Source organism: Chenopodium album, chromosome 19 (genome assembly GCF_948465745.1).
Source record: "Chenopodium album chromosome 19, dcCheAlbu1.1, whole genome shotgun sequence".
Classification (NCBI taxonomy): domain Eukaryota; kingdom Viridiplantae; phylum Streptophyta; class Magnoliopsida; order Caryophyllales; family Amaranthaceae; genus Chenopodium; species Chenopodium album.
The window spans coordinates 33720237-33864415 of NC_137852.1; the positions used below are offsets into that span (position 1 = coordinate 33720237).

The 144179-nt window shown below is 37.9% G+C and overlaps 1 protein-coding gene across 1 annotated transcript; it reads right to left on the reverse strand.

Annotated features, from left to right (window-relative positions):
- Nucleotides 1–96641: 96641 nt before the first annotated feature.
- Nucleotides 96642–99793, reverse strand: LOC145595200 (auxin response factor 18-like). The gene is made up of 3 exons (XM_081651580.1): nt 99508–99793; nt 98079–99217; nt 96642–97717 (listed from the first exon to the last, which is right to left on the reverse strand). The coding sequence occupies exons 2-3, from the start codon at nt 99156–99158 to the stop codon at nt 96956–96958; spliced, it is 1842 nt and encodes a 613-aa protein (XP_081507706.1). The 5' UTR covers nt 99159–99217; nt 99508–99793; the 3' UTR covers nt 96642–96955.
- Between the last annotated feature and the right edge of the window lie 44386 nt (nt 99794–144179).

Genomic DNA, 144179 nt, shown 5'->3' on the forward strand with positions numbered 1-144179 from the left:
TGGAGGAGGCATCCTTATTTTCCACCCGTCTCCCATCGGGTGTGCCTTCAGAAAATTTTTAAGACCTCTTTCCATGAGGTCTTTGTCTTTCATGGAGACGTGGATTTTGAAGGGATCGTCCTTCTCGTTCCACTTCTTTCTCTCTTCTTCCTCGCTATCCTCAAGCGGAGGAAGATCATCACTGCTCTATGAGGAAGAGACGTCGAGTCCGCTTCCCGTCTCCTCCCCAGATTGGGAGACTGAAGCTGAGGCGGCTTCCTCACCGCCTTGGTCGCACTCGTCCAAAAACGAGTCAGGAGGAGTTGGGGGGCCACGCGGAGGGGATCTCTCCGGAGCCGTCTGGTGTTCAGAGCCAGACGCCTCTCCCTCAGGCGTTTGGCCGCCTGAGCCTTCACTCCTATAATTGGGATCCTGTGCCGTCTGCATTGTCCGAGCAATTGTGTCCTGCACAGACGCGCAAATGGTCGGAATCCAAGCATGAGGGTGGTCCTAACACCCTGAGACGGCACTACCAGTCCTAGACTCAGCCGTCCCTGGTGAACGGCTGGATTCTACCCTAGGTTGTGCCGTGTGTGTTGGTGATGAATCCATTTATTGCAAGAAATATGTACAAGCGGTAAAATGAAAAAGAGCTGAGAGAGACAGAGACGGTACCTTTAGATTTGAGATTTAAAGGTAGACGGGTCCACCTGTGTTGATGAGACTGAGTTTCCTTAAACTTGCGCTTGACTCAGACGGATGACTTTTGCTCTCTCTTTCAAGATTCTCTCTAAGTTTACTCTGAAATTTTTGTGAAACGTACCAAAAATATGAGGGTAAACGGCTATATAAAGAGGGTAAATGAAGGGGTATTCCTGTAATTTACCCAGAAGGTGAACAGTTAAATTTTGGCGGTAAAATTACCACCATTCAAAGAGTGACACGTGTCACAGATGCCACGTGGCGTGCCACGTCACATCTGAGAGGGGCAAATGTTTAGGGTAATTTTACCCTGCCATGTGGCCTAATTAGAGAGCGACACGTGTCAGCCCAAGGATGGTCCAAAGTGGACCTATCCCTGCTTGACACGTGTCATCCCAGATATTTGGGGAAATGACGGCCTTCAGGCCCAAATGCCAAGAAAGCCGCAATGCTGCGCAGCCCACCACTGATTAGGGTTTTGTGACATAATCAGGGGCACAATTCCGAAGGACCCTATAAATAGGGAGATTCCCCTTTTTTGGAGAACACATTTTTCCATTTATTTCAAACTGTCCCTTTGATAGAGACAACTGAGCTAGAAATCCTAGCAGATCCCCACTTAAATTTCCGCACCTTTTTCTCTCCTTCCAAGTTACTAACTTGATCGTCGGAGGCGAAGCACCTACCAACCGGTGTCTCCGTTTGTCTTGCAGATACAGGCCGCTCCGGACCAGTCTTCGAGCTGTAACTCTCCCGAGGGACAAAAACACCCAAAACAGGCCCCACTCCTCTAACTATAGCAAAGCCTACCCTAGTGAAGATATGAGCTGCAGCATGAGCCTCAATATCTTGCGTTGTCCAAAACCTCTGAATCCGCTTTAGCAACGCAACAGCTACCTTCTCTAATTCCCCAAGTGAAAAAAAGGAGAAGGGAATGAAACCATAGCCAATCGCCCGACAATGAGCTTCATACTTAACTTGCTTCTGATGAGCCGCATCAGCCACAGCCCGTCCAGGAAAAAAGTCAGATAGCCCTGTATGTGTCAAAGGAGAAGACCCTGTGAAGTCGACACATACATCACGACCATGATCCCATGAATAAAGTAACTGTAGTGAATAATTCAAGCATCATAACCCCAAGCTTGAACCCCACTGTGATCATACACTAAAGTATGGTGGCGTCCAAATGGAAAGAAAAGAGAGCAAAAGAGTTGCCAACAAGTTTTAGGAACTTGTAAACCGTTCACAAGGTGAAGGTTACAACCCTTAACGATCCATGATATCGTCAACTCCAAAAGGTCTTGAACCAAATAGGGTTCGAGGATAAGGGTACGAATCCAATCTACAAAAGAGAGGACCCGCTCTATAAAATTGGCCTCTACTTTATTCTACTCGTATTCATGTGCGATTTTTGACTAACATGCAATCATTAGGTTAACCCTAAACCTGTTTAATCTATTTGGTTGAATATTAATGCACAAATAAAACTATTATTGGCGATCACTTGAATTAAAATCATATTAGCCTAAACCAAATTATTAATTATCTTATTAAGCGTGTTTTCAAGTACAAATTCCCTTTAACAAGCATAATAGGCGTGATCAAGCAATAATAATAATATGTATATCAAGTAACACAATATTAACTATCATAATAACAATAATCATAGCATAATCATAATCATGTTAAAGCTTAAATATAATAGCAAGATCCTATGCATGATACTAACAAGATTAATAACAAATCCTAGCATGTCACTGAATAATAAAGATCAAAGCTTTAAACCTAACATGGTACTAACATGATATTAGAAAAGTGTAAAAGGCACCCTAAACATGATACTAGAAAGCAATAAATAGCATCCTAACATGATATAGGAATTAATCAAATTTAAGCATGCTTTCTACATTGAAATAAAATAGGGAGTAAGCTAATTACTTACTTCGAAGCCTCGTACCTCTTTCTATTAACAAAATACACGCGTTAGTAAACATCAATGAAAATATGATCAATGGGTGAAAGTAAATCGTTGGGACTACTAACCGTAATCAAATTAATCATTTATATTCTTAAACTACCCTAATTCAAGTATAGGGGTAAGTAAAGGATTTAACCACGAAGACTAAGTGTATCAATCTATGCTAATTAGACTACTAGGTACGGTTGTGAGGTAGAGAGAGATTCAACTAAACACAACTTAGAGCAAACAACCAAAACTAGGGAAAGTGGAATCCAATTACATCAATGCATTCAACAACATCATACAATTAGATGAAAATGACCTCGATTAGGAACAACCAACACATTTAACTCACTCTTGCACAATTAATCATGTTAATTATCCTACTAAACTAATTCACTCTCGTGCAACTAGCCTAGCAAAGGTATGGAAGAATTTAGACTCTCAACCAACTCAATCTCGCACAATTGATCGAAAGCACAATTATAAACATAGAATCGATTAGCTAGAAAGATTATATTCCATTTAAGCATCATCCATACACAATAATCAAGAAACAATTGCATACTAATCACAATCAAGCATTCAATTCATCAACGTAATCTTCATCCAATTCCCTAGAATAAAATCTAAGCTAACATGATGAACAAAAGCATGGAAAACAAGGTAAAACAAGAATAAAAGCAAGAATCAAACAACTAAACTAATTAACCTATTCAAATTAACAAACAAATAAGCAAAAACAAGAATAAATAAAAGCAATAAAGGTGAGAGAAAGTTAGGAAGACTCATTGAATAGATGAGAAGAAGAATCCACAAATTGTTTCTTCAAAATCCCAAATTAAAACTCCATGAAAAATCAAAGCTTTCTCTCTTAAAAACTACTCCTAAACTAGAGAGAGCTTTTAGAGAGAGAGGATCCTAATCTACCCCTAAGAGAGAGAAAATAAAATAGCTAAACTACTCTAATCTAGGGTAAAATAAAATGTTAAGAATTTTGAGAGAAATAACCCCAAAAGGGGTATTTATAATACAAGGCTTAAAAAAAATAAAAAAAAATAAAAAGAAATAAAACTAATAAAACAATTAAATAACTAAATTAAAAAAAAAAAGATAAAAAGGAGAAAGAAAACCCAAAAACCCCCCAAAATCCCCAACAGACCCACGAATTGAGTCAGCTCCCCATTCTCCTTCTTCGTCCGCTCCGAGCTTCTGCTTTGAATTGGGGAAATTAGAATGAAAATGGAGCGTCCGCTTCGTAAGAAAGAGCACCCGCTCTAGTGGGTGTTGCGAATTGAGTTGAATTGGAGCTTACGGCTGCAGGCTGCTCGGATTGGAGGCAGTGGCGGATCCAGGATTGTGGGAATGGGGGTACGAAATTTGGCTCGTGAACAAAAATACAAAACTTGACAAACTAAAATATCATATCTATTGTTTATTTTCATCATCTAATTACATCGAATACATCCTTTACTCGGTATGTGTTCTCCATAATTAGTCCAAACAAATAAAACTAATAAAAAGTACGAAGTAGTATAATTAAAGGCCATATCTATAACTTTATACTAAAGGTGAAATTAGGAATGACACATGTCATCTCCTGGTTGAAAATTTTACCTCCAAAACCCCTTTTTTTTTTTTTTTTTTTTTTTTTTTTTGCCAAAGCTTCTTAAAGAAGTTTTAATACAAACTATACAATTATACTTCACTTCCTATTTGATAAGTATATTCCATTAATACAAATTCAACAAACTACTTTTTATACAATATTATGCAATAAAAGTTTTCTATCTATAACTTTGTGATGTAGTCCATAATTATTTTATTAGTCACGCATACATTATTCCCTCTGTTTTCTTTCGTGTGATAAATTTTTTTAATTTTTTTTTTTGCAATTACAGAATTTTCTTCCTATTTTGTAATTAGGTATAATTTTTTATAATTAAATAATAGTGTTAAAATAATGATAAGTATTAAGTATTAAAAATTACTTAACCTAGTTTTTACACTATTAAAAGACTTCTAGACGAATTTTTATTTTAACAAGTTAACGATTGTATGTAAAAATAAACTAAAAATATACTTGTAGTAATTTAAAGTGTAACTAATTATACTTACTTTAATTCCTTGTCACAATCTAATATATGAAAATTCGAATTGAGGCATACTATATTACTATCTATTAATTATCAAAAGTAATTCAAATATGTAAGTTTTATTCAAAGGAAAAAAAAATAAATAAAAAACATATATATTGATGAACATACTACATTTAGAAGTTATAATGCGCAAACTCTTTCAATAAGAAATCATTAGACAATCCTAGAATATTAACAATATATTTAAAGTAAGATATATTTTAAGTAAGATATTATATAAAATAATTGATATTTGATAGTATAGTAGTGTTATAGACTTATAGCAGTATAAACTATATAAGTAGTGAAGCAGGCATAATGAAAAAAGTACTACAGGTATGATATATACTACCTCCGGTCCAATTTACTCGCAACAAAGGAATATTTTATGTCTCACAAATAATACCCTTTTGTTGCGAGTAAATTGGACCGGAGGTAGTAGTTAGTACAAAAAGTTTTTCATAAAAAAATAATTTAAGTGTTTTGGATAAAAACAAATAAAAAAAGGAAAGGAAAAAAGAAATAAGAAAAAGGAAAAAAAAAGTCTAGCAAAACAAATTCTTCGTGTATTTGGTAAAGTAAAAAAAAAAAAGAGAACAGTTGTTTTAGTAGGCGGTCGCTTTTCATTTCTAATAATCTACAAAACCAACACGTCAGTCTGTCAGACGCTCAGACCTGTTGTCAGCGTGGTAGTTTGTATGACAATACTTAAGAAACCGCCTGTTACAAAAGCAGGTCTCTTTTCTCAACAGTTTTTTTTTTTTTTTTTTTTTTTTTGAGAATGGGGGTACAACTGTAACTCTATGTACCCCCTGGATCCGCCACTGATTGGAGGTTGTTACTGGCGGTTTTGGCGGCTGTTGGGTGGTTGTTGATGGTGGTTTAGGGCGGTTAATTCCGCTGCTGTTATTGTTGCTAGCTGTTTGTGCCAATTGTGGCGGAGGAGTGTGTAGCAGGGAGCAGGGGAAATGGTGCTTGTGTTGTTGGTATGTGTGTGGTGGAGATTGATGGTGGTTTCGGAGGTTGTGACTCGAATTGGGAGTTGGCTGGGCTGGTCATGTTGTTGTGGAGTGCGTGAAGGGCAGGGGAGGGGCGCTGGGGGATTGCAATGTTGGGGTATGGCAGGTTGTGTGAGGGCATGGGAAGGATAAGGGGCAGCAACTATGATGCTTGGAAGCTTCTTGGATCGAAACCTTTGACTCGAACCTTAACACCTACAACAAAAAATACGAGGATATTATCAAGAGATAAAATAAAATAAAATAAAGATAAAATAAAATAAAATAACTTTAAAATAAAATGAAAAGAAATTAAATAAAATAAAGAAAACAGATATGAAAATAAAATAAAATAAGAAAATGAGAGAAAAGAAAAATTAATAAATAAAATTACGAAATTAAACTAAAAACTAATAAAATCCAAAAATACTAAAAAATAAAGACCCAAAAGGAAATAAGAAAATAAGCGAAATAAATTATAAAACTAGGGAAAATATTAGAAACTAAACCGGAAAATAAGCATAAAAATAACCTAAAAGTAACATAAAAGTCACTTATCGAAATAATAAAATTAAAGAATTAAATTAAATAATTAAAAGAAGAACACCGACACACAGATAGGTCGAACCTATCCCACACTACCAGTAAGTGGCGTTAAAAAGTTTAGACTGGATTTGGGACCAAACCCTCAGAAATTATCAAACTTTCACGTCTAGGGCGAAGGCAACTTCGAACTTGGCTAGGTGTTTCTAGGTCTCGTGAGTGCGGTATTGTGTTTGTAAAAGGCTAGTTTAGAAAGAGAGAGAAAGAAAGCATGTATTGCTCGAGAGAGAATAGAGAGAATTGATGATTGTTGAATTATAGATGAATAAAAACGGAGGTCCAGGACCCTATTTATAGGAAAATAGTCCAAAAATTGATAAAAAAAAAGTGATCAGAATTTGAAAAGGAATAAAACTCTACGCTGTCGCCGAGAATCCAACCTGTCGCCAGATGACAAGGCTGTCGCCAGGCGACAGGCTTGTCGTTTTGCGACAAAGACAGTTTTTTGCGGATTTTGTTTTTATCATATTTTTTGATCCAGAAATCCAAATAAGGCATGAAATATGTCGTTGGAAAGCTCTTAAAGTCTACTTTCCAATGCAATTAGAATCAGATTATAATGTTTTGTATATAAAAAGATATGGTCGAAATAGTGAAAGGGTATCAATTTTGGATAAAGTTTCGTATTCCTTTCATATCTTTTTCGTTATAGCTCAGAATAATTATTATAATATATCATTGGAAATATAATTTCAAGATCTATCCAACCATACAAAATTTGGATAAATATTATGAGGCACAAAAATAAAATCTGACTGTCTTTGAACATCTTTAAATTCGAATAGAATTAGGATGGATTGATGTGATTCAAGTTGGGTTGGAATCTAGACTTGAAGAGCTTTCCAATGATAGGTCGCACGCCTTGATACGATTCTTAGATTGGAAGTTATAGCCTTCTGAAGTTGGCCCAGAAAAACTGCCGCGGGCGCGGGCTACAGTACCTGCGGGCGCGGGGTTGCTGCTGCTCCAAAACTGCCGTATTTGGGCAGTAAGCACCTGCGGTTGTCCCGAGGGCTCCCCGAGGGCGCGGGCCTTGGCCTCGCGGGCGCGGCTATCGGGGTTTCCGTCTTCCTCCGCGGGCGCGGGTTTCCGGGTCTTTTACGATTTTTAAGCTTCTTTTCTCCTTTTGTTTATATAGTTTTTGGTTTCCTTTTTTCTTCATTCATGTAATTCTTTAGTTTTAGAATAGTTTTCTCTCTCTTAGGTTGAGAGCTTCTCTCTCTAGATTAGGAGTAGTTTTAGAGAGATAAAGTGAGGAATTTCAATGGTGATTGAGAGATTGAAGATGCAAGTGTGACAATTGTGTTGGAGATCTTCCTAATTATCAATGAGCATTTCTAAACTCTATCTCATTCAATTGCTTTGTTTAATTTGATGTTTGTTTGGTTTGATTTTGATATTTGATGTTTGATTAGAGTATTTGTTCTTGATATTTTGTTGATTCTTGTTCTCTATAGTTGATAGTAGGTTTAATCATGTTTCTTGAGTAGATTACTTGCTAGGGTTTGGGTAAACATGTGTGATTGATGGATTGAGATTGATTTGGGAATTTGAGTAGTTATTATATTGTGATTAAATTGATTCTTAGAGGTTTGCATGTAGCATAAGTTTGATTGGAGTAGCTAACCATGATTGCTAGCATTTATTGCATGATTGAATTGATTGACATGACCACTTGATATCGATTTGATCATAATTAGTTGAGTATTTGATTATGTTTCTTCATATTGTTTAGCACTAGAGAAATCTATGTTAGAGAGTGTGAGGATGATTAGTTGAACGCCCCTAATTACTCCTACTATTTGTCTTTGCATTGCTTGGATTGCTTGACTCCCTAATTAGTTTGGTTATCATGAATGCATGTTGATCCCCATTCCCTAGTATTTCATTTGTTTGGTTTTTGATTTAGGAAGTAGAATAGCGTTACCTTTCACATTAGACTTCGACCTAGCTTAGGCGCAAATTAGAAATACTTGAACATAACCGTTCCTAGTGGTTCGACCCTTGACTTACCTCTATACTTGTATTTAGGTAGTTGAGTGATTATAAATTTGTTTGACCGTAGAGAGGATTAGTTCAACGACATAGTTTTCCCCACGTCAAAATGGCGCCGTTGCCGGGGAACGGTGTCTATGTTTGAGTGTTTTTAATTGCTTGAGTCTAGGTTTTTGTGTATACTTTTCTTTTATTTCTTTTTGTTTTGCTTTATAAAAATGGCATGTCTCTCATTTCCTCAATTTGACAATGAGCCCTTTTGTCAATATTTTAATAGACTGGAGGGATTTCTTGACTGTAATTGTTGTAGCCTTTGGGAAGCTTGTGAGATTTGTTATTTTGGTTTGAATGAGCAAACTAGGGAAGAAGTTGAATGCATGTATAATGGTGAATTTAGAGCATTGTCAATTGATGATGCTTGGGATTTCTATGTTTGGTTTGCTAGGGATGTTTATATTAGGGGTAATCATGATCCTAATATTGATATGCAATGTGTTGATTCTTCTAATATTAGCATGATTTCCCATGATTTGTCACATGATCCCATTAGTGAACCTAGAACACATGATTTCAACTCTATTTCCCCTTTTGTTCATAATGATGAAGTACATGCTCAAGTTGATGCTAATGGTGTGTTTCAATATTCTTCATTATTTACCATGCCTTCTCATGATGTGCTTCGTTCCCTTGATGATGAATCTCATGTGTTTGATTGTGCCCCCACTCCCCAATGTGATGTATATGCTCATGATCTTAATGTTGATTCTTCCAATCTTGGTTGTATTTCTTCTCCTCTTGTTGAACCTCAAACTTCTACATCTTTTGAATCTCTTGTTGATGTATTTGAATCTCAAATTAGGCACATTGAGCTTGATAATGAGTTTGGGCCTAGTAAGGAGATGATTCTTAATTCTATGAGAGGTCAATTAGAGATAATGAAAAAGAATGAGGAGTGTCTTGAGGAGGAAAAGAGAAGAAAAGAAGAGTTAGAAGGCCAATTGTCATCCTTGATGATTATTTGTGAAAAATCCCAATTTAATGTGTGTATTGAAGATGATGTTGATTTTGATCAACCAAGAGAGTGTGAGGATCCCATTGAGCATTTGAGTGATGGTGAAGGAGTTAAGAATGAAGAGAGTGTTGATTTTGAAAATCCTATCCTTCTTTCCCATATTGACGAGTCTCTAGTGCATGATTGTGATTCTTCTATCCATGAGTATTTGGATTCAATTGAGGTTATGTCTAATATGTTTTTTGAGTGTCAAATGAAAACCCATAGCCTCTTAAGTGAGTTTATTAAGAATGCTTCATGTGAGAGAGATGAGTTTGAAATGAATTTACATCCATTCATGCATGGGTTTAAGACTTTAGGCTTTAAGGAAGTTGAGGGAGCTATTGTTCATGAAGGTAGTGGAGGAGATTATGTGGTTCCTCTTGGGAGTTGGATGTTTGAGGGAGATGGTGATCATGAGTGTTCTTCTTTTGAGGATTCTAGGATTGATTTTCATGCCCTCATTGGCGATGTGAGACCTTGTGTTGAGGGAGTCGCGAACCCTTTGCCTATTTCTCATACCCCTTTTTCTCAAAGGTTTGACCACATCCCCTATTTCCCTATTTTTCTCCCTTCCTTTGTTGATAAGCCTATTGGGGACTCCCTTGTCTATGATGATCTTAATGTCCCTCATTCGTCTATTGTTGAGGAAAAAGGTGATGGTGCTACCCAAAAATATTTTAGTGAGGAACATTTGCCTTTTTCTTTTTCTTTCCATTCTTTTATTCCCCCTTCTTCTTCTTCTTCTTCTTCTTCTTCTTCTTCTTCTTCTTCTTCTTCTTCTTCTTTTCTTGTTTTTACTTTTGATCCTTCTTCTTCTTTCTTTTGGCACCTCCCTTCTCACTTGCGTGCAATGATCTTGTTGCACGTTTTTCTTCCATCATTTGCCTACATTCTCTCTTATGAAATGTGTAGTAGTGCATTTGACAAGCTCTTGCGTGCGTTGAATTATTATTTTACTAGAGCGGTCAAGCTTGGACCTTAAGCAAGCCTTTCTCGGGAAGTAACCCGTGTTTTAGATTAGATTTTCCTTTTCTTTTTAGAATAGATTTTCTCTCATGGAAATTTTTGTGTGCCTTTTTGCTAGGTACATGACTTGATATACTTCGGTGCTTCGATTTGAATCAAGAATCAAGGAAGGTTGACTCCTATTTTTGCTAGCATATGGAAACAAGATTCAATTCTTGAGAAATTAGCTTTGAAAGGTTAAATTGGGTCATTTGCGGGTATTTACACCCACCTTATATCCGGTAATATCCTTCCTTGCTCTTTCTCTAGTGGATGATGACTTGTTGGACATCTGTTGGTTTGTTGGATTGAGCTCCTTGTTTTCTACTCCCATGGATTATATGATTTATGTTTGAGTGTAATGTCTCATTCAAGCTTGGGGGAGGGTATTCTATCATGTTTGGTGGGATGTTGATTCATGTATTCTATGCACCTTTGTATATGCTTTTCCATGTTTCTTATATTTTGAAAAACTCCAAAAAGATTTTTGTTTCTATCAAGGCAAATTTGCAATGTGTTTTGTTCTGTTCTTGCTTTGGACATAATAACATTTGGACTTGTATAATTGAATGCTTTTTTTCCTAAATGGTAGTGGTGTGCACGGTTTGAGATTACGTTTGGTTGATTCTAGGATAAAGCATGCTAAGGTAGTTGTCTAGAACTAGGGGGATCATGAAGCCGGATTCTACTTGTTTGTGGCATGTTTGGTAGTTGCTCCCTATCTTCGATTTGACAACCTTAGTGAGTTTTTGCTACAACCATGTGAGATTTATATTTGTTCAAGATTTCATCATATTCTTGCATGAGCGGCATGGTTCCTTGACTTTGCAAGCCTAATCTATAAAGCTTAATGTATGATTCTCAAACCCGAGACCGAGCTATCTAGGGAGGACAAAGACACCTTTTTCGGGGTGGTATTTTTCATTTTTATGTTAGTTTAATTTTTTTTATATTTGTTTTTGAGTTTCCATATGCCTTCTTGCAACCATTTGCGCCTTGTTCTGTCTTTTCAAGCCACATCTTTAGTTATTTGGTCTTTTGTTTCATTTTCTTTCTATTCTAGGTTTTTTGTGAAGCAAATTGATCATGTATGATGGAGTTTGTGGTGGATAAGTTGGAAATTTGGTTTTTATGAGTGCTAGTTTGTGATTAAGTCTTCTTTGTGAATAATGGCAAGTGTTTGAGTAAAAGCCGTCCTTAATCATAAAAGGCATGGACTAATAAATTGCATTATAGAAAAAGCCGTCCGAATTTATCAAAAGGCGAGGACATTGCAAGTTTAAGTAAAAAAAAAAAAGAAAAAAAAAACTGAAAAAAGTAAAAATTCAAAAATATTTTGATGTAATCTTTTCTCCTTCTAAGCATTGAGGACAATGCTTCATTTAAGCTTGGGGGAGAAGCGTTTACGCTTTTTGTATATATTTCTTGTGAGTATAGCTTCAAATAAGCTTGGGGGTGTTGCTTTTGTTTGGTGATTTCTTGATCGTGTTGTTAAGGATTGATCACCCTTTTGCTTCACTTTTTAGGAAAACCGCCAAATTTTAAAAATTTTAGCCTACCTTCACCCTTTATGCCTTACGTTACAACCTTGGGGAAAGACCTTTCGACCTAGAAAGTTGAGTCACTATTTGGGGGAGGGAATCATGGGTCATTGCCTAAGGAAAGGGGATGTGAAGTCAAGATGTCGAGTAGCCAAAAATTTGATTTTTTTCTGGTTCCTTCGCGGAATCTATGAGATGCTCACTAAGGGGAGATATGAGATTAGTAGGGGGAACGCGGTAAGACCGTTTGGGATGAAAGTGGAGTGTGATATCTAGTTCCTATGCTTAGCATATTTATGTTTCAATCAACCTTAGGTATCTTGAAGCGTGCACTCCCTTACTTGTTTAGAAAGATTTGCATTCACTTGTGCTTTTACATTTGCAAAAATCCTTTCATGAACATTTGTTTGCTTTTCTTGTATTTTATTTTCTTTTTCATGCTTTGCCTTGTTTGTATTATTATGAGAGTTATGGGTAAACTCTTAGGATACCCTTACGAGAGCATCACTCGTCCTCTAGGGCGATCTAGGGGTTTAAATGGCTTGTCTTTAGTTGCTAAAATTGACCGTGATTCCTACGAAAGTGAGTTAGTGTATATTCCCATATTCTCTAGTTTTCTCGTTTCTTTCTTTGCTTGAATAATGTCATCATTTTTCCCTTGGGTTGGATTTTGTTTTGCTCGAGGACGAGCAAAAGTTTAGCTTGGGGGAATTTGATCCGTGCCATTTATGGCACCTTTAGGCAATGTTTTCTTTATATTTCTATGCTCGTTTTTAGTTGTTTGTGTCTTGTTTATAAAAAATAATGCTCGATTTGTGTTATTTTGTGTTAGTTTAGAGAAATGCATGCTTTTAATGGTTTTCTTATCATTTTATTCATTTCTCGGCTATTTCTCTCACTTCTCCGTATCTTTGTGTTGTTTTGTAGATACGTCGCGGGCTATATGCATGGAAATTGAAAATAGCACCCACTAGCATCAATATGCACTTTTCGAAATTGAATTTGAGTTTGAAACAAAGGAAAACGAAGGATTGCAAAGTATCAAATAGGACCTTTGTGCATTGTTTCAGCCATATCTCAAGTTCTAGAGATTGGATTGATGTGATTCAAGTTGGGTTGGAAACTAGACTTAAAGATCTTTCCAATTATAGGTCGCACGCCTTTATGGGATTCTTAGATCGGAAGTTATAGCCTTCTGAAGTTGGCCCAGGAAAACTGCCGCGGGCGCGGGCTACAAGACCTGCGGGCGCGGGGTTGCTGCTGCTCCAAAACTGCCGTATTTGGGCAGTAAGCACCCGCGGTTGTCTCGAGGGCTCCCCGAGGGCGCGGGCCTTGGCCCCGCGGGCGCGGCTATCGGGGTTTCCGTCTTCCTCCGCGGGCGCGGGTTTCCGGGTCTTTTACGATTTTTAAGCTTCTTTTCTCCTTTTGTTTATATAGTTTTTGGTTTCCTTTTTTCTTCATTCATGTAATTCTTTAGTTTTAGAACAGTTTTCTCTCTCCAATTCCTTTTTCAAATCCTGCTGCAGCTTAGGTTGAGAGCTTATCTCTCTAGATTAGGAGTAGTTTTAGAGAGATAAAGTGAGGAATTTCAATGGTGATTGAGAGATTGAAGATGCAAGTGTGACAATTGTGTTGGAGATCTTCCTAATTATCAATGAGCATTTCTAAACTCTATCTCATTCAATTACTTTGTTTAATTTGATGTTTGTTTGGTTTGATTTTGATATTTGATGTTTGATTAGAGTATTTGTTCTTGACATTTTGTTGATTCTTGTTCTCTATAGTTGATAGTAGATTTAATCATGTTTCTTGAGTAGTTTACTTGCTAGGGTTTGGGTTAACATGTGTGATTGATGGTTTGAGATTGATTTGGGAATTTGAGTAGTTCTTGTATTGTGATTAAATTGATTCTTAGAGGTTTGCATGTTGCATAAGTTTGATTGGAGTAGCTAACCATGATTGCTAGCATTTATTGCATGATTGAATTGATTGACATGACCACTTGATATTGATTTGATCATAATTAGTTGAGTATTTGATTATGTTTCTTCATATTGTTTAGCACTAGAGAAATCTATGTTAGAGAGTGTGAGGATGATTAGTTGAATGCCCCTAATTGCTCCTACTATTTGTCTTTTCATTGCTTCGATTGCTTGACTCCCTAATTAGTTTGGTTATCATGAATGCATGTTGATCCCCATTCCCTAGTATTTCATTTGTTTGGTTTTTGATTTAGGAAGTAAAATAGCGTTACCTTTCACATTAGACTTCGACCTAGCTTAGGCGCAAATTAGAAATACTTGAACATAACCGTTCCTAGTGGTTCGACCCTTGACTTACCTCTATACTTGTATTTAGGTAGTTGAGTGATTATAAATTTGTTTGACCGTAGGGAGGATTAGTTCAACGACATAGTTTTCCCCACGTCACATATAATTGTGCTTCTACCCACTTTGTGAAGTAATCTATTGCAACTAAGATGTATTCATGACCTCCTGTTCCGGGAGGTGTAATCTTTCCAATTATGTCTATTCCCCATGTAGAGAAAGGCCATGGTGAAGTGTAGGTGTAGAGAAGAGATGGTGGGATATGTTGCAAATTTGCGTAAATTTGACATTTTGGGCATCTTTTTACATATTGATGACAATATTTATTCATGGTAGTCCAGTAATATCCTTCTCGCATTATCTTTTGGACTAGCATTTTGCCGTTAACATGCGTTCCGCATATACCTTCATGGATTACTCTCATAGCTCTTTGAGCATCCTTTTTGCCTACACATAATAGAGCTCGACCCTTAGGTACCCTTTTGTGTAGTTCATTTCCTATGAGTACAAACTGGGAAGCTAAAAGTCTTAATGCTCTTTTCACTCTTTTGTCAGCATGAGGAGGATATTCTCCTTTGGTGACATAATTTAATATATCTATGAACCATGGTTCCTCCTCTGGTTCCTCTTCTTGAATTACTTCGTCATCTTCTATGGTTTGGATGTATGCTGGTTTATGCCTTTTTCTATGGTTAAAGGCATTTGCTCAATTTCCTTAGGTATTCTAACCATTGAGGCTAGCCTTGCCAAGGCATCGGCGAATTGGTTTTCCTCTCTAGGTAGGTAAGTGTATTCCACTTTTTCCAATTGATCGGTGAGAGTTTCCAAATATGTTAGGTAAGGAGCTAATCTTTCACTCCTAACTTTCCATCTTTTGGAAATTTGATTAATAATTAGGGAGGAATCTCCAAATATCCGGAGTTTCTTTACGCCTAAGGCTAAAGCGGTTTCGAGGCCTACCACGCATGCTTCATATTCGGCTGCGTTGTTGGTGACGTCGAAATCTAATTTGATGGATATAGGGACATGTTCTTCTTTAGGTGATACTAATAGGACTCCTACGCCGCATCCCTTTTGGTTTGAGGCTCCATCAAAATATAGAGTCCATGTATCATCCTCTGTCATTATTAAATTTTCATCTGGGAATTCATTCTCTTCTAAGGGTGTTGAATCTTCTATTGGGAAATCTGCTAGAAAATCCGAGACCACTGATCCTTTAATTGCCTTTTGAGGCATAAACCTTATATCGAACTGGGCCAAATTTACTATCCATCTTGAGATACGCCCGTTAAGCGTAGATCTTTCGAATAGGTATTTAAGGGGATCCATTCGTGAGACTACGTAAACGGTATGCACGAGCATGTAATGTCTCAATTTAGTTGTGGCCCACACTAACGCGAGGCACAGCTTTTCCAACGGTGTGTAGCGTGTTTCATACTCGAGCATTTTCTTACTTAAGTAGTAAATAGCATTTTACTTGCTTTCTACCTCTTGTGCAAGCATAGCTCCCATTGTTTCCTTTATGACGGTTAAGTATAGTCTTAAGGGTATTCCAGGGAGTGCTGGAGCTAATACGGGAGGATTCGAGAGATAGGCTTTGATCTTCTCAAAGGCTTTTTGACACTCATCGTCCCATATGATTGGTACATTTTTCTTAAGCTTTTTGAATATTAGTTCGCATATCGTGGTTAACTTGGATATGAACCTACTTATGTATTGCAACCGGCCAATAAATCCTCGAATTTGCTTTTCGGTTTTGGGCGGTGGCATGGACATGATTGCTTTAATTTTGGTGGGATCTATCTCTATTCCTCTAGAGCTTATGACATATCCCAAGAGTTTCCCTGAGGTAACTCCAAAAGCACATTTAGAGGGGTTTAACCTCATGTTGTATTTTCTTAATCTTTCAAAGAACTTCTTTAAGGCTATTGGGTGTCCTTGGCGGTCTTTTGATTTTACAATCATGTCATCCACATAGACCTCCACTTCTTTATGCATCATATCATGGAGTAGGGCAGTTGCTGCTCATTGGTAAGTAGCACCCGCGTTTTTTAACCCGAATGGCATTACCGTGTAGCAATAAGTACCCCAAGGTGTTATGAATGTTGTCTTCTCCATAACTTCTTCGGCCATGAGGATTTGATTGTATCCTGCGTACCCATCCATAAACGAGAGAAGTGCATGGTTTGCTGTGTTATCTACCAAAATATCGATGTGTGGTAAAGGGAAGTCGTCCTTTGGACTTGCCTTATTTAAATCTCGATAGTCGACACACATTCGAACTCTACCATCTTTTTTCGGAATCGGGACAACATTGGCGACCCATTCGGGGTATTTGGATACCCTGATAAAACCTGCAGTTATTTGTTTTTGTACTTCTTCTTTTATCTTAAGGGCCACGTCGGGTTTCATTCAACGTAACTTTTGTTTTACAGGTTTCATTCCTGGAATTAATGGTATGGTGTGTTGAGCTATTTCTCTATTAATGCCTGGCATATCTTCGTATGACCAAGCAAATACATCAATAAATTCTTTAAGTAGATTAATTAAATCGGTTCTTTCTTCTTTGTTTAGCGTTAGTCCGATTTTAACTTCTCTTTTAATGGTTGGATCTTTTGAGATATCAACCGTTTCTGTATCCTCAATTATTGGTGTCTTATTTTCAAGTGTTTCCATTGCTTTAATTATTTCTTTATCATTTTCATCATTAGTTAAGCAATGCTCGTCATCTTTAAATAAAGAAAAACAAGAGGAATACGGGGAAGAAGACATATTATTAAATTCAGAAATCATTACATCAAACAAAGAAATGTCCGTCGGGACTTGATTGCTAACTATCCTAGGAGTAGAAATAGAAGATGAGGGTGCTACAACTAAAGACTTAGAAGACTCGATAGGGGAAGACTCTAACTCAGACTCTGACTCAGACGATTCTTCGAACATTGGTCCTTGCCCTGTAGTTACTGAAATCTTCTTTCCATTCGCAGTGATTATCTTCACTGTCTTGCGCCATCCACGCTCTTGATCTTCTATTGGAGTGATAAGTTCGGAGGGGTCAAAATTTTCACTTTGGAGAACCGCTTGGATAAGTGAAGAATCATCCTCCGTGTATCTTGATTCATTCTTTTCCCTTCCAAAGAGGAGTCCCATGACATTAAAGTCAAAACAAGGAGGTGCCTTTTCCTTATATATTGGAGCTGGGATCTCGTCTAGGAAACAACAATCCAAAAAGATTTCGGACCCAGGCTGCCTTATACCATTCACAACAAAGGGTTCATGAAATTCATGACAAGGGTAGTCCTCTCCTTCTCTTATAAATTGTCCATTTAAGCTGAGAGGATATTGATCCATGGGTATTTCCTTTTTTTGTGTGCGGGCATTTCTTCGTGCTTTCGATTTTTCCTGGGCCCGTTTAAGGTCTTCGCGAGTTGGTTCAAAACCAAGTCCGAAAGTATCCAATTTAGGGAGGCCAGGTAAGCCCATGTGTTTAGCTACTCCTTTCTTCTTTCCTAGAGTCATTCCAGGAAAGTGTCCTTGTTTTCTTAGGATAGGATTCGTTATCATGTTTGAGTGGAGATCATAATGAAGAGGGGTCCTTTCATCTTCCTCTATTAAGGAGACCTCTTCGCTAAAGCCCCATAAATTTTCATCATTTTCATCGTGCTCCACATTAATTAGTGGATTTTCTATTGTTTTGATCCTCATAGATGAAGCATCCATGGTAATTGGAATGCCTCCAACTATAGCCTTTACTTGTTGATGAAGAGACGAAGGGACGGCCTTTAAATCATGAAGCCAAGGGCATCCCAATAGCAAGTGAAAAGATGCCTTGATATCTACTACTTGAAATGTAGTAGCATGTTCAATTGCGCCCGCCGTTATATTCATGGTAATTGTCCCTAGTGCTTGACGACGTGAATTATCATAAGCTCTTATGCCCTGGGTTGACGGGGATAAATCCTCATCTCTTATTCCCAACATTCTTGCGGTTCTAAGTGGGCACACATTAATTGCTGAACCGTTATCCACAAGAGTCATAGGGACATTCATTCTTTTGCATATGACTGTGAGGTTTAGAGCTTTATTATGTTTGTCACCTTCCGGTGGTAGATCTTTATCCGAAAAAGTGACTAAATTAATTGGACTTGGGAGGTCACTCGTGAGGAAGTTAGCAAGTCCCTCAGGAGTGGTGTCTGAATCTATGCCTACTTTAGCCAGTGCATCCATGACTGCAACTCTATGTTCTCGAGATGTGGCTAAGAGTTTCCATACATTCATTTCCACTTTAGTCTTTTTTAATTGTTTGACAACGTCGTTGTCTTCTATAATAGGCACGGGAATTTGCTGAATAGAAGGTATGGGTTGTGTTAAAATGGGAGGCTGTATTCTCCCGGACCTAGTGAGGACATCTATGGGCGAATCCTCCTCATCCCAAATGTCACTTACTGGGTATATTGTTGATAGAGGAGTTTCTTCAATGTTTTGAAGGTAAACATCCTCATCATCACCGTCCCATACTCCATTAATCATGGCATCTTGTGGAAGTTGAACTAATTCTTTCTCATCAATCAAACGTTGAACCAAGTCCTTAAACTTGAAGCATTGTTCTATTGTATGTCCCCCTGATTGATGATATGCACAATAATATTTGTCTGTTCTTTTCAGCAATTCAAATGGTCTTGGTTCGAGAGGTTGAATTTTTCCATTCTCGAAGAGCATCTTGAATATATTTGTGTATGATGTCCCAATTGGAGTATATTTCCTATTATTCTTTTTGGGAGTGTCAATTACTCGGAGAGAAAAAGGTTTCTTTTGTTTAAGTGGGGGTTTACTTTTAAGTAACTCATTTTTCTCTTTTATGGCCTCGAAGGTTTGTGAGATTAGCTTTTTCAATTCCGACAATACTAATGTCAATGCCAATACTTCTTGCTTAGTTGCAGGTTCCTGACCAGAGAATTCGAGAGCATCTTCGAAGACTTCTTCTTCGATGGTCTCGATAGGCTCTATGAGGCTAGAAGGATCCTCTTGGTTTTCTTCGTCAGAAATAGCCAAAGAATCTGATAGCGGTGCAGTATTGATACTTGGCTTCTTACTTGCATGAGGTAATGGGAGCTTGTTACTATCGATCAAGTCTTGAATGGCTTCCTTTAATCTCCAACAATTTTCCGTAGGACGTCCCCTACCTTCGTGATATTTGCAATGTGCATTTGGGTTCCAGCTAGCCGTTCTCCTTTCGACAGGTGGGTCCCCAAATGGTCCAATAGGAGTTATAAGACCTTTTGCATGTAAGCGATCAAATGTGGTGTCATAACTCATACCAATAGGAGTATAATTCTTCCTAAATGGTTTCTTTTATCCTTGATTATTATTCATTGCCAATACTTCATTAAGAGGAAAAGTGCTAACATTATTTGAGTGGGTAGATTTGGATGAAGAAGGATTGTCGTTCTTCTTATTTTTCCAGCCACTACTTGAGTTGTTATTAGCAACTTTCTGTTTAGCAAGGTCATCTTCAATATTAATTACAATATCATATACAGCTTTGAAAGTGTTTAAGTTGCTTTGGTATTTAAGGTGCTTAGAGTATTTTTCTTGGAGGTTCTTAATGAACATCCTGACGGATTCCTTTTCACTAAGCACTTCAACCATTTTTGCAGTAGTTTCCCTCCATTTATTGAAGAAGGAGGTGAAACCCTCATTTTCTTTTTGTTTTAGCATTTCTAATTCTCTATGATCGGTTTCAACTTGTATATTGCATTTATACCTTTCAATGAAAGCGCTCACAATAGATTCCCAACTAGAGGTCATTTCTTTATCAAGTGAAAAGTACCACTGTTGACATACAGCTTCTAAGGATAATGAAAATACAGAATGAAATGCTTTTCTATCTATCCCCTTAATACTCATTACAGTTTCAAAAGCTCTTAAATGAAAATAGGGATTATCCATAGCCTTGAACTTAGGGATGTCATTGGGATTGAACTTTTGTGGAAGAAGGTCCTTATCCACCGAGACCCCTTGGGAGCTAATCTCTTGAAATCTGAAGTCGTTGGACAGTTTGCCCAAGCTTTCCTGGATTAGGTCCATTTGTTTTTGTTTTTCAAGATTACTTATTTGCAGCGATAGGTTTTGCAACATCTCAGCCAAGTTGGCTACTGTTGTTTCAATGAATACTACAAGAAGGGGGGGTTGAATTGTAGTATGAGAAATTAGCTAAACTTTTTGCGGAATTAAAACTAAGTAAGCTAAAGGAACAGAAAGATAAAATGAAGGAACAAAAGTGCACGAGAGATTTTTACGTGGAAAACTCCTTGGCCCTAATCAAGGAGAAAAACCACGACCACTTGGGATTTTAGGAAAAGAATCTTCACTAGAATAGGGCAGTAAATCCTATTACAAACTAAAGACTCTTACTTCAAGTTCCTCAACAAACTTGAAGCCCCGAGGAACAAGTCACCTAACTTGTTACTCCTTCTCTTCTCTTTCTCTCTTCTCACTTCTCTCTGCTCTTTCTCTTCTCTTTCTCTTCTCTTTCTCACTTCTCTTTCTCACAATACAGAAGTTCACTCAAACTTCCCCATTCCCCAAATTACAACTCAAAAGAAAGAATTCAAACTCTAGTATAAGAACATTAAGAACACTCAAATAGACTTGTATGGAATTGGACTCTTAACTCGAATAAAAGATTAAAACGTATGTGAGCAAAGGTGAGTTTTTCCAACAGAAATCAAGAACTATTTATAGATTACAAAACTCTTTGGAAAAACTCAATTGTGCAGCAAGACCATCACGCCACTACTCATACCCACTAACAAGTTCATGTCCCTAAAATTAAGGAACCATGAACTCCTCAATGTGCAAGACCATGTCTAGAAGAAGAACATGGGAGAGTAGAGCGCAAGCTTTGGAAAAAGTGAAGATTTTATTTTGTTAAAACATTTTCCGAAAATCAGAAAAAGAAAAGAAAATAAAATCTTTTTAATTTAAGAAAAAGATAGAATTTAAATAACAACAGTTTTCCTAAAAATAAGCATGCACAATTTTATCTTCTTAGACCAATTCCATACTGAATTTTCGAGTGTAACTAACTTCCTTATACTTACATAAATTCTAAAATATGTAAAATATTTAGTCTTCATGTTTCTCTGACGAAGCTTCTACTCCGAGGCTTCTGTTCCATGGAAGGAACTTCTCTTCTCTGGTGATGCTTCTTCTCTGAAGCTTCTGTTCCCTGAGGGAACCTTCTCTTCTCAAGTCTTCATTTCTGAAGCGCCAGTTCCTGTGAGGGAACTCTTCTTTTTGGATAACTTTGTTTCTGGCCTTCGTGTTCCTCATGGTATCTTTGCTTTGACACTTAATTCTCCTAGTCTTTGCACTGATCACACACTTAAACAATCAAGCCTTTATTAGTATGTAAGTAAGTGAGGTTGTGTCATCATCAAAATCATTAAGTCCAACAGCTACCTGTCCCTTGACTTCATTAAGTTCTTCTTGACTAGCCATTGCCTTCTTAGCTTTCCTTTTCCTACCGATTGGTTCGTCAAAAAGTAAAACTTGAACAAAAGTGTTGTCCTTGATTAAACGCCCTTCCTTTCTTGACCACGCGCTGTAATTTAAACCATATTTGTTTTAATATTTGACTCTAATTGACTTGACTTTATGTTCAAAAGATTAAAAGAAAAAAAAATGGGGCATATATTTTAAGGGAAATTGAAAATTGGAGGATTAATATCCGACTTACCCCCCCAAAAAAAAATGACGGAAAACACGCATTCAAGACTCTCTAGACATGATCATAATGTGACAAACATGTTATGTGTGTGCTTTATGTGTATATGAGTGACATGCTTTGACTACTAATGTATGACCATGGGACTTTAAAGTGCCTAAACTCAATTAAAGACTTAAACATGGTTTGAAATATTAACAAACTGATTAATCCGACTAGTAGAGTGTTAATTAGACTCGTCGTGGTGACTCAAGCAAGAAAATTGGACTGTCGCTAAGACAACAGGACTGTCGCCACCGTTTAGATGCTGTCGCCAGACGACAAAACTGTCGCCAGGCGACAGACACTAGACTGCAGCGCCACAGTCCAAATTCCTGCACCATTGCTGGAACATTAATCTGGATTGTTTCCAGTAATTTTACTTTAAATGGACATGCCTAAAATCGTACTAAGTCGAGTTGATTAGTATATTAGCCTTTAATTAATTCAAAATTAATTAATTAATTAGACAAATTCCTTTTAGTCATTAGTCAATTTATTTTAGTCTTTAAAACACAAGTCAAACAAACAGTTAACACACATATAATATATACAAACAAGGTAAACAAGTAGTTCACATAGTCACAATATGATGAGTTTGCAACCTAACCATGGATTTAGTTCTCTAAAGTTCGAGGATATGGGTTAAGTCAAAAAGGTCCATGGTTAAGAATCCATATGATTTGCACATAGCCTACCGGGAGGGTTGGAGCGAATGGATAGGATTCCGCGAGTTCGTGATGAAATCGAACTCGACGCCATGGTTTGGTGGATTCACAAACATTACACGTACCCAAATCTGAACTTTGCACATGATAGTGGAATATTCCATTGGGCAGGTGAAGCAGGAACCCCCATAGGGTTATTTCCATATGTAGAACACATATGGGTTCAGAAAAGTGAGAAAATGACTCAATCAATAAGCAAAATCGAGCCAACAACACTAGAAATGGTCAAAGCAAGAAGACAGACCCCTGGCTCGGTATTGGAAGAACTTGGCGCCAGACTACAGGGACTGTCGCCGCAAAAAGGCCTCTGTCGCCAGGCGACAGAAACTTTTTACGGGCGACAAGCCCTGTTTTCTAGACGCTAGTTCCTACATGCCTTGGCAAGTTTCTGTGTTCTTCGAATTTTCCAGATTTCGTATCATCTTTTCGATTCTAGTCATGAAAGATATTTCCCAAATTTCCTACGTGTAAAATTCCTATGGATTGACTCATGGGGTACTCCCATGAGGACCTTTTAATGCATATGACAATAATGTTAATCAAATCACGCACATGAAATACTTAGAATTTTTCGAGTCTCATCCGCTCATTCTAAATAATTGCCAAAATTAAATAAATTTCAGGAATATAAATAGAAATCCTCCCCAGTGGAGTCGCCAAAAACTGTAGGGAATATTTCAAGCATTATGATAACCCCAAACTTGAACCCCACTTGGATCATACACTAAAGTACGGTGGCGTTCCAAAGGGAAAGACAAAGAGCAAAAAGAGTCGCCAACAAGTTTTAGGAACTTGTAAACCCAAAAGACAATCCAAAAGGACCATCAACTACTCCATAAGGTCCTGAACCAAATAGGGTCCGGGGATGAGGGTACGAATCCAATCTACAAAAGAAATGACCCGCCCTATAAAATAGGCCTCTACTTTGTTCTGCTCGTATTCATGTGCGCTTTTCGAATAACATACAAACATTATATTGAACCTACCCTGTTTATCTATGTTGGTTGAATATTAATGCACAAATAATTTTATTATTGGCGATCACTTGAGTTAAAATCACATTAGCCTAAACCAAATTAATAATTATCTTATTAAACGTGATTTCAAGTACAAATTCCCTTTAACCTGCATAAAAGGCGTGATCAAGCAATAACAATAATAATATCAAGCAACATATTAATAAACGATATTAAATAATAATAATAATAATAATAATAATCATGATAATAGCATGATAAGGCATAATAAAGCTTGATAACAATAGCAAGATCCTAGGCATGATACTAACAAGATTAATAACAAATCCTAGCATGTCACTTAACAATAAAGATCAAAGCTTTAAACCTAACATGGTGCTAACATGATATTAGAAAAGAGTAAAGCAATAAAAGGTACCCTAAACATGATACTAGAAAGCATGAAAAGCATCCTAACATGATACTTGGAATGATAAACAATAATAAACATGCAATCTACATTGTGAAAGAAATAGGGAGTAAGCTAATCTACTTACTTTGAAGCCTCGTACCTCTTTCTAATAACAAAATACACGAGTTAGTAAACTTCAATGAAAATAATAAAGAACAATTAAATACTTAAATTGAAATCAAATTAAATAATGTTTTGACTAGTTTTGGACCAAACCCTCAGAAATATCAAACCTTGCACGGCTAGGGCGAAGGCAACTTCGAACTTGGCTAGATGACTCTAAGTCTAATGAATGCGGAATGTTGTATGTAAAAAGCTAGTTTAGAAAAAGAGAGAGAAAGAAAGCATATATTGCTCAAGAGAGAAAAGAGAGAATTAAGGAAGAGTTAATGAGAATTGATGATTCTGAAAACAGGAATTCGGACGCTATTTATAATGAAAATAGTCCGGAAAATCATAGAATTTGATAAGGAATAAAACTCCACGCTGTCGCCAGGAATCCACTCTGTCGCGACGCGACAATGTCTGTCGCGGGGCGACAGGGTCTGTCGCGGGGCGACAGACTTGTCGTTTGGCGACAGCCTATATTAGCGCGTTTTTCTTCACGCGGAATCCGATCTTTAATCAACTTGATCTACGGAATCCGTACAGAAGATAAAATATATATTTTTAAGATAACAAAACAATATTTTATTCCAAATAAAAATCTTTTAAAGATAATTAATTATTAAATCTAACAATATTAGAATTAAAAGGAACTTTCTAGAAACTTCTAGAAAACTATAATTAATCCTAATACTTTTAGGAATAATAATTAATATTGGGCCCTCTTCTAGATCATTGGGCCGTATTAAAATAAATAATCGGGCCCAGTTTAGTATTTTGGCCATAACTTCCTCAATATTCATCGGAATTGGGCTTATAATATATCGTTGGAAAGGTCTCTTCGAGCCCCATCCATCTACACCATTATTGAACCCTTATCATGGACCAAAATAAACTGAACTGGACGTTTTCAAATAAATAAAGTCATTTTCAAAAACAGAGAGAAAAGAATCTAATTAAAAATAAACCGCAACACTTGGCTTTCAAATCACTTTCACCTAATTCGATAATAACACAACGTGCAAGGCATTCATCACTGGGTTTGGTTTTGGGGAGACACAAATGGGTTTCTACAGTTGGGTTTTGGGTAATTGGGTTGTGTGGGTTTGGTTGGGGTGGTTGGGTTTTGGGTAATTGGGTGGTGTGGGTTCGGTTAGGGGTGGTTGGGTTTTGGGTAATTGGGTGGTGTGGGTTTGGTGGGGTGGCTGGGTTTTGGGTAATTGGGTGGTGTGGGTTTGGTTGGGTGGCTGGGTTTTGGGTAATTGGGTGGTGTGGGTTTGGTGGGGTTCGGTCAAGGATGGGTGTGGGTGTGGGTATGGTGGGGTTCGGTCAGGGGTGGCTGTAGGTTTTGGGTAATTGCGTCTTGGGTGGTTGGAGGTGGTGATACGTCGTGCGGTGGTGGCACGACGTATTTTTTTTTTTTAATTTCCTGAAATTATTTTCCGACAGAATTTCCGTCGGAAATTTCCGACGAATTTTAAATTCCATCGGGAATTTCCGACGGATTATGCCGGTACCGGAAATTCACTGACGACGGAAAATTCCATCGAAAAGTTCGTCGGAAAAGTGTTTCCGACGGAATTTCCAACAGAAAAGGTCATTTTTCCTACAAACACTTTTCCGACAACGACTTCCGACAGAATTAAGGGTGTTTGCGACAGATTTTTTCCGTCGGAAATGGACGAAATTCTAGTAGTGTGACATTACGATTAGGGACAACGATTAGGGACAAATAAAGTAGGGAGCCGCCAACAAGTTTTTATGGAACTTGTAAACCGTTCACGGATCATAAAAGGCAACCACGAATAAGGGACAACGAAGGCAACAACGATTGACCCGTGAAGGTTACACCCCATTCATAATCCATGAGATTATTAACTCCATATGGTTCGGAACCACGAAAGGAGGATCGGGGATAATGGTACGAAGTGAGTCATGGAGTCACATTCGCTCGTATTGGTCTCCACTCGATTCTTATTGTGAAAAGTATTCCTGTGATCTCAAAGGCATACAAACAAAGATTCAATGCGCTCCAAACTATTATTATGCTAAATTGGTTGAATATTAATGTAACATATAATTCTAAAACAATTGTGACCACTTGATTAAACAACAAGATTAAAGGAACCTAAACCGGTTGTCCAAATTATCTTAATAGGCGTGATTTTCAATTACATATTCCCTTTAACATGTAATATGGTGATCATAATAAATAATAAAATCAATATTAATATAAAAACCAATTTAATCATAATTCCAACAACATAAAATCGTTAGAAAAATAATAATAATAAGAGCATGATCCTTACTTTGAATCTGTTTGTTTGCAACTACAAAATAATAAACGGGTTAGTAACTTCAAGGAAATAATAAAGCAATAACTAAATTAAATTAAATACGATAAGGTTGATTTTGGGGCCAAACCCTAAAACGATTCTACCTTTCACGCCTTGGCTTAAGGACAGAACCTCGAGTAAAATATGGACTCCTTTGAGTGCTTGAATAAGGAATTTTGAAGTGAAAAGGGTAGGCTAGTGTTTAGGTTAATAGCATAGAAGAGAGAAAATAATAATAATCAAATTCTGGTTGTCCCGTACATCAGAAATGAGGGGGTATTTATAGGGAAAATGTGCTGAGGGGGCACACGGAACCCTAAAATGATAAAAAACCCTAAAAAAGTATCCCGTGACACGACCAGACTGTACCGTGACACGGTCAGACTGTACCGTCAGACGGTACACTTTCCCGTGACGCGGTACAGTTTTGGAGTGACGCGGGAAATTTTCAGAAAATGGAATGAAAAACGCGTTAAGGTTTTACGCGGAAAGGACACGGAACATCCCATGTCACGACAGACCTTCCGTGTCACGGGAAGTCCCACCGTCAGACGGGAAGGGTTCCCGTGATACGGTCAGACTGTACCGTGACACGGTCACTTCCAGTCCATTTTTCCGTCTAAATTCATTTTTAACCCTAATTTCTTTCGGCTTTTTAAGTGCCGATTGATAATTTCGGGCTTTTTTCTGACTTTTATTATTCGGGCTAAAATAAGAAAATAATAAAATAAAAATAAATAAAATGTTTGGGCCAAAAATAAATAATAAAATAATAAAATAAAAAGGTTTGGGCTTAAATTAATTAACAAGCTTGGGCTAAAATTAAAACTATGCTTTTACCAAACATCAAGACTAATCCATAGACCTTTCAAAAATATGAATTTAATAAAATACGATTTTTTAAGCACTCTCGGGATTAAATACTAAACCCGACCAATAGTAGCTAGCGGTGAAAGGTTATATATCATCGAGTTTGGTTTTGGGGAGACATTTTTAGGTGTCTACAGAAGCCCCCACTTTGACTAAGTTTGTAGAAACGTTTGTTTCGAAAATGATAGTCAAAGTAGCCGATAGGGACGGAGAATGATTTAAGACGTTCTGCGATCCTAAATCACTCTGTATACGCCGAAACCTGCAGAAAAATGTTACTTCCTCAGATAAAAGAGTAAAGGGATAGAATGCTTATCTGACACCAGTGTATCGTTGACAAATGAGTTTGGTAGCTTCCTATATATGCTTGAAGGAATCCACCGAATGATACTTTTCATGCTTGAGGAAAGTTGACAGACGATGTTGGCAGTTTTCTATGCTTGAAGAAACTCACCGGTTGAGATACTTTCCATGCTTGAGGAAAGTCGAGAGATGACAATTTTCCATGCTTGAGGAAAAACTTGTCTGATGATGAAATTGCAAGTCTCTGTGTATCGAGAATCTTGCGCCGTGAATCGCCTTCGCTTGGGAGATGATCACTAAAATGATGATGGTTCGATTGTCCCCGAACGTGGGCTGTAGATGGTCTGCTTGTCCCCGGACGTGGGCTGTAGATGGTCCGCTTGTCCCCGGACGCGGGCTGTAGATGGTCCGCTTGTCCCCGGACGCGGGCTGTAGATGGTCCGCTTGTCCCCGGACGAGGGCTGTAGATGGTCCGCTTGTCCCCGGACGCGGGCTGTAGATGGTCCGCTTGTCCCCGGACTCGGGCTGTAGATGGTCCGCTTGTCCCCGGACGCGGGCTGTAGATGGTCCGCTTGTCCCCGGACGCGGGCTGTAGATGGTCCGCTTGTCCCCGGACGCGGGCTGTAGATGGTCCGCTTGTCCCCGGACGTGGGCTGTACATGGTCCGCTTGTCCCCGGACGTGGGCTGTATTTGAGACCTGTAAAATAAAATTTGCCAAGGGACTTGTATAGACCTTGATTGACTCGACCAACTGACTTGACCAAGTTTGACTTGACATGTGTACGACTTGTGATTGTGTGTGTTTGTATATGTATGACTTGAGTGTGTGTGCAGACACAAACAAACAAAGATGCAAAAGCAAAAAAAATTCCGTCATTTTTGTCATGAGTGGAGGGTACCGACTTTCTCCCAAAAGACATGAAAAAGATTCACGGGGTGAATGCATAAATAAGCAAACTTGCTGAACAGCATAAGAGATATTAGGTCGGGTGAACGTCAAGTACTGCAAAGCACCACAAAGGCGCCGATAAGAAGTAGGATCGTCATAAAGAGCACCCTCTTGAGTACTCAATTTGCCTTTGGTGTCAACAAGGGTAGGCGAAGGTTTATAATTTGCCATTCCTGCTTTTTCCAAAATTTCCTGCGCATACTTCTTTTGAGATAAAATAAACCAGTTTTACCTCTAGTAACAGCAATACCCAAGAAATAACTCAGAGGACCCAAATCCTTCATTGGAAATTCAGAGCTCAGTCTAGAAATAATATGACGTTGAAGTGATTCCGATGAGGCAGTAAGCACAATATCATCAACATATAGAAGAAGGTAAGCAATGCCATTACCATGGCGATAGATGAACAAAGAGGTGTCAGATTTGCTATTACCAAAACCAATAGTAGCCACAAAATCTGCAAATCGTTTGTACCAAGCACAGGGTGCCTGTTTCAGACCATAAAGTGACTTCTCTAATAAAAAGACATGATCAGGTTTATCCGGATCTCTGAACCCCATAGGTTGATACATGTAAACTGTTTCATTCAAATAACCATGTAAGAAAGCATTTTTCATATCCAATTGATGAATCTGCCAAGACTTAGCCAAAGCAATGCTAAGAACCACCCGAATAGTAGCCGGCTTGACAACCGGGCCAAAAGTCTCATCACAATCAATGCCTTCCCTTTGAGTTTTACCATCACGAACAAGACGAGCCTTATATCTCTCAAAAGACCCATCAGACTTAGTCTTATGCCGAAAAATCCACAACGACCGAATTATGTTCACATTCGTTGGTCGCGGAACCAATTTCCAAGTACCATTATCAATAAGAGCATCATATTCTTCCTGCATAGAAATTTTCCAATTATGGTCACGAAGAGCATTAACCGGGTTTTTGGGAATAGGAGATATGGAGGTAGAAGTGTGATGTGCATGATCGAAGTACTTTGGATTTGGCTTGACAATCCCGTGTTTGCTACGGGTGGTCATGGAGTGAGAAGGAGGGAAGGAAAGATGTGGTGGAGGACGAGAAGTAGGCGGAGAAGCCTCGAGAGAGGGTTGCTGCTGCTTCGTATCGCCCGCGGGCGCAGGCTGGAACCCGCGGCCTGGCAGAAGGGAAGTGCCAGGGGCTGCGGGCGCAAGTGCCTGGCTGCGGACTGCCTGCTGGAGCTGCTCAGCATAGCTGGGCAGTGGACTACGCGGCTGGCCTGTGGCTGGGCACTGTGTACCGTGGCCAGGCTGCGGAGGGGGCTGTGAAGGAGAGCCTCCACCCTCTGCTTGATCCTCATCCACGGCAGCGCCCGCTGGTAACCCGGCGGGGCAAGCAGGGGGCTGTGAAGCACCACGCTGCTGGGCGCTAGTGGGGTCAGACCGTGCAGGTGAGTGTGAGCTCGAGGAGGTGGTGTCGAGTGGATTTGAGAAAGTTTGCGGAAGCAAGGATTGATTGAGAGGACTCAAATCGTCACTTAAGAAGTCACAAGTATGAGCTTGAGGGGAATGAACCTTAGAGAAAGGAAAGACAGACTCATCGAACCATACATGTCTCGCAATATATATACGCCCACTCGAAATATCATAACATTTGTAACCCCGATGATTACTTGGATAGCCAAGAAAAACACATGGTGTGGAACGTGGTCGAAGTTTGTTTACCTTAATAGAGGGAAGAAGAGGGTAACACAAGCAACCGAACACCCTAAGATGTGAATAATCGGGATGCTTTTGATATAGGACTTGAGTAGGGGACTTGTAGACGAGAAGTTTTGTGGGTAGGATATTGTGAAGATAAGTCGCCATCTCTAAAGCATGATGCCAAAAAGTGGAAGGCATAGAAGCATGACAAAGAAGGGTACGAACGACATTATTAATGGTCTTAATTTTTCGTTCGGATTTGCCATTTTGAGGGGATGAATATGGACAAGACAAGCGGAAAATCATTCCATGTTGGTGACCAAATTTAATAAAAGGATCATTTTTAAATTCAGTACCATTGTCACATTGGAAAGCTTTCACCTCCCGTTCAAATTGGGTGTGAATATAGGTTCGTACACGAAGATATAGATCATAGACTTGAGATTTAGAGGTAATCGGGAAAGTCCATAAAAAAATCGTGTAATCATCGAGAAAAAGAACATAATATTTGTGCCTAAGAGAACTAGAGACGGGAGACGTCAATAAATCACTATGAATGATGTCAAATGGCATAGTAGTATGAGAATGCGAATTGTAAAAAGGCAATTTTATTAATTTCCCCAAAGGACAAGAGTGACAAACATCAAGACGAGCCTTATTACATTTGATTAATTCACTACTACCCAAAGAACCTAGAATTGCATTTCCCGGATGACCTAAGCGGGAATGCCACACACTAGGAGAAATAACTGCAAAAGCTGACGGAGTGGAATATGAAAGGACTTGACGATCCGAGAAGAAGGGATATAGATCGCCACTGCTATTACATCTCACTATTTTGCTCCCCGTCTGCAAATCCTTCACAGAAAACCCAAAAGGATCAAACTCAATTGAAACACTATTATCAGTAGTGAATTTTCTAACAGAATTGAGATTTTTGATGAGTTTTGGAACATGAAGGACATTTTTGAGTTGAAGTGTGTTTTGGTTTAGAGATTCATGACCATAACCTTTAATCGGAACTTTGCTACCATTACCAACAATAATAGAATTATTAATGTTATTGCTCAAATTGACATATGAAGACAAATTACCTTGGGAATTAGTCATATGTGATGTAGCACCGGTGTCCATGTATTAGTTCGGATCGACAATGGAGAAGGTGTGCATAGCTTATTCAATATTCGTCGGAGCATAACCCGATGAGGAGGAAGAATTTCCCATGAAATAAGCTTGCGGAGGTCTGGAACCAAGAACATCCTGCTGCTGACCTTGAGGAGCGGGCTGCCGTGGCTGCCACTGATATGGAGCAGGCCCTTGTGTAGGGTAAGGCCAGGGAGGAGACGCCCAAGGCCCTGCACTCCAGTACTGCCAGGGAGGGGGCATCATCCACCCCTGCCCAGGCTGCTGCTGTTGCTGTTGGGAAGCAGGACCCCAGCGCTGCTGCTGCTGCGGGGTCTGCTGCTGCTGCGGGGTCTACTGCTGCTGGTGGTTGCTCCGGCCAGCACCCCTGGCAGCAGTGGTTTTACCCTTGCCACCACCGCTTTTTCCCTTATTTTTCCGACCAATGTTGCGAGAATTTCCACCACGAGATTTTTGAGAGTAATCTCCAACAGATTGTGAAGCCTGAGAAGAGGTGTGAGAAAAATGCGCCTCCTCATTGAGTTCACTGGATATGTCGGCTGCATTGGTTTGCTCCTCAAGTTCGAGCATAGACCGTAATGCAGCAAAGGAAGGAAGGGGATCGAGATGATGAACGGACGTTCGAAAGGGTTTATACTCCTCCGAGAGACCCTTCAAAAGTTGCAAAGCCATTCGATTGTCGGAGACCGTATCACCAATGTTTTTCAAACTATCCGCAAGGGCTTTGAGATGTGAGCAATAGGATTTAACACCATCAAATTGATCAAGTTTGGTGTTTGTGAATTGCGCATCAAGGGTTAAAGCACGAGCAGATTTATTATTATGGAAGAAATTCTCCAACCTTTTCCAAGAGTCGACAACCTTGTCATCGGGGTCAGCGATGGTGTTGAGCAAGTCAAAGGAGATCGTCCCATAAATCCACTGTCTAACAATATCATCAAGGCGTTGCAAGAAGGCTAAATCGGCAGTAGTGTGTTCAGGTTTCTTGGCAGAAGGGTCAACCGGAGGAGGAACGATAAAATCAATCACCATGTTTGCACGGCAGTGGAGTTGAAAAAGAGTCTTCCATAGGTTGTATTAAGTTCCCTTGTAGTCCAGAGTCACCAAAATACATGTGTTGATGTTGTTAACAGTAGTGGCCGGATGGAGTTTGCTAGAATCGGCCATTGAAGAAGAGTAGAAGAAATGAGCGGAAGAGAGTTAGGGTTCCGGATTGAAAAACCTAGACTCGTGATACCATGAGAGAATGTGAGAGATGAGAGAATATTTGTCGTAGCTTTCTCATTGATCAAAACTCAATATATAATACAAGCGTATACTAGGTTAGGGTTAAGGCTACATTAGTAATTTACAAACTAATTATATACTAGATTATTTACATATAATCTAACACAATTAACTAAAGATATGGTTAGAGACGTGTGATCAAATCTCGTTTATATTATTATTTGACGCCTATTTTGTACATATATCACAAACCTTTTACGTCGGAAATTGAGAATAACTTGGGGATAGAAACTGATAGACCAAGAGAAGGAAGCAATCCATCCTAAAATGTGGTATATGATCTCTAACAAAAATGAATTCCACTCTATTGCCATAATAAAAAAACAATTTACTTGAGAATAAGATAATCTTGCGTGCTTTCGATAATGTTGCTCTTTTATGTGAATTTAATCTTTGTTAGAAGAAATGTGGCTACTTTAGAACCAGTAGTAGTTAAAGTTTCATTTAATTTTCTTAATCTTACATTCGCACAACCATCAAGTAGCTACCTAAAAACAATACCAAAAGTCTAACTTCGCTTTCTCTGATCTCACTATTAAACCAACACCCAACTACATATTTCAACGGACAAGCCCTTCCTACTATAAACATCAAGCATTCGAGCTCGACCGCGAGCCATATAACGGTGTCAAGAAGCTTCAATCTACTCCACAAGTCAATTATCACGTTGTTATCTTAGTAGTTTGAGTGTGTGGATGTGTGTAAGTTGTAAATTGTGTAGTACAGTATTATACTATTATCTGTAATCGCTAGTATTGTCTATCTTGTTCATTCCGTTGACGTTGGATGTGTCTAAGAAGCTTAATGAGGGTAAATTCTTACCCATGCACTATTCTACGATATGAATATGGAGCAAATACAAGTTGATATCAGATATCAACAAAACTTGTTAATATCAAGGATTATTTTGTAAATTTAGCTATCACACCAAGGCTAATATTGTAATTTTAGCAACCACACTTTCTTTCTCTCCTCTCTATCACCACGTGCAACCTCTACTACCACCCACATCACCACCTTTACCTTCACGAATTCGACCCCTGCCGACCACCAATCGACTCCAGCCGACCACCGCACGGCCGCCGCACCAAGATTCGACCGCCGCAACACCACAGTACGAGCAAATCCCTTTCCCTAAAGGGTTTGTATGGCCCCAATTTTCATAAATTGCTACTAGGGTGTTGTTTTTTTGGCCGGCCGACTGCTATAGATCCGACCTTGGGCATGGGATTGGAGGAGAGAGAAGGAAGTAGTTGCCATGGTAATGGAGGAGAGAGAAAGAAAAATGGGTCATATGAGGGGAGGAGAGAGAAAATTGGTGATATTAACAAAAGTTTATTGATATCCGTTATCAACTGGGTCTGGCTCATGAATATGTGCGTACAACATATATCACTAATGTTAATTGGTTTGATATCGTTGTAGACCTGCAATTTTTTGTTTTTTTTTTTCTAAATTTTATGATACATGTTATAAAACAAATAACAAGAGAGTGAGGGATGCTGAAGCGATTAGTGCTTTCTTTCCGATTTCAAGAGATCTTGGAATCGATTCTCACCCCTACCAATTCTTTCTTCTTCCTTTCTCTTTCCCTTGTCATTCTTGCTCCTTCCGTTCTTTTTCCTCTTTCCCCATGCACTTCCAGCCACCGTATCCTCTGTCCTAACAGACCTCCTCCCCCACCTATCCAACCACCAGCCACCTCCTCCCTTTGTGGCGTTCAGCCTCCCGCACCTCTAGACGACCTACCCAGCAAAATCGAACCCCAACGAATGCAACATCGAAGCCCCGACCAATTCGACCCAAAACCAACAAATTCGGCCCCACAATCAACATAATTCTACCATCAACCGAAAACCCCGGCAAATCTAAGCCAAAACCCTATCATGTTCGAGCAAATTCGAACCAAAACCCCCCATTTTCGAGCAAAAATTGACCCAAAATCCCCTATACTACCCTGAATTGCGCAAATGACGATGGGAAATAATTGATAATTTCGCCCCCGAAACCTAGAAATTTCGACCAAAATCGGGGAAGGAGAGGAAATTGGGGAATTGAAGGAGAGGGAATCGGGGAGGAGATTAGAGGGAATCGGGCAAGCTAAGGACTGATTCCGGCGTCCTCGAGAAGTGGTTTTGGTGGTGATGAGAGGAGAGAGGGTGGGTCGGGAATAGGGGGAAGGGGGCTGGCGGTTGACTGGTGGCAGGTAGAGCTGTCAATTCGGGTAAATGGGTCGGGTCTGAGTCGGGTTAGTGTGGGTCGAGTCATATCGGGTCGGGTCAGTACGGGTTAATGTCGGGACCTATGCGGGTCGGGTTCGGGTTGAGTCATGCTTGAGTCGGGTCATGTCGGGTCATACATCTTATCGGGTTAGGGTCGGGTTTGGGTCGGGTCAATAACAAGTCGGGTTACATTCGGGTCGGGTGAAGAACAGGTCGGGTTACATTCGGGTTTTTACGGGTTTCAACGAGTTAGGGTCTTGTTCGGGTTCGAGTCGGGTTCGGTTCAAGTCAATTATTTTCGGGTTATAATCAGATCGGGTCATTATCAGGTTTGAGTCGGGTTCGGTTCAAGTCAATAATTTGCGGGTCATAATCAAGTCGAGTCATTCTCGGGTTCGGGTCGGGTTTGGTTCAAGTAAAAAACTTGCGGGTTATAATCGGGTCATTTCCAAGTCGGGTCATTCTTGGGTTCAACTCGGGTTTAGTTAATAATTTGCGGGTTACAATCAAGTTGGGTCATTTAAACTTGTCTGGTCATTCTCGAGTTCAAATTGGCAATTCAATAATTTGCGGGTTATAATCATGTCGAGTCATTTTCAAGTCGGTCTCGGGTGTGGTTCAAGTCAAAGATTTGAATTCCCTTATAAAAATTAATAATAATAATAATAATAATAAAAAAAAAGATAAGTCAAGTAAGATTAGAAAGACTTGCTATTGTCTGGGTCCCGTGTATTTTTTATTTTTTTGTTTAATTTTTTTATTTTTTTTGCTGCTGTCCAGTTCAGTTTTTCTTTGACGAGGATTATGTAAGAGATAAGTCAAGTAAGATGAAAAAGGCCACTTTTGTTTTATAATTAGAATCTATGTTAATAAATTGAAAAAAAAAAAAGCCTGAAACTCAATAATCAATACGGAGTACTCTTTTTATCCTAAAAATTCCTAAATCCTAAAATTCGGGTTAGTAATAGGTCGAGTTTAAATTCGGGTCGGGTCAATAACAAGTCGGGTTGAATTTGGGTCGGGTCAATTACAAGTCGGGTTTATTTCGGGTCGGGTTTAAAATCGAGTCGGGTTAGGCACGGGTCGGGTTGAACTCGGGTCGGGTTAGTAACAGGTTGGGTTGAATTCGGGTTTTGACGGGTTAAATCGGGTTTGGGTCATTCTCGGGTCTGAGTCGGGTTCGGTTCAGGTCAATAATTTACGGGTCACATTCGGGTCGGGTCCTCTCTAGGTCGGGTCCTCTCTAGGTCGGGTTCGGGTCTCAAATGCTCGGGTCAACTCAGGTCTAGGATTGGTTTCAGGTCGGGTTAGGTCGGGTTCGGGTCGCCATTTTTTTTGGGTTCAGACGGGTTAGGGTTAGGGTCGGGTTAGGGTCGGTATTTCGGGTCGGGTCAGCTTTTGACAGCTCTAGTGGCAGGGGAAGGGTTGAATTTTTTTTTTTGTTTTTTAAAAGAAATTTTAAGGGCATTAATGTAAATTTATTATTATTTACCCAATATTTAACCTTGGTTAATCATTAAATGATGATTTAATATCATTAAGGTTACCATTTGTTTAATAATATTAATTAGTGATTACCATTGATAATTAAAAATTTCAGACTTTACCACCGAGAATAAATAAAAGTTTGTGATTACCAGTGAGAATTTCCCAAAATATAATGAATAAAAATAGTCAAACTTATTAAAATCATGATAATTTTAGAAAGTGACAACTGAAAGTTGGAAACCGCTTTATCTTATTTCCTATTTTTTGTATTTTGTTTTTTAGAATAATATTGAAAACAAAAAACGATTTCACACAAGCCCTTAGTTAAAGAACTTGTTTTCTTCACTTAAATTAAGGAGAGTTGGTCTTATTTAAAAATAAGATCTGATCTAATTTTTTGTTATGTGGTCTAGTATATTATTCAAATAATAAGTATAAGAGAACAAGTCCAAAGTATGGTTTTTTTTTTTTTTTTGAAAAATGATAAAATGTATGCTAACTTATTAAAGTGTTATTCAATTTAAAATGAAGTAAAATCAAAATTTGATGTGTAGTATATCCCTACCTTATAAAAAGTAGAAAACATCTCTTAGGAATAGTGTACTACCAATTATACCCTCAAAACTATGTATAAAGTTGTGTACAAAATGTGTATTTACTTTAATACCCTCATTAATATGTTTACTATCACTAATATATTTAATGTTTTTTTATCATTAGACATATCATAAATTAATTTTTTTTTTTTGTTATCAAATAATTTGTAATGATTTTTTTTAAAATAAAAAAATTCTAATGCTTTACACTTATATGATATTATTATTATTATTATTATTATTATTATTATTATTATTATTATTATTATTATTATTATTTAATAGGAAAAAATTTGTATGTACAATGAAACGGTTTATTACCAAGTGACTGTTTATTTTTATTTTTTCATAGTTGCTCTTCTTATTTTCGCAAAGTCTCTTGACTCGTGCGAACTTCGATTTGGAATAAAATCCTACTAACTTATCATTCCCCCCCCCCAAATTAAAAAAAAAAATCTTGTCCTTTTTTAATTGCAACTATTGTTAAGGTTTATTAGCTTTTTTTTTGTCTTTAGAGAACCACAAGGGCGGATGATGAGAATCAATCCAAAGATGTCTTGGACCGAGAGAGGAGCTCTAACCACTTGAGTTATCCCTCACTATGTGGTTTATTAGCTTTTTAAGTGTACATATAAACAATATCATAGAATTTGAATGGGATTCATATATTAAATAGTTTGGTGATATTTGAGTAGGCGTATGTTATCAAGAGGTATAAAGAACTAAAAATCCTAAAATCAAGGGAAATCGGTGGTAGAAAAAAATGGTATTAATTATGAAGAGAATTTAATTTAAGATGAAAAATATAACTAATTGGTTATTGCTTTAGTATTGATATAGATATTAGATGGTCGTCGTAGAACATTAAAGAACTTGTTTACATATTATTACTCCATATGACCAAAGCTCACAAAAAAATTCAATTGAAGAAAAACACGATAGAAATATTATACTAAGTACTATTGAAACATGCATAACAATTAAGAGTTCTAAACTAACAATGGCCGCTTAAAATATGAAGGGATGGAAAACAATTGAATATTATATAATAATAATAATTTTGAAATAATACTGTCAAACTTTTGAGGATTTAAAAAATAATTGTCTTAAAAGATTTTACTGGCTTTCTTATAATTCTACAAATTCACCACATATGCAAATAAATCAAATAGTACGTATTAAAATTACTAGGTCTACCACCCTAACCAAAGGTGTAAATACAAGCCAAAACAACTTCTCCGCAAGAGCTAGCCCCTCCGCGCGCATCGCGCGCGTAGGATACCCTAGTATTATTTAAGAGTAAAAAAAACTCAAATTAGTATAGTCCATGTTAGAGAGAGTATTGTTTTATTATAAAAAATAATAAATGTAGTTTGTGTCAATTTTAAAGTACATGTGCTAACTACAACTTGGTCAGTTCTTAGTTTTTTGCTAGGATTTTTCCTCTAAATTTCTCTTTAAAAGGGTGTTTCTACTTTCTACTAGCTTTTTGTTAGGGTTTTTTTCAGTTTTTTTTAGGGTTTTCCTTCTATCTTCTCCCTTCTCCCTTCTCATCCATCATCCTTCTATTCTTGATCTCCATTGTGATAATTGGTAGGGGCTACCACTTGTTCCTTGATTAGTGATAAACCCCAAAATCCCTTTTTAATCGCTTATAATAATAGATCTTATCCTTACGATGGTCTTGATCGTTATAGATGATTTCTCTTTTGTCATCGTAAGTTCTAATTTTTTGGTGATGGTTTGTGTGGCGTTGAATAAGTTGTCATATCAACGACTACAATTAATTGAATCATGTTTTGTTCAATTCAAAAACTATCAAAAATCGCAAGTCCCCCCTGTAGAAGAGACGAGGGTATTCATCAATGTCAAATCTCACTCGTAATTGTAAAACTATAGAATTAAAATTGTTATTTTAATCAATTTTCATTGTATTTATCGTTTCTGATCTCTTTTGTAGATGTCGTATGTCTTTTTATTAATGAATTTATATTCCCTTCGAAAAAAAGGTACATGGAATTATTGTAAAGAAAAGTTTATTTTAAATTCGTGTTAGGACTCACTACAAAAATATAACTCAAAGCAGGCAATTTTTTTTGTAAGATAAGAGAGGTAACATAATTTTTGACATTTTATAAATCACCTAATATAGCATATTAAATTCTTCATATTTTATTCCTACTAAAAGATGAGGAAAATAAGAGTGATATAATTCAAATAAATTCACCCTCTTTGATTAATAAATATGGTGACTACAAAATCACATTGTTTAATAAAATGAGGGGGAAACTATGAAAAAAAAGTCTTCTTTAAGAATCTATAGGTAATACTAAAGTAGCAACTGATGATATAATTTTTTTTCAAAGTTGTACATGTGGCACTATCTCATGAAAAGATTCCCATTCAAATCTTCTTTTTTTTTTTTTTTTTTTTTTTTTTTTTTTGCTATTTAATTTTAAATGGGAAATAGCTATAATTTAGGTAATTAGTTTTAAATGAGTACTTATTATTTTGATAAATTATGTTGATATTAGGTTATTGGAGTCTTTATAGGAGTTGTTAGCATATTTGAGGTCAATTAAAGAGAACTTATGAACATTTTTAACTAAAAAAAATACGTGCATGAAAACAAAATTTACAAAAATCCAAGGATTTACTATGAAACCCGTGCATGTCACTAGTGCTAACCTAGTATTAAATATGTAGCAAATTTGTTTTTTTTATGCATGATCAATGTGGGCGATTTAAAGAAATTCGCCCTCTTTGCATTTATTTATTGAAAAGGACGATTAATAAGTTGTCCTCTATGATCAAACAACAATGACAAAATTTTCTAGGTTTAGTTTATGCATGGTTCTCTATCAAATTTCATCTTGAACATTGAATCTTCGATTGAAAGTGGGTTTTATTGGTTATTTCATTTCAGATTAACGGTTATTTATATCCAATACTATGTAATTTCCTAGGATTCTCATGTTAGAAATTGAAATAACTAAAGTATTACCGCCACCATGATAACGGTTAAGGCAATTTTAAAGTCACATAACGAAAGTCTAAAATAAAATTCAATATTTCAAAATTAGTTTATTATTTATCAACTTATTGATTATAGTGGAGACTAAAGAGGGTCTTATAATATAAAAGTGTGGTAAATTGGGAGTTATATTTAATTATTAATATTAAAATAGAAAATTTTAAAAACATTTATGTAAGTGGGGTTGGTAAGAGTAAAAAATGATAAAATATTTATGTATAGATAGGGTCGTCGGGCTAGTGGAAGAGAGAAATAATAAGGTAGTAGTGGGTCCTTACAAGTTACTATATAAGGTCATGTTGCAATTATCTCAAATGGAATTATAAGGAAAATGTGATGTTTATTACGAAAAGAAAGGGAATAACTTTACCTAGCTACAATCTCAAAATTCAAACATTACTAAAGTTCAAAATTTATTCTCCATCCCAAACTTGAAATAATTCTACCTATGATTAATTTGAGAAAATTTTCATTTTTTTTTTTTTTTTTTTTTTGAGGAAAGGAAATTTTCACTTTTATAACCTCTCAAACACCCCTATTTCACATTTGCATCTTATATACAATTTTATTTTATTTTTCGAATAATAAGTTTATTATTCAAAAATTATAAAAAATTAAGAATATAAAAATAAAAAAACCCAGCTACCCTCAACTACCCACCCCCCTCCCATCTGCCACCCTACCCCCTTCCCCCTACTAGCAACCGGCACCCAAAGTTACGGTCGACGCCGGCGACCCCATGCCACTCCCTTTCCCCCAAAAACCGGCACCTCTAACCTTAAACCACCAGCCTAAAAATCACCCTAAACAGATTTTAGAGTTTCACTTATGGTGGTTTAGGATTAAGAGTGACTGAAAAGGGTAGGGGAAAGGAAAGGGAGGTTGCCGGCACCGGCTAAAGCTTTAGGCTCCGACCATCGTGAGGGGGGGGGGGAGTGGTTGATGGGGAGGGGTTGGGCTTTTTAATTTATTTTCTTTTTTAAAAAATTATTTAAATTTTTTTTCTAGTGGCAGACGGGGAGGCAGTTATGGCGGTAAGGGTAGGGTTGTCTATTCGGTTTTCAGTTTGGATTTTGGTCAAATCCAATCTAATTTGAATTTTTCATCATTCCAATCCGATCCAATTCAAATAGAAATTCGGTTATTTAGATTCGATCCGAAATCCGAATAAAAATACATTGCAAAATTTTAAGGTGTAAAGTGATTATTAAAATAAAATAGCAATTATAAATTTGTACATTAGAAATACAAGTATTGAAAACAATTATTATATTAATGTAATTATCAACATAATTTTACATGATTAATATAAACATTCAATATTTGTAAAAGTGTGGTTTCATATTTCGGTTAATTGAGATTTTTGGATCCAAACAAGGTCAATCCGATCCAATTTGAAAATTCAAATTTTCCGTTCAATTCGATCCGAGTTAAAGTTCGGATCCAATCCGAATTAATAATTTGGTTTGGATTGGATTGGATTTCGATTTTTATCCGAATAATGGACACCCCTAAGGAGGGGTGACCTGAAGCTGACAGTGAGGGTTGCTGGATCTCACTAACATAAATAATAACCAAAAGTGTTAAGTGGTAGCTTAGTTAAATTTAAATTATGTGATTTTAGTAAAATAAAATTTTAGATGGCTAGCAATTGTAAAATAGGGGTGTTTGAGTGGCCACACGCAAAACGCACTATTAGTTTAGTTGTAGACTTTGTAGTCTTGTAGACATATATATATGACATAATATAAAGGATCCAATACAAATAACATAATAGAGTAGTAGTCTAGTAGACTAGTAGATACGAGCATAGTTGCATAAGACTGCCCACGTTGTAAGCTAAACTAAACCAATACAAGCCTCGGCTTGGTTTAATATAATCTTATCAAGCCAAGTCGCCCAAACTAGACATGATCTGAAAACAACCGAAAATATTTTTGCCTGAAGTGACCCGATCCAAATTTGAGCAACCCGAAATTAACCTGACTTGAACTTGCTACCCAACTTGTTTTCCATTGACCCAGTTTAACCTGAACCGACCCGATCTAATGTTTACCTGATGCAAAATGACCCGATCGAAACTATACAATTACCTAGTCTTAGTATGGGTGACCCAAGATAACCGGATAGCAAAAAAATTAAAAATTAAAAAATTAAAATAAAAAAAAAAACCAACCCACAGATTAGTAAGATTACCCGAGCTTGGTGTATGTGCCTTAACCGGTCAAGAAGACAAGAATGTAGACATCTGTGAACCTAACTAGAGATGATCAAATCAAAACTGATCTAAAAAATGTAAGCGTTACTGACTTCACATGTTCAAGTTATGACCTTATCCGTACCATCTTGACTTGACCCAATATTATGCCAAATGAGGCAGCCCCAGTTAATCAGGCTGATCAACAAAATTTTGTCAATCAGCCAATTTTTGTGGGCCATGGTGTGACCCCAGAGATAATTTTATATTGTTATGTCAGCGTATGACATGGCATTTAACATGGACATTCTTTAGGCCATTAGTAACGTCGTTGACAAACTGTTATTACCACTAAAATGAAAAATGAAAAATAAAAAATAAAAGAAGAAAAAAAAATAAATGAAATTGTTCATTCTCCATCGTCACTTATCAAACCTCAATCTCCATCGTCACCTCTGAAACTGGTACTCCATGGATACTCTTCCTATTCCATTGTGATCCTTCAGCTAAGGACTAGCAGAAAAGGCCATCACAGTCGCGATCTCCGCCGTTAAAGAGTTGTAATTTGTTAAGGTAATGTCATTCGTTAATACCCAAGTTATCTGTCGTGAATATGACGTCTTTTAATTTGAAAGTTGTTTAAATACGTTAAAACCCAACTTATCTATCCAAAATTTGTTGGCATCTGAGTTGATACAGTTTCGGGAACAATAAAATTACAAGGAAACAACTATTTTAAAGAAATTAAAGGTATTGACGACAATATTGTACAAATTAGAATCAATGATTAAATTCGGGCTTACCAGTTATTGATCGTTAAAATAATATGACATCCTCGAATTGGTTTGTTGGAGGTCCGACATCAATGGCTATTTTTTACTGTCACACTGTCGTATTAGTTAGGGTTTCGAGTAATTATTTGAGTTCGATTTTTTTGAAAAAAGACCTAATTCAATTTCTAAAAGAAGGACGTTAAATTAGACTCATTGACTTTTGAATGTTTGTTTGACTATCAAGGACGTTTGCCTAGTCAGACTTTCGTGCTGTGTACATATTGGTTAATTTACACTATAGCCCCTGACTTACACAATGATAAGACCAAAATGACCCTTGATTTACATTGCATTTCAATCAGGCTGATGAACGAGAATTTCCTCTATGCCAAATTGATTCATTAAACCCAATCCAATATGCCAAATTGGCTTGTTTAAAACCTACCCAAATCAATACCAACCGGTTATCTTATGTGTCAGCCCAAAACCGATAAGATGGCAGAATCTACTACACCTCTCGTTTACAACATTGGTTTAGCAAAGAAGGAAGGAAAAGAAGGGGAGGGAAAATGGAGGAAGGGAAGGGAAAAGAAAGGGAGGAGGACGTGAACTCTATTTTCCCTCCAAATCTCTCCAATTTCGGAGAGATTATGGTTATTATAGAGAGAGGGAAAATGGATCTCTCCCTCTCTTTCTCCTTCCTTCCCCCAATATTTTATGCAAATAAGAGATTTTGTCCCCCTTCATTTCTCTTTTCTTCTTTTCCTTCAATTTTTCCTATCCAAACAAAGTGTAAATCTACTTACAAAATATGGAGCGAAACACGAGCTAGAAAAGGCAGAGACAATAAAGGTGAAGTTGGGATTCTGAGACTAAGTTAAGATTCCCCTGACATTTAGACTTTGGTGTTTGAATTAAAGAGTAATTAAGAAATGCACGTTACTCGGTGCTACTTAATTAAAGAGTAAAATACAACAAAATGGAAGCACATGAGTAGAAGCCACATCTTTGGCTCTGGCTTTGCCTGTGGCTTTGGCCTTGCCGTGTTCTACGGATATTGAAACAAGCAAAAACAATTTAATGCTCTTTAATTTATTCAATCTTGTTTTTATATTAACTACATTAATTAGTACTACTGCTAATTTCTTATTTACATGTAACACAGGCACAGCAGAATAGAACTTTCTTTGTCATTGTTTTTTCACAACTAAAAACAGCTGTCGTACCCAAAAAAAAATATGTTTTTAATTACTGTCAGATTTCAAACTGTGTTTGATTTTAAGATAATACTCTGTATTCCGTATTGAATATCTAATGTATATATTAGGGGCGTCAATCGGGTTTTCGGTTCGGTTTTGAGTTCGATTTATCAGTTTTTGGTTTGTAACAGGTCGATTTTTAACGGGTTGGAATTATTATCGGGTCGGTTTTAAATAATTTCGGTCGGTTCGGTTTGGTTTATTTTTATCATAGTTTCTTTTCGGGTCGGATTCTAATCGGGTCGGGTTATAATTGGTCCGGGTCATAATCGGTTTGGGTTAAATCAGTCGGTTTAATTTATCAGTTTAAATCGGGTTTGAGTTAAAACATATCGGGTCCTAGTCGGGTCGGGTTGTAATATGTTCAGGCCATAATCAGTTCGAGTTGAACTAAGTCGATTTGACAACTTATTTTGCCAGTTTTAAACGAGTTTCGTTAATGTAAATCTTCTGGTATACCCTCAACCTTCTTTAATTAGTTATTCTAGTAGATCATACGGAGGATTATTTAGTTGTTTAGCTTTATGTCCCTTTTTTGTATAATGAATTTCAGGATCAAATGATAGTAACAAATCTAGATGTACCTTTTGATTCAGATTTTTTTAATACAATTTAGTGTTCTATAAGCCATTACTCGTAAAAGGACGATAATATTTTAGCATAAGGGTTTCATTGACATCAAAATTCCAAACCTATTCAATATAAATACTTTACATTTCAAATTAAAAATAAAAAAAAAAAACTCTACGGTCATATCGGATTACGGACTTACGGGTTATAAACGGTTTGGTTATAACCGGTTACGGGTTGTAAACTGTTCTGTCATAACTTATAATGGGTTATAAACAGTTCGGCCCTAACTAGTTACAAATTGTAAGCGATTTGGGTTTATCGAGTTTTTGTCGGGTTTAAACGGTTTCAGTTTACAATGGGACTGGTTGCTACCGGGTTCAGAAGTACTCAGTTTGGGTTGTTCTCGGTTTCGGGTTGTATCAGTTCGGCTTGATAACTGGTACGGTTCATTAACGGTTCTCAAATATTCGGATCAGTTCAGTTTGAGGTTTTCAAAAATCAGATCGGGTTGGTTTACGGTTTTAAAATAATAGGTTCTCATCGGTTCGGCTCCTGTTTGAAACGGTTCGAATTCACCTGTTCGGGTTGGTTTTTGACAGCTCTAGTATATATTGATCTTTGGTAATGCATGGATTGAGATTAATAAATGGATAATCTTATATGTAGCCCTTACGGCTACAAGTAAGTATTGAATATATTTCATCATTTGATAATATTACAGAAATGTGTGACAAAATCACGCGTAAATCAGTGTGAATAATGAATATATTTCACTAATACTTTCCTTTTTCTATTTCTTATTGATAGTCATTAGGGTTATGTATAGAATTTTTAAGGGTTAATAAAAATCAAATTAAAAAAAAAATAGGTGATGTTATATGTAGCCGTTAGGGCTATTGATAAGCATTTATTATTTTTCCTAATTTGATAGTATTAATTTAAAAATGCATGACCAAATCACGTACGAAATAGTATAATTAATGTTATATATATATATATATATATATATATATATATATATATATATATATATATATATATATATATATATATATATATATATATATATATATATATAGGGTTATGTGTAACATTTTCACACAAAAAAAAAAAAAAGTAATTAGAGGTTTTTTACGAGATAAGATGTTTACAAATAAAATCAACCCCCTTGTGTGTTTTGAGGAGAGTAATTTGAGGTTTTTTACAAGATAAGATATTTACAAATAAAAAAGTAATTAGTGGTTGTTTACGAGATAAGATGATTACAAATAAAATCAACGTCCCCTAAGGGTTATGTATAACATTGTTTAATTCAATATCTTTTATAATTGATAAAATCAAATCCCCGTAGATGTTGAATTATGTGACTTTTTATTAATTAACGAATTAATTTTGCTACTAAAAGCAAAATAAAAAAAATCTTCACATCATTTTTAAGCCTAGAGAATTTTCCATTGACATTATTTCAATGCCTTGTTTAACAAAATATAATTGTTAGATGTGAAGATAAATTATTAAGTATGAGCAAGCCGCAGTTTATAACCTAGATAAACAAATCATGTTTTTCAAATGGCATTTTCATAATTCGAAAATAAATTGAATTGAAATTAGTGTTTTTTTAATAGAAAATTTAATTTTTTTACTGTTTGTGAGCCACTATGACAAGTTGGACAGATTTTCAAAGTTAACACCATTAACTCTCTATTTGCTACTATTCATCATCTTCTTCCTCCCTTCTTCTTCTTCTTCTTCTTCTTCTTCTTCTTCTTCTTCTTCTTCTTCTTCTTCTTCTTCTTCTTCTTCTTCTTCTTCTCCTTCTTCTCCTTCTTCTTCCTCTTCTTCATAATTTTTTCTTCCCACCCACCTTAATCTTCTCCCTCTAATCTCTGCCCACTTCCACCTTCTTTGTCAAGTCCGTGACTCAATTTCCGCAGACGAAATTAAAAATGGAGAAATTAATAGCATGGTTAACCTTTAAGAGTAGCTAATTAAGTTTTCCTTCCTCTATTAAATTCGACTTCGCGCCACCATTTCCGGCGGCTTCGCCGTTGGAACTAAGCGAAAACCCAAATAACAAACTGAAAATAATGGGCATGGTTAATCTTAAAGGATAGATAAGCTTTTCTCCCTCCATTGATTTTGACTTGTTCGACGTCATATAGTGAGAAGGTGTATTTCCATCATTGAAATTGAAGGTTGACGGAGGAGAGAAAAAACAACAACAGGTTGAAGGAGGAGAAAGAAAATCAGAAAATACCAAAAGGTTGAAAGATGAGAGATAAAACAACAGCTAACCATAGTTAGATGTAATTTACATTTACACCCCTTGATAACCAATTGTCATTTATCAAGGTTATAAACTTATTGTATATTTTCTCATTGAGTATATATGAGTGTTTGACAAAATAATATTTGACTAGCTATGACATTTTAAATTCTAAAAATACTAAAGAAAAAACCCAACATCTACTTTCAATCTTCAAAAGCTAATAGTTTTAAATTTTCAGATCATAAAAGCGATCTAGCCCGTTAAAAATTACAGATCATAAAAGCGACCTAGCTCGTTAAAAATTACTCCAACCACTACAATTCCAAACTCTCAAATTTTATCAGTGCACATTAACAATAACAAGAACAATGACTTTAAAAAAACAGACAAAGTCATACAACCTACAAAAAAATTAGTGAGAAGCCGATATACAATCTCTAGGCCCAACTCCTCTAGCTATAGCAAATCCTATCCTAGTAAATATATGAGCAGTAGTACGTGCCCCAATTTCTTATGTCATCGAGAACTTCTTAACCCGCATCAGTAATGCAACAACCTCCTCTAATCACCCAAGTGAAGATAAGGATACAAGACTGAAAGCATATCCAATCGCCTAACAACTTAATTCGCACATGACACGCTTCTTATGAGCCGCATCAACCACAACCCGGTCAGGAACAAAGTCAGAAGCCCATGATGTGTCAATGGAGAAGACCCTGTCAAGTTATCATAGTCATCGCGACCACGCTCCCAGGAATAAACTAACACATCTGCATGTTTGAGGGCCTTGTGTATGTCAACCTCCTTTCTAGCTAAAATCCAAGATTGATAGCAAACATCAACAAGGGTATCCGAACAAAATTATGGCAATGTTTAATACCCAAAATTCCAACAGAAGACACCGCATGATCAACAAAATTATCCTAAATAAAAACCCTTGAACAAGTACAGCACGACGTCGAGATAGTGAACAATGGAACACCTAACTGGTAGCACAATACACATCGGTAAGTCTAGACATTCATTGTCTGACCCAACCCAACCTCGAAATATAAAACGCCCAAAGCAATCAAAGGTGTGATCTTCCTATTGTGATTTCCACAATGATGATTAGCCTAAACCAAATTATTAATTCTCTTATTAAGCGTGATTTCAAGTACGAATTTCCTTTAAACATGTATAAAAGGCGTGATCAAGCAATACCAATAATATATATCAAGAAGCATAATGATAACAATCATAATCATCATAATCATAACCATGTTAACAATAAAGCATAATATTAATAGAAAGACCCTAGGCATGATACCAACAAGATTAATAACAACTCCTAGCATGTCACTAAACAATAAAGATTAAAGCTTTAGCCCTAACATGATACTAACATGATATAAGAAATAATATGAAGCACCCTAAACATGATACCAGAAAGCAATTAAAAACATCCTAATATGATACTAGGAATTAAATAAATATAAACATGCTTTCTACAAGAATAGAGCAATAAGACTACATACTTTGATGCATCGTGCCTCTTTCTAATAACAAAATATACGCATCAGTAAGCTCCAATAAAATACTAAATCAAACAATTAAATCAAATAATTGAAATAAATAGTATAAACTTTAGAACTGGATTTAGGGTCCAAATCCTCAGATTGTATCATTCTTTCACGTCTAGGGAAAAAGTAACTTCGAATTTGGCTAGGTGTGTTTAGATCTTGTGAATGCAAAATTGTGTTTACAAAAGGGTTGGTTTAGAAGACAGAAAAGAAAGCTATATTAATTAAGAGAGAAGAGAAAGAATTGTGATGGTTGTGGATGAGAATTGATAATTGAAAACGGAGGTCTAGGACCCAATTTATTGGAAAATAGTCCGGAAACGATAGAAAATACTTAAAATTATATACGGAATAAAATTGCAATCCATCGCCAGGTGACAGGCATCAGCGCCAGACGCTAGCTCCGTCGCCAGGCGACAAGCCCAGCGCCAGCCTACAGACTGGCGACGCACTCCATCGTTCAGTACTAATTAAAAGATAAAACACACTTTATACGGAATCCTTTTCCTCATATAGTTAAGTAATTAGACTCCGCATTAAACAGTTTTTAGATCAGATTTATCAAAATAAAACACTTATTTTATTCCAAATAAATCTCTTTAAAATATAATTTTCAATCTTAATTCCATTAACTCCATTAGGATTTAAGAGAACCTTCTAGATAATTCTAGAAGACTATAATCAATCCTAATAGCTTTAGAAATGATAATTAATAATAGGCCCTCCTCTAGATCATTGGGTCGCATGTAAGAACCAAATTGGGCCTAGTTTAGCAATTTGGCCATAACTTCCTCATTATTTGTCGGAATTGGGTTTGTAATATATCGTTGGAAAGCTCTTTTCGAGCCTAATCCAACTAAACTATTATTGGACCCTTATCATTGACCAAACTAAATTGGAATGGCTCTTTTTCATAAAATAGAGTAGGTTTTCGAAAACTGAAAGAAAGATTTTTAACAAAACTACCGCAACACTAGACTTTTCACACTTTCACTTTGTTCGATAATCAAACGACATGAAAGATATTCATCACTGGTTTTTGTTTTGGGGAGACACATTTGGGTGTCTACAGGGGTGTTACAAAATGGTATTCAGAGCCTAAACGCTCGTGGGATTTATTCAGGAATCTTCATATCCCATCGTGTTTTGGTTTAGGAATGAACCTGTTAGTTAAGAGTTAGGATTAAAATTGACATAAGTTAAGTTGTTTTATAAAACACAAGCACATTGAGTTCGGGGACGAACTCTTTCTTAAGGGGGATAGTATGTAGTACTCTTATAATTTTAGTACTCTATCTATCTATTTTATATAGAAAAGTTTGATTTCAGGTTTACATACACTCAAATTTACAAGTAAGTTGTTTTTTTTGCTCTAAGTTTCGAGGACGAAACTTGCTTTAAGGAGGGTAGATTGTAATACCCAATTTTCCTAACTTTAAGTTTCAGGACGAAACTTGTTTTGAGGAGGGTAGATTGTAATACCTAAATATTTTATGATTTTATATAACATACTTTAAAAAAAATTATGTATTTTTATTTAATAAATAACTTTTCTAATCTCATATTTTTAGTTTAGGGTCCGGAAGGTTTTTAAACCCTATTTTAATTTTAAAAGGATTCTGTATTTCTAAGCGTATATAATTATTCTAACCCTAATAATCTTTCTACAGCCATAAGTTTTGATATTAAAATTCGTTCTCTTCACCTTATGTCCATGGGTTTATAGCGAATAAATGTATGCTAAAATAAAATAAGGACAAAATGATATTTTGTTAACGTAGAAAACCCAATGAAGTGGGAAAAGTTGCGGGGGGGGGGGGGGGGGGGAGATCCACCTATTTGCAATATATGAATAAACGATTGTTACAATTTAGATATTTATGGCTAAGAGCTCAGAGAATACTTATGAGAGAGAGAGAAAATAGAATAGAGTCTACAGCTACGGTACACTCCTATTTATAAGATGAGAACACCAGCCTAGGTCTTCAAGATAGCCGTTGGACTTTAGATAATTATCTTCACCATAAAAATAGGTAAGTCGTTAGTAGATTTGTTCTTCTAATCTTCTAGGTCTGGCAACGGTAACACAAGATTCTTTAGTAAGCAAACTGGATAGTGTTTCAAGTCATGTGCGTGAATTGCTGAACGTGAAGGTGGAGTATCTTGCTTAATTTTTTCCTAATAACTATTATAGGTAATCACACGAACCATATATTACAGTTGTTTGTATTATATTTCGTATGGTTATGTGTGAATGGTACGATTTGATATATGTAATTGTGTACTTATATATGATTAATTATTTTGATATTATGTGATTTGAGTATCGTGTTATTTTTGTTGTATATAAAATTGATTGTACAACTATGTTAGGATTTTTCATGTTATTGCTTTGAGTATTGTTATTGAGGTTTTAGGGTTACTAATATTATATTGGGTTATAAATTGATTAAATTTGGGTACTAGTATTATTTCCTTAAGAGTTGAGATATTCTAAATCAAATTGTTATGTTATTTGTGAAGTTGTGTCATTATTGAGATTTCGTCTATTAGTTTGTAAATGATTATTTGATTAATGTATGAGATCAAAAGCTTGAGAATGATTATTTTGTTCTTGGTTTTAGGCTCGATGTTATGCACCTTAGTCCTTGGCATGTTGGTAATGAGATAATGATCATGAGTTAAGAATGAGGTACAATTATTATTATTTATTGTTCTATGGTTCGGTACAGTGGGATTTGACCCATATGTGGTCTGGTTTAAAGTGTTTTTCTGGTTATTTAGAGTATTAAAGTTTTTAAACTTGTTATTTTGTTATTCGAATCACCCATGTCCAAGATTAGGTATAAAACAAAGAGTGCGGCACATTTATGGGATAGATGAGTTGAGTAAAGGTTTATATTATTATTTGAGGTTGAGTTGATAAAGGTTATTGTTAGTGAATAATATTACGTGAAGGTGGAGCTCTCGCCAACATTACCTTAGCGCAACAAAAGACGTCATTCCTGAAGACGTCAGATTCAACTAGGATAAGGCTTTAGAAGCCATGACGATTTCCTTCGACAACTGCGACCTTGGGGAACATCGAGAAGAGCATCATGATGGACTGGTCATTTCCTTGACTATAGGCAATTACTAGCTCAAAAGGGTCCTGATAAATGGAGGAAGCTCTGCAAAAGTCCTCTGCAAAGATACTCTAGAAGACATAGGCATAGATGCAAGGAACGTGGTCAAAAGATCTACAGTGTTAGTAGGTTTCATTGGGGAGGCACTTAATACTAGTGGAGAAATTATTTTACCTACTTTTGCAGGAGGAATTAATCTCCATACCAAGTTATTAAACGTAGTGGATTGCCCGTCAGCCTACAACGCCATCATCGGATGCCCAAGTACCACAAAATGAAAGCCATCCCGTTAACATATCATCAAAGTCTAAAGTTTCCAACAAGATGGGGAGTCTAGGAAATTAAAGGAGAACCCAAAGAAGCCAAAATATGTTATAGGTCAACATTGAAGCCATGTAAGAGGACAGCATAGCAATTACAACATGGACCAGCGTCAGACGAGCCCAATGAACAATCTATTGATGAAATAGCGCTGGATCCAAATAAGCTCGAGCAAACCGTCTAAGTTGGAGCCTCCGTGGACCTAGGTATAAGAGAAGAACTCATTTCATTTCTTAAAGCTAACGCAGATTGTTTTGCTTGGACACATGAAGACATGACATGTATAAGCCCCAACGTCATCACACATAAGTTGAACGTTGATCTAGGTTGTCGTCCAGTAAAGCAGAAGCATAGAAATTTTGCACCAGATTAAAAACAGATCATCAACGAAAAATTGTAGAAGTTGACTGAAACTGGAAAAATTAGAGAAATGAAGTATCCTAACTGGTTGGAAAACGTTGTCGTGGTTAGCAAAAAGAATGGCAAGTGGAGGGTGTGTATCGACTTCACCGACCTTAATAAAGCATGCCCCAAAGATCCTTTCCATCTGCCTCACATAGATACAATGGTCGACGCCACAGTAGGACATGAGTTACTAACATTCATGGACGCTTATTATGGATACAACAAAATATTGATGCATCCGGTAGACCAGGAAAAGACCGCGTGCATGACAGACAAAGGTATATATTTTTATAAGGTTATGCCCTTTGGACTAAAACAGGAAAGTGCAATGCATAAACGGCTCCTAAATTAGATGTTCAAGGACTTGCTAGAAGACACAATGGATGTCTACATCGATGATACGCTCGTCAAATCAAAGAAGGCAACAGATCACATCGCACACCTCAAACAATCCTTTGACGTCTTGCATCAATATGGAATGAAACTTAACCCTACTAAATGTTCCTTCGGAGTGTGTGCAAGAAAATTTGTAGTGTACATCGTGACGCAACGAGGAATTGAGGCTAGCCCCGACCAGATCAAAGCCATAATCAACATTGAATACCCAAGGAACGTTAAAGAAACGCTAAAGCTCACCAGACACATCGCAGCATTGAACCGCTTTATTTCCATGTCATCAGACAAATGCCACCTAATTTATGACGTCCTCAGAAAAAATAAGGGATTTGAATGGACTGAGCAGCATGATAAAGCTTTGCAAGATCTGAAAGCCTACTTGATGACTCCTCCACTACTGTCGAAGCCTAAGCAGCACGAAACACTAGAGTTATACTTGGTCGTCATCCCAATAGCAGTTAGTGCCGTCCTTGCAAGAGAGGATCAGGGGCAACAACTACCTGTATACTACATAAGTAAGTGTTTGCTTGACGCAAAGACCAGGTATTCTTCACTAAAAAAACTCATACATGCTTTGTATACGGCTGTTAACAAATTGTGCCACTATTTCGAAACTCACCCAGTGGTGGTGAGGATTAACTTCCCAATTAAGTTTGTATTGCGTAGGCTTGAATTAGCAGGTAGACTAACAAAGTGGAGCATATTACTCAGCACCTACAACATCACTTACCAGCCTAGGACAACAATCAATTAAGTCCCAAGCTCTCGCCAACTTTGTGGCAGACTTCAGCCTAGACTCTGGCGAACAAAGAATTGGAAGACATCAACAACGTTAACCAGCAATCAATTTGGACAATGTTCTGCGACTTTTCATCTAACAACCAACGGGGCGCTGGATTAGGAGTTGTGCTAAAGTTGCCACAAGGGGAGTTGATAATGCAGTCTATCAGTTATGACGTCAAGGCGACGATCAATGAAGCAGAATATGAAGGATTGATAATAAGAATGAGGGTAGCCCAAGATCTAGAAGCTATTAGAGTCAATGTCTTTAGTGATTCATTGCTAATCGCCAGGCAACTTAATGCGGAATCTGCTGCCAAAGACTCCAAAAGGATGGTAAACCTAGAAAAAGCTGAAGAACTCTAAAAAACATTCAACCCATTCTCCATCAATCAAATTTGTAGAGATAAAAACATTCAAGCTGATCTATAACCCAACCTTGGTTCAGCACTTAGAAAATCATCGCTCACCAGCATACCCCTTGTCCACTTACCAACGCCATCAATCAACACCACATCAACACCAGACGTCATGGAAATCATAACTGAAGACAATTGGACGACGCCCATCTTAAAATACTTGAGAGATAAAATCCTTCCAAACGACCCCCTCAACGCAAGGAAAGTCAGTTATAAGGCATCCCGGTACACCATTTTACATAACATGTTGTTTAAAGTGTCTTCAACAAGTCTTCTGCAAAGGTGTCTTCACTATGTGAATATGTCACTATGACCATGTCTTAAGTACATGCATGAGTTGTTTTTTCCGCCATTTTAGTTGGGGGTACACTCTATTCCTAATTCTTCCATATCTCTCCATCTACATCATCTTTCGACTCTCTACATGCTTTCTCTATGCATATCGCACTCTTCATTCTTCCATGATCTCTTCCCATCTATAGCATGTTGAATAGAGTTTGAGTCAAGTAATTAATAAAAAGTATCCTTAACTTCCCTTTCCACAGCACTTGGACAAGAAAGGAAGGGCGATTAATCAAGGACAACACCTTCGTTCAAGTACTACTTTTTGATAAAAATCAGAAAAGAAAAGCTAAGAAGATAATGGCGAGTCAAGAAGAAGTCAATGAACTTAGGAAGGACTTGGCTAAAATGATTGAAATGATGAAGGCTATGTCCCTTCAAATCAATGACCTTGTGAAACAACAACAAATGAAGCGAATGCAAGAAAGCTTGAGCAAGCAAAGAGCTCATCAACGAATATATAAAATGAGCATTTCTTTTCTAGCATATGATCATTGCATTAAAAAAATAAAAAATAAAATCCAAGTAGAACTAAGCACAAGGTATACTTATGATAAGAGGCACCCCTTTTAGCCCATCATATCATCTTCACCCTTTCAAATATACATAATCTTTTTGAAAGGGTAATGTCGTATCCCCTAATCAAAAGTAAAGTCCTCTAACTAATGTAGAAGATAGGGAAGTAGGGTCGAATCCACAGGGAAACAAATCTTTCTACTCCTAATTAATTATTATAATCTAAATTATCAAGGTAACCAATATTATTGTGATTAAAAGACTATACTACGAAGAACATGATCAGGGAAAATAAAGTAGGAGAAATTGAATATTTAAAGGCATAGGGCATAGGTTCACTAATAAACAGTATTCCAGGGTATAACATAAAAATCAATCATCAATGCATCTATTAATCAGATCATGAAGGGCTTTCGCTACCTAACCATTTGTAAATTAGTCTGCCTATTGAAACTAAGCCTAAACATCAATTCTCATCTCTCGAATCTCAAATCAATATTGCTAAACTCATACAGTTAAACCTGCCCAAATCTAATTGCATAGCATTGAAGCAATCGATAGGAAATTAATTAAGCATCGACAATCAATAAGCATAAGTTAACCCTTAATATTTTTTATTAGATTCCCATAAAAACTATAAAGTAAACTACTCAGAAATAATTAAAAATAAACTAAACAAACCAATTAAATATGTCATAAAGGATTAAAGGGATAAAATTACTGAAATTAATAAAGAAGAAATCGTTACTGAATCGACGGAATTACAAAGTGGAGTCAAGAACAAAAGAAAAAGTTGAGAGAATTCTAGAGAGAGAAATAATCTAAGTAGAGAGATTACAAGAAGTAAAGAGTGTGTAAAAGAAGTGCTAAATTTGCTTAATAAAATTGCATTTGTAGTAAGCAAGAAATCATAAGCTAAAACAAACTAATCCGACGCTAATAATATCATCAGAGAGACGCGCCCGTCAGGCGCCACACCGCCCGGCCGAGCCCACCTTTTTCTTCAAGTGAATGCTTCTCGCGCCCGGTCGAGCGCTAGCTACTGCAATAATACTCCGCCCCGCCCGGTTGGGCGTCCCTTCGGGCGGGTGCTCTCCTGGCCGGGCAAGGCCACTTGGGCATCTTAGACTCCTCTTTTAGGCTCGTAACTCCAGCCTAAACCAAATATCCTCCTTGGGGCTTTGAATCGCTTGGTCCAATTGCCTCGGAATCTCAAGTATCGAGCCCTTAATCACCAGTTCGATGACTCTAACCGGCCTTGGGCTACAAAGGATGGTCGTGCTCCTCCAATGCTCGTAGTCGCTCCATAAAATCCATGGAAAATGCTCCAAAAGTGCAATTCCCTATAAAACTCTACCAAAACTACGAGAACACTAGAACACACCAATTAGTAAGTGGCTCGAAGGAGCCAAAAACACTACTAATTATGACAAAGGGACGGGGGTAAAATACTATATAAATAAGACATATCAAACTCACCCAAGCCAAACCTTTACTTGTCCCTAAGCAAAGAGCTCATCAACGAATATATAAAACATTCCTCACCCCAAGTAATCAAATCAAGCACAAACGATTAAGGGAAAATCTAATAAACATGCTTCAATGTCAATCAATCTCGTTCATGCAATCACTCATCCTCCCCAACAATTGTCAAATAGAGCAAACCACATGAGTATATAGAATTCAAGACTAGTGCTCACACATTCAACTGTCATTTTTGTGGCAAGTAAAAGATGTACTCGATTGCTCTCCTATTCAACCCCTTTTATGTGAACAACCCTCCCAAACTCACAGCACTCGTGTGTTTAAAAAGACATACACTCAACCTAGTAGTCGACTCGGTATATGTCAAGTCATAACTTGCATTGATAAGCAACTGACGTGGGAAAATTAGGTCGTTGGACTAATCCTCCTAAGCCAAACAAAATTTATAAACACTCAACAAACCTAAATACAAGTATAGAGGTAAGTTAAGGGTCGAACCCAAAGGAACGGTAATGTCTAAGTGCTTCCAATTATGTGCTTAAGCTAGGTCGAAGACGAAGGGTAAAAGAGGACACTAACAACTACTAAGACAAAGAAATCATACAAATAAAATGCTAGGGATTAGGATTCACTTATAATAGCAATGAACAATGCAAATTGGTTTAGGAAGTTGACTAAGTCAAGCAATGTGAAGGAAGATCAATTATGCAACCAAAAGAGCGTATCAAGCTATTCTCCTAGAGGTCTAACTAGCGTCAACTACGATAAGCTCTAGATAGGAAACATCACAAAACACCTCAATCGTGTAAATGTAAGCCACAAATCAATGGTCTGTATCAATGGGAACTTACAATGTAATCTAGTGTGAATAACTAGGGTGATCAAGCCTAAATCAAACACACACATGCACATAATCAATTAACCAATTTAATCACATCATCAACTCCATCAAAATCCCCAATCTACATCAATCCATTACATAATACAAGCTTCACCAAATCCCTAATCAAACAACTACTCTAGCAACATCATCAATTCAACAAACAACTAAAGTAATCAACAATCAACAATAAATTAAAGAAGAACAAATCCACTAATCAAAGATCAAATATCAATATAAAACCAAACAAATATGAATATCAAAGATCTATCATCAATCATCAAAATCCAATCAAAATCAAACAATCTAAACATGTATACTAAACAAAACAATAAATGAGATGGAGTTTAGAAATGCTCATTGATAATAGATTAGATCTCCAATACAATTGTCACCATTGAATCTTCAATCTCTCAATCACCATTAAAATTCTTCACTTTCTCTCTCTAAAATCTACTCCTAAAACTAAACCCTAGATCTAGAGAAAGAAGCTCTCAACTAGGCTAAGAATATGATCTAATTCTGTTATGAAACTAGCTTCCAAAAATTGGGTTCCAAAAGGTATAAGAGGAGAGAGAAAATCGTCGAAATTCGATCGGAAAAGACCCACGCCCGATGCGGCCGCACTACAAAGGATGTGCGCCCGCACTACCATGATGTACGCCCGCACCACCATGGTTTGCGGCCGCACCATCCGTGCATGCGGCCGCACTCAGCTGGGTTTCTTCGAATCTTCAACTCTTCAAGCTCAAGGGGTGCACATATGATTTATGATGGTGATGAGCACTAGGAGGCAGTAGCTAATGCTGAATATTGGAGGGCACACACTCCCTTTGAAGGGAGCACTGCAAGCGAGCAAAAGAGAAGAGCCAAGACTTGGAACTTTCACTTCTTTGCATCTTGAGCTTCCCGAATGCCATGAACTTGATCCAAAATCTTCCTCCACCATATTGGATCACCAAAATCAAGACCCGAACCTCGTTAAATACCTACAACCACGAAAATAGAGCAAATAAAGAAGAAAAGGCTAGAAAACCAACGAAATGCACAAAAGCTAACAAAATATGAGAGGAAAGGTAAAACTAAGCAACAAAGCATAAAACTAAGCATTTATTAAGCATGAAAGCTATGAAAAGAGGATAGAAAGGTCCTAAATGCTCGTCAAATGTGTGCCATTTATGACACACATCAAATACCCCCAAGCTTACCTTTTGCTCGTCCTCGAGCAAAACAAAACCAATGGAGTGGAAATGACGAGCTTATTAAAACAAACTAGAGAAAAGAGGAGACAAGAATATACACTAACTCACTTTCGTAGGAATCACGGTCAATTTTAGCAACTAATGAAAAGCCATTTAAACCCCTAGATCGCCCTAGAGGACGAGTGATGCTCTCGTAAGGGTATCCTAAGAGTTTACCCATAATTCTATTAATAATACAAACAAGGCAAAGCATGAAAAAGAAAACAAAATACAAGAAAAGAAAACAAATGTTCATGAAAGGACTTTTGCAAATGTACAAGCACAAGTGGATGCAAATCTTTCTAAACAAGTAAGGGAGCGTACGTTCCAAGATACCCAAGGTTGATTGAAACATAAATATGCTAAGCATAGGAACTAGCTTTCACAATCCACTTTCATCCCAAACGATCTTACCACGTTCTTCCTAATTGCTTCAAATTGACCTCCAATGAGCATCCCAATGATTCCACGAAGGAACCTGAAAAAGAGAATTTTTAGGCTACTCGACATCTTGACTTTTGCATCCCCTCTCCCTATTCCTAAAACTCATTCCTCTCCACCGATGAATGATTCAACCACTTAGGTCAAAAGGTCTTTCCCCAAGGTTGTAACGTTAAGGCAAAAGGGTGAAGGTAGGCTAAAATTTAAAATATGGTGGTTTTCCTAATAGTGAAGCAAAGAACGGGCCCTTTCTTAGAATCACAATCAAGTAGTCACCAAACAAAAACAAACTAACCCCCCCAAGCTGATTTAAAGCTATAAATCACAAACATATACACAAAAAGCGTGAGAACGCTTCCCCCCCAAGCTTAAATGGAGCATTGTCCTCAATGCTAAAAAGGGAGAAAACTCACATCAAAATATTTTTGAATTTTTTCATTTTTCACTATTTTTTTCTTTTTATTTTTATTTTAAAAGTGCTTTGTCCTCGCCTCTTTTAACTTTGGACGACATTTTCAACTTTTGCACTTATTTGTCCATGCCTTTTATAATGTAGGACGGCTTTTATAATCATTTGCCATTATTCACAGAGAAGATATAACACAATCTTTCTTTCATAAGAACAAAACATTTCAACTTCTCCACCACAAACTCCATCAAGTATGATCAATTGCTTCACAAAAACAGAGAAAAGAAAGAAAATGAAACAAAAGGCCAAAGATAGAAAGATGTGGCTTGAAAAGGAGGTATAAGGCTCAAATGGTTGCAAGAAGGCAAATGTAAACCCAAAAATAAAGATGAAACAAACTATCCTAAAAATGAAAAATACCACCCCGAAAATATGCCTTTGTCCTCCCTAAATGGTTCGGTCTCGGATTCAAGATCTATGAGTTAAGTTTCAATATTAGGTTTGCAAAAGTCAAGGATCCATGCCGCTCATGCAAATATAGGTAGAAGGCTTGAAAAACAAAGAACTCACACGGATGGAGCAAAAACTCACTATTGGTGTCAAATCGACTATAGGAAGCAACTACCAAACATGCCACAAACAAGTAGAATCCGGCTTCATGTTCCCACTAGTTCTAAACAACTACCTTAGCATGCTTTATTCTAGAATCAACCAAGCGTACTCTTAAACCATGCACACCGTTACCATTTAAGAAGAAAAGCATTCAATTATACAAGTCAGATGTTATTATTTCCAAAGCAAGAACAAAACAAAACACATTGCAAATTTGCCTTGATAGAAACAAAAATCTTTTTGGAGTTTTTCAAAATATAAGAAACATGGAAAAGCATATACAAATGTGCATAGCATATATGGATCAACATCCCACAAAACATGATATAATACCCTCCCCCAAGCTTGAATGAGACAATACACTCAAACGCAAATCATATAATCCATTGGGAGGGAAACAAGGAGATTAATCCAACAAACCAACATATGTCCAACATGGCATCATCCACTAGAGAAAGAGCAAGGAAAGATATTACCGGATTTGAGGTGGGTGTAAATACCCGCAAATGACCAAATTAAATCTTTCAAAGCTAATTTCTCAAGAATTGAACCTTGTCTCCATATGCTAGCAAAAATAGGAGCCAACCTTCCTTGATTCTTGATCCAAATCGAAGCACCAAAGTATATCAAGTCATGTACCTAGCAAAAGGCACATAAAAATTTCCATGAGAGCAAAATCTATTCTAAACAGAAAAGGAAAATCTAATCTAAACCACGGGTTACTTCCCGAGAAAGGCTTGCTTAAGGTCCAAGCTTGATCGCTCTAGTAAAATAATATTGCAACGATCGCAAGAGCTTGTCAAATGCGCTACTACACATTTCATATGACAGCAAGTATGCACATGACAAAAATAAGGCATGCAACAAGCATAGTGCACACCTATGGAGTTGAGAAGAAGTATGCCAAGAAGGAGGAGAGAAGGGAAAAACAAGAATATAAGAAAAAGGAAGAGAAATTAAAGAAAAAGAAGAAGGCATACTCTTCCCAACAAAATATTTTTGGTTGAAAATCCCACCATCATCCTCAAAAGTCATCAAATGTGGCACTTGAAGGACTAAAGGCTTTTCAAGAGGAGGGGATATGAGAAAAGAAGGTAATGACATGGGATAAGAGGGAACAAGATCAAGCTTTCTTGAAAATGAGGTGTAAGGTGAAGGAATAGGAATTGGTTGCTCACTTACACCACTGTCCATTGAAACACAAGCTCTCTCATCCAAGGAACTCACATCAAAAGGGCCCTCCTCCAACTCATCATTATTCAAATCAAGCTCATTCTCAATCACATCCTCTTCACAAACTTCACACCCTAAGAGAGCTCTCAAAAGCTTCAAATCATGATCAAGGTTCAAAGAAAGCTCATCAAAGGGTTGAGGAACAAACTTGGGAGGTAGCTCAAAATAATCATGAGATGTACAATCTCCCTCTAAAAAGGCCTCATCCATCTCAATGGTGGAAAATGTAGAAAAGAAAGGGTCATCAAAGGTGAAAAAGGAGGGCAATGGTTGAAAATTTGAGATAGGAGTTGGAGATTCAACCTCACCAAACACTTCACTCTCATCTTCATAATCATCTAAAGTAGGTTCTTCCTCTTCAACCTTATCACATGAAACCTCTTCTTCATCAAAATCATCTAAGCTCAAGGCCTCACTCTCAAAGAAACCATGGTCATCATACAAAAGAGATAGGGTGGAAGAAGGTTGGTCTTCAAAATTGAGGAATGGGGGAATGAAATTGCAATCAAGGGAGGTGGGTGGGGAAATGGACTCTTCAATTGGTTTTTCAACACTCAAAACCTCTTGGTTCTCATCACCCCCAAACATCCAATCTCCCATTGAAACTACTTCATCCTTCTCATCCTCACTCTCTCTCCTCACAACTTCTCCACGCTTCAAAAATTGCAATGTCCCATCCTTCTTAACTTGAATTAACGTTTCCTCAAAATTAAGAGAAATCAACCATTTTAGTTTCTCTTCTACTCCATCTAAAGGGTCAATGGAACGAAATTCAAATTGGGAAAGAGGTTCAAAATGCAAACTCTTTCTTGGAACATCCATCTCTACACCCTTTTCTTCACTCATAGGCTCTCTAATGTCCTCCTCACACACCTTAGGCCTCTCAAAACAATCATCATCATCATCTTCCACATCTACCAAAGTAGTAGAAACTTCATTTAAATTCAACATCGATGACAATTCATTTCTCATCTCCTCATTTCTACTAAGAATGTCCTCACATTTTTCTTCCATCCTTTTCAACAATTCTAATTGGCCTCCCATATTTTTCGAATATCCAATTTGATTATGAGAAGACTCAATGTTAGGCTCCAAGGTTTTCAAGGGTGAAGAGAGTTGAGGAACATAATGAGGAAAAGAATTATGAGCAAGCATGTGATGAGGATCAACACTAGAGATATGAGTGGCATCATCAATATGGGGGATGGGGGCACAAGAAGGCATGCAAGATTCATTATTCATGGAACATGGACCATAACAATCGTCAATAGAAGCATTTGAACAACCATGACCACGATTATAACTATCTCTAGCAAACCATACATAAAAATCCTAAGCATCATCAATTGACGATGCCCGAAATCTACCATTAAACATGCTTTCAACAATGTCTCTAGTTTTCTTAGTCAAATTATGATAACAAATCCCGCAAGCCTCCTAAAGATCATAACCATGGTAACTAATGAAGTACTCTAGTCTATTAAAGTACACCCAAAATGGCTCATTCTCAAATTGAGGAAACGAGGTATTTCCCATTTTTATACAAAACAAGCAAAAATCAAATAAAATAAAAGTATACACAAAGATCTAGACTCAAGCAATCAAAAACACTCAAACATAGACACCGTTCCCCGGCAACGGCGTCATTTTGACGTGGGAAAATTAGGTCGTTGGACTAATCCTCCTAAGCCAAACAAAATTTATAAACACTCAACAAACCTAAATACAAGTATAGAGGAAAGTTAAGGGTCGAACCCAAAGGAATGGTAATGTCTAAGTGCTTCCAATTATGTGCCTAAGCTAGGTCGAAGACGAAAGGTAAAAGAGGACACTAACAACTACTAAGACAAAGAAATCAAACAAATAAAATGCTAGGGATTAGGATTCACTTATAATAGCAATGAACAATGCAAATTGGTTTAAGAAGTTGACTATGTCAAGCAATGTGAGGGAAGATCAATTAAGCAACCAAAAGAGCATATCAAGCTATTCTCCTAGAGATCTAACTAGCGTTAACTACGATAAACTCTAGCTAGGAAACATCACAAGACACCTCAATCGTGTAAATGTAAGCCACAAATCAATGGTCCGTAATGTGAACTTACAATGCAATCTAGTGTGAATAACTAGGGTGATCAAGCCTAAATCAAACACACACATGCACATAATCAATTAACCAATTTAATCACATCATCAACTCCATCAAAATCCCCAATCTACATCAATCCATTACATAATACAAGCTTCACCAAGTCCCTAACCAAACAACTACTCTTGCAACATCATCAATTCAACAAACAACTAAAGTAATCAACAATCAACAATCAACAATAAAAGAAGAACAAATCCACTAATCAAAGATCAAATATCAATATAAAACTAAACAAATATGAATGAATATCAAAGATCTATCATCAATCATCAAAATCCAATCAAAATCAAACAATCTAAACATGAATACTAAACAAAACAATAAATGAGATAGAGTTTAGAAATGCTCATTGATAATAGATTAGATCTCCAATACAATTGTCACCATTGAATCTTCAATCTCTCAATCACCATTGAAATTCTTCACTTTCTCTCTCTAAAATCTACTCCTAAAACTAAACCCTAGATCTAGAGAGGGATGCTCTCAACTAAGCTAAGAATATGATCTATTTCTATTATGAAACTTGCTCCCAAAAATTGGGTTCCAAAGGTATAAGAAGAGAGATAATATCGTCGAAATTTGATCGGAAAAGACCCACGCCGGTGCGGCCGCACTACAAAGGATGTGCGCCCGCACCACCATGATGTGCACCCGCACCACCATGGTGTACGGCCGCACATCCTTCGTGTGCGGCCGCACTCAGTTGGGTTTCTTAGAATCTTCAACTCTTCAAGCTCAAGGGGTGCACACATAACTTATGATGGTGATGAGCACTAAGAGTGGCAGTAGCTAAGGCTGGATATTGGAGGGCACACACTCCCTTTGAAGGGAGCACCGCAAGCGAGCAAAAGAGAAGAGCCAAGACTTGGAACTTGCACTTCTTTTTATCTTGAGCTTCCCGAATGCCATGAACTTGATCCAAAAGCTTCCTCCACCATAGTGGATCACCAAAATCAAGACCCGAACCTCGTTCAATACCTACAACCACGAAAATAGAGCAAATAAAGAAGAAAAGGCTAGAAAACCAACGAAATGCACAAAAGCAACAAAAAAAGAGAGGAAAGGTAAAACTAAGCAACAAAGCATAAAACTTAGGACTTATTAAGCATGAAAGCTATGAAAAGAGGATAGAAAGGTCCTAAATGCTCGTCAAATGTGTGCCATTTATGACACACATCATCAACACTTTCACATATACACAACTCTATGCACTAGGTCAGAAGGTCTTTAAAGCTTGTAATGTAAGGCTAGGGTAAAGGGTAGAAAATATTTGGGAATATGTGAGAGAAAAGCTATGCATTAAGGGAGCCAAATCCAAATAAACTCCTGATCATAATAAATAATGATCAACATCTCCAACATAACCAACTCCAACAAAAATCCACCAAATACAACTCCAAACAAATCAAACAATCCCAACACTTACAATTTCACTCATAAAAATATAACAATGTAGAACTCGAGTGAAAAACAAACTTTAACTTTCAAACTTGAATTTTTTCATTGAAACTCAATTTTTTTTTCTTTCTTTCTTCTCCTTTGATCAACCTTCACTTAGAACATTTGAACATATGACAATTTTTTTGTTTTTGCTCACTTTTTTTTTTCTTTTAAAGTTCACTTTTTTCAACACTTTTTTCATGAACATCTTTTTATTTTTTTTTCTTTTTTTTTATATCATCATACTTTATTTTTTCAAGATAATTAAACTTTCAAACTCATTAAAACTAAAATACGATAAAAAACAAATAAATTCTCAAAACCTACCCACATTGTGCAAATAATAAGCACACTAAAAACTCCCTCACCTTACTCACTAATAGCTCTCCCAAGCCAAGCTTGAGACTAGTAACCAATGGGGCAAACATGGCTTGTAATGTGGCTAATAAACAACAAAAAGTCAAGGCAATCAACATGGGTAGCAAGAAAGGAACAAATGTACCTAAATCATCTGAAGGCTATCTAAAAGAATGAACGCCTTCGTCCTCCTCATGTGCATATTAGTGAGTCATGAAACACTACTCATAGTTGCAAATCAACATTCAACTTCATTGATATACCAGGAACTAAACACACCTTCCTAACCAAAATCAACTAGTCAAGCACTATATTCACAAGCAGTTGGACAAAATTGACGCAAGTTTAGGCATCCAGGCAATTACACTTCAAATCATGACCAACAAATCCACAATGCTCATCATCATATACCAAATTTTCTCAAGTACGGGGCACAGGGAAGCATGATTTATAATTCATTGGAACGTATTTTTGTATTTTTTCAATTTTTTTTTGTATTTTTCTCGTATAGGAAAGCAATAAAAACTACACTAGAAAGAAATAAAACTACACTAGAAAGCAATAAAACTAAACTAAGAAAACACACCCCAAAATAAAAGAAAAAGGGAAAAAGAAAGATACCAAATCCAAAAGCTCCCCCAAGCCAGAATCAGACAATGTCCTCATTGGCTCGGGAAATAGCCCAGGACGGCTAATCCCCATCATCCTCATCCATCCGGGTGAGCTCTTCTCCTCCGCTGCCACCTGCACCAGTAGAGCTACCACCGAAATAGTTAGCATGAAAACTCCCCCCCCCCCCCCCGCCGGTCCCCCAAAAGGAATGTCCTAGCCGTACCCATGGAAGGCAGAATAGTCAGTATAAATGTCATGGGTAGTGGGATCCCTATCGTATCCTTGGGGTGGAGGCTAGAACCAGTCAGGGTAAATAGCATCGTCGGTAATGTTTCTTCGACGAGCATAATCATCATACATAGGGTAGAGGGCTCTACCCTCATTCCTCTTAAGGTACCCTAACCTATAGTCAATGGAACCTACCATCCTCCTAAGGTCAATATGGAAATGCTCAATACGGCCTAGGGCCTGACCTATACTCTGAAGGTCCCAAACTAGGTCAGAGTCACCACAGGGGACAGAGTGAGACATCTGGGGTGGTGATGGAATCACTGTGGGCTCAGGCTCGGGGGGTGGCTGTGGTGGTGGAACGGGAGGTGCTTGCCCTCGGGCATGGGCAACTAAAAGCTCGTATGTGTAAGAATACTGCTGGGGGGAAAGACGATCAAGTTAGGGTTAGGCAGGGGAAAGATGGACAATGGCTGCTTAGTACCTGTCTTAATACAGCAATGGCAGACCTTATGGCCGTCTTCTCTCACCCACCCCAACTCCTCTAGGCACCTAGCAGTCATTTAGGTATCTGATCCACAATTAGTCATGCGGTGGGGTCTATTCTTTTCAAAACCGGCCTTCTTGATGGCTATCTTAGTGATAAAGCCACCTAGACGGATGGGGGTACTGGCGGTGTTGCTAGCGGTGGCAAACCTACCTAAGTGATGGATGATATACCTATCTATGTTAAGCTTCCCGAACCTGTACACATAGTGGCCAATAACAACAAGTTCATTGGTCTGACAGTTATGGGGCTCTTTCCTACCTAAAAAGCTAACACCCGTAAATCTTTGCTACATTTTGGGGACAGGGTGATGGATTGGTTCAGCACTGGCATATTGGGCGTTATGCGCCAACAAACCAGTCAAAACATTATAAATATCCTCCATTTTATATTCAGCTTGCCAATGGTGAGGCAAATAAGGTTCCAAATCAAATAATTTACAAAATTCAACAAAAGTTAATGTAATATTTCTATTATTTAACCTAAATATTAATTTTGGCCCATTTTTATGATTATGAACATGCAAAGTGGACAGAAATTCACAAGATAGTTCACGATAAGTGGCATAATGCATATCAACAAATTTTCTCATACCAATATTGTCCAAAAATCTCCTAACATAGTCATATAATCCCAAGGCTTCTAGAGTAGGGCGGTGTAACCACCGTGAAGGAATTACCTCTCGCCCGTAGAGCTGCTCAAGTTTCTCCTTTTGTTCCGGATCGGAGTAGCTATCTTGATCGTCGGCCATTGTGCTAGTTGCAAAGCCGGGTCATACTGTTGGCTTGAGCTTGAGCTTCCCCCTCGGATCGTTCTTGCCCTCTTTGCCGCCACTTTTGAATATGGGTCGGAAAATTATTTGATTGGAACATGATAATTTTTATGTAGGATTGTAGAGGGTAAAGTCATATACCCTAATAAAAAGTATTACCTAAGTCCTCTAACTAATGCAGATTCGGAAGTAGGGTCGAATCCACAGGGAAACAATCCTTATTAATTATTATAATCTAAATTATAAAGGTAACCAATATTATTGTGATTAAAAGACTATACTACGAAGAATATAATCAGGGAATATAAAGTAGGAAATAATCGAATATTTAAAGGCCTAGGGCATAGGTTCACTAATAAACAATATTCCAGGGTAAAACATAACAATCAATCATCAATGCATCAATTAATTAGATCATGAAGGGCTTTCGCTATGTATTACAATCACAGCGTTAATTTACCAATATTAAATCTCATCTCTCGAATCTCGACCTAACCATTTATAAATTAGTCTGCCTATTGAAACTAATCCTAAACATCAATTCTCATCTCTCGAATCCTGAATCAACATTGCTAAACTCATACAATTAAACCTGGCCAAATCTAATTGCAAAGCATTAAAACAATCAATAGGAAATTAATTAAGCATCGACAATCAACAACCATAAATTACCCCTTCATATTATTTATTAGATTCCCATAAACCCTAGAACGTAAACTACTCCGACATAATTAAAAATAAACTAAACAAAACAATTAAACAAGGTATAAAGGATTAAAAGGATAAAATTACTGAAATCAATAAAGATGAAATCGTTACCGAATCAACGGAACTACAAAGTGGAGTCAAGAACAAAAGTAAAAGTTGAGAGAATTCTAGAGAGAGAAATAATCTAAGTAGAGAGATAACAAGAAGTAAAGAGTGTGCAAAAGCAGTGCTGAACTTGCTTAATAAAATTGCATTTATACTAAGCAAGAAATCCTAAGTTAAAACAAACTAATCCAACGCTAATAATATTATCAGAGACACGCGCCCTGTCGGGCGCTACACCGCCCGGCCGGGCCCACCTTTTTCTTCAAGTGAATGCTGCTACTGCAACAGTACTCTGCCCCGCCTGGCCGGGCGCGCCTTCGGGCGAGTACTCTCCTGGCCGGGCAAGGCCACTTGGGCATCTTGGACTCCTTGTTTGGGCTCGTAACTCCAGCCCAAACCAAATATCCTCCTTGGGGCTTTGAATCGCTTGGTCCAATTTCCTCGGAACCTCAAGTACCGAGTCCTTAATCACCGGTTTGATGACTCTAACCGGCCTTGGGCTACGAAGGATGGTCGTGCTCCTCCAATGCTCGAAGTCGCTCCATAAAATCTCGGGAAAATGCTCCAAAAGTGCGATTCCCTACAAAACTCAACCAAAACACGAAAACACTAGAAAACACCAATTAGTAATAAATGTGGCTCGAAGGAGCCAAAAACACTACTAATTATGACCAAGGGACGGGGGTAAAATTTTATATAAATAAGAAATATCACTTTTCTTGATTAACTAATTTGAGCCTCGCCTAAGATAGACCTTTCTTTCTTCAACCCACATCTACCTAACCTTGGGATGGGATGGTGTGTAACTTATGAAATTTTCGAAAAACAAAAGCTTGAGTGATTCAAAAGATTAATGTTAAAGAGCGAAAAAATAATGAAAGTGTACAAAAGGGCAAGTGTTCCAATGTCTTTGATATGAACACGTCTTAGATTGTGTCTCTTATTTAGTGCTCGGTGCCGTGCTTGAGAAACATGAATGCCAAGTGAGTGATAGACCACATGATTGGGATAGCCCACACTAATTGAAAAATATTCAAATATTTGAATAAATAAATAAAAATAGAAAATGCAAAAAAAAAAGAGAGAGAAAAATATAAACAAAAGAGAATCAAAAGTGAGAAACCTCAAGCATTCAAATACAAGGATTAGAAATCAAGATTGCACACCTTGGGGGCTTATCTATGGTCTTGAGCCTTTAAACACTTCATCTTCAAACCTTTAGCCTAACCACGTTACAACCCTTCAAAGATCTCTTTGAGGTGTACACACACTTGTGCGAGGTTCGGCTAAAGCTACGTTCGGCCTGATTCCTAACGGATACATAGGCAACCTCACATTGCGGTGCGGCCGTAATAAATGCATTCATTCATTCACATACACGCATGATCATATCAAGAGATCTCCAATGCTCATCCCTAACCTTAGAGCTAGACTTGGGGGCTTAATCCCTACATCATTAGCTTACCTAGTATAAGAGTCACCACTACTTGATTCTTCTCAAATATCTTTCCACACACTTAGCCATTAAAGCCTAGCTTTAGTGTCACTTGCACACACATCATAGATACATGACCAAATAATCCCACCTTTAGGACCCCTTTATCATGAAATCTTAACACAAATTTGAAGCATGCATGCCTTGTCATATTAAAATCACTCATCGCTGTAATCATCATTGCATCACAAAGTATGAAGTGCTTAGCCTCCGTGCCTAAGTTACCTAAATACTTTCATCATCGAGTTAACAACTGAGATAGTGTAGAAAGTTACAATCTTTACACCCTAAGATATAATGTCGATACGTACACTTGAATAAACTCATTCAACACTCAAAACACTTTACTTCTTCCTTTTCGTGTCTTTCTTTTTCGGGAGAAAGTCGGTACTCGGTACCCTCCACAAAAATGACGAAAATTTTTTGTTTTTTCTGCATTTTCGAGTTATAAGGCAAAATCACAACACAATGCACACACGAGTCATGTACACATTGAGTCATGTCGTGTTATCACATCGAGTTAAGTCTACGCTCACGAGTCGATTTGAGTACATCAAGTTACACGTCGAGTCAGGAAACAACATTAAGTCACAAAAAGTCAACCTTAAATACATAAGTAATTCCTATAGTCCAAAATATAAATGCAGGTACACTAAGTCCCAGACGGACGAATAATCTTTACAAAAGATTTGAAGCAAAAGACGCAAACAACTTAGCAAATCAACTGGATTCAGCTTGATTGCAATTATATTTGTTGTCGATCAGCCTGACGATGATCATATTGATTGATTGGTTTCCTTGAAATGCCATTTAGCCCCTATAAGGAAATTGACATGATTAGTAGTCGGTTAGATTACAATCACAGTAAGTGATTGACTTAACGACGATCGTCTCACTTGACTTAAGCGCCTAAACATTGGCTCATTACAAACCCCAAGGCATTGATTCAAAGAAAGCGCATCACTTATATGAAAATTTTTCCAAAGATTGGATTGTCATCACAAACTGATAATATTTCCAAGAGTGGATTATCGCGTATCTTCTTCAACGACAATTTTTCCAAGATTGGATTGTCGCCTCTGGCAAAGTTTCCAAGCCCGGATTGTCGTACTCCTTCTCTGTTTGGAAACTTTTTCCATGTTCGGAATTGTCATATACTCATGGAAAACCTTGGCAAATTTTCCGAGAATGGATTGTCATACACCCAATTCCCTATGGAAAAAATTTCCAAAAGGTTGTTTTAGTTCTCTATACATCTTAATATTTCGGCAAAGGTTCTTCAGCGTGGATTGTCATTAATTTCAATAAGTGAAAAATTTTCCCGAAATGGATTGTCGATTGACTCTATTTTGCAAATGTTCCAAGGCGCGGATTGTCAATTGTGACAATATTTTCCAAAAAGGATTGTCGAATAACATTGCAAATTTCTAAGGTGGATTGCTTTCAAGCGTTATGTTCCAAGATGTGCATTGTCGATCGTAGTAAGGTTCTTATGACAGATTGTTAAGAAGCATTAGGCAACTTTTCCTAAAATTGGACTTTGGTAAAATTTCCGAGACACAGATTGTCGCTTCATCGTGGCAACATTTCCAAGGATGGATTGTTACGAAGCATTAACAACTTTCCCTAAATCGGATTGTCGTACATCATTCAAGAGTTGTGTTAACAATTGTTCCAAAGAAAGAGAGGATTATCATCACCACCCAAGCATCTAAACAGCAAAAATTCAAGCAAGCATTGAGGATCAACAAGCATTGGTCATCGATAATGTTCCTCGGAAGATTATTGAAACAAACTGAAGATAGCTACAAGCAGCGGTCTTCGACGATGTCCTAAGGTACAGAGGAGATTGTCTATAGTAGCGAGGCACAGCCGTGGCGAGGTATTGCCACAACCTTGAAAATGGCTACGAGCGGTCACCTTTAATGATGTTCCCGAGGTATTGTGGAGGAGTATCACAAATAATCGAGGATGGCTACAAGTAGCGATCTTCGACGATGGAGTTCACAAGGCATTGTGGAAGTCGTCGCAACAATGCAGCAACAAATTGGTTACTGTAGAGACGTGTACTCGACAGTGCAAGATTCATGTTTCTAAACTCTTTTATCTATTTAACTAACGCTAGTTTGCTGGTATTGGCGTTACAAGAATAATTTAGGGTCGCATAACGCTCTGAATCATTCTCCGTCCCTATCGCTACTTTGACTTTTGTTTTTGAAACTTGCATTTCTCCATACTCAGTCAAAGTGGGGGCTTCTATAGACACTGAAACGTGTCTCCCAAAAACCAAACCCAGTGATGAATACCTTTCACGTCGTTTGATTATCGAATGAAGCGAAAGTGTGAAAAGTGGATGCGGTTGTTTTTATTAAAATCTTTCTTTCTGTTTTCGAAAATATACTCTTTTTATAAAAATAGCCAGTCCAATGTAGTTTGGTCCATATTAAGGGTCCAATAATAGTGTAGTTGGATGGGGCTTGAAAAGAGCTTTCCAACGATTTATTATAAGCCCAATTTCGATTAACAGTGAGGAAGTTATGGCCAAGATACTAAATTAGGCCCGAAATGAATTTTATATGCGGCCCAATGATATAGAGGAGGGCCTATTTATTATTATTCCTAAAGTTGTTAGGAACAACTTTAATCTTCTAGAATAATCTAGAAGGTTCTTTTTAATTCTAATGGAATTAGGATTGATAATTATTATTGTTATTTGAGTTTTACTTGGAATAAAATAGGTGTTTTTATCATAAATGCGATTTTAATTGATAAACACGGAATTTACGACTTAATCATATTAAAGAGAGGATTCCGCGCACAAAACGTGTTTAAACTCTTAATCAGCGCCTGGTGCTAATGGCTGTCGCCTATCGCTAATGGCTGTCGCCTAGCACTAATGTCCAGCGCTTGGCGCTAAGCTTGTCGTCTGGCGCTAACCTCTGTTGTCTGGCGATAGGAGGTCCTTTATTCCGAATGGAACTTAATCTCTTTTAATTGGTTTTTGGACTATTTTCTCATAAATAGGGTCCTAGACCTCCGTTTTCAAATCATCCAGAATTTTATAATTCTCTCTTCTCTCTCTTTAAGCGATATAGCTTATTCTTCTCCCTCTTGCTTTCTAAACTAGCTTTTTCTCAAAAACACCATACCGCACACATTAGTTCTAGACACACCTAGCCAAGTTCGAATTTGCCTTCGCCTTAGATGTGAAAGGTTGATACTTTCTGAGGGTTTGGACCCCAAATCCAATTTCTAAACTCTTTTCAATTCTTTAATTTAATGGTTTTTTTAATATTTATTGAAGTTTACTAACGCGTGTATTTTGTTATTAGAAAGAGGTATGAGGCATCAAAGTAAGTAATGTTTAGAATGCTTCTTATGCTTTTCCAATATCATGTTAGTATCATGTTAGGGTTAAATCTTTGATCTTTAATGTTAAATTTAGTGACATGCTAGGATTTGTTATTAATCCAGTTAGTATCATGCCTAGGATCTTGCTATTATTATTATGCTTTATTGTTAACATGGTTGTTATGATTATGTTTATTATAATTGTTATTACGTTGCTTGATATATTATAGTTATTGCTTTATCACGCCTTTTATGCAGGTTTAAAAGGAATTTGTACTTGAAATCACACCTTATAAGATAATTAATAATTTTGTTTAGGTTAATATGATTTTAATTCAAGCGATCGTCAATAATAGTATATTTGTGCATTAATATTTAACCAACATAGATTAAACAGGTTTAGGATTAATCTAATGATCATATGTTAGTCAGAAAGTGCAAATGAATATGAGAAGAATAAAGTAGAGGCCTATTTTAGGGTGGGTTCAATCTCTTTTAGATTGGATTCGTGCCTTCATCCCCGAATATGCATTCATGGTTCCAGACCACTATGGAGTTAGCGATCTCATGGATCGTGAAGAGGTGTAACCTTCACCCTGTGAACGGTTTACAAGTTCCTAAAACTTGTTGGCGACTCTTTTACTCTAGCTTTCTTCCCTTAATTTAGACGCCACCATACATGAGTGTAAGATCACAGTGGGGTTCAAGTTTGGGATGCTTGAAATTATTCCCTACAGACGGCTATTGGACGGCTAAGTACTTGCTTTGGGGCAATCACTACTGTGATTGATTGAGTCGGGAACATCTTATACTTTTTAAAGTATCAATAAATCCTAATTCAACCAATCAATTAATCGTTAAATTCAACCACACAGCTGCCCGGGGTCAAGCGCAACCGGATTATCTGTTGTCGCATGCTATAAAAGAGTTAGGATAAAAAATTCAAGGATATACGCAAAATTCAAAGGCAAAAATGAGCAATATCGACTCAGTCGGTATTTCCATAAATTAAAATCCCAACCAAAACAGTTGAATAGAATACTGTTAAGCGGATAACCATCTGAGAGAAAGAGATTGTTACATTCAATTACTCGGCGCAGATGCCGCAAATGCAGATGGCGAAAGGCCGAATAGAAAACAGAGAGTTTAGAACAAGTTTAGCCCCAAGTCGGGTGACATCATCATCTTGAGTCTTAAGACTTATGTTTTAGACTTTTCCCATTTTCCTTCTAAAATCTCAAGCAAGTCTCAAGTTAAGTCTTTAAATTCCAAGACTCAACTTAAGACTTTAGATTGGGACCCACTTCACCCACCTCACTTTTAATTTTATAATCTTTTATTTTACACTTTCCTACATATAATATGTTATATATTCGAGTCTTATGGCTAAAGTGATGAATTTGTGCAAGTCTTAATGAGTCCTAACAATAATTTGATGACATCATTTTCAATGGAGATTACCAATAATGATGTCACATCCAAGTCTTAAGACTTTGGGCTGAACTTGCTCTTAGACTTGTGGCACAGCTAGAGTTTCTTCCCTTGTCTGATCAGGCAGGAGAAGAGTAGAGTTCACTTAAGCATCCTCTTGGTTGGCCCATTCGTCGAAGGTACCCGGCCCTAGTCTGCCATCCTCCTTGGCATTGAAGACCTCATCAGCATTTTGATAAGCTAAGGCCCAGATGCCATACTCTTTCTTAGAATGCAAGACTTTCCAGGCGGGCTTCATACGATTGGTGTAGTCGGATTCGTTCTCTTCGACGATCTGGTCTTGCTTAGCTTCTAATGTTGCCTTGTAGTTTGCTTGGGCCTGAGCTGCCTCATTTTTCAGGCGGTTGACGTTTGCCCGTAGAATAGTGTTCTCCTAATCAGCAACCTCAACAACCTTGAAGTCCGACTGAGCATTTTTAAGAGCAGCCTCGAAGTCAAAGGATTTATTCCTTTCAGTTTCAAGCTCAGCCGTTAAACGTATAATGTTCTCCGCATGTTTCAGTTTAAATTCTTTAGACTTAAGTTCATTTATGGTTCATTGATACCGAGCAACGTCTATTAAGTCTCTGGCCTCCTTAGTGATCCGCTTTACCTGAGTTTGCTTCAGGGTCCATGGCCTCCTCAACCCATCAACTCTTAGCAACGCCTATGAGTACAAGCAGAATGTTAGGAGCTCTGGCGGTAAAATACTTGATAATACTAATTTGAACAAATCGTACCTCAAACAAAAGGACAGTAATCTGTTCAACGTTAAAAGTCTTTATGCCGGGGATGGCATCCTTCTCCCTCTGGGTGACTAAACCAAGCATAGACTTAGCGTACTGCTGCACATCCGGTCACCGGGGAGAATCTGCATCATAACCAAGATTGGGTGAGAAACCGGCATAGGCGGCATCTAACTACAAACGGCTACCTGATGAGCCTTTAGAAGTCTACTATATGTAAGATTTCACTCGCATGGGCCAGGGAACCTTACACCGTGACCTTAAGGGACTGGCCATACCTTGCTCTATAATTTACAAGCTGTCATCACCCACAACCGATGTAGAGCTTCGAGCCGCCTTGGGCTTCTCACCTGACTTGGGCACCGCCTCGGCTCCAAACTTGCCTAAGTCAGTTTCTATGCTTATGCCCTGCAGATTAATGCTCTTCCCCCCCCCCCCTATATTGAGGCGGGTCTCCCCAACCGGAGGCACAGGAGCCATCTAGGATGAGGAAACCTTCTGAGACTTGGATGAGCTGTCTACTATCTCATCCGGTTTTTGTTTGAAGAGATTTTGGAGGGATCAAGGAGCATCCTGCAAGGCAAATGATACAATGAGTGTATAGCCGTTAATAAACCGACTCTATCAGAAGATAAATAAAATCTAAAGCAAAGAAGTTAAACGTGAATACTTGGCCCTTGGCTGCTAAGTCCTTCTTTTGTTTTTCCGCTTTATCTTTGCTGATCTATGCTGTAGAACATCTGGGGGGTCTTCTCTTTAGAAACCATCTCTCTACCTTGTTCTGGCTAAAAAACAAAAGCGCTCTGTCAGTACAAATGAAGATGAAGAAATAAAAGCAAAAGCGACACAATAGTTGTACAAGCGGCAAAATAAATGTCGGTTGTATGAAAGAAGTACGTCTAGTATATGCGGTACTAAGACCGCAGGCGGACTAAAACACCTCAACTCTCAACCACACATGCCTGGGGATCCAATTCTTTGGAACAGAAGTCAGCTCCCCGGTTGAGAGAGGTGTAGTAGTCAGTTCAAAAGAGCCTGACTCTATAAGTCCTCATCCGAGATTTGGGGGAGGACACTCTTCTGACTAATAGCTCAGGCTTCCTATTGTACCGCATGTACTCACAGTTCTTTCTTTTCTTGGAAGAAGACACCGGATAGAAATGCTCCTTCGAATTATTCCACTTAGACTGCTTGTCTAAGGTCATTTTGTACTTGCGGTATACGGTAAGAGTGTACCACGCTCTCCACCCGCCTAGGCTTTTACTTAAATAATGCATGTGTACAAAAGCCTCCCAGCCGGGGTGGAGCCCTTGCCATTCACAAGCGGTTATGTAACCTAAAATGTTGACCTAAGAATTTGGAGTCAACTACCATACACCCAAGTCGTATCCCTAGAGGATGGCTTTAACTGCGTCATGAAGAGAGAAGCGAAGGCCAGCTAATAACACCGCCTCATAATAGCCAAAGTACCTGTTGGCATTCATCTGTTCGTCCTCCCAAGCATTGGTTCCTAACACAGGCGACACTCGAATGTCAAATCCGTCTCCTAGAGGGTACTTAAGCTTAAAATTGTCTAAACCCTTCGCCATTGCAGCTCTATCTTTGGCTGACATATGGATCTCAACTGCGTTGTTCTTATCTAACCAGTCTTTGTGCTCTTTTTCCTCGTTATCCTCAAGCGGAGGAAGATCATCATCATCACTACTATCCTCAAAGCTAGACCCTGAGGCGGTATTTCCCCCGTCTCTTTCCTAGGAAACCTCCTCCCCATCTAACCTTGAGACATACACGGTGTCTTCCCGGTCTCCATTTTTGGGATCGACTTCTTCAGACCCAGCATTAGAGGCAGCCTCTTCATCGTCTCTATCCTCATTCTCATTCAAGATCCCATCTTGAGGTCCTAGGAGTCCTAGACGGGGAGTATTCCCCAAAATCAACTTGCATGTCTTCCCCCTCAGCCGGGACCTCTTCATCAGACGGTACCTCCAATGTACTATCTCTCCCTCGCCGTCTGATGGTTGTTTGTTTGTTTCTAGCCATGGTGTCCTGCACAGACGCACAAACACATAGACGGTTGATTTGGGGGATGTACAAAATTGCTCTATGCTTCCGGAGCCAACACCCTCGGCCTAGTCCTAGACTCAGTCGTACCAGGAAACGCCTGACTACTAACCTAGGTTGTGCCGTGTGTGTTGGTGATGAGTCCATTTATTGAATGAAAGTATGCAAACGGAAAAAACAATAATGAGCTAAAGGGGGTAGATACTGTACCTTTAAAATTGACTCTGAAAGGGGTTAAGCATTGATCGGTTTTAGACGGATTTAAGGTGACTTTGCTTGTAAATAGCACAAGCGATTGCTAAATCGGCTGGTCAGCCAAGTGAAAAGGGAGTTGTTTGTGTTTAACGCAGCCAGTTGTCAGAGCTTCTCTCTCTAGAATTCTTTGACTTTCTCTCTAGAAATCCTTGGAAACGTCCGAAATGAGAAGGTTACACTAGTAGAAAAAGGCAAAAAGGCACCGCTAAATTGCCACCGGTTTTTAAGAATCGATGGAAAAAATAGGGGAAAAATAGGCATGGATATTATTGCCATCAGTTCAAACCGAACCGGTGGGGAAAATATTATTCCCCCCGGTTCAAAACCGGTGTCTTGTAATATAAAAAAAACCCGGCCCTTTATATACGTCAAACCCTACCATTTTACGCACCCACCAGTCGTTTCATTACCTACCTCTCCTCCTTCGCTTTCCCTCTCCTCGACCAGTTCATCACCACCTCTCCTCCTTCTCTTTCTCTCTCCTCGATCAGCTCCGATTCCCTCTCCCTACTTCTCCTTCATCCTCTCCTCCTTCTCTTTCTCTCTCCTCCTTCTCTTTCTTATCTCCTTCGATCTCCACCACCAACACCAATTTTTCCACCACCACAACAATAACACCACCACCGCTACAATAACACCACGAACACATGCATGAGCAACACCGACTTTAATCGAGGATAAGGTTTGATTTTAATCAATTTTTATTTGATTTTAATTCTATTTTAATTTGATTTTAATCGATTTTAATTTGATCTTTATTTGATTTTAATCGATTTTTTCGATTCTTGTTAATTTTTCTGGGTTTTTAAATCGCATTTATTTGGTTTTAAAATCGAATATTTCTTGGTTTTTTAAACCGAATTTTCTGAGTTTTAAAATCGATTTTTATTTGATTTTAATTAAGTTCTTCTGGGTTTTTCTTGGTTTTTAAGTCAAACTTTTCTAGTTTTTCAAAAGATTTTTTCTAGGTTTTTTAAATCGAATTTTCTGATTTTTAAAATCGATTTTAATTCAATTTTTATTTGATTTTAATTTTATCTTCTAGGTTTAATTCGATTTTAATTATGTGTACATTCTTTTTTCTGGGTTTTTTTTTTCTGAGCATAATTCGATCTTCTGGGTTTCGATACTTGTTCTGAGGGTTTTTTTTTCATCAGCTTATATATTTTAATCAATTAATTTTTTATGTTTTAGTTGATTCAGGTATATTGATTTAGATCTTAAATCGAAGAATCAAGATTTATGAATATTGATTTAGATGTTGCATAGGTTTTTTTTGTTGTGATTTTTTTTTTGGGTTTATATTGTTTTTTTTATATATATGTTGTAATTGTTCGATACTTCAATTATATTGATTTATATTGTAATTTTTTTTTTGTTATATGTTGTAAGTTTGCGATTATATATATTGATTGATAATCTGATATTCAATTTATATTTTGATGTTGGATTTTTTTTTTTTTGGGTTTAATTATTCGGTATTTCAAGTGAATTAAAAAAAAATTATATGGGAGAATTGCCACCGGTTAACCAGTGGCATTAAATTTAATATAAAAAAAAGGCGGGAATTGAGTATGGAATTGAGTATTGTCATCGGTTAACCGGTGGCAATAATATATAATGCCACCGGTTAACCGGTGAAAATAATAGTTTTTGCTACCTGTTTTAAATCAGTGGCTTTTAAATAAGCTATTGCCACCCCCCAAATGCCAGGATTAGTCCAAGAGAACGGGAGAGCTATCGCCCTTCAGGGCCCAAATCCCGAGAAAGCTGCTATGCGGCATAGCCCACCAAAATTAGGTCACAGTGACTTAAGAAAGGGCACGTTCAATCTTTTATTACACTACCCTACAGTCTCTCAAGTCAGAGAAAACACCTGATCTCAAAATTCGAGAAGATCTTACTTTACTTTCCGTAACTTTTCACATTCTTCTACGCATTCTAACTTGATCGTTGTTTTGCAGGTACAGGCGCCACCGGACCAGTCTTCGAGCTGTAACTCTCCCGAGGGACTAAAAACACCCAAAACACGAAAGATAAAGATTAAAGAATTTGATATTGAATAAAACCTCTCTTTTGATAATCCTAATCCTGTTTAAATTTAAAGACGTTTGGATATGATTTTCGTGCCTCATAAATTTCATCAAATATAAGATGATTGGATGTTCTTTGAAATTATCTTTCTAACGGTATATCATAATCCCAATTCCAATTAGAAACGAAAAAGATATGAACGAAATACCTTACTCAATTTAAAACTGACACCATCCCGCTATTTCAGCCACATTTTTTATTCTACAAAAGATATCAATCTGATTTTAATTGGGTTGGAAAGTAGACTTCCATATATTTTAAACGGTATATAATTTATCTTATTCTGATTGTTTGATCAAAAGTTATGATAAAAACAAGCACCGCAAAAACTATTATTTATCGCGCCATGATGGACACAACGCAATGTGATACTCCTAATGCCTGACTATTGTGGTGCAATAAAAAGAGTTTTTCTCCAATTTGAATTCTAACTCTTTTATGATCCTTCGATACTCTTTTTTTCTTTTAAAAAAAAGTCATATTACCCCATTTTCAATCATCAACAAGCTTGATCACCAGCAATCATCATCATATTCCCTCTCTAATACTTTCTCTATCTCTCTCGATTCTTTATGTTTTTAGCCTAGCCTAAAAACATCCCAAACCCACATCTTTAATATGATACTATCCTCAATCAAACTCCATACGTCCTTTGCGAGATTTGAATACTCCTAACCCTATTCAATGTTGCCTTCGACCTTGACGTAAAAGGTTGATAGTTTTGAGGGTTTGGTCACAAATATATTTTCAATTAATACTACCTCCGTTTCATAAAATCTGCAACAATTTCCCAAAACGGAAACTACACATTATGTGAAAAAACCAAAAGTTTCCCCTGTTAGTAATTTTTTTGTGTAATATTATCATAATGCCCTTACTTAATTTTACTTAACTTTAATAAACCACATATTAACTTATTAACCCAAATTAATTATCCCCAATTAAAACCCCAAGTCCCAACCCACATTCTCTCTCCTCCCTGTCAACCACCTCCACCACCAACATCACCTAACTTTTCTCTCTCCTCCCTCTCAACCACCAGCAATACTTTTCTCTCTCTTCTCTCACCACGCCGCCCAATCTCATCATAGCCATTGTTTCTCATCGATTCGCCACCCTTCTCACTGATTCGCTGCCCATTCTCTTCTCCCTTTACCCTTTTTAAAGTTTTCAATTCGCAATTAAATTGGGTAGGGTTCGATAATTTTTTTGTAACCAATAAGGGTGAGGTCTTTGTAGTTGTGCGTGTGGTAAGGTTGGTTTCAGATAAAAGTGGTGGTGATGAGGTGGGGTTTCAATTCGTTGGTGTTGGTGAGTTGGGGTTTTGGTTCAAAGGTGTTGGTTGGTAATTGGTGACCTGGGTTTCTGGTTCGTTAGTGTTGGCTAGTGACGACGTTACGATTTGTTTGGTGATGCTGGTGATGTGGGGTTTCGGTTGGTGGTGTGGGTTTTGGGTGGTAGTGGTAAGGTAGGTGACTGTGTTTGCAAGGTGGGTGAGGTGGATTTTGGGCATGTTTTGAAGCTTATGGTGGTGACAGGTTGGGTATATGGTGGTTTCGGTGGTTAGGGTGGCGTGGGTGTTTGTGTGGTGGTTGTGCGGCCGGTTGGTGTTGCAAGTGGAGTATGTGGGTGTTGGCGATGGTGAACTAGTGGAGTTCTCTTTCTCTCTCATCCAATTAATTACATGCTCCTCCATTTATTTCCTAATCTTTATTCAAGAAATTTTGTCTTAGGAATTGTGCAAGCTAGTTTGTTGCAGATTTTATGAAACGGAGGAGTATTTAATTTAATCTTTTTTAAAGTCTACTAACGTGTGTATTATTCTGATAGAAAGAAGTACGAGGCATCAAGTAAGTAATTAAATTACTTAATTATTCTTTTGATAATTCATGTTTAGAAGCTTATGTTAATTTATAATATCATGTTAGGATGTTGATTTCGATTGCTAGTGTTATGTTTAGGATGCTAACTAATATTTCTAGTATCATGTTAGGCTAAAGTTTTGATTTTTATTAGTGACATGCTAGGATTTATAATTAATCCATTTAGTATCATGCATAGGATCTTACTAATGATGTTATGATGTTTTGGTTATGGTGATGATTGTTGAATTAATTATATGTTCCTTGATTATCATCATTTATGGTTATTGCTAGGGGTGAGCAAAAATTCCGGGTACCCGGAATTGGAACCGGAACCGGTTAGGAACCGGCAGGTCCGGAACCGATATTGGACCCGGTGGTTCCAATTTCGGGTAATAAATTAAGGACCCGGTTATAACCAATTCCAATTCCAATTCTCAACTTTTTGGACCCGGAACCGGTTGGGTACCCGGTTACCCAATATATCCTAAACTAAATAAATTTTAAATAATAAAAATATGTTACATGTATCTAATTTGTACAATAAAAAAAGTATTATTAATACCTAACATGAACACAAATAGCTTTATGCATATATAAATATAAGTATTAAACACTAATAATGATACTAACTAAAATAAGAATTATAATTTGTATTATATTTTAACAATTACATACATAAGTGGGTACCCGGAATCGGAACCGGTACCCGGTGGTTCCAATTCCAATTCCTAAAATTTAGGACCCGGTTAAACCAATTCCAATTCCGGTTCCGAATTTTAGGACCCGGTTCCAACCAATTCCAAGTCGGGGTCCTAAAATTTTGACCGGGTACCCGGTTTGCTCACCCCTAGTTATTGCCTAATCACGCCAATTTTTGCAGGTTTAAAGGGAATTTGTACTTGAAATCACGCCTAAGAAAATAATTAATAATTTGATTTAGGACTATATGGATTTAAATCAAATAATCATCAATAAAATATTTATCTATCCATTAATAATCCACCAACGTAGATTAAATATGCTTAGAATTAATTTGATGAATGTATGTTGATCGTAAAGCGCGTAAGAATATCATTAGAATTAAGTAGAGGTCTATTAGGGTCGGTTCAATCTCTTTTAGGTTGGATCCATACTATAATCCCCGAACATCCAGTAATGGTTCCGAACCACTTTGGAGTTAGCGATCTCCGTGATCGTGAATGGGGTGTGTAATCTGCTCACCCAAAAATGGTTTACAAGTTCCTAAAACATGTTGGCAACTCTTTTATCTCTTAGCTTCTTTCTCTTTGGACGTCACCATACTTAAAAACATGATCACAATTGTGTTGGGTTTCAAAAAGTCCAACTTTCCGCGGAAACAAAACCCGAGCCCAAGAACAACTAACAATTAATATAACTAATAAGCATAATTAACAAGATAAGGAGAAAGACAATATTACCCTCAACGCGTGCTTCGCTCACTTTAACGAATTTTGACCCAGTAAGGGTTAAAATGACCTCCAAAACCTTACCCGAACAATTTCCGTCGCAAAAAAATAACAACACGCAGATTGAGATATATCTTGACACGCAAAACGAGGTATTTCCGCTATTTTTTTTTTTTGCAAATTATGATCTGAATTTTGATCCATTAATGGTAAAAATGACCCTCAAAACTTTACCCGAGCAATTTTCGTCATAAAAAGGTAACAACACGTAAAACGAGGTATTTCTATAATAATAATAATAATAATAATAATAATAATAATAATAAATAATAGTAGTAGTAGTAATAATAATAATAATAATAATAATAATAATAATAATAATAATAACAATAACAATAATAATAACAATAACAATAACAATAATAACAACAACAACAACAACAACAACAACAACAACAACAACAATAATAATAATAATAATAAATTAGTAATAATAATAAGAAAATTAAAAACATTAAAGACATTTTTTTTTTAAAAATCGCCAGAATTCGGCCACTTTGGCTGGAAATTTTCATTTATAGTGCTAAGTGCACCCAAACTAATACTTCAAGGTGTTTTGGCTATGCCGCTTAGTTCAGAGTGCACCCAAGCTATAGTTCAGAGTATTGAGGCCAATTTTGCCATTATTAAATACTACTCCCTCCATCCCATGATATACTTCTTGTTTGTGTTTTCTCACGGTATTTAAGAAATACGATGAGAAAGTAGATGAAGAACATCATTTATAGTTTTGGAGGAAAATTTTTGTTTAATGATGACATGGCATATGTCAAATTTTAAATAAATAATGTCAGCGGTTGCTACTTTAGTATTAGTCATAGATTATTAAATAGTACTTCATCCATCTCATAACATAGTACTTGTTTGTGTTTTGTCACGGTCTTTAAGAAATATAAGGAGTAAGTAGATGAAGAACATTAATAAAACTGAAACAATTAAATACAAAAGTTAGAGAGCAAAAGTTAAAAAAAAAAAAAAAAAAAGTGCAAAATTCAAGGGTAATGTAGAAAGTACAATGAATAAAGTAAAAAAAAAAAAGAATGAGGGTATGATGGTCTTTACATACTACCAAAAAATAGAGTCAGGAACAACATTTTGGGCTTCCAAAATAGGAAAACATGAACTATATTATGGGACGGGGAGTATTATTATTATTATTATTGTTATTGTTATTGTTATTGTTATTATAAAAAAAAAACCTACAGAGTCAATCAATTATTATTATCATTATTATTGTTGTTGTTGTTGTTTTTTTTTTTTTTATTGATATCTGAAAAACAAAAGTCATACAACCTACAATAAATTAGTGGGAAGCCTAGATACAATCTAGGCCCCCACTCTTCTAGCTATAGCAAAGTCTACCCTAGTAAAGATATGAACTGCAGCACTAGCATCAATGTCTTGCGTTGTCGAGAACCTCTGAATCCGCTTCAGCAACGCAACAGCCTCCTTCTCTAATTCCTTAAGAGAAGAAAAGGAGAAGGGAATAAAACCATAGCCAATCGCCCGACAACGAGCTTCATACTTAACCCGCTTCCGATGAGCCGCATCAGCCACAACTTGTCTAGTAAAAAAGTCAGATAGCCCAGTTTGTGTCAAAGGAGAAGACCCAGTGAAGTTGACAAATACATCATGACCATGATCCATTATTATTATTATTATTATTATTATTATTATTATTATTATTATTATTATTATTCTCTTTAAATATTAATTATTACTCCCTTCATTCCTCAAAGAACGACCCTTTTGGGAGGATTTTACGAGTATTAAGAAAATTAAATAAAAAGAAGTGAAAGTATATTGAAAGATAGGGGTTTGTAAGAAAAAAGAGAGATAGTAATAAAAGTAAATGGAAAAACAAAATTTGATATGGAGGAGCTAATTTTGCACAAATATTGTTGCAAATTGGTGGGTATTTCAATGCAAATGGGATTATCATTTTGGGACTAAAATTTGGCCATAAGGGTCAAACTCTTAGGGACGGAGGGAGTATTAATATTAGCACTATCAAATTTCAAACCAAAACCGTTTAACTGCCCAAAACCAACCGACCTGAATGAAACCGAACTGATTAAAAATTAATTTTTTTTAAAATCGAAAACCGACTCAACCTGTATTTTAGTAAACCCGAAACCAAAACAATCTGAATTATGTTAAACCGTATACTAGTTCTAAACCGAACTGAAATAAAACCGAACCGTTTCTAACCCAAAACCATATCTAACCGAAAACCTTTTGAACCGAGATAAAAACTGATTACACTAAACCATTAACAAACGGAAACACATTTGCGCCGAACTGTGTACAAGCTGAACCGTTTATAAACCAAACCACTTAAAAGTTGAACCGTTACCACTTTAAAACTGAACCGTTTATAAAATGAAAAAGAAACTCGCGAAATTCTAGCTTGAAAAATGAAACCTTTTAACGGACAAAAAAAGGTTAAACACTGTCAAATTTCAACCAAAACTATTACCGACCCAAATGAGAACTGAACTAATTAAAAACCGAAAACCAGCTCAAATCTTATTTTTGTTAACCCAAAACTGAACTGATTCGAATAATGTTAAACGTATAAGAACCAAACCCGTTCTAAACGAACCGAACTTAAATAAAATTGAACCGAAAAAGAACCAAACCGTTGCTAACCCAAAACCGTTTCCAACTCGAAACCGTGTGAACCGGTATGAAAACCGTTTACACTGAACCGTTAACATACCGCAACGCATTTACACTGAACCGTTTAATACTGTAGGGAATATTTCAAGCATTACCCCAAACTTGAACTCCACTATGATCATACACTTAAGCATAGTGGCGTCCAAAGGGAAGAAAGCTAGAGTAAAGAGTCGCAAACAAGTTTTAGGAACTTGTAAACCTTTCACAGGGTGAAGGTTACACCCCTTAACGATCCATAACTCCAATAGGTCTGGAACCAAGACTGGATGTTCGGGGATGAGGGTACAATCCTATCTAAAAGAGAAAGAACCCACCCTATAAAATAGGCCTCTACTTTATTCTACTCATATTCATGTGCGCTTTCTGACTAACATGCAATCATTGTATTAATCCTAAACCTGTTTAATCTATGTTGGTTGATTATTAATGCACAAATAGAACTATTATTGGCGATCACTTAAATTAAAATCATATTAGCCTAAACCAAATTATATATTAATTATCTTATTAGGCGTGATTTCAAGTACAAATTCCCTTTAAACCTGCATAAAAAGGCGTGATCAAACAATAACAATAATATATGTCAAGCAACATGATAAAAACAATGATAACAATCATCATCATCATCATAATCCCAATAAAGCATAATATTAATAGCAAGATCTTAGGCATGATAGTAACAAGATTAATAAAAAACCTACATGTCACTAAGTAATAAAAATCAAAGCTTTAAACCTAACATGATATTAACATGATATTAGAAAGAATAAAAGACACCCTAAACATGATACTAAAAAGCATTAAAGACATCCTAACATGAAACTAGGAATTAATAAATGATAAACATGCTTTCTACAAGAATAGAGCAATAAGACTACATGCTTTGATGTCTCGTGCCTCATTCTAATAACAAAATACACGCATTAGTAAACGTCAATAAAATAACAAATCAAAGAATTAAATAAAATAATTGAAAGAAAGAGTTAAAAAGTTTAGACTGGATTTGGGATCAAACCCTAAGAAATTATTAACCTTTCACATCTTGGGCGAAGGCAACTTCGAACTTGGCTAGGTGTGTCTAGAATTTGTGAATACGGTATTTGTGTATTTTGAAAAGGGCTAGGCTTAGAGAGAGAGAGAGAGAGAGAGAGAGAGAGAGAGAGAATAAGCTTTAGCTTAGTGAGAGAAGAGATATGATTGTGATCAAGCTTGTTGATGATTCAAAAATGCGAGATATGACCTCTATTTATAGGAAAAAAGAGGGTTAAAGAATTAAGAAGAGAATCCGAATTCGAATCGAAATAGGATTCGATGGACAGTAGTTTTTGCAAATTTTGTTTTTATCATATCTTTTGATCTAGAAATCCAAATAAGGCATATAATATATCATTGGAAAGATATTGAAGTCTACTTTCCAACCCAATTAGAATAAGATTAAAATATTTTGTAGATAAAAAGATATAGCCGAAATAGTGGGACGGTGTCAGATTTGGATAGAGTTTCGTATTTAATTTCTTTTATATCTTTTTCGTTATAGCTCGCAATTAATATTATAATATATCATTGGAAAGATAGTTTCAAGATCTATCCAACATATAATATTTGGATAAAGGTTATGAAGCACGAAAATAATATATGATAGTCTTTGAACATCATTAAATTCGAATAGAATTAGAACTTAAAAAAAAGGAAAGTTTTAAATAAGGAAAGTTTTTATTCAATTCCAAATTCTATGATATTATCTTTTCAACAAGGATAATTAAGATATTTTATAAACTTATGGAATCTTCTAATTAATTCTAATTAGTTTAGAAATGGGATTAAAACCTTTGGACCCTCCACATGATCATTAGGTCGTAGGTAAAATCCGGTTTGGGCTCAGTTTAGTATTTTGGCCATAGCTTCCTCATCATTCATCGAAATTGGTCTTATAATATATCGTTGGAAAGATCTTTTCAAGTCCCATCCAACTACACCATTATTGGACCCTTATCTTAAACCAAACTAAACTTGACTGACTATTTTCATAAATAGAGCAGATTTTCGAAGGCAAAGAGAAGAATTTTTAATAAAAACTATCGCATCAACAGACTTTTCGCGCTTTCACTTCATTTGATAATCATTTGACATAAAAGGTATTCATCACTAGGTTTAGTTTTGGGGAGACACATTTGGGTGTCTACAACCACCCGAACCGTTTACAAGCCGAACCAAATTAAAACCGCTCAAGAATAAATCGAAACGAAACCAACTCGTAAGGCACTTAAACCGATTTCAAACTGGCCCATTTTCAAACCAAACCAATTTCAAACAAAGCCAAAATAGAGCTGCAAACTGTTTTGTCAGTCTGTATTATTAAACATTAATTATTTATTATTAAATTTTAATTATTGTTATCATTTTTAAATATTATCTTTAATTATTAATTACTCCTCCGCCCCTTTTATTTGTCGCCTTTGAAGGAAGATCACGGGAATTAAGGTGGAGAATGTAAAGTAATGAAAGTATATGAGAAAGTGAAATTTCCAACCAATAAAGTGATAAAAGTGCAAGGAAAATAGACATTTTTAATTTTTTTAAAAAAGTAATTAAAGTATATGGGAAAGAGAATTTGAGTATTTTAAGAGTGTAGACCATTAAGGCCTATTCTAATTTGTTGAACTGAGCTGATGAACTGAATTGAATTGAACTAAACTAAACTAAACTGATTGGAGTTGAAGTGAATAGAGTTGAAATGAATTGTTTATGAGAGAAGGAAATTAGCAACTGAACTGAACTGATTGGAGCTGAACTGAACTGAACTAAATTTAAGCTGAAGAGAACATGCCCTAAATTAGTCAAAATTTGACACAATTTTAAGACAAGTGTCAGGGTAAAATAGGAATAGCACTTAATTAGGACAAAAAAATGAGGGTATAAAAGTCTTTTTATGTATCTTAATAATTATGAAAATATGAAATGTGACAAACAAAAGGGAACAGAGAGAGAGTATTATTAATTATTATTGCAGAGTAAAGCAAATTTTAGCATAACCAACAAATAACTCAAAATAACATGACCTAAATTTTCCAAAATTCTCAAAAATGTGATGGTAGAAATTTGCTAATCACTCTCGGGTAGTCGATTGAACGCCCTCACAAAAAGATCATAATATCAAACCAAAGATTAGATGATATAGTCCTTATGAAGGAGAACATTACTAGCTAGTAGTAAAACAAAATACGGAGTATCATATGAAGTATTTTCCTTGATATTATACAGCATCCCTTACTTTTCACTTTTTTTTTTTTTTTTGAAAATTATTTTTCACTTAAAAAAAAAGAGGAGTGAGTCAAAGACCGACAAACTCTTAAAGACTACACTTAATTCATCATTATTCCTGTGGTAATCACCATACAAAGCTGTACGCTAATCCCAATGCTGTGTTAATGTCGCCTTAATTTCTTTTTTCCGTTTTCGATTTTCTAACTTTTTTTTTTAATGTGAAACAATTTTAGGCAGTGATTCATTGTCGCCAGCTATTGCGGCATAGGATCAGCTATTACTAATTTCCATGCTTGCCTCTTGAGTTTGAACTTCAAAGTCAAACTTCTTCTTTATCCTTTTGTTGACGTAATTTTGGTTGTTAGAATACTCTCAATGTTTTTCTAAGATAATTTTTATGACTACAAATTTAAAGATAAAACACACTAAGGCTCGTTCTTTAGAGCTGCTCTGCTTTGTTTTACTCTGCTGAAATATACTCTTCTCGGCTTCAATATGCTCTGCTCTACCTTGTGGATTTGCTCTGCCTAAAAATAATACTTAATATTGAATTATTATAATATTAATTAGTATTTAATAATAATAATAACTAAATAATAATTTATATTGAATTATTATAATAATAATTAATATTTAATAATAATAATAATAATAATTAATATTTAGTAATAATAAAATTATTAAAAATTGATATTTAATAATAATAATAATCAATAATTAATATTTAATAAAAATAATATTATTAAAAATTAGTATTTATTAATTAATTTATAATGTTTAGTAATAATAATATTAATAATAATAATTAAATATTAATAATTATAATATTAATAATAATAGTTAATAGTTAATAATTAATATTTAATAATAATAATAGTAATAATAATAATTAATTGCTATAATAATTATTATAATAATAATAAATATTTAATAATAAAATTTTATGATTATAATAATAATACGATAACATTAATAATATTACTAGTAGTAGTAGTAGTAGACTAGTAGTAGTAGTAGTAGTAGTAGTAGTAGTAGTAGTAGTAATAATAATGATGATGATGATAATAGTAATAGTAATAGTAATAGTAATAGTAATAATAACAATAATAACAATAATAATAATAATGAAATCTACTCTGCTCTGTTTCAATCTGTTCTACTCTACCTAGAAGCTTAAAAGTATTTTATATGATACTTTTACACCTTTTTTTTACGATGTGTATATCTATTTGAGATTTTTTTTTTTAATTGACACTTTTGTTTTAAAATAAAGTTCTTGATTTAGGAAATGATTGAAGGTAAAAGTATTATGGTTATTTCCATTTCCTTTATTACACCTTTTTAATAGTGTGTCAAAAATCAAAATCAAAATAAAATGTATCAACTACCGATTAATAAATAAATAAATAAATAAAACAAGGAAATATAAGTAAAATATATTTATTTCTAAAATTTGCTTCAATTTAGTGCATATATATATCAATAAACTTCCAACCACACATAAATTACCACTAATGTATTTTGTAAATGGAACCAGTGGCGGATCCAGGGGGTACATAGAGTTACAACTGTACCCCCATTCTCAAAAAAAAAAAAAAAAAAAAAATGTTTATCAAAGAGACCCGTTTTCTGTAAAAAACAGGTCTCTTAGGTATTGTCAAACAAACAAAGAAGCTGGTGCGTTGTTTATGAAAAGAGACCGCCTAGTTTTCTACTTTAGAAAACAATTCTCTTTTGTTTGTTACTTTACCAAAATCAGCAATTCGAATAAGCTGCTTAGCGGTCCTTTTTTTTTTTTTTTTAATTCCTTTCCCTTTTTATTTTTGTTATCTAATTGAAAATAGTTTGAACTATTACACATAATAATTTTTTCTTGCCCTTCATTTTTTTTTCCGAAAACCTCTTGCCTTCATTTTAATAGTTCAAACTATTATTAAGTATGATGTTTCATACTTTAAACATATACCACTATGAATATATCAATTATTTTTAATACTCCTATTATCTTACTATGTTCAAATATATAATTAATATTCTATGATTGTCTAATAATTTCTCATTATATTAAATAAAAATTTGTGCATTATAAGCGCTAAATGGAATATACTTTTAATTTTTTTTGGTCCTTCGAATAAAACTTCCATATTTTTGTTGCTATTGATTAATAAGTAGTATGTCTCAATTTGAGTACTCGTACATTATTGTAACAAGGAATTACAGTAAGTATAATTTAATTAGTTATACTTTAAGTTACTACAAATATTTTTTTAGTTTATTTATACGATCGTTAACTTAAAATTAAAATTTAAGAGTTTTATAAAAGCGTAATTTTATGGCCTTTAATTATACTACTTTGTACTCACTTTTAATTGTTTGGTTCAATTATGGACAATATTTAAGGAGTAAGGGATACATTCAATGACTAATAAGATGGTGGAAACCATAAATAAAACAAACTTTAGTTTGTCAAGCTTTGTATTTTTTAACGAACCGGACTTTGTACCCCCATTACCATATTTCTGGATCCGCCACTGAATGGAACTCCTTCCACCTCAAAACAATTTTAACTTCATACTTCAGATTTAGTAGGGTACTCCGCTGTGACTCCCAAACCAGATAAAAGATGAGGGTTAGAGACTTAGGGTCTGATCACATTTATAGAACTGAGTTGAATTGTACTGAACTGAATTAATTGGAGTTGAGCTGAACTAATTGGAGCTGAACTGAACTGAGGGCCTATTCACATTTACTTAATTTCAGTTCATTTCAGTTCAGTTCAGCTCCAATCAGTTCAGTTCAGCTCTTAATTTCCCTCTCACATAAAATATTCGTTTCAGCTCAATTCAGTTCAGTTCAGCTCCAATCAGTTCAGTTCAGTTCAGCTCTAATCAGTTCAGTTCAGCTCAGTTCAGTAAATGTGAACATGCCCTGAATGGAGCTGAAATAAATATTTTATAAAAGAAGGAAATTAGAAGTTGAACTAATTGGAGCTGAACAGAACTGAAACAGAATGAGTAACGTCATGGGAAGTCCTCATATTAATTCATATAATCGACCGCACTTATAAAATCAAATCAAGGCGTTCAAACAAGCAAACATTACTTCAGATCTGGTTGGTTCAAGTCAATATTAATAACAGGCTTAGCATCAAATTATTGTATTTTTTTTTATATAATTTTAATAAAAAAAAAGGAGAGTAGAGAGAGTGATGGTAACGTAACAGATGAAGAGGATGGAGTGCCCCACGTGTGAAGATTGTTGGAATAAGATGTAGATTGTTGTTTGTAAAATAGTAATACTCCGTAGTCCGTAGACAATTGAATAGAATTGACAAATGTTTGCGTCTGGTAATTGAAGTTGCAGGTGCGCTGCTGACTTTTAATAATTATTTTTATGGTTGGCGAATTTGACCTTCGAGCAAACCAACAGCACAACCTTACCGCATCTCATGCCTTATCATCCGCTTTTGGTCAATTTCCAACATATCTCACTATCGCTCACTGGAATCCGCTAACTAAATCTCTATCTTTCCATTCTTTTTAATACTACCTTAATTGCTACTCCCTCCGTCCCAAAATTACATTCCTCTGTAATTTAGGGACGGAGGGAGTATTATTAATTTTTTAAAAGGTTTATATATAGTACTCCTTCCGTCCCCAAATGATAGTCCCTTATGGCCTATTGTTAGTCCCAAATTGATAGTCTTATTTGCTTTTTTCAATTATCATTAATATCAATTTTTTTTTATTAAAATTCCCTCTAATTGCAACAATATTTGTGCAAATTTAACTTCCCCATGTAAATTTTATTTTTCAATGTACTTTCTCTCTCTACTATTTTACTACTTTTATTTAAGTTTCTTAATTCCCGTGATTTTTGCCCATAAGGGACTATCATTTGGGGACGGAGGGAGTATATTGTTTCAGATAAATTTAAAGATCTTGCTAACAAACATTCCCGGGGCGTTAGATAAGCATTTAAATTATCACCTAAAGTGGTATTAATTTGGGAAAACATCATAAAATCACGCGTTAATCGATGCAATTAATGTTAATTTTAATTTAATCTTTTTACTTTGACCTAGCTTATTCAATGTCTTTGGGGCATTAAAGACTTATATACGAAGTATATGTATTTATATAGATACATACAAGTATATGTATTTATATAGATCCAACTATTCGTCAAAATATAGACCAAACTAACAAGAGTTTTAGGGTGATAGATAATATTTTTCTCAAATATTATACTAGACTACTACTCCCTCCGTTCCTAAATGTTTTTTACGTTTCCATTTAGGGTGTTCCTTTTTATTCTTTACATTTAGTATCTTTCCTATTTTGGCCATAAATTTTGGACTAAATTACCCTTGTTTTACAATTTTTTTACTCAAAAGTCCTTACTTTTCCATGTGCTATTGTACTTTTTGTGCTATTTTAATACTTTTTCAACACTTATTATTACTTTCTCTCTCCTCTCTCTTCTAATTTCTCCACCCCACATGCTCAACTTTGTATTTTTCAATAAATTTGTACTTTCAATCATTGAAATACTCCAATATACCTCAACTTTACATAATTTCTTAATTACCGCGCATAATTCCAAACGTAAAAAACATTAGGGAACGGAGGGAGTACTATATTATATAATATTTGTCAAATTTACGCTTTGATTGGTATTATTAATGTTAATTCAACTTTAAAACTCCGAATTTCCTTGTTTAGTCGTCTTGTTAAACATTAGAAAATTTTATATACACTTGGGTGAAAGGTGTATGTATTGTTATTTTCTACTCATTTAATAGTTTTTTGCTTATTTTAAAATATTACAATAATGAGGGAAAAAAGTTGGAGAGGTGGATCCGGACATGACTTGGTTACGAATGAAGAACTGTTTCCTAAGAGTGGCCAAAGAGGTCTTAGGGGAAGTAAGGGGAAGAACTTCGGTACAGAGAGATACTTCGTGGTGGAATGAAGAGGTGAAAGCAGTAATTAAGCAAAAAAGGGAATGCTATCAAGCCTTAGGAAAATGTAGGAGTGATGAAACCTTTGCAGCGTATAAGGAGGCTAAGAGCAAGGCAAAGGCAGCTGTTCGCCAAGCAAAAGAAAAGGCATATCAGGAGGTTTATGAAAAGCTTGATTCCAAGGAGGGAGAAAGGATCATTTATAAGATGGCAAAGAGAAGACAAGAGGCAAGGAAGGATATTGGCATGGTGAAGTGTGTCAAAGATAAGAACCAAATGGTCCTAGTGCAAGAGGAGGGCATCAAGGACAGGTGGAAGGGGTACTTCGATGAATTATTTAATGGAAGTAATGGAGTTGTGATAGGAGATACCTCTATGAGTGATGAAGAAATCAACATGGAGTATGTGCGAAGGATTAGGAGAGTAGAGGTGGAGATTGCACTGAGGAAGATGAAACCTAAGAAGGCGGTTGGCCCTGATGGGGTACCGATAGAGGTGTGGAGGTGTTTGGGTAAGATTGGTATTGATTGGTTAACAAACCTTTTCAACAAGATATGGACGGCTACAAGGATCCCACAAGATTGGAGGAAGAGCACCTTGGTCCCGGTTTATAAAAACAAAGGAGACGCTCAAGATTGTTCTAACTATCGAGGAATTAAGCTTATGAGCCATACTATGAAGTTGTGGGAAAGGGTGATTGAACAAAGGTTGAGGGCATGCACAAGCATTTCAGATAACCAATTTGGTTTTATGCCTGGGAGATCTACTATGGAGGCAATCCATTTGATAAGACAAATGATGGAGTTTTATAGGGTAAAGAAGAAAGATCTTCATATGGTCTTTATTGATTTAGAGAAGGCATATGACAAGGTGCCAAGAGAGATACTTTGGTGGGCAATGTTGAAGAAAGGTATCCCACGAAGGTATGTAGACCTAGTTAAGGATATGTATCGGGATGTGTCAACAAATGTGAGGACATGCGGAGGGTTGACAAAAGATTTCCCTATTACAATCGGATTGCATCAAGGGTCTGCATTAAGCCCTTTTCTTTTTGCAACGGTTCTAGATGAATTAACTAGACCAATTCAAGATGAGGTTCCATGGTGTATGCTGTTCGCAGATGATATCGTTTTGGTGGATGAGACTAAGGATGGGGTTAATGTCAAGTTGGAGCAATGGAGGCAAAGGTTGGAATCTAGAGGGTTTAAGCTAAGTCGGAGTAAGACTGAATATTTGGTATGTCGTTTTGGCACTCAGAGGGGGACACGCAATGAAGTGGTGAGTTTGGATGGAAAGGATTTGACCATGAGTGAATGTTTTAAGTACCTAGGGTCGATCATCCAGAAGAATGGTGACATTGATCAAGACGTGACCCACAGGATTAAGTCAGGGTGGCTTAAATGGAGAGCGGCCACGGGAGTGTTATGCGACCGCAGCATTCCCTTAAAGTTGAAGGGAAAATTCTACAGGACTGCCATACGACCAGTGTTGCTCTATGGTACAGAATGTTGGGCTTCTAAGAAAGAGCATATTAAAAAGATGGAGGTTACGGAAATGCGCATGTTAAGGTGGATGTGTGGAAACACTTTAAGAGATAGAATCAGAAATGAGGTTATTCGCAAGAAAGTAGGTGTGGCGGGCATTGTAGATAAACTAAGGGAAAATCGTCTGCGTTGGTTTGGACATGTAAGACGGAGACCCGAGGGTGCACCGGTGCGAAGAGTGGAAGAGTGGGACCATGGAGGGATTAAACGAGGAAGAGGGAGACCAAAGATGACTTGGTTGGAAGGAGTGAGGAAGGATATGAAGTGCATGGATTTACGTGAGGATGAAGTTTTGGATCGTAAGGGATGGAGGAGAAAGATTTATGTTGATGACTACACGGAATAATCAAATTTGGTTCATGTTAGCCGACCCCACTTTTGGGATTAAGGCTTTGATTGATTGATTGATTGATTGATTGACAATAATGAGGGAAAAAAAAAAACAAAAAAACAAATGAATAAAAAAACAGTATGAGATAGTAAGAGACTAAACAGTAAGACTTCAAATGGAAATACTAGTATATGCATCTACTAGATTCTATTAAATTACTAGATTCCATTGCCAATTAAAATCGATTTCTCAAGACTTCAAACGGGACAAACAAAAGAAACGAATAGAGTAACAAAGCTACACTACTCTCTTTCTTAAAGAGTGAGACTTGATCAAATGGAAATGTATGCATTTTGTTGTGGGATCAAATGTCACTATGAAGCTAAACATACTAATTTCTTACATGTACTTTTTTTTTTTGGTGTTTAGAGAGCCACGGGGGGGGGGGGGGGGGGATCGATCCCATATCTCATGGAACCGGGAGAGAAGCTTTAACCACTTAGCAGCACTAATCCCTCAATTGTTACATGTACTTAGCAGCACTAAGATTTATGTTAGCGGCTGTAGTGCTGTACCATGTAATAAATTCATGTAATAAAAAGATAATGAACTAATTTAGCAAAGAATTAAACTTCAACAATAAGAGAGTTCACTAGTGAAGTTCTTGACAATTAAGGAGCGGAATGGGCTCCTTGCCATTTCAGGGTCACTAACCCAGAAATGGATAGGAGCCGTTTCCTTTACAAAACAACTAGAAGACGTGGTATCTTGTACGTCTTTAAGTAAAATGCATGATTGATAACTCGTAAGTATCCCAAAAGAAAATTAAACAAACGTGAGATTAATGCGCTACCACAAATGCTACTGTCTAAACATCATAGAGCTTGTTTCCAAAATGTTGACAGTAAGCTAAGTGGAGATTTAGCCACGACAATAAGCTAGGCTGAGATGTCTAGAGAGCACATTGTTCGGCTTCTAGGACCTTTCCTTGCCAAACATGTTGCGCGATCTTCTTATACAAGCCATCACAAGAACCAAGGGCCGAAAGGCTGAGAGTTCTGCCAACATCCTCTGAATCCATGAAAACTTTGCAGGGAAATCCTTCACCAGAGGACTTGTTCAATGATGTATCATTACAATCATCAGACGAGTTTCCCATCCTGTCTGCATTGCTGTCTGATGCAGTTCTAGCTGAATCACTGGAAGAGCTTTCGGAAATTTGCTGCTTAGTTAGAATGGGCTTTCCAAACAGCATAAACTTCGGTGTTGGCATATCGTTCTCCTTAGGACTCTCTTGGAGAGTTGACATTGTAAGGAATGATGATAAGTTTTCCCTGACTATCGGCTTTTTTGCTGAGAAGCCACCGTGGTGATACTTCAGCTCGGGTCCATTGGAAAGAAGACTAGAGTAATTTACTTTGTTTATATGTTCTGACAAAAATTGTCTGAAATGGGCATGCCTGGCTCCCTGTACACCTGCAGGGACCTCTGCTAAACCAAATAACGAGCCACTAGGTCCGTAGGCTCTGCTAGGAAATGTTGGCATGGGAAGTTGGTCAGCGAAAGGGATTTCAGGGACTTGATGAAGCCTTAGCTTCTTTCTAGGAGGCGAAAATGGAGACATATGGATCTGTGGCATGTTTGCCACTGATTCAACTGACCATGGATTCACTCGCTTTACATTTTGGAGAAGATCAGGTTCGTCCCAAGCAACCTGCATTAATTTACCAAGATGTTAGATGTATGAACAAAAATCATAATTTCTCAACATCATGATGACTCAACCAATGAACAAGACTATGCTGTCACTGCAGAGTTACAATTTCTTGTTTTAGATTTCAGACTTCTATTCTTAAAGTCGTAACCAAACTAGATTCCAAAAATATGTGATTCGAGTTTATCTTCTACAATATGAACAAGTTTAGTTTATCATCTCCATCACATTGAATCTTCATTTCAATCAATGAATATAAATATTTTACTTCAATTTCATATCTTAATAGCAGACATAATCGACAAACATATATATATGTGAAAAACGTGAAAGTGCAAAGAATCACGAGATAATTAACTACCTGAAGAAGGCGCCAAGGTGAATTAGGCCAATGGATAGGATCAACAACTTGAACAGCAGAAATTGTCCCCATAAACCAGCTAATTCGAGAAGAATCCTCAGTCTCAAAAGCCATCTTAAATCTCATTCCTGCACACCACTGCACTTGCATCGCCGCCCTTACAGCTCCAGTCTTGACGAAGAATTCAGGTGTACTAGCTCTAGGATAGTAAACTACCTCAAATGCCTTACCACTAGCAGCAAGATTAGCAGCTTCAACCACAGATTCTGCTCTCACTTTTTCATTGTTACCACCACTACAAGACCCAATACCCTCGAAGTTTCGAGCCAATCTATTCTCATCACTCCTAAGAAAAGCACCAAATCCTCCTCCATAAGAAGATCCACCACAATGTAAGATCTCCCTCTTAGGCCTCCGAATCCCTACAAACAAATCGCCATTATCCGCCCTAAGGAACACAATCGAATCCCCAGCAACCAGCTTCTTTTGATTAACAAAATTACTCCAACCAGTTGTTAAAAGATGCCTCCTAGGCGTCCCCCTGTAAATATGCCTAAACTTCCAGGTCACCCCATGGACATCCTTAGCACAGATGGTCTGAACCGGGGGTTCGGCGGAATAATCCAACCTCGGAAAAATAGTTTCAGCACAATATCGCGGTACTGAAAATCCTCCTCCATTATTAGCATCAGATTGTGTTAATGTTTTTGCAAATGATGCAGGTTTTTCTGACCCTTCCATATCATAATTACTCCCAATAAACCCATCTTCATCATCAAAATCATTTCCTCTTAAGGGTACTAATCTAATCTTTGCATAAACTTCATCATTTTCTTGATTAGCTAAGTACTTAATCCCAGAAATTCTACATGGAATTAATGGGGGTATTTTTGGGTAATTTTTTAGATCAATACTATTAACTTGAGCGTGTTCTATGTGACCTTGTGGAAAATAAATTACTTTGGAATTTATTTCTGGCATTTGGACCATACCTCCTGCACAAGAATGCCATAACTGACGATCTAAGCAACTTTCTACCTCTTTCATGGATTTTTCGCTGGGATTCATCACATTAATCATCACATGCCAAGTTTACAACTAACCCTTACTTTAATTGAAATAAAATTCTTCAATAAACCCTGTAATAAAAAACAAAAAATTAGTACAAAATAAATTTATTTTTTTAAAAACGATGTTCGTTATACATCCAGATGTACCACACACACAACACAAAATAACTCGTTATTTTTTATTTTTTTGCTCATTTGTTCATCGGACTACCCAAATGAACAAATACACAAAAAAAAAAAAAAAAAAAAAAAAAAAAAAAAAAAATGAATCTTGGTTGTATGGTACACCCGACTGTACAATAAAAGCTGCCAGAGATATTTAGCCAATGAAATCAAGGAAATAGACAAAAGTACTGTACCTCTGTCTCAAGATCTTCAAAAGTGGTAGATAAAGGGGAAAATAAAATCTTGGATAAAAGAGAAAAAAAGGGGTAAAAATTTAAGAGAATCTAATTGATGCAAAATCTTTGTGATTTATAAAGTAGTTGAAGCAATAATAGTTAGGAAGGAAGAATGAATCTCTGTTTTGTAGAGAAAGTGAGGACAGAGTTTAACTGCAAAAATGTGGAGCTTTTAGTTGGGGAATGCCGACAAGAAAGTACCGTGGAAGAGGGGGAAAAGTAAGAGTAAGAGAGAGATTGGGGGAGTTTGACATGGAAAAGTAAGGAAAGAGTGTGTGTGAGTGTACTAATTTTTATAGTATATTCCTTGGATCCCAAAATAAGGTTGTATTTGGTGAGTGCTTTTGGGTTGACCGTGGGTGCACAACTTTTGCTACTTCCTCCCTGTTTTTTTAAGTGATACATATTGATCGGCACATAGTTTTAGGCAATTTAATTGATTTAAATAAAATAAGAGGTAAGTAGAGTAGTGGAGTATTAAAAAATTGTTAAAGAAAGATAGTGAGGTTAATAGTTTATTGAAAAATAATAAATGTGAGAGGAAAGATATAATAAAAAAGTAGTAGTGGATTTGGGTGGGGATCATGAGAGGAGAGAGATATAATATTTTAATGTATTGTTTTGCCTAAAAAGGAAATGTATCACTTAAAAAAACATGACCGGAAATGGAAAATGTATTACTTAAAAAAACACGGAGGGAGTAAGTGTTACATTTATCAAATCTGGTAGTATTTTTTATAAGTGTTACACTTTTTTTGTGGCAAAAAACTACTCCAATTTTAAATACTAGTTAAATTCCCGTGCAATGCACGGATTTTACTAAATAATATACTGCCTAGTTCTGTTATTTTTATATGCATCACTTTTCTTTTATAGATGTTTTTTTTATATGCATCACTTCTATATTTGGTAAAGTTATACTACTCCATATATTTTATTATTTCTCTCTGTTACTTTGAACCCCACTCAAATTATTTTATCATTTCTCTCTCTTCTATGTCCCCACTTAAATAACAAAATATTTATTCTCTCTCATATACTTTCACTTTCATGGTCCCCATCATACTTTTATTGTAATAATTTATTCACTCACTCACAATATTATATTTATCTCCTAAAACTATGTGCATTCCCAAGTGATGCATATAAAAAAAACGAAGGGAGTAGTAAAATACAACACTAATTCTCGTGTAATGCGTCATATGCGTGTAATAACTGCACGGTTGTTTAATTATTATAGTACAGAGTAATTACAATACAACAAAATTACGGCATAAAATATTTTAGAAAGTATGAAGTGTGTGTGTGTGTGTATATATATATATATATATATATATATATATATATATATATATATATATATATATATATATATATATATATGTATATATATACATATATATATATACATACATATATATACATATATACATATATATATGTATATATATACATATATATATGTATATATATATGTATATATATATATGTATATATATATGTATATACATATATATATATATATATACACTAATCCTTCATTATTTATATATACTTTCTCCGTTCGATTAGTATTGCAACAAGGAAGAAATTACGCATCCCAAAACACATTTTAAATGCTAAATATCTATAATTGTGTAAGAGTAAAAATTATAAAAAGTTGATATCGTGAAAATATTTTATGAGACGAATCCAACAAGATCCCACATGACTATATTTTGCTTAACGTATAAATCATATTATAAGGTCAAACAAGAGTGATGAATAGTGCAAAAAGTCCATTGTTGCAATATTAATAGAACGAAGAAAGTATATAACACATATGATAGTTTTAATGAATAATTAAAATTTTAGAAAGCAAATCTCATTATTTCGATACAATAATCCTTCATTATAGTAGATTTTTTTTTTTTATTTTTTAATTTTTTTGAAGAAAATACTTTTGGAGGGAAAATACTCAATATAATGCTGCCAAGTAACATTTTAGGTTCGCCTTTAGTATTATTTAGTAATATGTAATACTCCTCCATTTTCTTTTACTTGCAGCACTTTCTTAAAAAGGAAATGTCACAATACTTGCAACACACTATAAAAGGAAAGTTATTTTAGGGAAAACTATACTATATACCTTTTTAAAAGCACATGTCCCATTAAATTACACTCCTAACAACCACTCATCCTATTTTAAAGTTTATTATATCATGTAAACCCTACCTTTCTTAATTACCGCGCTAAAGGGTGTGTTGCATCTAAAAGAAAACGGAGAAAGTAGATTATCTCTCTCCTTTCATAGTCCCCACCCAAATCCACTACTACTTTTTATTTATTTTTATTATTATTATATACTTTTTCTCACATTCATTAGCTGTCAATAAACTATCAACCCCACTTGCCTCTTATGTTATTTAAGTCAATCAAATTGCCTAAAACTATGTGCCGATGAAACTGTAACACTTATTAAAACACGGAAAAAATATAAAACAAATACAAGTATAAGTATAATTTTTTTTTCCCTGATTTTGTTTTTTATTTAACACATATCGTTTTGTGAGATGTAAATGTGTGAGTTTTACCTAAAACTATCAAAATAGTTGTCACTTTGGTTTTGATTTGGTTTAAAACAGGTTGGTTCGATTTCAGTTTAAATTACTATCGATTCAGTCCAGTTTTGACTTATATTTGAAAGGTTTAATTGGGGGTTTAATTGGAGAGGAGATAGTAGATTTAGGAAAAAGGGGGTGTCATTAGAAAATTAGAAGTCATGTGACACACACATGTGGGAAAACAAATGGTCAACGTCGGAAATAGGTCAGTCAATGTCGAAAAGTGGGACTTGGCTGTCTTGAACAAAATAAATTTTAAAACTGGTTTCTCCTAGCAAAGAATTTTTTAAAAGGTTTTTGAACAAGAATTATATATATATATATATATATATATATATATAATGTTCTAATGAAGTGATGACGCATGAACTAATAAAAAAAATATAAATATAATGATGCATGAAAATAGTCCAAAATCAGTTATGCATAAAATAAATTAACAATGAACTAATTACTTACTTAACCGATACATTAGTAATAACGTACTCCGTAGTAGATATGTGTGCATAATTAGATGTCATTGAAAATTCCTTTTGATGTGATTTAAATTATTTCCTCTTTATATTTCATACGTTAAGATTAAGATGACAAGATCAATTCTACTGAGATCACCAATTTATAAGTGTAAGCAGTTAGTAAATAGTTCGTTTATAAGTGGTTTAATTCATAAACGTTTTGGTTTATAGTTTGATTTATAACAGTCCTATTTGTAAACGATTTGGTTTGTAAACGGTTTATCTTAATCAGGTTTTTAACCCTGTTCAAACGGTTTTGGGTTAGAAACGGTTCAGTTTAACAATGGTTTGGTTTTTTTTTCGATTTGGTTAAGAACTCGTTCAATTCATTAACGGGTTTTGTTCTTATACAATTTAACCATTTTTGAATCCGTTCGATTTTGGGTTAACTAAAATACGGTTTAGGTTAGTTTTCGATTCCAAAAAATCGATTTTTAACAGTACAATTCTCATTTTGGCAGATTGAATTCGGGCAATTAAACAATTACGGTTTGAAATTTGGCAGTGTTAGTTTTATCAGATGTTTCCATAATAATTAAACAAATTTTGGTCACTGAGCCCCTTAATGTGGCAACTCATTGCCATAATAAATAATAAATGAGCTATTTCTATTTTCATTTTGCAAAAAGAAAATGCTAAAAATCTTTTTAATATTAGATATTAATATTTAAAAAAATTAGAAAATCAAATGACTTTCTTTTAGGGTTTACTTTACCCCCATTTTCTCTCCTCTCTATTTCTCCTCCCGGTCACCAAAATTCGTCACCAATGGTTATCCAAAGACGAAAAAGCCGTGGTGAACATCACCATCGTCTTTATAAACGTCTAGAATGAAGTTTGTACTCATGGAGTCTATATACTACCTCTTTATCTAAGGGTTTCTTTACCCCCTTTATCTCTCCTCTCGATCACTGGAATTTGTTACTAGCTATATTCCAAAAAGAGCAAGGCCGTGATGGAGTGCGCAACTGCACATTGGCATATTGGAGTGGCACTTGATGTTGCTATGTCGCTTGACCAGGCAATCCTAAAGGAATAGGAGTTGAAGTATGAGGGGCTCGACTTCTCCAAGCCGAGCTGCCATGCTGTTACGAGGTATACATGGTGAGTGAATTCATCCAGCATTGTTGGCGTGGAGGCTATGTCTGAGTAGTATGGAATATATATCCGAGCTTGACGCTTCCTCGTAAGATAGTCCCGAGCGTCTTTGTATCCTTAAGAAGGCTCTTCACACTGCCGTATTGGCTTTCGAGTGTTGGCACCCACCAACTTGGACTTCTCCAAGACCTTAGACCAGTTGGCCTTAGTCGTGCTTGGGGTTCTCGTGCGGCTTTTGCTGTATAGGGATGGCCTCTGGGCTGCCTTTGTAAAACCCTGTTTTTTTTATACGTATTTAAAATTTAATAGTCTTTCTTAAAGTATTTAAATAATCCGAAATGAATTATTTATGGTGTTTTATTTATTTAAAAATTTAGAAATACTTTATTTTATAATTTTAAGAATATTGGGGCATATAATTTTATAAAAGGTAATTTTTAAAGTCAATGATATTGAAAGGAAATTCAAAATAGTATCTGGAATAGGAAAGGGATCATCATGGATAGGAAATGAATTTTAAGTAGGAGGGTTGTTGAGAGAGGGTATAAATACCCATTATATGAGCAAAATCAAACTTTGCCCAAGGTGGAGAATACCCAAAGGTAACTCTATCTCTCTCCTCTTACTTTCTCTCTTATTTTACCATTCCCTTTATTTTTAATTTTATTCCACCACCACACACACCACCACCACCGGTCACCATCACACCAGACTGCCGGTCGGCATCCACCACCACCACCACCACCAGCACTAGCTGTAGACACCTAAAAATGTCTCCCCAAAACCAAACCTGACGATGAACAACCTTTCACCGCCATTACTGATCGGGTTAGTATTTAATACTAGGAGCTGAGTGCTTAAAATTCATGTTCATGCAAACTCAGTTCATAAAACAGTCAATGGATCAATCCTAATGTTTAGTCAAAGTATAGTCCAATTTATATTTCAGCCCGAACCCCTTTTTATCCATTTTGTATTATTTATTAATTTAGCCTAATTAATAAATAACAAACTTAAATAGCCCAAAAGTATGAAACGACACTTAAAATGCTGAACGTAACTAGGGTTAGAATAATTCCGGACGTAAAAATGGAAACCAAGTCCGCTGCGTCACCCAAAACTTTGGTGCGTCACGCCAACCTATGCCGTTACACGCCAACCTGTTCCCGTGCCACAGTGCATATAGCGTGACACGTGACACGCCAAAGTCCCGTGTTTGCTCCGCGTAGAACTTGAACACACTTTTCCCTCCGTAGGTCAGGTATTTCCCGCGTCACGCTGCTCTATTCCGTGTCACGCTAGGTTTTGGCGTGTCGCGCCAAGATGCTTGCCTGTCGCAGCAACCTTTTTAAAGGTTTTATCTTTTTAGGGTTCCGTATGTTCCCTTTACTCATTTTTCCTATAAATAGGACCCTTATTTCTGCAGTTCAGGGCATCAATTAATTCTCTCACTCTCTCTTCTATACTCTAGCCTAAACACTGGCCTACCTTATTCTCTCAAAGTACCTTCCTTAAGCACTCCAATTCACTACAAAAATTAAGCTTTTTAGCAACTAAGTTTGGCAACAAATTTTTAAAATGTTACTAAATATCAACGAATATAATTTTTTTCATTGCCTAATTAAAAGCAACATTTAATGCTTTAGTTTCTTAATAATTAATGGCTACATGTTTTTGATTTGTTGCTGTTTAAAAGAAATTGTCTTACTAGTTGTTTCTAGATGGCATCATATTTTTCTGTCGTTCCCATATAGTAACAAACTATAGCAACAAACATTTTAGTTGTATTGGTTTAGAAACAAACAAAGGCAATGGATTTTTGAATTGTTGCCATTAGAAACAAGTCGTCTAAACTATTGTTGCTAGATTATAATGTATTGTTTTATTTGTTGCCATTGGAAACAAGTTGTGTTACATTTTGTTGTTAATTTATATGTAGGTCACTTTTTGCTATTATGTATAAAATTATTTAAAGACACTCTTGCTATAATGACATCAAATAGGGACATATTTCAATTTTGTCCCTAATTTAGAGACAAAATTTTCAATTTCGTCTCTAATATTTTGTTCATTTATTATAAATTATATACATAGAAGTAAACAAATACTACTTGGTATAGCTGGTAAGAGATTTACCATGTGACTTTGAGGTCACAAGTTCGATTCCTACCAACTGCGATTCTTGAGACTGGGAATTCAAAGAAGTCGAGTCGAGCCGAGTTATCCTGACCTGAGTGAGATTTTAGATTGGTAAAGGCCGAGAATGGGTTTTTTTCTTGTAATGTTGATAGCAGCCAATGTTTATTATTTGTTGCTATTTTTATGAACCAACTTTAATAATTTATTGCTATTTTAAGGAATCAACATTAATAATTTGTTGCTATTTTAGGAATTAACATTAATAATTTGTTGCTATTTTAGGAACTAATATTAATAATTTGTTATACTAGCAACAACCAATGGTAATCTGTTGCCAAAGTTGGCAACAAATGCACCGAAAACAACAACCATCATGGAAACTATGTTTAAATGGATGCAATATTGCAACAAAATTGCTTGCAACTGGTAGCCAAAATCCCATGGTGTAGGGAATATTTCAAGCATTATGACCCCAAGCTTGAACCCCACTGTGATCATACATTTAAGTATGGTGGCGTCCAAAGGGAAAGAAAAGAGAGCAAAAGAGTCGCCAACAAGTTTTAGGAACTTGTAAACCGTTCACGAGGTGAAGGTTACACCCCTTAACGATCCATGAGATCGTCAACTCCAAAAGGTCTTGAACCAAATAGGGTTCGGGGATGAGGGTATGAATCCAATCTACAAAAGAGAGGACCCGCCCTATAAAATAGGCCTCTACTTTATTCTTCTCGTACTCATGTGCACTTTTTTACTAACATGCAATCATTAGATTAACCCTTAACATGTTAAGTCTATGTTGGTTGAATATTAATGCACAAATAAAACTATTATTGGCGATCACTTGAATTAAAATCATTTTAGCCTAAACCAAATTATTAATTATCTTATTAAGCGTGATTTCAAGTACAAATTCCCTTTAAACATGCGTAAAAGGCGTGATCAAGCAATAACAATAATAATAATAATAAACGTCATGTTAATAATAAAGCATAAGTATAATAGCAAGATCCTAGGCATGATACTAACAAGATTAATAACAAATCCTAGCATGTCACTAAGAAATAAAGATCAAAGCTTTAAACCTAACATAGTACTAACATGCTATTAGAAATGAGTAAAAGGCAACGTAAACATGATTCTCGAAAGCAATAAATAACATCCTAATATGATACTAGGAATATTAAAACAAATCTAAACATGCTTTCTACATTGAATTAAATAGGGAGTAAGCTAATAACTTACATTGAAGCCTCGTACCTCTTTTTAATAACAAAATACACGCATTAGTAAACTTCAATAAAATCAAAAAATTAAAGAATTAAATTAAATAATTCAAAGAAAGAATTAAAAAGTTTAGACTAGATTTGGGACCAAACCCTCAGAAATTATCAACCTTTCACGTCTAGAGCGAAGGAAATTTTGAACTTGGCTAGGTTTGTCTAGATCTTGTGTATGTGGAATTGTATTTGTAAAAGCTAGTTTAGAAAGAGAGAGAGGGAATATCAAGTAAGCCTTGATGAGAGTTGATGATTGAAAAACAGAGGTCGAGGACCCTATTTATAAGAAAAATAGTCCGGAAAAGCATAGAATTTGACAAGGAATAAAACTACAAGCTGTCGCCGCAAAACCACTATGTCGCTTGGCGACAGAGTCTGTCGCGAGACGACAACCTGGCTTTTACGCGCTTTCCACGCGGAATCTGATCTTCAACCAAATTTGATCAACGGAAACCGTACAGAAGCTAAAATCGTATTTTAATAAAATAATAATGTCTTTATTCCAAATAAAACTCATCAAAATATAATTACTTATCCTAACTTTATTAGGATTTAAAAGAACCTTCTAGAGAATTCTAGAAGACTATAATTAATCCTAGTAATTTTAGGAATAATAATTAATAATAGGCCCTCCTCTAGATCATTAGGCCGCATGTAAAGATCGAACCGGGCCCAGTTTAGTATTTTGGCCATAACTTCCTCAATATTAATCAGAATTGGGCTTATAATAGATCTTTGCGAGCCTTATCCAACTACACTTTCATTGGACCCTTGTCACGGACTAAACTAAACTGGATTGGTTATTTTCATAAAAAAAGGTTGTTTTAAAAAACAGAGAGAAAAGAATTTTAATAAAAACTAACTGCAACACTTGACTTTTAACACTTTCACTTCATTCGATTATGGTTCGATGCGAAAGGTATTCATCACTGGGTTTCGTTTTTAGGGATATACAAATGGGTGTCTACAGAAGCCCCCACTTTGACTGAGTTTGGAGAAACTTAGGTTTTGAAAACAAAAGTCAAAGTAGCGATAGGGACGGAGAATGATTCAGAACGTTCTGCGATCCTAAATCATTCTTGTAACGCCGATACCTGCAAACCAGCGTTAGTTAAACAGATAAAGAGAGTTAAGAAACGCGTATCTTGCACCGTCGAGCACACGTATCTGTAGTAACTGATTTCCGTTGATGCATTTTGTGACAACCTCCACAATGCCTCGTGAACGCCATCGTTGAAGGTAACATTACTTCGCCATCTTCAATATTTTTGGTGACATCCTCCGCAGTACCTCGGGAATGTCGTCGAAGGTGACCGTACCTTGTCATCCTCTGGTTTGTGGCAGTACTTCGCCACGGCAGTGCTTCGCCGCTATAGACAATCTCTTCCATACCTCGGGATATCGTCGAAGGTGACCATACTTCGCCATCTTCAGACTTGTGGCATTACCTCGCCACGGTAGTGCTTTGCCGCTATAGACAATCTCCACTCTACCTTGGGACATTGTCGAAGACCATTCTATTTATTGATCTTTGATGTTTCTTGAATGTTGCTGTTGTGCCAATACGTCGGCGCTTCCGCTGTTTGTGAGCTATTACTTCGGTGCTTCTGCTGTTTATGAACCATTATGCCGGTGCCTTTGCAATGAGCCAATACTTAGGCGCTTTAAGTTAAGTGAGATGATCTTTTATCAGGTCGATCACTTAACGTGATTGTAATCGAGTCATGTCAAACTTCTTAGAGGGGCTAACTGGCGTACCAAGGAACCCAAACTGCTGCACGAGGTCCATATAACCAAAATATGGAGCCCTGTATTTTGTCGCTACTCCAGCGCATGGTGGAAATGCTTGTCGCTACTCCCTTTCATTTTCCGCTGCTGCTCTGCATTTTTCCCAATTTTGTTCAAAACTTCAACTCGATCGTTCTTGCTTATTTCTTAGCCGAATTCACTCAAACTTGTTGCAAGAGTTTATCACATCTATTTTCCCAATCTATGTAATTTTTACTCAAACTCACTCCGCTTTTGGCTGAATTGTGCATTCTTGTTCACGAAATTTCAAAGAATTCGAAACTTGCTTTTCTTAATTTTCTTTGTTTGTCGAATTTTATGCCATGAATTTGTTTGATTATGCTTGTATATTGCCTTGGGAGTATTTTGAGATTTGTTTGACTTAATTTGGTGAAGAAACGAACGATTCACCATTGTTGGACCTTTCGAGGTCGTGAAGAACAATGTGACCCATTCTTTGCGTTCTTGCTAGATTTTCTCGAACAATTATTTGTCACAATATTTGCCATAGTATTGCAAGAAATTGTTTGGTTGCTTGAAAATGCTAATTATGCTTAGATTGAATGTATGCTCTGTTTTAGTACTACGTACTTTGTTTTTTGCGAACATAGTATCATGCGGCTAGGCGAACCTTAGATACTATAGAACCATGAACTTTAATTTACTTTGCATAATATAGCATGGCTAGACGACACAGTTCTAATTCTCGGTCGAGGGACTCGCGCCGGGAGGACGAGCCTGCTAGCGATAGTGAGGACCTTCCGTCCACGTCTAGACTTGGACCTCTCACAGAGTGGGATGAACACACTCATTTCTTCGCTCCTACACACCATCTTTCGGAGCGAGTTTGACGTGGGCTCGAGAGTGGGAGGACCCATAGTCGCGGTTCGGGCAACGATACTATAGGTGTGCTATACGAAGCGTACTTCAGTAGAGATGACGCACTACAACAGCTCTAGGATTCATGTGGGTTGACTCCTCTTCTTTGGGCCACCCGAGCCACGTTTTCCTACGACAGGGGTAACCTCGTTGTCCGAGCCTTGGTGGAGTTCTTTTGGGACACCACCAACACTTTCCACTTCCCATGGGGTGAGATGACAGTTACTCCAGCCGGCTTCAGTCTCATCACGGGTTTGGAGTTTCAGTCTACCTCGCTACTATTCAACAGCGAGATTACTGTGTACTCGCCGATCGTTCTGGAGTTGTTGGGTCAAATTGCTGTTCGGGCCCGTGCCGAGGCTCAGTCGGGACAGCTCAGATCCCGGTGCATTCGCCGTTGCACGCTAGTAGCGGCTTTCAAGGATGATGCGACCACTTGCGAGCAGCGGGTGCGCATCTTTGTGCTGATCTTGCTGTTAGGGACCTTTTCCCCTGACAAGGGTAGTCAAGTGCTCCTCTACTACCTGAGAGCTGTCCGTGACCTTCACTTAGTCGTGACATATGACTAGGCCAGTTTGGCCTACGCTGATTTCTTTCTGGGCTTGCGACGTTCCTGCCGTCACAAGGCCTTGTCTAGAGAGACCGCACTTTCCAGCTTTTGAAGGGTCGTAGAGGTATATTTCTTTTCTTTTTTGAAATTTAGCTCTAGACTAGTGCAAGATTTTACTGGTTTTTCGTTATCTATGTAGATTTGGTTCTACGAGTACTTCCCTTCACTCGCGCCGGCGAGACCTTCTCCTCGCGAGCTTCCCATCGGTGCTAGGTTGGGAGGTCGCCGTGGTCAGGTCGAGGCTGTACGTCTTCGAGAGTTGATCCTCTCGGTATATTCTCGTGAACATGTGCCTTTTAATTATCATTCTTTTGCTAGCATTTATCTTACATAGCTGTTTTGTAGGAGCCTGGTGTAGTCTACCAACCTTGGGCTGTGTTTGCTGTACCTGTGCTAGCCGCACAGTACACTACCGAGCGTCGCTACTTTCAGGGGACATACGACGCTGTGGTATATCTAAGAGAGAGTGTGGCCATCCAGCACTCCTCGGATGTCTTTGTCGTCCCTGCTCGTCCTCCTCGACACATGTTTCATGAGGCGTTGCTGCGCGATCGGGCAAGTGGATCGTCTTAGGGTACTCCCTTGCAGTCTCATGTCCATTTGGAGCAGAGTTATGAGGAGGACCTATTTCCTTTGCTAGCGCCGGCCTCTGTGCTGTCTGAGGATGCAGTGATATGCTTTTACTTTTCTCTTTATTTTTCACTAGGTAACCCCCAAGTGAATTCTAATCAATTGGATTTATTCTTATCAAGATGGGCCTAGGGAGTTCGTCCCCCCGAGGATGTCCATTCGTTACCAGGGCATGTTTCGGGCCGATCGAGGAGATGATTCCTCCAACTGTCGAGGAGGAGCGTTTCGTGGAGCGCTCTATTCCTAATCACCAGACTCGGGTAAGCTTACACATATTTCTGCTTTTATATTTGCTCTTGTATAATTACTAACTTTGCTCTCTTGACAGTTTTCTCGCGAGGTGGTGACAGTTATGGCGAGGTGTATAGACGCCTTTCGCAGCCAGCACGTGAGGTTGCGGAACCGAGCTACCTGTCGTAGCAACGACGTCGAGGAGGTATCTCTCTTGTATTTCTTTTGTTTTGTCTTTTTTTACATTTTTGTCTGGTATTTGACTTGATTTATTTTTGCAAGGACGACTTATTCCTTCTCCACGCACTCGGTCGAGGTCCGAGCCTAGGAAAGAGTCGACTAGGTTCGACTCGAGGCGTCGCCGCACTTCTTCCAGTGGTCGCGGTGGCCAATCAGGGGCTGCTCCTACAGAGGATTCAGCTTCTTCGCCCGAGGAGGTCTTTTCCGGGCCGACAGGCCAAGGAGGGACAACATCGGCTCATTCGATGGGTGGTGGGACGTACGAGGTTGGCTCGTTGTCACAGCAGCCCTTGCAGCCCCAGCCGTTGTCGATTGGGTATCAAGGTGAGCCGGGCTGGGCTGGCCTTGAGCTTAGGTTCCGGCGGCTGATGGGTCAGGAGGCGGTGAGGGGCATACTCCCTGTACTACACAGTTCTTTGATACTTTCAACGTTCCTCATCATTTGCGGTCTCCCGCACCGTAGTTGTACATGTGTTTATTTTTATTTGACTTTTGTAGGACTTTGTCTAATTGTATTATATGACTCATGTATTAGACACTTTGTATATATGCAAACTTTTATTATTAAGCTCATTTTATTTTTGCATTTTATTTTTCATTTTAAGTGCATGTGAGTGTGTGCAAAAAAATTGTGACTTAATTTTTGCGCAAAAATTTCCGTCATTTTTTATTATCAATGGAGGGTGTTTCGGGGTTTTTTGTGATTCCCTCGGATACTGGTCGCGCTCTGTTGACAAAGACTCGGACACCTGCAAAATAACGAATATTCCGGTGATCGGAATATTCGCCTCCGACGCTCAAGTTAGTGAACGGAAACGGAAAAGGCTAGAGAGAGAAAGTAGAGAGAAGTTGGAGTGTTTTTAGAGCTCTTGTATTAATGTTACATAAAATTCCCCCCTCCCATCATAAATGATTGGGGTATATATAGGGGTGGGAGTATGTGCCCCCTTAGGGTTTATGCCCTAAAATCTCGGGACATGATTGGCTGCGCAATCAGAGGTCGCCACGTGTCGTGGGGGGCGCCGTTTTACGGCTTTCAAGGCTTTCTCGGGATTTGGGCCTGAGGTCATCAGAGCCCTTTTCTCTTTCTGATTGTAGCTTTAGGGTATTTAGACATGGTAGACAAGTGTCACCATAATAGGGGGACACGTGTCTCACTCTCATAGGGCCACGTGTCACCTGTTTATTAGGCCACGTGTCACTATGAGATTGGGCCACGTACCTGGGGTATTTTTACCCTAAACATTTGCCCCTCAGAGGGGGTGGCTCGTACACTTACTGGCCGCCTCCTCTGATCTTGCATTCTGGACGTCCTGGTACTCTGGGTTGGATTTGCTTCCTATCTGCCCTGGACGTCCATTCACTTTTGATTCAAGGCTCTTTTTGCTACGTGGACGTCCATATATTTTGCCCTGGACGTTCTCGTAGTCTGGAATGAGCTTGGCTTTTTGCTTATTTAGACGTCCATATTTTGTAATGGACGCTCTCATACTCTGAGAGAGGCTTAACCTCTGGATTCATGCGGTCGTCCACTGGACGTCCTCACACTCTAGGAGGAGTTGCTCCTACCTACCCAGAGCGGCCACAAAGATGAAACTGGACGTTCTGGTACTCTGGGAGGAGCTTATCTCCTAACCACCCAGAACGGCCACAGAAATGAGACTGGACGTTCTGGTACTCTGGGATGAGATTATCTCCTAACCACCCAGAACGGCCACATAAATGAGACTGGACGTTCTGGTACTCTGGGAGGAGCTTATCTCCTAACCACCCAGAACGGCCACAGAAATGAGACTGGACATTCTGGTACTCTAGGAGGAGCTTATCTCCTAACCACCCAGAACGGCCACATATTTTCTTTTGGGGTGACCTGGGCTTCCTTGATTTCAGATGTACTTCTTGGCTTTCTAATCATGCTTCGTATGTCTGAATTCCCGTTTTGGACTGTACGTCTGAGAACTGGGCGAACGCTTTTCAACTTAGATTTTCTCAAGTTGTGGAGACTAAGTGTTGAAGGTGTAAAATTCTTGAATCTTCCACTTAACTCATTTCAATTCACTTTAACGTGCCGTTAATTGTCCGTCTGGTCTTTTTCACAAGTTAACAGAACCCTAACGTTGTCCACTTATTTCTTCGAGTAATTTCTCAAGGAATTACTGTTTGAATGTTTAGGCGGGAAACATGATTTTACCATTTTACCCCCATGAATTCAATCTATAAATATGGGAAGTGAATTCTCATTTTCACACTTTACCCAATTGTGAATTCTAGAGAGAAGGTAGAGCATTCTAGTGAGAGAAAGTGATTTTTCCCCTAATCTTCAAGAGCGCCGCTGTGTGTTTAATTTTTCCGTTGAATTTTCCGGGCATATTTGAGTTTTCCGGTCAATCTTCAAGAGCTTCACCACCACCTTCAAAGTTTTCAGAACGTACAGAGGTAGGCCGTCTACATTTCCCTTTTTTTTTTTTTTTTTTATTTTTCCTTGTTTTTCTTTTACTTCAATTCTGGATCCATACTCGGCTTCGTCCGACTCTTCTCATGAGGCCGGCCGTTCGCCTGGGACTGAGGAATCTAGAGTGGACGGAGAAGAGATGTCTCCTCCTTGGAGTGCGTCTATGTCTGATGTGTACATACTCACCCCCACTTATTCTTCTTTGTCCCAACAGGCAATGGCAAGAACTATGCGTACGCGTGAGCGTTATGCGGCCAGGAACCCAGACGGCAGTCTGGTCCACCCTTTGGTCCCCTACGACCCTAACAATCCAAGTAGTATGGTGGAGACTAACTCCACCACTCAAACTACGACCGCCTCCACCAGCTCCCAACACTTGGCCGTGGAGGTCACTTCTTCCTTCGAGGAACGCCTTCAAGCTGAAGGCACCTCGTCCGCTCTTGCCCCGGAACTTAGGTTCCCTCAGTTCGCCAACTCGGTCATGGATGGGGCCGAGCTGGTAGTTTGCAGAGACAACCCTTCCAATCTTGGGGCGGACGCTGCTGGCTCGTCCGTCCCCACTTCTTCTTCTCGACCTCGGCCTCAACTGGGTGGGGCAGACATACCCTTAACCGGAATCTCCATCTGCGAACCGTCCGCCCTGCCTACTCGCAACGCCCCTCCTTCGGGAAATGAGGTGGACGCTGCCAAGGATAAGGGCAAGCGTCCAATGTTCGAGGAGGACGTTCCTTCTTCAATGGGCGTCCCAAGTTCAAGGGGCCCAATGTCGGCCGAGGCAGCAGACTTGGATAGAGTGCTGTCCTCAGAGTTTGGGAATGCCCCTTCTCACCAAATGGAAGAAGAGGAAGTAGAGAAAGCGGCCGTGGGTGAGACGGCTGAAGGTGAGGCGGCGGTCGAGGAAGAAGTCGCCAATGTGGACAACTTCAGGGACCCGTACGCTTGTACAGTTGGGGAGACAGCCCTGAAGTTTCTAAGGAAGGACTTTGAGAAGTACAAGGAGTCCCTCCATTTGGAGGAGGGATTCCAAATTCAAGTCCCTAGGAAGGCCTTGGCCGTGGTCACCTGGGATGAGGAGAAGTCGCGCAAACGGGCATTTTGCGTTTATAGGGCCGCCTTGGACGTGGGGCTCCGCTTCCCTCTTCACCCGTTCGTCTGGACTCTCCTGGACGAGTACGACATCGGCCTCTTCCAACTGACGCCAAACAGTTGGTTGAACATTTTTGGGTACTTGGTGACGTGCATCGCCAAAAAGTTCACGCCAGACTTTGCGGTCTTATGTGAGATGCACTCACTAACTCGGCTGGAGAAAGATGTGGACGGTTGGCTCATCTTGAGTTCAACCAGGGACTATATGGTCGTGGTCGACCGCGTCAGCAAATGGAGGGACTGGAAGCACCGCTTTTACCGCATCAAAACTCAAGATGCGGAGTTCAACCTTCGCATGAACAGGTGCCGTCCAGAGCCTATTCAACTCGGACGCGGAGACCACAAGCCTGATAAGCCGCCCATCCACCCAAGCCACGAACACCAGCTTGAGTACTTCAAGGTCAACCGAGTCAAGCGGGGCAACAAAACTGAACGGGTCCCTAGCCATTGGGTTCCTTTTGCCAATTGGCTTAGGGACCTTATCTTCATGTCTTCGTACGGCCTGTACCAGAACATGCCCCAAGGTGGACATTTAGAAATATAGACTCTTTTTTGTACGCATGTAGAATTTTTAGAAAAATTTTCTAACACTTTTTGTAGCGGAGGCGTACGCTATGCTTGACTCGGCCTAGAAAGCTGAAGTGGAGTTGTCCGAGGTGGACTTGGCCAGGTACAAAGCTCGTTTCAAGATGTACGAGCAGATCAAAGAGGTAAACACTTAGATTATTTTTTGAATTTTTCATTCCTTGCTGTGGCCGTTCTGCTATATTGGGAGGAACTCACTTCCTGAGTATGCACGGACACTTTATGTCCGTTCATGCGTGCTGGAAGGGAGCTTCTTTCCCCAATCGCACGAACACCATCTTGCGTTTTGACTTCAAAAATTTTACTAACTTTGTATTTTTGCAGACCTCCTCTTCCTCTCCGAAGGCCAGGCGTAAGCAGCCGGCCACGTCTACTCCGGATGCGTCCGCACCAAAAAGGAGAAAGACTATTGCTTCCAAGCCGTCTTCCAAGGCCGCGGCAGCGACAAAGCCGCAGACTGTTTCTACACAGTCTAAAGGAGAACAACCCCGGCTGACACAAAGCGGGGCCTCCAAGTCCATGGAACCTGTTGCTGATCAGGTCCATGAGGAGTCCGTCCCTTCGGACGGTGGGGATAGGTTAACCCCAGAACAAATGACCGGTCGCTGGATCGGGACGATGCTGGTCAACCCGCCGTCCAGCGACGCTGAAGGGAGCCGTCCAGATGAGGGGGAGGCTCCTGTGCCGCCTCCTCCCACCAATCTTTCTCCCCCAACCTTCTCCACTGGTTAGCCATCTTCTTTCTCACTTTTTGTAAGTCTTTATTTACTTGTAAAATTTAGCTTACTTTTCTTACACGGTCGTCCGCAGATATATCAGAGGAGATGCAGTTGAAGGTACCCAGCCAGTCACTGACTGGCGCGGACAGGAAGGCCATGCGCGAGGCCATGGTTCGCGCGGTCCCCCAAGCGCAACGTGATAAGCTGCGGGGGATCAAAGAAGGCTTCCTCGGCCCCATGCTAAACTGCAGCGCCGAGGTATACTTCTATCTCCTTATGTTTTTTCTTTCCAACACTTAGCCAATTTTTCCATATTTTTGACTAAGTTTCTTCTTTCAGTCCGCAGCTCTTCCTCCATTTGAACGCCTTCCTAGATTGGAAGGACAAGGAGAACGAACAGTTGAAGAATGCTTGGCTCGAAATCAGAATAGCCGAGGATGCTGTAACTGGGACGGCCGCCGTCCAAAGGGTACACTTTGAGACCCAAATAACCGCGTTGGCCGACAAAGCGGCGCGGCAAACAGAGGACCTGGTTAAACTGGGCAAGGCACTCGATCAGGAGTCCTTGGCTAGGGAGGCCATGAGGGTTGAAAGGGACGAGGCCGTCCTGGAGAAGGAAAAGTGGAAGTTGGGCTTCCAGGCGTCCGAGGCCTTGAAGAGTGAGCTGAAGTTGGCCCAAGCCAACCTTAAGTCTGCGCTAGATGAGGCGGACGCGCTGAAGGCCGAGGTGGAGACCTTGAAGAAGTCCCTTGCGGACTATGAGGAGCAACTTAAAACTCCTCGGCCACTCAGCCTGGAAGAAGTCATCCGCATCGAGCAAAATGCGGAAGACAGGCTCAAGGCATACTTCTTTGATGCCTTCGACTTAATGGTGGACGAAGGTGAAGCCGCCTACTACGAGGAACGCTTCAAGAAGCGGCTTCAGTATGTCTGCCTTAGAGAAGACGCAAAGAAGGCCGACATGCCTCCTCCAGAACTAGTAGTTACTTCCCCCGAGTCCGGAGAAGACGGGGATGAGGAGGAGGAGGCGGTCGACTAGGCTGCCCCGGCCGAGGACGTCGAGATTAAGGAGGAGCCTGCCAAGGATAATACGGCTAAGTAGAGCTCAGGTCCTCCAGTAGCCGTCTGCCAAGCTTTCTCTCTATGCAGCTTTTACTTAGCTTATTTCTGTACTGTACTTCTTCTTCTTTTTTTTTTTATTTTTTTTTTTGAGGCCGCCTGTTAGAGCGGTTTTGTAAACATCTCGGCCGCCTTCGTGCGGTCTTATTAATGGAATTTTGTCCGCCTTTTGTAAACTTTCTGCTTTTTGCAAGTTTTTCGTACGTCTCAATATTATGCCTTTTCGTACGCTCCTAGGGATATGCCCCTTTATTCGGTGTTCGCCTAGTCCATTTCTAAGTGGTTTGATTAACTTGGTAGTTTTTATACCTTAAAAGGGTATGACGACTAGCCAGTTAATCAAATCATAATAATGATTGCCCTTGGACTAGGTGAAGCACCGAATCAATTTAATTGGCCGTTTGGCTTTTATTGTACGAGTGGTCCATTGAATCTATCACTCGGACGCACCCTAGAAATCCTAAGTATTATCTCAACTTAGAGATTCCTTGATCGGCCGGGCCAAACGCCTTGGTATGCCCTTGCCTTATTTGTAAAGGACACTTGCTTTCTACACAAGTTTGGAATACCATGCCTTAATCGTCCGCCTAAAATTGGGGCGGACGCAATGTTCGTATGAATTTTAATCAGTTTATTTTTATTTTTTTATTTTTTTATTTTTTTTTTCAGGGCCGAATTGCTATATTGGGAGCAACCTTGCTTCCTTTTTACCTCGGCCATTCAAAAAGAATGATAAGCCGTGTTACTATGTTGGAAGCAACTCAGTGAGTCATTTCATTCGGCCGTTAATCATAAATAAAAACAAGCAAATAAATACAAGTAAACAACAAATAATTCAACAATGCCTGACTTTTCATTAATGTTGTCAAAAGTACATTGTTGTGGCCGTATGGCTTTAATTACAAGGCTCGGTCAGTAGACCTAGCTGTATAAACAGCTTTTTGGCTAAGTACTTTAAGAAACAAAGCTCAAACATAATATTTCTTCAAGTTATCAGTGTTCCACGTCCGTGGGATCTGACAGCCATCTATTGCCTCGAGGCGATATGTGCCGTCTCGGACTTCTTCCCTGATTCTGTACGGCCCCTCCCAGTTTGGAGTCAACTTGCTATCCTCATTGGCACGACCAACAGCTTCCATTTTTCTCAATACCAGGTCCCCCATTTTGAGCGGCCGCTTAAACACTCGGCGATTATATGCCCTTGTCATCCTTAAACGATAAATTTCATGCCTAAGCACCGCATTGCCCCTGGCTTCTGGAAGGAAATCTAGGGCGGTCTTCATGGCCTCCCAATTGGCCGATTCATCATAAAGCATTACTCGCAAAGTGGGCTCGTACATTTCAATTGGGAGTACAGCCTCGGCTCCATAGACCAAAAAGAATGGAGTCTCCCCGGTAGAACTCTTTGCTGTTGTTCGTATGGACCAAAGTACATTGACCAACTCGTCTGCCCATAGGCCGCCTGCTTTTTCAAGCTTACGTTTAATCCCGTTTGAAATCAACTTGTTATAGGCCTCAACTTGACCATTGGCTTGTGGTCGGCCGACTGAGGCAAAACAATGAGTAATGCCTTGGTCTCCCAACCACTCTTTGAGTTGACACGTCTCAAACTGGGGTCCATTGTCAAACACCATTGACTGAGGTACTCCGTACCGAGTGATTATGCTTTTCCAAATGAAGGCTGACACATCCGTCCATTTAATGCCCCTGACGGCCTCAGCTTCACCCCATTTATAGAAGTAGTCTACTGCCACTAGTACATATCGTCTCTGGCCGGATGCAGGAGTATACGGCCCCAAAATGTCCATGCCCCATTTGGCAAAGGGAAGCGGAAAACTGATGGCTGATAGACTATTTGCTGGACGATGAATAAGGGTTGAAAATCTCTGGCACTTGTCACATTTTTTTACCATTTTCATGGCATCCGACTTCAGGCTCGGCCAATAATATCCCAAATGTGTTGCCTTTTCAGCTAAGGCTCGTCCTCCAATATGTGAACCACAATGGCCCTGATGAAGGTCATCCAACACATCATGCCCTCTTTCAGGAGTTATACATTTAAGGTAGGGCTTCACAAAAGCTCTTTTGAATAGCTCCCCATCCTTCATCTCAAACCAGGCCGCCTTCCTCTTCAATAGCCAACTCTCTTTTGGATCGTCCGGAAGTATTCCATCTCTTAAGTAGGAAATAATTCCGTCCATCCAGGTTGAACTTCTATATATTATCTGAACAGGCTCGGCATCAATGCTCCTTTTTTCCTTTGCTTCCCAAAACACTGATCTTGGAGTATCACATGATGCCGAGGAAGTCAATTTGGAGAGGGCGTCCGCTTGATGATTTTCTGAACGAGGAACTTGCTTAAGAGAAAAAAGTTCTAGGCCCTCGGCCTCATCCTTAACTAGCTGCATGTACTTCATCATGGCCGGCTCCCTAGCCTCGAAGCCACCATTGACTTGGTGGACTATCAGCCGGGAGTCCGAGCATACTTCAATTTTGGTTGCCTCGGCCGCTTTACACATCCTTAGGCCGGCCAACAATGCTTCGTACTCAGCTTCATTGTTTGACGCTTGGAACTGAAACCTCAACGCGTACTCATACTTATCTCCCTCAGGAGATTCACATATAATACCAGCGCCACACCCGGTCGCTGTTGCACTACCATCCACAAACACTTTCCAGACTTGGTCCCCGGCCGGCTGAAGATCAGGCCGTGTCATTTCAGCCAAAAAATCCACAAAGGCTTGCCCCTTGATTTCCTTCCTTGGTTCAAACACGAGATCAAAACCTCTGAGCTCTAAGGCCCACTTGAGCATGCAGCCACTTGCCTCTAAGGTTGAGAACGGCTTCTTCAAAGGTTGGTCTGTATAGACCACAATTGAATGGGTTAGAAAGTATGGTCGCAGCTTCTTTGACGCCATATACAAGGCAAGGCCAAATTTTTCTACTGGGGGGTACTTCAGCTCGGCGTTATGGAGTACATGACTAACGAAGTATATCGGGGCCTGATGGCCGTCCCTTTCAGCAAGAAGGACGACACTTAGAGAGTGTTCGGAGATGGCAAGATAAATATTTAGCTTCTCATTCTTGAGTGGACTGACGAGGCGAGGCAATGTATGCAAGTGATTTTTCAATTGCACGAATGCTTCCTCGGCCTCCTCTGTCCACTCGAACATGGCTTTCTTCTTGATGGTTTGAAAGAAGTAACGACACTTATCCCCTGATCTTGACAAAAATCTTCCAAGGGCTGCTAAACAGGCGGTCAGTCTTTGCACTTCCTTAATTGTTCTTGGAGATTTCATGTCAAGGACGGCTTGAATTTTTTCAAGGTTGGCCTCAATTCCACGTTGATCAATCAAAAATCCGAGAAACTTGCCGGACTCAACACCAAATACACACTTCTTTGGATTTAACATCATCTTATGCCGCCTGAGTTCGGTGAACGTTTCTCGTAGGTCTTTGAGATGGTCGGCCGGCTCTTTTGACTTGACAATCATGTCATCAATATATGCCTCCATGTTTCGGCCGAGCTGATCTCTAAAGACCGTATTTACAAGCCTTTGAAATGTAGCAGGGGCATTCTTGAGGCCGAATGGCATAACCTTGTAGCAGTACAACCCCTGCTCAGTCACAAACGCTGTTTTCTCTTGATCTTCTTCCCACAAAGGAATTTGATGGAATTCGGAGTATGCGTCCATGAAGCTCATAAGGGCGTGTCCGGCCGTAGAGTCAACCAAACGGTCAATCTTAGGCAAGGGGAAGCTATCCTTTGGACATGCCTTGTTCAAATCCGTGTAATCCACGCACATCCTCCAAGTTCCATTCGGCTTTTTCACAAGGACTACATTGGCCACCCAATCTGGGTAAAAACATTGCCGAATGAAACCGGCGTCCAGCAGCTTTTTCACCTCTGCTGCGGCTGCCTGATTCCTCTCTTCTCCGTGATTTCTCTTCTTCTGACGGACAAGCTTCATCAAAGGATTCACGGCCAATTTGTGCACGGCCAGGACAGGACTTATTCCTGGCATTTCACCAACTTCAAATGCAAACACATCTTTGAAATCCCTTAACAGCTGAACCAACTCATCCCCAAGCAATTCCAAGGCTATAGTGCCGACACTTACTGTCCGTTCTGGGTAGTTGGAGTCAAGAACTATATCCTGATGGCTGCCGGCCGGCTGGGGCCTCAACTCATCTGGCCGGCCGACAGTCATTAATTGCTAGGCTTCTTCTGCCCTGGTCGCCTTACGCTTCTGGCCGACCTGGTATGATGGGAGTGAGGTTCCTTCTTCCTTAACCTCGGACAGTTTTGGGCCGCGAGCTGTTGGCTTCACGGCCAGCTGATTGCATTCCTTGGCCTTAGCCATTTTCTGGCTTCCTTGAATTGTTCCAATTTTTCCGTCTGACCTTTCAAACTTCAGCAACATCAAATGGGGCACTATGACCGCCTTGGCTGCATTGAGAGTAGGGCGGCCAAGGATTACATTGTACCCAGTCAACTCTTTTACAACAAGGAAACGGACGACCATGTCTCTTCCTTCACCCTTCTGCCCAAAACGGACGGGAAGGTCAATTCGTCCGACTGGATGAATGATATTCCCCCCAAATCCTACTAAGGGGTGAGTTATATCTTGGAGGGCATCTTCTGGGAAGCTTAAATTCCTCAGGGCAGAGAGACTTATGATATCGACCGAACTACCCGTATCAATCAATATCCGTCCCACCTTCAAATTTGCTATCTTCATTACAAAGACCATGGGATCATTGTGCAAGGCTCTGACCTCTCCACGGTCAGCCTCACTTATGATCACTTCAGGAAATGGCTCGGCCTTAACAGCGTCCGTCTGCATTACATTTGACAAATTTCGAGCGTCCTGCTTGATTCCTTTCATGGTAGGGCCGCCTGAAGCAAAGCCTCCTGATATGTCGGCCACAAAGCCTGAATCAGTACTATTCCCATCATCTTCCTTGTCATTCTTTTCATTTTGTTGCTTTTTCTCGGACGTGTTGTCTGTCCGTTTGAAGGTGAATTTGGACTTGGTCACATAGGGTTTCAGCAGACCCTTGTCGGCCAACTTATCCAACAGTCTCTTCAAGTTGATACACTCGTTCATGTCATGACCCACATCCTTGTGGTAATGGCAATACTTGTTTTTGATTCTGTATTGGGCCGAGCCTCTCAGAGGCTGAGGCTTCTCAAACTCAAACTTGTCTTTTATCTCCATCAAAATGGAGTAACCATACTTGTTGAACTCATACTGAGGTTCGTACGTTTTGCTTTTCTTTGATTTGGGTTGCTTGTCATCAGCTACCCAGATTTCTTTTCTTTTGTTTCCTTCTTTCTTTCGGCCGGCCGAGTCTTGCTGAGAAGGTTGCTTCTTCTCAGCCCCCTTGGCCGGCTGTTCGGATTTGGTGAGCGAACAAAAGTCCGCGGCCTCAATATAGACTTCGGCTTCCCGCAATACACCTACGTATGACCGAATCTTCTTTCTTACCAAATCAAACTTAAAACCATTATGCCTTAATCCCCGGAGAAATTCTGAGTAAGCCATTTCGTCCGCAAGATTATGAATTTGGGCATTTTCTTGGTTAAACCTTTGAACGTACGAGCGTAGTCCTTCATTCTTTCCTTGGACGATTGTAGCCAAGTTGAGACTTGTCTTTCTTGGTGGGATGTTGTATGAGAAGTTTCCCACAAATAACAAACTGAGGGTGGTGAAGCAATTGATGCATCCAGTTGGAAGGCTGTTAAACCATGTAGCATCTACACCATGTAGCATCATCTACACTTTGAAAGTACATCAGATTCCTGTACGAGGTAACATGCTCTTCGGGGCTGCCTGTACCATCATAGGCACCCACTAGTACACTCTTCACCTTTGCTGGTTGAGGGGACGCTAGTATGTCTTGCGAAAACGGAGGCGGCTTATCTCCCAAATTCAACAAACGCATCTGCCAATCAATAGGCTGAGGCTGAGCGGACGTTCCAGCCAGATAGGGAGCCTGGCCGAACATCTGGCCATACGGCCCATACTGCCCAAAGACTTGTGGAGTTGGTTGTACCAACCCATTGGGTACTTGAGGAGGCTGATATTGCAATGGCTGAATTAGACAGGGAGTAATAGTATGGCTCTTGCTGGAAGCAGCCGTGTTGGTGTATTGGGAGAAGGATTGGTTGGTGGCCTCATCCGGCATGGTTGGGGTAGAGGCCGTGTCAGAATATGCGGCCCTCTCCCTTTGCTTGTGCCGAATGTAGTCCCTTGCGTCCTTAAAACGCTGGGACGGCTCAGCCTCAACTCTTTTTGGCTGTCTGCCCCTCCCCCCAGCCGACTGTGTTTTCGCCAGCAGGCCAGAGAAATTGGTCCGTGGGACTCGGGGAGACCTTCCGTGCGGACGACGGAATGGGGTATTACTAGCATCGGTTGCATTGGTCTTGTTGTTGGCTTTCTTAGAGGTGCTTCCTCCCCCCTTTTGCTGGACAGCCGCCAACTCCTTGCGGAGCTTAGTCAGCTCGGCCATTAAGGCAGCTGGGGTAGGTTGTTCGGCCTCTTCAAATGAGGCAGTCAAAGGATTGCTTGAGTGTATGGTAGTACATATGTCCTCTACATATCCATCCTCACCTGGACGAGGTCCAGGATTAGGTGTCTGACCATCTATTGCCATAACGAACGAGTATCCCCACAGACGGCGCCAAATGTTTCGGGGTTTTTTGTGATTCCCTCGGATACTGGTCGCGCTCTGTTGACAAAGACTCGGACACCTGCAAAATAACGAATATTCCGGTGATCGGAATATTCGCCTCCGACACTCAAGTTAGTGAACGGAAACGGAAGAGGCTAGAGAGAGAAAGTAGAGAGAAGTTGGAGCGTTTTTTTAGAGCTCTTGTATTAATGTCACATAAAATTCCCCCCTCCCATCATAAATGATTGGGGTATATATAGGGGTGGGAGCATGTGCCCCCTTAGGGTTTATGCCCTAAAATCTCGGGACATGATTGGCTGCGCAATCAGAGGTCGCCACGTGTCGTGGGGGCGCCGTTTTACGGCTTTCAAGGCTTTCTCGGGATTTGGGCCTGAGGTCATCAGAGCCCTTTTCTCTTTCTGATTGTAGCTTTAGGGTATTTAGACATGGTAGACAGGTGTCACCATAACAGGGGGACACGTGTCTCACTCTCATAGGGCCACGTGTCACCTGTTTATTAGGCCACGTGTCACTATGAGATTGGGCCACGTACCTGAGGTATTTTTACCCTAAACAGAGGGTATCCGACTTTCTCCCCCAAAAGAAAAAAATGAAAAATAAAATAACTTTGACTAACAATAAGCCTAAATTTAATTAAGCTCAATTTAATCAAAGGGAAAAGCAAAAATGAATTATAGCGGGGTTTAATATGCAAAATCAAAGTCAAATTCGAAAAGCTTTAGTGATTTCACACGTGAGTGGTGTCGTTCTTTAACCGCTAAAAAGAGAAAAGAACTTGATTTTTTCCATATGGGGGGTATTTATGGCATAAAGGGGGTAGATCTTGACATAGACTTTATTCATACCGCCTTAGAATATTGGGATTCTAATACTCATTGTTTTAGATTAGGCTATGATGAAATTTGCCCTTTACCGGAAGAATTTGGTGCTATTTTAGGTTTCCCTTCCTTAAATCTTGCAGTAATGCTTAGGGTGAGTGAGTTATTATAAAGATTATGAGTGTTTTCTTGATCTTAGGAGTAAAGATCTAAAAAACATAGTGCATCGTAACAATGTTGACTTAAAAGGATTTGCACGTTTTTACTTTGATAGACCACGCTCTGAATCTTTTCTTGTTTATAGGAGAAGGGCTTTCCACTTTTGCATGCTTAGCCAATATCATCTTCCTAGTGGTAAAAATAATGAGGGCCAAGCAATTATAATATCCATATTAGAACAAATTAAATCAGGGAGAAATTCAATGCCATTAATTGTTGGAGAGACTATGCTTAGTCTTGATGAATTGAAAAGAAATCAAAAAGCACCCCTTCAAGGGTCTCCAATTTTATTATAGGTAGAAAAATAATATTCATAATTACAGAATTTAAAAATTTATTTTTGTATAGCAATACTAATTATGTGCATTGAATTTTTACAGATATGGCTCATGAAGAGACTAGAATTTATTAGTCATCCTGATAATATTGACAAGTATACTTCCAATTGTTTTGTTCGGCGAAAGAAACGCTTTTCCTTGAAGATGGGTCACCGTAAGTGTGGCAAAGTATTTGCCTCTACTGATTATTCCATTAAGTGGGTCGTTCCTTGGTTGAAGCTTGAAAAGATGATTGGTTGTAATACTCAACCCTTTTGTCGTCTTCCTAGCTTGTCAAAATTGACCTTTTATTATCCCTATAGAGTAAAGAGACAATATGGAATTGCACAAACCATTCCTACAAGAGATCTTCGTCGACCTTATGAATTTCCTGTTTCACAAGAAGTTGAACGCTTTGACAAGTATTGGTGTGCTAGACCTTTATGGGAGGTGATTACCCATAAGTTTCCACCTTCTTTGTCCAATAATGTGAAGCAATGGTTAGATAGGAGATCTCAAAATGACCAAGTCAAAGTAGAGAAGATTAATGTGAAGACTCACCTTGGAGACAAGAAAATTCCTGCTAAGGAACGCCTAGGTGAAAAGATCGAGTTTAAGACTCCTGTGATGCCGAAATAGAAGAGCTCTAATAAGGACAAAGGAAAAAGGAAAGTTGACTCTGCAGAAAAGAAAATTTGGGTAGAGAAGAAACATGGAGTTTTGGATGAGGGAGAGACCATCTACACTAAAATAGAATGTAGATCTTCTAATGGATGTCTCTTAGCAAAAGTGATGGATGAAGAGGAAGACTCAGACAAGAATTGGAAAAGAATCAAGAAAGAAAAGAAAGATTAGAGCATTACTCTTCTTATGATTTATTAGACAATTAAATTGTTAAGTTAGTTTTAATTTCTTTAAGCTTTATCTAAATTCCATCAATAATGTAATTTCTTATTTATTAATGCAATTTAAAGTTTAAATTTTGTTTGATTAAAGCAATAAAAACAACTTAAAATATTTTTTCCGAAAAATTTCTTCGAGTACGGAAGTCGAAAATATTTCCAAAATGCACCAAACTTGCCCAGATGCTCGTAGAATTGGCGCTGCTCTTTCGAGTCTGTCGCCAGCGTTTTCCACCTGTCGCCTGGCGACAAACCTATTGTCTGGCGACAGGGTCTATTTTGCGGCGACATACTTTGTTTTGTTGCGCTTCTGCCTTTTTGATACTGGGACACAAGATTTTTAATAATTAAAGTGACCGCACGCTTTAAAGGGTTCCCTACGTATCCTTTCCTAAGGAATCAGGCCACACGTAGCTCTCTTGAGTGTCCTACTCAAGTAATTATGGGTAGTACTTCTTAAGTTGGTCAAGGTTTGTCATATTTGAAAATTCGTTGCCATCCATGTCAGTTAATTTAGCCGCGCCTCCTGACAAGATTGTCTTGACAATGTATGGTCCGGACCAATTGGGCCTAAAGTTGCCTCTTGGATCCAAAACATTTTTCCTTAGTGCTTTTAATACCAAGTCTCCAACCTTGATATTTCTAGTCTTTACCTTTTTATTGAAGTGTCTAGCCATGCAAGTTTGGTAGCACTGGGTATGATGTTAAGCTTCTAGTCGCTTTTCGTCAAGTAGAATTAACTCCTCATACCGTGCTCTAGTCCATTCAACTTCATCGAGTTTGCTTTCTAACGCAATATGTAGAGAAGGTATTTCTAATTCCACAGGTTGTACGACATACATTCCTTAGACTAGGGCGAATGACGTATTTTCTGTTGATGTTCGAATTGACGTGCGATACCCCCAAAGTGAAAAATGGAGTTTGTCATGCCAATCCTTGTAATTTTCTTTCATTTTCTCTATGATAGTCTTTTAATTTTTATTGGCTGTCTCAACAGCTCCATTTGCTTGAGGCCTATAAGGGGAGGAATGATGATGTTGAATACCATACTTTTGTAGCAATTCTTCACATTCGGCTTGAAAGTGAGTTCCACTATCACTTATCATCTCATGTGGGACTCCATATCGACAAATTATGTTCCTTTCGATAAAGAGTGCTACATGTTTTTGCAGTGAGTTTAGCATATGATTGTGCTTCAACCCACTTTGTGAAGTAATCAATTGCCACTAGGATGTATTCATGACCTCCTGTTCAAGGAGGCGTGATTTTTCCAATTATATCGATTCCCCATGTTGAGAATGGCCATGGTGATGTGTATGTGTAAAGGAGAGATGGAGGTTATGCTGTTAATTTGCATAAACTTGGCATTTAGGGCATCTTTTTACATATTGATGGCAATCCCTGTTCATGGTAGTCCAATAATATCCTTCTCATAGCCCTTTGAGCGTCCTTTTTGCCTACACATAAGAGAGCTTGACCTGTAGGTACCCATTAGTGTTACATTTCTCCTATGAGCACGTATTGGGAAGCCAAAAGTCTCAAGGCTCGTTTTGCTCTTTTGTCAGCATGAGGAGAATATTCTCCCTTGGTGACATAATTGAGTATATAAGTATACCATGGTTCTTCTTCGTCTTCTTCTTCCTCCTCTTGGATTGCTTCATCGTCTTCTATGGCTTGGATATATGCCGGTTTATGCCTTTTCTCTATAGTAAGAGGCATTTGCTCAATTCTAACCATTGAGGCTAGTCTTGCCAAGGCATTGGCAAATTGATTTTCTTCTCTAGGTAGATAGGTGTATTCTACTTTTTCCAGTTGATCGGTGAGAGTTTCCAAGTATGTTTGGTAAGGAGCTAAGCTTTTACTCCTAACTTTCCATCTCTTGGAGATTTGGTTGATGATCAAAGAGGAATCTCTGAAAATTAGAAGTTTCTTTACACCTAATGCTAGAGCTGTTTCGAGGCCTACCACACAAGCTTCGTATTCTGCAGCGTTGTTGGTAACATCGAAGTTTAGCATTATTGAGATTGGAATGTGTTCCTCTTTAGGTGATACTAATAGGACTCCTACGCCACATCACTTTTGGTTTGAGGCTCCATCGAAGTATAGCGTCCAGGTATCATCTTCTGTGACCATCAAGTCTTCATCTGAAAATTCAGTATCATGTATTGGTGTCGAATCTTCTATTGGGAAGTCCGCTAGGAAGTCCGAGACCACAGATCCTTTAATAGCCTTTAAAGGCACGAATCTTATATCAAACTGGGCTAGTAAAACTAATCCACCTTGAAATGCGTCCGTTAAGCGTAGATTTCTCAAATAAGTACTTGAGAGGGTCCATTCGTTACACTATAAAGACTGTGTAAACGAGCATGTAGTGTCTTAACTTGGTTGTGGCCCACACCAATGCGAGGCACAATTTCTCAAGTGGTGTATAGAGTGTCTCATATTCAAGCATCTTTTTGCTTAGATAGTAGATGACGTTTTCTTTTTCTTCTACTTCTTGTGCGAGCATGGCTCTCATTGTTTCTTAAGTGACTGTTAAGTACAACGTAAGAGGGATTCCTGGGAGTGCTGGAGCTAATACGGGAGGATTGGCGAGATAGGCTTTGATCTTCTCAAAGGCTTTTTGACACTCTTAGTCTCATATTACTGACACATTTTTCTTGAGCTTCTTGAATATTGGTTCACATATTGTTGTCAACTTGGATATGAACCTACTTATGTATTGCAACCGGCCAATAAATCCCCGAATTTGCTTCTCGATTTTGGGCGGTGGCATTGACATGATTGCTTTGATCTTGGTTGGGTCTATCTTTATTCCTCTAGAGCTTATGACATATCCCAATAGTTTTCTTGAGGTTACTCCAAAAGCACATTTGGATGGATTCAACCTCATATTGTATTTCCTCAACCTCTCAAAGAATTTTCTTAAGGCCACTTGATGTCCTGGACGATCTTTGGATTTTACAATCATGTCGTCCATATATACTTCAACTTCTTTGTGCATCATGTCATGGAGTAAGGCAGTTGTTGCTCGTTGGTAAGTAGCACCCGCGTTTTTCAACCCGAATGGCATTACCGTGTAACAGTAAGTACCCCAAGGTGTTATGAATGTTGTGTTCTCCATGTCTTCTTCAGCCATGAGAATCTGGTTGTACCCTGCCTATCCATCCATAAACGAGAGAAGTGCGTGATTCGCTGTTTTATCTACCAAAATATCGATGTGTGGTAAAGGGAAGTCGTCCTTTGGACTTGCCTTATTTAGATCTCGATAGTCGACACACATTCGAACCCTACCATCCTTTTCCGGAACTGGGACCACATTTGCGACCCATTCGGGGTATTTGGATACCCTGATAAAACCTGCAGTTATTTGTTTTTTGTACTTCTTCTTTTATTTTAAGAGCTACATCAGGTTTCATTCGACGTCACTTTTGTTTTACTGGTTTCAAACCTGGGATTAGTGGTATGGTGTGTTGAGCTATGTCTCTATTAATGCCTTGCATATCTTCGTATGACCAAGAAAATACATCAATAAATTTTTTGAGTAGATTAATTAAATCAATTCTTTCATCTTTGTTTAGCGTAAGTCCGATTTTAACTTCTCTTTTAGTGGTTGGATCTTTTGAGATATCAACCGTTTCGGTATCCTCGATTATTGGTGTCTTGTTTTCAAGTGTTTCCATTGCTTTAATAATTTCTTTGTCATTTTTATCATTAGTTAAGCAATGCTCGTCATCTTGAGTTAAAGAAAAGCACGAAGAGTAAGGGGAAGAATACATATTATTGAACTCTGAAATCATTACATAAAAAAAAAAATGTCCGTTGGGACTTGATTACTAACTATCCTAGGAATAGATGTAGAAATAGAAGAACTAGAGGGAGATGCTACAACTAAAGACTTAGAGGACTCGATAGGAAAAGACTCTGACTCGGTCTCTGACTCAAACGATTCTTCAAACCTTAGCCCTTGTCCTGTAGTTATAGAGATCTTCTTTCCATTTGCAGTAGTCACCTTTACTGTCTTGCGCCATCCTCGTACTAAATCTTCCGCTGGAGTGATGAGCATTGAAGGATCAAAGTTCTCACTTTGTATACCTTGGCTCATTCTTTTCTCGCCCAAAGAAGAGTCCCATGACATTAAAGTCAAAGCATGGGGGTGCTTTCTCCTTATAGCTAGGAGTTGGGATTTCATCTAGAAAGCAACAATTCAAAAATATTTTGAACCCTGGTTGTCTTATGCCGTTTACAACGAAAGGTTTTGAAAATTCATAACATGGAAAATCCTCTTCAAAAGTGTCTGACTTAGGGAGGCCAGGTAGTCCCATATGTTTGGCTATCTCTTTCTTCTTTCCTAAAGTCATTCTAGAGAAGTGCCCTTGTTTTCTCAAGATAGCATTGGTTACCATGTTTGAGTGGAGGTCATAGTGAAGAGGGGTCCTTTTCATCATCCTCTATCAAGGAGACCTCTTCATTAAAGCCCCACAAATCTTCATCATTCTCATCATGCTCCACATTAATTAGTGGATTTTCTATTGTTTTGATTCTCATAGGTGAAGCATCGATCGTAATCGGTATTCCTCCAACTATGGCTTTTACTTGTTGATGAAGAGATGAAGGGACGACCTTAGATCATGAAGCCAAGGGCGTCCCAATAGTAGATTGAATGATGCTTTAACGTCTACTACTTGGAACGTAGTAGCATGTTCGATTGCTCCCGCCGTTATATTCATAGTAATTGTGCCTAGTGCTTGGCGACGCGAATTATCGCAGGCTCTTATTCCTTGTGTTGATGGGGATAAATCCTCATCTCTTATCCCTAACATCCTCCCAGTTTTAAGTTGGCAAACATTAATTGCCAATCCATTATCTACAAGAGTCATAGGGACGTTCATCCTCTTGCAAACTACTGTGAGGTTGAGAGCTTTATTGTGCTTGTCACCTTCCTGCGGTAGATCCTTGTCAGATTAGGTGATCAGGTTGATGGGACTTGGGAGATCACTTGTGAGAAAGTTAGCCAACCCCTCAGGAGTGGTGTCCGAATCTATCCCTACTTTATCTTAAGCATCCATGATTGCAACTCTATGTTCCCGGGATGTAGCTAGAAGTTTCCATATATTCATTTCGACCTAAATCATTTTTAACTATTTGACAACATTGTTGTCCTCTATAATAGGTATGGGAACTTGCTGAATAGTAGGTATATGCTCTGTTATGATGGGAGGTTGCATTCTCCCGAATCTTGTGAGGACATCAATAGGTGAATCCTCTTCGTCCCAAATGTCACGTACTGGATATATTGCCGAAAGTGGAGTTTCTTTGACATCTTTATGGTAGACATCCTCATCATTAATGTCCCAAACTCCATTAATTGTAGCTTCTCGTGGGAGTTGGACTAGCTTCTTGTCATCAATCAGACGTTGGACCAATTCTTTGAACTTGAAACAATTTTCTATTTTATGTCCTCCTGACTGATGATATGGACAGTAATACCTATCTGTCCTTTAAAGTGACTCAAATGGTCTTGATTCGAGAGGTTGAATTTTACCATTCTCGGAGAGCTTTTTGAACATGTTTGCATAGGGTGTCCCAATTGGAGTGTATGGCCTATTGTTCCTTTAAGGTGCATCAATCACTTAGAGGGAGAAGGGTTTCTTCTCCTTTGGTGGAGGTCTATTTTTGAGTAGTTCGTTGCGTTCTTTTAGAACCTCTGTGGCCTAGTGCATCAACCTATTTGCTTCTGACATAACCTGCATAAGCATGTACACTTCCTGTTTAGTTGCAGGTTCTTGCCCATAAGGTTTAGTCATTAGCATCTTCGAAGATTTCCTCTTCTTCAATAGCCTAAACAGGTCTAATGAGACTTGATGGGTCAACTCGATTTTCCTCATCGTAAATAGCCAAAGAATCCGATAGTGGTGCGGTGTTGATGCTTGGCTTCTTGCTTGCAGGGGGCAATGGAAGTTTGTTGTTATCATTCAGATGCTGGATAGCTTCCAACAACTTTCCGTGGGATGGCCCCTTCCTTGATGATATTTACAGTGTGCGTTGGGGTTCTAGCTAGCCGTTCTCCTTTCGACAGGTTGGTCCCCAAACGGTCCAATGGGAGTTATAAGACCTTTTGCGTGTAGGCGATCGAACGCGGTGTCATAACTCATGCCGATAGGAGTAAAGTTCTTCCTAAATGGTTTCTTTTGTCCTTGATTATTCTTAGCAAGGACTTCATTCAAATTAAAGGTGCCAACATTATTTAAGTGTGCGGTTTTGGAAGAAGAAGGATTGTCGTTCTTCTTACCTTTCCAGCCACTATTGGAGTTATTGTTGTTAGCAGCTTTTTATTTAGCTAGGTTTTCCTCGATATTGATACCAATGTAATAGACGGACTTGAAAGTGTGCAAATTGTTTTGGTACTTGAGATGCATTGAGTATTTTTCTTAGAGGTTCTTGATGAACATCCTTACAGATTCTTTTTTACCAGGAACCTCAACCATTTTTGCAGAAGTTTCCCTCCATTTGTTAAAGAAGGAAGTAAAGCCTTCATTTCCTTTTTGTTTTAGCATTTCATGTTCCCTATGATCGGTTTCAACTTGAACATTGCACTTGTATCTATCAATGAAAGCACTCACAATAGACTCCCAACTAGAGGTTTTCTCTTTGTCAAGAGAAAAATACCATTGTTGACACACAGTTTCTAAAGATAAAGAAAACACATAATGAAAATCTTTTTTATCTATTCCCTTTATGTTCATTACAGTTTCAAATGCTCTTAAATGAAAATCAGGGTTATCCATTGGCTTGAATTTCGGGATATCGTTGGCATTGAACTTTTGCGGAAGAAGGTCCTTGTCCACCAAGACCCCTTGCGAGCTAATCCCCTGGAATCTGTAGTCATTAGATAGTTTGCTCGAACTTTCCTGAATGAGCTGCATTTGTTGTTGTCTTGTAGGGTCATTAATTTGAAGAGTCAAACCCTTCAACATTTCAGCCAGGTTAGCCACCTGTCCCTTAACCTCATTGAGTTCTTCTTGACTTGCCATTATCTTCTTAGCTTTCCTTTCCCTACCAATTGGCTTATCAAAAAGTAAGACTTGAACGAAAGTGTTGTCCTTGATTAGACGCCCTTCCTTTCTTAACCACGCGCTGTAAATTAAACCATATTCGTTTTAATGACTCGACTCAAATTGACATTGATTTTATGGTTTAAAAAGCAAAAAAGAAAAGAAAAAATAGGGTGCATATTTTTGGGAATGGGTTCAATCAAGTGGTTAATTGGAGGATTAATATCTGACTTACCCCCCCCCCAAATGACGGAAAACACGCATTCAAGACTCTCTAGACATGGTCATAGCGTGACAAACATGTTAAGTGTGTGCTTTATAAGTGAGTGTAAGTGACATGCTTTGACTCTTGTGTATGACCATGGGACTAAGTGCCTAGACTCAATTAAAGACTTAAACATGGTTTAAACCATTAATAAACTGGTGAAACTGATTAGTAGACTGTTTAATTAGACTCGTGGTGATGACTCGAGTGAGGATCTGGACTGTCGTCAGAACAACAGAACTGTCACCGCTATTTAAAGCCTGTCGCAAGACGATAGAATTGTCGCCAGGCAACAGACAGTAAACAGAGGCGCCACAACCTAAATTTTTGCACCATTGCTGGAACATTAATCTGGAATGTTTCCAGTAATTTCACTCTAAGGGGACTTGCCTAAAGTCGTACTAAGTCGGATTTATTAATTTATTAGTCTTTAATTGGTCAAATTAATTAATTAATTAATTAGACAAAGTCCTTTTTAATCATTAATCGGTTTATTTAGACTTAAACACAAGTCAAACAAACGGTTAGCACATATAGAGTATGTAGAAGCAAAAAAATGCACAAGTAGTTCAAATAGTCACAACATGATGCAATGAGTTTGTAGCCTAACCATGGCTATAGTTCTCTAAAGTTCAAGGATATGGGTTAGTCAAAGAGGGTCCATGGTTATGAGTCCAGATGCATCGCGCGGAAGCCTTACCTTTGGAAGGGTTGGCGCGTATGGATGGGACCCCGCAAGTTAAAAATTGCTTCCACGGTTTGGTGGATTCACAAACTCGGATGTACCCGTCGTTGCCAGGAGCATTCAATTGGGTAGATGGAGCGTAAACCCCAGAGGGTTATGGCCATATGTAGAACACATATGGGTTTCAGACTAGTGAGAAAAACTCAATCAGGTAGTAGAATCGAGCCAACAGTACTAGAAATGGTCAAAACAAGAAGGCAGAGTTCTGGCTCTTTATTGGAAGAACTTGGCGCCAGACTTTAGGGACTGTCGCCGCAAAAGAACCTCTGTCGCCAGGCGACAGAAGCTCTTTACAGGCAACAAGCACTATTTTCTAGACTCTAGTTCCTACGTGCCTTGGCAGGTATCTGTGTTCTCAGAATTTTCCAGATTTCGCAGTATTATTTCAATTCTAGTTGTGAAAGATATTTCTCAAATTTCTTACGTGTAAAATCCTATGTTTTGACTCATTTCGGATGGTCTATCCAATGAGGACCTTTTTTAAGCATATGACAATAATTTTAATCAAAATTGCGCACGTGAAATACTTGGAACTTTTCGAGTCTCATCCGCTCATTCTAAATCATTGCCAAAATAAATTTCAGGAATTAAAATAGAAATCCTCCTCAGTGGAGTCGCCAAAAACTGTAGGGAATATTTCAAGCATTATAACCCCAAGCTTGAACCCCACTGTGATCATACATTTAAGTATGGTGGCGTCCAAAGGGAAAGAAAAAGAGAGCAAAAGAGTCGCCAACAAGTTTTAGGAACTTGTAAACCGTTCACGAGGTGATGGTTACAACACTTAACGATCCATGAGATCGTCAACTCTAAAAGGTCTTGAACCAAATAGGGTTCGGGGATGAGGGTACGAATCCAATCTACAAAAAAGAGGACCCGCCCTATAAAATAGGCCTCTATTTTATTCTACTCGTATTCATGTGCGCTTTTTGACTAACATGCAATCATTAGATTAACCATAAACCTGTTTAGTCTATGTTGGTTGAATTTAATGTACAAATAAAACTATTATTGGCAATCACTTGAATTAAAATGATATTAGCCTAAACCAAATTATTAATTATCTTATTAAGCGTGATTTCAAGTACAAATTCCCTTTAAACATGCATAAAAGGCGTGATCAAGCAATAACATTAATAATAATAAAAGTCATGTTAATAATAAAGCATAAATATAATAGCAAGATCCTAGGCATGATATTAACAAGATTAATAACAAATCCTAGCATGTCACTAAGCAATTTAGATCAAAGCTTTAAACCTAACATGATACTGACATGCTATTAGAAAAGAGTAAAAGGCAACCTAAACATGATTCTAGAAAGTAATAAATAACATCCTAATATGATACTAGGAATATTAAAACAAATCTAAACATGCTTTCTACATTGGAATCAAATAGGGAGTAAGCTAATAACTTACTTTGAAGCGTTGTACCTCTTTCTAATAACAAAGTACACGCGTTAGTAAACTTCAATAAAATTAAAGAATTAAAGAATAAAATTAAATAATTGAATGAAAGAGTTAAAAAGTTTAGACTGGATTTGGGACCAAACCCTCAGAAATTATCAACCTTTCACGTCTAGGGCGAAGACAACTTCGAACTTGGCTAGGTGTGTCTAGATCTTGTGTATGCGGAATTGTATTTGTAAAAGCTAGTTTAGAAAGAGAAAGAGGGAATATCAAGTAAGCCTTGATGAGAGTTGATGATTGAAAAATGGAGGTCGAGGACCCTATTTATAAGAAAAATAGTCCGAAAAAGCATAGAATTTGATAAGGAATAAAACTACAAGCTGTCGCCGCTAAACCTGTCGCGAGGCGACAGACTTGTCGTTTGGCGACAGCCTGGCTTTTATGCGCTTTCCACGCAAAATCCGATCTTTAACCGAATTTGATCAACGGAATCCTTACAGATGCTAAAACCGTATTTTAATAAAATAATAATATCTTTATTCCAAATAAAACTCATCAAAATATAATTACTAATCCTAACTCTATTAAGATTTAAAAGAACCTTCTAGAGAAATCTAGAAGACTATAATTAATCCTTGTAATTTTAGGAATAATAATTAATAATAGGCCCTCCTCTAGATCATTGGGCCGCATGTAAAGATCAAACCGGGCCCAGTTTAGTATTTTGGCAATAACTTCCTCAATATTCATCGGAATTGGGCTTATAAATATGTCGTTGGAAAGCTCTTTGTGAGCACTATCCAACTACACTATCATTGGACCCTTGTCACGGACCTAAACTAAACTGGATTGGCTATTTTCATAAAATAAGGTTGTTTACAAAAACAGAAAGAAGAGAATTTTAATAAAAACTAACCGCAACACTTGATTTTTCACACTTTCACTTTATTCGATTATGGTTCGAAGCGAAAGGTATTCACCACTGGATTTGGTTTTAAGGGAGACACAAATGGGTGTCTACACATGGCAACAAGACTTTTAGGAACAACAAATTTTTGTTTCTAACCTGAATAGCAACAAAATTTAGTTGATTCTATAGGAGTCCGTACTTTACTCGAGGTTTTGTCGTTAAACTAAGGCATGAAAGGTAGAACTGTTTGAGGGTTTGACCCCAAATCAACTTTTTTTGATTTAATTATACTATTGTTTAATCAATTTTCCTTGAAGTTACTAACACGTTTGTTGTTTTTAAAGTTTCAAGCAAGCAAAATCAAAGTAAGGAATTATGTTCATTTTATTTCTATTATTTTTCTAACGATTTTAAATTGTTGGATTTATTGTTAAATTGCTTCCAATATTAATGTTGATTATATTATTATTTACTGATCATCATATTGCATGTTAAAGGGAATATGTAATTGAAAATCATGCCTAATTAATAAGATAATTTGGACAACCGGTTTTGGTTCCAATTTAATCTTGTTGTTTAATCAAGTGATCACGAATATTTAGAATTATATGTTGCAGTAATATTTAACCAAGTTAGCATAGTAATAGTTTGGAGCAAATTGAATTTTTGTTTGCATGCCCTTGAGATCGTAACAATGAATTTTCATAATAAGAATCGAGTAGAGGCCAATACGGGCGAATGTGACTCCGTGACTCACTTCGTACCATCATCCCCAATCCTCCTTTAGTGGTTTCGAACAATATGGAGTTAGTAATCTCATGGATTATGAATGGGGTGTAACCTTCACGGGTTAATCGTTGTTGCCTTCGTTGTCCCTTAATCGTGGTTGCCTTTAATGATTCGTGAACGGTTTACAAGTTCCTTAAATACTTGTTGGCGGCACCCTAATTTGCTTTGTCCCTAATCGTTGTCCATAATCGTAATGTCAATTCCCACTTCTTATGAGTGCCAAGCGTATTCACGACATGCTTAACGTAGGCGCGCTTCAAATGACGTCTATAATTTGGCGAATTCAATGGGGAGGATTCTTGGCTATTTATCGATTTGAGTGATCGGTATTTAATTAAGATGAGTGGATGAGACTTGAAAGATTTTTTGAATCGTATTCTTGTGATTAACTTGGCATTTTTGCATAAGCATAGACGTTTTAACGTTGTATTTAGGTCTGTCCCGTAGGAAAAATTGAATAACTTGATTGCGAACGAAGGAAAAAAAGGCACCAGTCAGATTTCCTTATTGTCGTGTCACGGCGTAGAGCATCGTCACACGGTGTTCAGCACCGTGACACGCTACATTCTACCGTGTCACGGCAGTTATGAAATCTTTCCAGTGGCTTTATTTTACTTTTTCACCGTCGACTTCCTTAGATTTTTCTGAAAAAATGTGTGTATTCTACATACGTCTTAGCCCTGGGGGATTTAAGCTCTATCAACCCAAAAACGCTCATGGCAATAAGGGTTCATTTGATTTAATAAATCCACTCAAACAATGGAATCGAGTTTGATTTCATCAAAAATTCACGGAGCCGCCCGTTGGCATACACCCTGAACGAAGGCTGCCTTGCTAACGCGTCCAAACTCTTAACCATGGTACCCTTTGACACCTAAAGCTAGACCATAGTCGAACATAGATCTTGACCTTAGGTTGCGAACTTTTTTGCATCATCGTGACTAAATGCTATGTGGTTTATTTGGTGCTAACCCCACATGTGTTTGTTCATTTTGTTTTTGGACTAACCTATGACCGAGAATTTTTTATTTCCACATAGTAATTAGTACGGACCTAAAATCGAATAAAATATAGAAAAATCACAAAACTGTGCACCATGTCACGACATCTCTACCGCACCATGGTGTGCAGTGCTGTGACACGGCGCTTTGTACCGTGTCACGACAGACAACACTGTGGCACAGTGCCCAGGAATAGTGTCTTGTCATCTACTTTTGGTCTTTGTGCGTACATATGTGCTTCGTATGTCCAGTTTGGTATCATGTCTAGTTGTACGGTCATAACACGCATCCATAACCTCACTTAATCACTCACAAGTCATGTCGAGTTCACACAATTTTCCTTAAGTCGTGCACCATTTTGTTCATGACCGTTCATTAGGAGAGTCTTGTGTTTTTTTCCGTTTTTTTAGGAGTAAGTCAGATGGCATCCTCCTGTACATACTTTTTTCTTTTCAAAACTTTCTTTTCTTCTTCCCCTCTTATTTTCCGAATGGGTCAAGAAAAAGTCTAGTCATTAAAGGTGCGTTTGTTTCAATGTCACAACACTTGGTCAAGAAGCAGGGGTAGATTGTTACGGTTTAAGTCGCTACCTCAACAACCTCTTATACCTAAGTGGCATTCAAAAAAACCACCACAATCATCTTCACAAAGTCCAACTCCAGTTTACTTTCAACCAATGGCCACCAAGGAAGATATTGAGAACATTAACAAGTCCACTGAGACACTGTCTACCATGATACAAGCGCTCAATACCAGGGTCACCAACATAGAGCAAAACAATGTCACTATGGCCACCTGTGCGGAGCAACCTGCCACCTCTTTGTCCATGAGGGACAGGCTTCCTGCTGACATTCCCAAGTTCAAGCCTACTGATAACCCAATGTTCCACTTGAAGGCCTTTTCTGCAACCATGGCTCTTAAGGGATTATATGCGCCACTCTTCCAAACTGTGTTCCCTCTTTCCTTAGAGCAAGCCTGCTAACAGTGGTTCTACTCTTTAGAATCCAAACATGTTGCAACTTGGGAGGTTGTTACTGAAATCTTCATGAATCGTTACAAATGTAATATTGAGACTAAGACTTTTGAACGTGAACTCTCCATTCTCAAACAGAAGGAGAATGAAGGCTTCACTACTTATCTGAGCAGGTGGAGAGAAACAACTGCACTCTTGGTGGATCCTCCCAAAGAAAAGTAGATGGTTCGCCTCTTTATTTTAAATCTGACTCATAAGTACAAGCAACATTTGAAATTTTTGCCTTTGAACACCTTTGAAGTTGTGTACGCTATTGGGATCAATATCGAGGATGAGTTGATGAAGATTGATGGTAGCAACAATAACAATAACAACAACACATGGAAAAACAAAAAGAACGACAATCCTTCTTCTTCGTCTTCCAAGCCTAACAATGCTACCAACAACATTAATCTCAATGACGTGTTGGCTCTCAATTCTCCCACTCAGAGATTCTAAAGGCAAAGGAGGGTTTATATGCCTTTGGGAATGAGCTATGACACTACTTTTGATCGTCTACATTGTCAAGGATTGATCATGCATATTGGGTCATTTCCAAAACCCAGACCAGAGAATAGAACTTCTAGCTGTGACCCCAATGCTCATTGTAAGTTTCACCAAGGCAAAGGTCATACTACTGAGAAATGTTGTAAGTTAAAGGATGCGATTCAAGAATTGATTGATGCTAATGAGCTTCCTGTTCCTCTAGGGCACAAGAAGCCTAATATTCAAACAGGTCCTCTTTCTGATGCTTTGGCTATCACGGGAGATGAAGTCTCCTTTGATCCGTCATTACTCATTCATTCCGTAGATGAACCTTTACCAGAAGTTGTCTTTGTTTCAAGCTATGAAGAAGTTAATGGAATTTGGGATAGTGACGATGAAGATGTCTATCTCAAGGATATTATTTGTTCATCTCTTGGGATGTCAACAGTAAGGATAGCGAAGATGTTTGGAGGAACTTGAATTCAAGGTTCTCAGTAGGAATGGAAGGCTACAGCAACCTAGTCCACCTCCATCTTCTGCACAACCAATAATTTATCCCCTCTACCTTGTGAGCAACAATGTGATCAAGCAACTACAAAAGACTAAGGTGGAAATGAATGTTTAGAAGCTTTTGGCTACTTTCCATGAGCATCGAAAGGCTGTGATGAATGCTCTTGTGAAGATAGGAGTTGATAGTGATATGACTCTTCAAGGGCTAGTCAGCTTTCTCACTACTGAATTACCAAGTCCCAACAACTTGATTTCCTTTTCTAATAAGGATTTACCCTCGGAAGGGGATCAACATAACAAGGCCTTACACCTTACTGTGGTGTGTAGGCAGATGAATGTTCCCATGAGCCTAGTTGATAATGGCTAAGCAATCAATGTATGCCCGTTGCGCACTACAAAGAAGTTGGGCATACAAACTGAAGAATTGATTCCCTCAACTCAAGGGATTCGTGCTTATGATAATACTTGCTGTCAAGCCGTGGGTACTATCATGTTGAATATCACTACTGGAGCCATTGAATGTCGCACCAAGTTTCAAGTTATTTGAATCTATTGTTAGGTCATCCTTGGCTTCATGAGCTAAAGGCGATCCCATCGTCGCTGCATCAAAAAGTCAAAGCCATAGTTGGAGGTGTTCCAATCGCTAATGATGCCTCTCCAATGCACAATCAACTTATTGACACTCCCATTGTCCATGTTGAGCATGATGAGGACCTCTGAGGGTTTTCTCTAGATGATGTTCTTATGATTGAAGAAGAGGAGAGGTGTCACCTCGAGTTTGATCCTTATTCCGAAGACAACATCAATGCAATTATGAAGAAGCAAGGGCATTTACCTGGGATGGACCTTGGCATCAGGAAAAAGATGGCTGAATTTGGGGCCATCAAGGTACACTTAAGAAAGACACCTTTGGCTTGGGATTCATGCCAACAAAAAAAGATATGAAACAAGTTGTGATCTAGATGGTTGTTCGAAACAAATCTAGTAAAGAAAACAAAGAGATGGCCATGAATAATCCCCTCACTCTCAATGGTCAATTCGTCAAGGAAGGGGAGAACTTCCCATGCTACGAATTTCCCGAACCTTTCATCTACAAGGGGAAACGTGATGGTATCGACGTGTTCATAGATTGTGACTTCATCGACAAAGGCGATGTCTTCTCACCAACAGAAGAACCGACTAGTTCAGGCTCTGATGATATGCACATTAATCTTCTTTTCGGGCCGGAAAAGAATGAACTTAGGCGCATCGACAATTATTCAGGGATCGATGAGTTGCCAAATTATAGGCGTCATTCGAAGTGCGCCTACGTTAGCATGTTTTGAATATGCTTGGTACTCTTATGAAGTGCGAATAGACATTACGATTAAGGACAAAGCAAAGTAGGGTGCCGCCAAAAAGTTTTTCAAGGAACTTGCAAACCGTTCACAGATCATAAGAGACAACCATGAATAAGAGATAACGACAGGCAACAGTTGACCACGAGATTATTAACTCCATATGGTTCAAAATCATGAAAGGAGGATTGGGGATGATGGTACGAAGTGAGTCATGGAGCTACATTCGCCCGTATTGGGCTCTACTCGATTCTTATTGTGAAAAGTGTTCCTGTAATCTCAAAGGCATACAAACAAAATATTCAATTTGCTCCAAACCATTATTAAGCTAAATCAATTGAATATTAATGCAACATATAATTCTAATATATTGTGACCACTTGATTAGACAACAAGATTAAAGGAACCTAAACCAGTTGTCCAAATTATCTTATTATGCGTGATTTTCAATTACATATTCCCTTTAAACATGCAATATGGTGATCATTAATAACAATAGAATAAAATCAACATTAATATTGCAAATAATTTAACAATAATAGTGATAGTCAAATCAAATAATAATCCTAATCATGATACTAGCAATATAAAATAAAATAAGTAATTACATTAGTTTATTACTCACATTCCACGCATTCCTTTAAATCGCTACATCATGAATAAATTGTTAGTAACTTCAATAAAAAATATAAATCAAATGGAAATTAAATTAAATAAAAAGTAGAGTTGATTTGGTCCAACCCTCAGTTAATTATACCTCTCACGTTTAAGTATAGAACTTTGGATCAAGTATGGACTCCTTGGAGTGATTAAGGGATGTATGATGAGAGAATAGGTTTAAGGCTAGAATTTAGGTTAAAGAGGGATGAGGGAATGATTTTTTGGTGAAGGAAGAGAGAGAGTGATTTTTTGGGGCAGAAGAGAGGAAGAGAGAATGATTTTGTGATCAAAATTATTGATGATTGGAAAAAGGAGAGATATGACCTCTATTTATAGAGAAAAAAGAAGGGTTGAAGAATTAGGATAAAATCCGAATTAAATCGGAATAAAACTCGATAAACAGCAGTTTTTGCGGTTTTTGTTTTCATCATATCTTTTGATAAATGATATGTTGTTTGAAAGCTATTGAAGTCTACTTTCTAACTTAATTAGAATCGGATTGAAATATTTTTTACAAAAAAAGATATGGCCGAAATAGTGAGACGGTGTCAGTTTTGGATAAAATTTCGTATTTCTTTTATATCGTTTTCGTTAAAGCTCGAAATTATGATGTGTGTCATAAATGGCACACATTTGACGAGCATTTAGGTCTTTTCTATTCTCTTTTCATAGCTTTCATGATTAATAAGTGCTTAGTTTTATGCTTTGTTGCTTAGTTTTACCTTTCTTCTCTTATTTTGTAGCTTTTGTGCTTTTCGTTGGTTTTCTAGCCTTTTCTTCTTTATTTGCTCTATTTTCGTGGTTGTAGGTATTGGACGAGGTTCGGGTTTTGATTTTGGTGATCCACTATGGTGGAAGAAGCTTTAGGATCAAGTTCATGGAGTTTGGGAAGCTCAAGATGCAAAGAAGTGGAAGTTCCGAGTCTTGGCTCTTCTCTTGTGCTCCCTTCAAAGGAAGTGTGTGCCCTCAATATTAAGCCTTAGCTACTGCCTACCTTGTCCTCCATCACCATCATAAATCATGTGTGCACCCCTTGAGCTTGAAGAGTTGAAGATTCGAAGAAACACAGCTGAGTGCGGCCGCACGCGCAGAATGTGCGGGCGCACACGAAGGATGTGCGGCCGCACACCATGGTGGTGCGGGCGCACATCATGGTGGTGCGGGCGCACATCCTCTGTTGTGTGGCCGCACCAACGTGGGTCTTTTCCGATCGGATTTCGACGATTTTCTCTCTCTTCTTATACCTATTTGAACCCAATTTTTGTAAGAAGTTTTCATAATAGAATTAGATCATATTCTTAGCTTAGTTGAGAGCTTCTCTCTCTAGATTTTAGGGGTTAGTTTTAGGAGTAGATTTTAGAGAGAGAAAGTGAAGAATTTCAATGGTGATTGAGAGATTAAAGATCCAATGGTGACAATTGTATTGGAGATCTACTCTATTATCAATGAGCATTTCTAAACT

What these genes read in the sequence shown, in the direction of transcription:
- LOC145595200 (XM_081651580.1), bottom strand. Translation starts at nt 99,158, where the DNA reads ATGATTAATGTGATGAATCCCAGCGAAAAATCCATGAAAGAGGTAGAA. An exon ending in CACCTTGGCGCCTTCTTCAG is followed by an intron (nt 97,718 to 98,078) that starts GTAGTTAATTAT and finishes AAATTAATGCAG; the next exon opens with GTTGCTTGGGACGAACCTGA.